This window comes from Tachyglossus aculeatus, chromosome X1 (assembly GCF_015852505.1).
Source record: "Tachyglossus aculeatus isolate mTacAcu1 chromosome X1, mTacAcu1.pri, whole genome shotgun sequence".
Classification (NCBI taxonomy): domain Eukaryota; kingdom Metazoa; phylum Chordata; class Mammalia; order Monotremata; family Tachyglossidae; genus Tachyglossus; species Tachyglossus aculeatus.
The window spans coordinates 118,945,729-119,067,273 of NC_052101.1; the positions used below are offsets into that span (position 1 = coordinate 118,945,729).

A 121,545-nucleotide genomic window follows, 5' to 3' on the forward strand; every position below is an offset into this window, starting at 1 on the left:
ATTGTTATACTGTCTGCTCCCAAGTGTTCAGTACAGTGCTGTGCACACAGTAAGTGCTCAATAAATACGACTGAAGGACATGCTGACTCAAACCAATGCCGGTTTCTGATATTTCCTAATTAAGCAAACTGAGAAGGGAAAGTCTTTGCTCAGTGGGATTTGGCTAGATGTAGATGAACTACCAGATGGAAGGGTTTTAATCTTATTTATACTAAAGGAATTCTTCTATGCTTATTCCTTACAGATATGGATGCAGAGAGAGAGGCCCTGATGGAGGGAGCATATCCTGAAGTGCAGGACTTCTGTCAGAAGCATGGTTTAATGTTTGAGGTTACCATCTGCTTTTCCGGTTTTGCTTCGAGTTCCTTCATTTATCTGTGCATTAGAGTTTGGGGGATTGAAAGGCTCCTTTGCAGAAGCAAATCAGAGCAACCATGGGATTGGAAGGGCCCTCCATTAGTCAACCAGTCCAACCTGCTGCCTCAAAAAATGGCTACCTGGAAATCTTTCCAGAAAGATGCAAATGTAGGATGCAGTGAGAAACATTGTGGCCTAATGGAAAGAGCACAGGCCTGGGAGTCAGAAGACCTGGGTTCTAATCCTGACTCCATCACTTGTCTGCTGTGTGACCTTGGGCACGTCACTTCATTTCTCTGGGCCTCAGTTACCTCCCTCTAGACTGTAAGCTCACTGTGGTCAGGGAAGGTGTTTGTTGTTTTGTTGTACTCTCCCAAACACTTTGTACAGTGCCCTGCACACAGTAAATGCTCAATAAATATGATTGATATTGATTGATTGAGCTATAAAATGGGGAGTGAGACTGTGAGCCCTGTGTGGGACAGGGACTGTGTCCAAATTGATTAGCTTGTACCCACTCCAGTGCTTAGTACAGGGCCTGGCACATAGTAAGTGCCTAACAAATACCATAAAAAACTACCCAATTTCAAAGGTGCTGCACTATCAGGACATTCTTCCTTATATTGAACCAAAATCCCTTGTGCTGTAGATAAACCCCTTTTACTCAGATTTTTTGCTACTAATTAATAGATTGATTTTGGTTGATGCTGAGGGTCTTGCGATCCTGTTCTCTTCAGTTAGCACTGTTGTTTCCAAGTCAGGGAAGATGGGGCTGCCAATCAATTAAGGTAACACTGAAAGGAAAGCACCTCCTTCCAATCAGAGTTCTTCTCTCATCTCCATGAATGTGTTTTCAAAGCTATCCAAGATGGTCTCCAGTTGAATAGAGGCTATCTCCAATGAGATGGAGTATTATCTTCAGACAGAGATCATATCTGATCAGATGGCAACTATTGGAGACCATCTCTGATTGGAAATGTTCTCCAGCTGATTGTGTGAAGACACTTGATTATAATTGATAAAGTGAAGAGATCCAGAAGAATATTTCTTTTTAGTGAGTTTAAAGTTGTATATATATTTATAAAACTACAGTTACAATAAGGGAGAGAGGCTACGTCTGACCTGATTATCTTGTATCTACCCCAGCACTTAGTTCAGTGCTTGGCACAATAATAATAATAATGATAACAATAATGATAATAATTGTGGTATTTGTTAAGCATTCACTCTGTGCCAGGCACTGCACTAAGCACTGGGGTAGATACAAGATAACTGGGTTGCCATTATTATTATTGTCCCTGGGGCAGTGGTTCTTGGGACCTTATTCTCTCTGCCTGTTTTCATCTTTAGGTTCAGGACATCTAGACGGGGCTACGATAAAAGTTCTTTGTTGACTGAGGCGGGAACTTGAATTAGATGATCTCTCCTGGTTCCCTTCTAGCTCAATTAGACTGTGATTAGTATACCGGAGAATGCTTGTGAAAGTTATTTGTAAGGTACCGTGAGGGAAAAATATTATATAATGAATTATAATTGATAAAGAAATATTTCAATCACTCAATCAATGGTATTCTTTGAGTGCTGACTATGTGCAGAGCATTGTACTAAGCACTTGGGAGAGTTCAATACAACAGAATTAGCAGACACATTCCCTGCCCATAATTAATTTACAGTCTAGACAATGAGCTTACGGTCTAAAGGATGAGACCTTTATTGTTAGCTGGGGGACATAAAAAATGATGTTCTGCAGAGGTAAATTCTGGGGTTTGTCGCTATTTAATGTTTGCAACAGTGACATTGATGGTAGAACGGATGGAACTAACCCAGCAGGAGTTAAGCATCAAGGATATGACCTTGGTGCTTCCTCTGTGCCTCAGTTACCACATCTGTAAAATGGGGATGAAGACTATGCACCCCATGTGGGACAGGGACTGTGTCCAACCTGATTTGCTTGTATCAACCCCAGCGCTTTGTACAGTGCCTGGCACATAGTAAGCACTTAACAAGTACCATAAAAAAAAATCAAAAAGGACCCCAGAACTGAACTGAGCTCTCTGGGTGCCTTGGGAAAGGGACAACCTAGGTCCAATCCCAAACTTTTGGGGTCTACTTTGAGCTTAAGCAGAATTTCTGGGGAAATTCTGAGTCCACCTCTCCCTAAACCTGAAACCAAGGGGTTAGGCTGGATCTATGCCAGCCGCAGCCATGTTGTTAGTCATTCAATCGTATTTATTGAGCGCTTACTGTGTGCAGAGCACTTTACTAAGTGCTTGGGAAGTACAAGTTGGCAAAATAGAGATGGTCCCTATCCAACAACGGGCTCAAAAATCCTCAAAAATCTCCAGTGGCTACCAGTCAACCTACGCATCAAGCAAAAACTTCTCACTCTTGGCTTCAAGGCTGTCCATCACCTCGCCCCCTCCTACCTCACCTCCCTTCCCTCCTTCTACAGCCCAGTCTGCACCCTCCGCTCCTCTGCCGCTAACCTCCTCACTGTGCCTCATTCTCGCCTGTCCCACCATCAACCCCCAGTCCACGTCCTCCCCCTGGCCTGGAATGCCCTCCCTCCGCACATCCGCCAAGCTAGCTCCATTTCTCCCTTCAAAGCCCTACTGAGAGCTCACCTCCTCCAGGAGGCCTTCCCAGACTGAGCCCCCTTTTTTCCTCTCCCCCTGCTCATCCTCCCCGCCCTACCTTCTTCCCCTTCCCACAGCACCTGTATATATGTTTGTACAGATTTATTACTCTATTTATTTTACTTGTACATATTTACTATTCTATTTGTCAATGATGTGCATCTAGCTTTACTTCTATTTATTCTGATGACTTGACACCTGACCACATGTTTCGTTTGTTGTCTGTCTCCCCCTTGTAGACTGTGAGCCCATTGTTGGGTAGGGACTGTCTTTATATGTTGACAACGTGTACTTCCCAAGCGCTTAGTACAGTGCTCTGCACACAGTAAGAGCTCAATAAATACGATTGAATGAATGAATGAATGAATGAATGGGCTAACAGTCTAGAAGGGGGAGACAGACAACAAAACAAAACATGTAGACAGGTGTCAAAATCGTCGTACCAAATAAAATTAAAGCTATGTGCACATCATTAACAAAATAAATAGAATAGTAAATATGTACAAGTACAATAAATAGAGTAATAAATCTGTATAAGTATATACAAGTGCTGTGGGGAGGGGAAGGAGGTAGGGCGGAGGGGATGGGGAGGAGGAGGGGAAAAATGGGGCTTAGTCTGGGAAGGCCTCCTGGAGGAGGCGAGTTCTCAATAGGGCTTTGAAGGGAGGAAGAGAGCTAGCTTGGAAGATGTGTGGAGGGAGGGCATTCCAGGCCAGGGGGAAGACGTGGGCTGGGGGTCGACAGTGGGACAGGCGAGAACGAGATACAGTGAGGAGGTTAGCGGCAGAGGAGCAGAGGGTGCGGGCTGTGCTGTAGAAGGAGAGAGGGGAGGTGAGGTAGGAAGGGGTGAGGTGATGGAGAGCCTTGAAGCAGAGAGTGAGGAGTTTTTGCTTGATTCGTAGGTTGACAGGCAGCCACTGGAGATTTTTGAGGAGGGGAGTAACATGCCCAGAGCGTTTTTGACTGGCTACATTAGGCTCTGAGGCCATTAGGCCTCTCTCCAGGTGGCTCCCCCATGCAGGCTGCACTGTTTCTCCCTGGCTCCATCGACTTTGGCAGGAGGCTAAATCTGAACCCCAAACCACATCATTCTAGTTCTGAGGAAACGTTTTCACCAAATCACCACTTCGGGATTAAACAAAAAGTATCATTCTCTTTTTCCAGTGAAACTCTTGCAAAGACATAGAGGAGGAAAGAAGCCTCTTTATATTAGAGGAGAAGTTACTTATTCTTTCAGACCTATATGAAAAGATTTTTGCTTAATCATTCAAATATGATTTCTTCCAAAAGCAGTTGCATTTCTGTGGAAGGATTTTTACTTGACTGAGGAGCAGCATGGTCTAGTAGATAAAGCCCGGGCCTAGGAGTCAGAGGACCTGGGTTCTCATCCTGACTCCACCATTTAATAATAATAATAGTAATAATAATAATGATAATTTTGGTATTTGTTAAGCGCTTAGTATGTGCAAAGCACTGTTCTAAGCGCTGGGGAGGATACAAGGTGATCAGGTTGTCCCTTGTGGGGCTCACAATCTTAATCCCCATTTTACAGATGAGGTCACGGAGGCACAGAGAAGTTAAGTGACTTGCCCTAAGTCACACAGCTGACAAGCGGCTGAGCTAGGGTTAGAACCCATGACCTCTGACTCCCAAGCCTGTGCTCTTTCCACTGAGCCGTGCTGCTTCATGCTTTGCCTGCTGGGTGCCCCTGAGCAAGTCACCTAACTTCTCTGTGCCTCAGCTTCCTCAACCTTAAAATGGGGATTCAAAACCTGTTCTCTCTCCTACTTAGACAGTGAGCCCCATGTGGGACAGGGACTGTAAACTCACTGTGGGCAGGGAATGTGTCTGTTATACTGTATTTTCCTAAGCTGTTAGTACAGTGTTTCGCACACAGTAAGCGCTCAATAAATGTGATTGATTGATCGATCGTGTGCACTTAACAGGCACCAAAACTACTAGCCTGGATTAGACTGTAAGCTCGTTGTGGGCAGGGAACGTGTCTATCAACTCTGTTATATTGTATTCATTCATTCATTCAATCATATTTATTGAGTGCTTACTGTGTGCAAAGCACTGTACTAAGCGCTTGGGAGGTACAAGTTGGCAACATATAGAGACGGTCCCTACCCAACAACAGGCTCACAGTCTAGAAGGGGGAGACAGACAACAAAACAAAACATGCGGTCAGGTGTCAAGTCATCAGAGTAAATAGAAGTAAAGGTAGATGCACATCATTGACAAAATAAATAGAATAGTAAATATGTACAAGTAAAACAAATGGAGTAATAAATCTGTACAAACATATGTAGAGGTGCTGTGGGGTGGGAAAGGAGGTAGGGCGGGGGGGATGGGGAGGGGGAGAGGAAAAAGGGGGCTCAGTCTGGGAAGGCCTCCTGGAGGAGGTAAGCTCTCAGTAGGGCTTTGAAAGGAGGAAGAGAGCTAGCTTGGCAGATGTGCAGAGGGAGGGCATTCCAGGCCAGGGGAAGGACGTGGGCCGGGGGTCGACAGCGGGACAGGCGAGAACGAGGCCCAGTGAGGAGGCTAGCGGCAGAGGAGCGGAGGGTGTGGGCTGGGCTGTAGAAGGAGAGAAGGGAGATGAGGTAGGAGGGGGCGAGGTGATGGAGAGCCTTGAAGCCGAGAGTGAGGAGTTTTTGCTTGATGTGTAGGTTGACTAGTAGCCACTGGAGATTTTTGAGGAGGGGAGCAACATGCCCAGAGCGTTTCTGCACAAAGATTATCTGGGCAGCAGTATGAAGTACAGACTGAAGTGGGGAGAGACAGGAGGATGGGAGATCAGAGAGGAGGCTGATACAGTAATCCAGTCGGGATAGGATGAGAGATTGAACCAGCAAGGTAGCGGTTTGGAGGGAGAGGAAAGGGCGGATCTTGGTGATGTTGCGGAGGTGAGACTGGCAGGTTTTGGTGATGGATTGGATGTGAGGGGTGAACGAGAGGGCAGAGTCGAGGATGACACCAAGGTTGAGGGCTTGTGAGACGGGAAGGATGGTAGTGCCGTCTACAGTGATGGGGAAGTCAGGGAGAGGGCAGGGTTTGGGAGGAAAGATAAGGAGTTCAGTCTTGGACATAATGAGTTTTAGATAGTGGGCAGACATCCAGATGGAGATGTCCTGAAGGCAGGAGGAGACCCGAGCCTGAAGGGAGGGAGAAGCCTTAGTACAGTGCTCTGCACAAGGTAAGTGTTCCATAAAAACGATTGTTTGACTAGCCAGACTGGACTGCATTCCTGCCCTCAGAGAAAATCCTAAGAATGTTTTAAACCTCAAGAAATGAAGTAAAAGATCTCACCATAGAGCCTACTAGATTTGGTTAGGTAGGGAGGATGTGACATTTGAATACCTCAGCATGTTTTCTGATCATCCAGCGGCCTCACTCTATTAAGGAGCAGCATGGTGTTTTGGATAGAGTACGAACCTGGGAGTCAGAAGGTCATGAGTTTTAATCCCTCTTCCACCTTGTATGTGGCCTTGGGCAAGTCACTTAACTTCTCTGGGCCTCAGTTACCTCATCTGTATAACGGGGATTAAGACTGTGAGCCCCAAGAGGGACAGGGACTGTGTCCAACCCGCTTTACTTGTATCCACCCCAGTGCTTAGAACAGTGCTTGGCACACAGTAAGCGCTTAAAAAATACCACAATCATTATTATTATTCCCCAGGTGATCGATCTGAGGTGGGGTGTTCGTGACTTTGAGGCTGTTGATCACATGATGGTAGAACTCTGCTTGGAGGAGATTAGACTGTGCCAGGAAATATCGGCAGGACCCACATTCATTGTAAGTAGTGCTCGTGTGCGCGACACCTCTCGCCTACTGTGGGAGGAAGATCCGGGCTTTCCGAGCTTGCCGGGGGGCCGGGGGGTGTGTTCAACTAGCAGTGCCTCCTCCTTCAGTCTCTGCAGATCCGGAGTATCGCTCTGCCAAGTGAGGTGGGAATGGTGGTGGTTCAGTGGTAGAATTCTCACCTGCCACACAGGAGGCTGGGGTTCGAGTCCCAGCCAATGAACGTACATTTTTTCCCCTTCTAGACTGTAAGCTTGTTGTGGGCAGGGAACGTCTCTGTTAATTGTTATGCCTCACTCTCCCAAGCACTTACTACAGTGCTCTGCACACAGTAAGCGCTCAATAAATACGATTGAATGAATGAATGCATGAAAATAACTGTTGCTCAAAATGCACAAGAAGAATTTGAGATTTGCCTCCAGGCTCCTTTCAAGGGCAAGTGGTGTGGGTAGGAGAAACACAGGAGAATCTCATTTAATTCATTACCTCCATGATCGGTTGTAAATCTACTTAGACTGTGAGCCCCATGTAGGACAGGGACAGTGTCTGACCTGATTAATAGTACTGTATTAAGCACTTAGTAAGTGCTCAGTAAATATGATTGAATGAATAAATAGTAAGTGGTTCTCACCTGGAGAGTTTCCAGTACTCTACCAATCTCAATTATGGGAGGGAGAGTCAAGCAGAGGTATATCCATTCCATTCCTAGCTTGGGCAGTGGCTAGCGAGTGGAAGGCAATCTGCTACAAGTCAAAACTCACCTGTGCTGGGCAGCAGCGTCATGGGAGAGAGTCGAGGACAGAGACTCAAGTCCTCAAAAATCTCCAGTGGCTACCAATCAACCTACGCATCAGGAAGAAACTCCTCCCCCTTGGCTTCAAAGCTCTCCATCACCTCGCCCCCCTCCTACCTCACCTCCCTTCTCTCCTTCTACAGCCCAGCCCGCACCCTCCGCTCCTCTGCCACTAATCTCCTCAACGTGCCTCGTTCTCGCCTGTCCCGCCATCGACCCCCGGCCCATGTCATCCCCCTGGCCTGGAATGCCCTCCCTCCGCACATCCGCCAAGCTAGCTCTCTTCCTCCCTTCAAGGCCCTACTGAGAGCTCACCTCCTCCAGGAGGCCTTCCCAGACTGAGCCCCCTCCTTCCTCTCCCCCTCCATCCCCTCTCCATTCCCCTGCCTTACCTACTTCCCTTCCCCACAGCACCTGTATATATGTATAGATGTTTGTACAGATTTATTACTCTATTTATTTATTTATTTTACTTGTACATATTTATTCTACTTATTTTATTTTGTTAATATGTTTTGTTTTGTTCTCTGTCTCCCCCTTCTAGACTGTGAGCCCACTGTTGGGTAGGGACTGTCTCTATATGTTGCCAACTTGTACTTCCCAAGCGCTTAGTACAGTGCTCTGCACACAGTAAGCACTCAATAAATACGATTGAATGAATGAATGAATGAAGTGCTTAACAAATACCAAAATAATGATAATAATAATAACCATTATTATCATTATTTTTACAGGAAACCTGGTCAACCTCCACACCTGACCTCATTCAAAAGTTAGACCAAGTTTCTTGCATAAAACAAAGGGGAAAAAATTGAATCTGCTTTAAGATTTTTGAAAGGTTAAAGATTTTGTGAGGACATTTTCATGGAAATTCAGACTGAATGCAATCTCCTTAGAGATCCATTGCTCTAGTAAATAAGTCATTAGGCAGTTTGTGTAAAACACACATTTGCCCAAGAGACTCACTGTTTGGAAATGTGCGGCCTTCGAGGGAATCATGCAAACATAACCTGAACACCCTTTATGGAGAGGTTAAAAGTTGCCCTAGGTGGAGTAATAGTGGCATTTTATTGAGTGCCCACTAGATGCAATAATGATAATTATGGTAGCTGTCAAGCGCCGTTCTAATAATAATAATAATAATGATGGCACTTGTTAAGCTCTTACTATGTGCAAAGCACTGTTCTAAGTGCTGGGGAGGATACAAGGTGATCAGGTTGTCCCACTTGGGGCTCACAGTTTTCCTCCCCATTTTACAGATGAAGTAACTGAGGCACAGAGGAGTTAAGTGACTTGCCCAAAATCACACAGCAGACAAGTGGCATAGCTGGAATTTGAACCCATGACCTCTGACTCCCAAGCCCGTGCTCATTCCACTGAGCCACGCTGCTTCTCAAGGCATTCAGGTCGGCACTGAAGCTCATGCATGGGGCTCACAGTCTAAGTAGGAGGGAGAATGGGGATTGAATCCCCATTTTACAGATGATGAAACTGAGGCACAGAGAAGTTAAGTGACAAGAGAAATAAGCAATGCACTGTACTACGTGTTTGGGACAGTGCCACAATCCTATGAGACATATATTTACCCATGAGACATATATTTACCCATAAGTAGTTTACATCCCAATGGGTGTGCATTCAATAAGGAAGCATATCTCTACTCTGATGTGCCTTATTACAAGTCAACAAAATGGATGGGTTCCCCAGTTGCTTAATGCAGTGCTCTGCACAAAATCAATCAATGATATTTATGGAGCGCTTACTCTGTGCAAAGCACTGTCTTAAGCGCTTGAGAGAGTAAAATATAACAGAGTTGGTAGACACATTCCCAAGGTCACCCAGCAGACAAGTGGTGGAGCCGGGCTTAATAATAATAATAATAATTGTGGTATTTATCAAGTGCTTACTATGTGCTAGGCACTGTACTAAGTGCTTGGAAAGTACAATTCAGTAATAAAGAGAGACAATCCCTGCCCACAATGGGAGGAGACAGACATCAATACAAGTAAACAGTCAACAAAATAAACAGAATTATAGATATATACATTTGTACATGAGTGCCATGGGGCGGGGAGAGGGGGGGAAGAGAAAAGGGAGCAAGTCGTGGTGACGCGGGAGGGGGAGCTGAGGAGAAGTGGGGCTTAGTCTGGGAAGGCCTCTTGGAGGAAGTGTGCCTTTAGTAGGGCTTTGAAGGGGGGAAGAGTGATTATTTGATGGATTTGAGGAGGGCGAGTGTTCCAGGCCAGAGGTAGGGCATGGGCCAGGCGTTGGAGGCAAGACAGGCAAGAGCGAGGTACAGTGAGAAGGTTAGCACCAGAGGAGTGGAGTGTGTGGGCTGGGCTGTAGAAGGAGAGAAGGGAGGTGAGGTGGGGGGCGGGGGCGAGGTGATGGAGAGCTTAAAGCCAATAGTGAGGAATTTTTGTTTGGTACGGAGGTGGATAGGCAACCACTGGATATTTTTGAGGAGGGGGGTGACATGCCCTCAACATATCTGTAGAAAGATGATCTGGACAGCGAGTAACGTATGGATTGGAGTGGAGAGAGACAGGAGGTTGCGAGGTCAGCAAGGAGGCTGATGCAGTAATCTAGGTGGGATAGGATGAGTGCTTGTTTTAACGTGGTAGCAGTTTGAATGGAGAGGAAAGGGTGGATCTTGGTGATGTTGTGACAGTGGGACCAACAGGATTTGAAGACGGATTGGATATGTGGGTTGAATGAGAGAGCAGAGTCAAGGATGACACCAAGATTACGGACTTGTGGGACGGGAAGGATAATAATAATAATGATGGTATTTATTAAGTGCTTACTATGTGCAAAGCACTGTTCTAAGCACTGGGGAGGTTACAAGGTGATCAGGTTGTCCCACGGGGGGCTCACAGTCTTAATCCCCATTTTACAGATGAGGTAACTGAGGCACAGAGAAGTTAAGTGACTTGCCCAGAGTCACATAGCTGACAACTGGCGGAGCCAGGATTTGAACCCATGACCTTTGACTCCAAAGCCCGTGCTCTTTCCACTGAGCCACGCTGCTTCTCAGCAGGATGGTTGTGCCGGCCACAGTGACGGGAAAGTTCGGGAGAAGACAGGGTTTGGGAGGGAAGATAAGGAGCTATGTCTTGGACATGTTGAGTTTGAGGTGGCGGGAGGGAGCACGCAGTCTCAATCCCCATTTTACCAATGAGGGAACTGAGGCCCAGAGAAGTGAAGTGACTTGCCCAAGGTCACACAGAAGACAAGTAGCAGAGCCAGGATTAGAACTCACAACCTTCTGCCTCCCAGGTCCATGTTCAATCCATTACGCCATGCTGTGGTCCTCTGACTCCCAGGCCTGGGCTCTCTCCACTGGGCCGTGCTGCCTCCGGTAATAATAATAATAATAATAATAATAATAATAATAGCATTTATTAAGCGCTTACTATGTGCAAAGCACTGTTCTAAGCGCTGGGGAGGTTACAAGGTGATCAGGTTGTCCCTCGGGGGGCTCACAGTCTTAATCCCCATTTTACAGATGAGGTAACTGCGGCACAGAGAAGTGAAGTGACTTGCCCAAAGTCACACAGCTGACAATTGGCGGAGCCGGGGTTTGAACCCGTGACCTCCGACTCCAAAGCCCGGGCTCTTCCCACTGAGCCACGCTGCTTTTCTGAAACATCTCATTCTAATTCCCATAACTCGCCTAGGTCATTTTGAATATTGTGATTTTGTCTCTTTCTCTTTGCAACCTTCACTCTGACAGGCTCTGGTTGGGGATCGGTATGGACACTGCCCCTTACCTCGACTCATTGGGGAGAAGGAGTTTGACGCCCTTAGCTCCCAGCTCACGGGTAACACGGACTACATGAGACTCCTTGTAAAATGGTTCTGGAAGGATGAAAATGCAATTCCTCCTGCGTACACCCTGCAGCCAATCACCACACAATTACCCTGTTACCAGGAGAAATGCCAGGGAGAAAGGGAAGCCTGGAGGAAGGAAGAGAGCCTCTTAGCCACTGTCCTTCGCTCAGCCGCCCAGGCAGCAGAGAAGTGCGGACTGATCAGCAAGGAGGAGGAGCGTCGCTATCACAAATCAGGTGCCACGCGTCACCAAGCTGATTTTGAAGCTCGATCAATAGGGGAGGGAAGGAAAACAGTCCCTTCCGACCACATCTCTTGTCCCAGACAGGCACAAACCTATACTCCATTTATTATTTACAGAAAATAGTTCGACTAAGTAGTGAAATTATGCAATGAAAATATTTTAGGTTCATTTGAGAAGCAGTGTGGCTCAGTGAAAAGAATATGGGCCTTGGAGTCAGAGGACCTGGGTTCTAATCCTGGCTCCGCCACTTGGCTGATGTGTGACCTTGGGCAAATCAGTTCACTTCTCTGTGCCTCAGTTACCTCATCTGTAAAGTGGGGATTAAGATCACAAACCCCATGTGGGACAGGGACTGTGTCCAACCCTATTTTCTTGTACCTACTCCAGCGCTTTGTACAGTGCCTGGCACATAGTAAGTACTTAACAAGTACCATAAAACCAATAGATAGCTTACTTTTTTACCTTTTATGGAAATGTGTGTGTGTGTGGGGGGGAATGGGGTGTTTACTCATGGAAGGGAAGGAGGTTTAATGGGGACGAGACGGGGGCAAGAGGGGATTTTGCACAATGATCTTGGTTTTGTCCTAGCTCACAGTGAGCTGTAAAGTCTAGAGATTGCAGCTTCATTCATTCAGTTGTATTTATTGAGCATGTACTGTGTGCAGAGCACTGTACAAAGTGCTTCCAAAATGAATTTATATGCTCTGAGAGGACATTTCAAATCAAGTGAGTAGCTCTGGAGAATGCTGTCATCTGCCTGTGGCAATTATGTCACCAGCCTTTAAAACGGACAAAATGAGGGGAAACTAGGGTAGAACTGAGGTCTACGAATTAATCAATTAATGGTATTTATCGAGCACTTCCTGCATGCAGAACACTGTATTAGGCACTTGGGAGAGCACGATCCGACAGAGTTGCATCCCCATCAATCAATCAATCAGTGTTCTTTATTGGGAGCTTACTATGTGCAGAACACTGGGCTAAAGCACTCGGGAAAGTACAACATAACAAAGTTGATTGACGCGATTCTTGCCCACCAGGACCTTATAGTCTACAGTGGGAGACGGACATTAAAATAGATTAGGCATACGGGAAATAGTGGAGTATAAGAATATTTACACAAATATTGTGGGGCTGGGGTGCATATCAAAGAGGTCTAGGGGTACACAGGCAAGTGCACAATTGACACAGAGGGGAGGACGGATAAGGGAAATGAGGGGTTTAGTCAGGGAGGGCTCCTTGGAGGAGATGGGATTTTTAAGGAGGGCTTTGAAGGGGGAACAGTGATGGGCCATCAGATCCGAAGGGAGAAGGAGTTCCAGGCCCGAGGGAGAACGTGGTTAAGGGGTCAGTGATGAGATAGATGGATTTGAGATAAAGAGAGAAGGTTGGTTAGAGAAGCGGAGTGTGTGGGTTGGCTTGTGGTAGAAGATCAGGGAGGTGAGGTAGGAGATAGAGAACTGATTGAGTGCCTCGGCATTTCCACCCAGATATTCAACCTTCTCCCCACCCTCGTTTCTCTTCTACAATGAGCCCTGGGAATGATGAGTGGGAGAGCTAGCAGAAGACAGGGGCTAGCAGGAGACAGGTGGGCCAGTGGACTGCAGCTCAAACCTTCCATCTACCTGGTAAAAGGAGTAAAGAACAGAAAGAGCCAAAGAGCCAGTACCTAAATGCATTGGAAACAGGTGTTTTGGTTCATCTCCTCTGCTACCATTTCTAGGTGACTGTGATCTGGTCCTTCTCCCTGTAGGCAAACAGAGGGCTAATAGTAATAACTGTGGTATTTGTTAAATGCTTACCATGTGCCAGGCACTGTATTAAGCATTGGAGTGGCAGAGAAGTAGTGTGGCTTGGGAGTCAGAGGTCGTGGGTTCTACTCCCAGCTGTGCAACTTGTCAGCTGTGTGACTTTGGGCAAGTCACTTCACTTCTCTGGGCCTCAGTTACCTCATCTGTAAAATGGAGATTAAGACTGTGAGCCCCACGTGGGACATCCTGCTAACCTTGTATCTACCCCAGTGCTTAGAACAGTGCTTGGCACACAGAAAGTGTTTAACAAATACCATTATTATTATTATTATACAAGCAAATCAGATTGGACACAGTCCCTCTCCTTCATGGGACTCACAGTCTTAATCCCCATTTTACAGATAAGGTAATTGAGGCCCAGAGAAGTGAAGTGACTTGCCCAAGGTCACACAGCAGAAAAGTGGCAGAGCTGGGATTAGAACTCATGACCTTCTGACTCCCAGGCCCTTCTCTGAGGAAAGTCACATGGTCCTGCTCTCCACTTTGAAATTCTAAATTGTTTGAACACAATCTGTTATTGTTAGTCGAGCTTTTCTTTCCCCTTTGGCTGGGAAAACAGAAGAGTCAGAAAATTGATTTCAAAAAGTGCGGATGTGTGTCACATTATAGGTTAGGACTCAGTGCTCCTGATGATGATGATACTGGTGTTTGTTAAGTGCTCACTATGTGCCAAGCACTATACTAAGCACTGGGGTAGAGCGCATGGCCTAGCGGATAGAGCACAGGCTTGGGAGTCAGAAGGACCAGGGTTCTAATTCTGGCTCTGCCACTTGTCTGCTGTGTGAACTTGGGTAACTCACTTCACTTCTCTGTACCTCAGTTACCTCATCTGTAAAATGGGGATTAAGAGTGTGAGCCCCATGTGGGACAGGGACTGTGTTCAACCTGCTTAACTTGCATCTGGAGGGGAATTAACTCAAATGGTAGGGCGCTCACTTAGCATGTGAGATATAGTGGGATCAATGCCTGCATTCTCCAAGTTAAGAGAAGAAGCGTGGTTTATGAGAAGCAGTGTGGCTTAGTGGCAAGAGTACGGGCTTGGGAGTCAGAACACGTGGGTTCTAATCCCACCTCCTCCACTTGTCTGCTGTGTGACCTTGGCCAAGCCACTTAAATTCTCTATGCCTCAGTTACTTCATTTGGAAAATGGGGATTAAGACTGTGAGCCCCACGTGGGACAACCTGAATACCTTGTATCTACCCCAGCATTTAGAACAATGCTTGGCACATAGTAAGCGCTTAACAAATACCATAATTATTTATTTATTATTTATTATTATCTACCTCAGTGCTTAGAACAGTGCTTGGCACATAGTAAATGCTTAACAAGTATAATACTACGATTACTAATAATAACACTAGGCCATGCCACTTATAAAGATGGACGGAGAGAGCAGAATCCCTAGGTAGATGGGTGAGGTGAGGGAAACGGGATGGAATTAGGCTACGAACTGAAACTTAACCTTTCCTCTCAATTTCCTTTGCTTTTGTAGCTATTGAATGGGAAATAGAACAGGGTCTTCTGAACAAAGGAGCGAGTAAATCTGGGGTTACCATTTTCCTTAGAGAAATAAATGCCCTCAATAAGCATATCCTAGACTCGTGTAACTTACCTGTGGTGGATAGGCAGGAAGACGGCTGCCTGGACATGGATGCTCAAAATTTCCTCACCAGTCTCAAGGGGAGAATCACCGACAACCATCCTAACCTCCTGAAAGTCCAGTCAATCCAGTGGAGTAAAGACCTGGTGAATCCTCGGAACAAGGCACACGCCCAATATCTGGAAGAGTTAGGGGTACAGTTCATTGCATCAGTCAAATACCAGATTCTTGAGAGCCTCCATTTCCAGAAACAAGTCAGCAAAGAGCCGGGATGGCTCTTACAGGAGCTAAGCCATCACATGACCCAATGCACAGAGAAGTGCAGAATATTTTCTGGGAGGCAGAAATTAGTGAGCGAAATTGGGCAACGTATCAGGGAAAACGATAACAACGTTCACACTCCGCTCGTTGTATTTGGGCCTCTGGGAATTGGAAAAACAGCCCTGATGTGCAAACTATCTGAGCAAGTGAAAGATTTCCTGAGCCAGGAAACAGTGGTAGTACTGAGGCTTCTGGGAACGTCTCAGCTCAGTTCAGACATCTTCGGTGTGCTCAAGAGTACCTGTTTCCAAGTGTGTTTAGCATGTGGTTTGGCGGTTCCTTCTGCACAGGACACAGCTGTTTATAGTGATGTAGTCCAGTTTTTTCATGACCTCCTTCTTAAAGTGTCTCGCAGAAATGCTGAATCTCTTGTGCTCCTGTTCGACTCCATTAGTGAGCTGGCCTCAAGTTATGGTGCCCATGGGCTCTCGTGGTTGCCCAAAACATGCCCTCCAAAGGTCCATCTCATTGTCTCCACCTGGTCAACAGAGTACGGACTTTTACAAGCCCTGCAGGAGAAGGTAACGGATTTGGAGGGCTATTTTGAAGTGAAACCGCTCTCCGGTGAGCAAGGCAGAGAAATGCTCGGGCAATTACTGGCATCGGTCAAACGGAAGCTAAGTCCAGCTCAGCTGGACCATCTCCGGTGCAGTCTTCCAGAATGTGGGCACCCCTTAAGGCTGAAACTGGCATTTGAGGAAGTCCAAAGATGGGCATCCTACACTGTGCCCTCATCTCTGGCCTTGACCCTCCGGGAAGCGGTACATCAGTTGTGTTTCCGCCTGGAGCAGTTACACGGCCCAGTCCTGGTGGCCCACGTGCTTGGATATATCGTTTCTTCTCGGTAAGTGACCTTTATGGGTTGTTTTTTTTCCGACGGCTTGCGTGATCTTTTATGCCATTCTTCCCCGAAGGACAATTTACTCAGCTGTCTACCACTGCCCTTTCTTGCATTCCTATTTACTTTTCAAAAGACAAGTCCACCTGAGACCTTTCCACAAAACACACTAGTTCCTTTAATGAGAAATCATTTTTACTTGAGTGTTGTACAAAAACATCACTAGCCCTCAAACAGGTACTGAAGAAATTCTCCCCGTGTGCTCATGACATACAGCAAGCTCTTAACTTTGACAGAGTAGGGTGAAAAAAGAATCTTCTTAGCCTTCTGATATTTCAACCCAGGCTTCTCTACTGAAGAGGCCACTTCTGAGACTGGTTTGACGTTCAAGTTTCTCCAGGATGTTGGAAAATTATTGCAACCCAATCACGATTTTCATGCAATGGTAAAACTGTTTATTTGGCAGCGTAATTCTTATTTTGACGGTAAATAACCATGAAGAAGAGAGATCTTTTCCTTCCTCACTGACTCCATGCCTGTTGCTCCCATGAATTAGCCTTTAAGTCAGTCAGTCAATCGTATTTACGGAGGGCTTATTGTGTGCACAGCACTCTACTAAGCAGTGGGGAGAGTACGATGTAACAATAAAAAGACACATTCCCTGCCCACAAAGAGCTTCCAGTCTAGAGGGAGAGACAGACATTAATATACATTTGAATAAATAAGTCCTTCCTGAAGCCCCTGGTGACCCCACCTCCCTTTTACTTGCACCCAATGACTGCACCAGCTATTTTATTGATAAAATTGAAACCATCAGACATGTGCTCCCCAAATTTTGGGTGTCCCTCAAGACTCTATTCTGGGTCCTCTACTTTCTCACTTTGGGAAGGAACATGGCCTAATGGATAAAGCCCAGGCTTGGGGGTCAAAAGGACCTGGGTTCTAGTCCCAGCTCTGCCACTTGTCTGCGGTGTGACCATGGGCAAGTCACTTCACTTCCATGTACCTCAGTTACCTCACCTGTAAAATGGGGATTAAGACTGTGAGTCCTATGCGGGACAGGGACTGTGTCCAACCCGATTATCTTGTATCTACCCCAGTGGTTGCCAAATAGTAAGCACTTAACAAATATCACTATTATTATGATTTATACACATTTCCTCAGGGAAATCATCCTCTCCCACAGCTTCTGCTACTACCACTGTGCAGATGACTTCCAGACCTAGCTCTCATCACCCTGCCCTCCCTCCCCACAATCTCTCATGAACATCCCACCCAGTACGTCTAAACCTGAACTCCTCACCTTCCCCACCTCAATTTTCTCCTCCACCTAATTTTCCTATCTGGGGAAGCAGAGTGGTCTAAATGGAAAGAGCAGGGGTCTGGGAGTCAGAGGCCTTGGGTTCTAATCCTGGCTCTGCCAGGGGTCTGCTGTGTGACCTTGGGCAAGTAGTTAAACTTCTCTGGGCCTCTGTTTCCTCATCTCTATAATGGGGAATCAATAGCTGTCTTCGCCCCCCCCCCCACCCCTGCCACACACGTAGAGTGTGAGCCCCATGTGGGACAGGGACTGTGCCAATCTGATGATCTGCTATCTACCCCAATGCTTAATACAGTGCTCGGCACATAGTAGGTGCTTAACAAATACCACAATTATTATTATTTATATTAGTACAGCTGACAACCTCACCATCATCCTCCCTCTCACTGAAGCCCACAACCTTGCCATTATCTTTGACTCGTCGCTCCCTTAAGAGATTAAGGCCTCTTTTTCCTGGCTTGCTCTCCTTCCTGTGTCGTCTAGGCACTTGGATTTATGACCTTTGGGAATTGATATTTACCCCACCCGCAACCCCACAGCACTTATGTACATATTTCTAAATTATATATTATAAATTACTTATTTATATTAATGCCTGTCTCCCTGCTAGACTGTAAGCTCATTGTGGGCAGGGAATGTGTCTGTTTATTGTTATATTGTAATCTCCCAAGCGCTTAGTACAGTGCTTTGCACACAGAAAGCACTCAATAAATACGATTGAATGAATGAATGGAACGTGTCTGCTGATTCTGTTGTATTGTACTCTCCCAAGAGCTCAATAAATACCATTGATTGACTGATTGATTGTTTGATCATACAACTCTCATGTTCAGACTAATGCCAAATCTCATCTGTTGTTTTCTTTCACAATGTTTCCTGGGTCCCTCCCTTCCTCTCAGACACTCCTCACATCCTGTCTGAACTACCTTTATCTATTGTTATTATCTCCTCACTGGTCTCCCTGTCACCAGCCTTTCCCCATCCCAATCCATACTTCACTCTCCTTCCAGATCAGGCAGCAGGTGGTGGCAGAGTCAGGATTAGAACCCAAGTCTCCTGACTCTCAACCCCATGCTCTGTCTACTGAGTCACACTGCCTCCTATGGCTTTATGTACTTTACTATTTAAGCTCTTCTTCCTCTAATCTGTAAAACATTTTGTGTCTGTCTCTCCTGTTAGATGGTAAACTCCTTAAGGGTAAGATTCATGCCTTTTACATCTATTGAACTTTCCCAAATGTTTAGTACAGTGCTCTGCAAACAGTAAGTAATCAATAATTGCTACTGCTTTCCTGTTTCACGATTGTTCATTCATTCATTCATTCAATTGTATTTATTGAGTGCTTACTGTGTGCAGAGCACTGTACTAAGCACTTGGGAAGTACAAGTCAGCAACATATAGAGACGGTCCCTACCCAACAACGGGCTCAAGACAGTGCTTATGCAATCCTGGGGACACCTGCAGAGGGTAAGAGGCAGAGAATGACTTTTGTTCAGGATAGGGTAACAAGCAAAAATTCAGGGGGATGAGCATCACCCCTATTTCTACCCCATCTGGGGAAGCAGAGAAGAAGCATGGCTTAGTGGATAGAGCCCGGACCTGGGTTCTAATCCCGGCTCTGCCACTTGTCTGTAGTGTGACCTTGGGCAAGTCACTTCACTTCTCTGGGCCTCGGGTACCTCATCTGTAAAATGGGGATTAAGACTGTGAGCCCCATGTGGGACATGGACCGTGTCCAACCTGATTATCTTGTGTCAACCCCAGTGCCTAGTACACATGGTAAGTGCTTCACAAATACCATAAAAAACGTATAAATTTACAAAAAGAGTAGAACTTTCACTAGACTACTCAGGCACAGTCTCTCTAATTCTGGCAGAAATGGGCTCTCCGAAGCAGAACTAAAGGATGTGTTATCCTTGGACAACGAGGTTCTGAAGGTCGTTTTCCAAGATTGGATTCCTCCCAGAAAAGACACTCTTCGCTTCCCTCCTCTACTGTGGGCCAAACTTCGTCGGGACTTAGGAGGGTGTTTGGTAAAGAAGCCAGCAGATGGTTTCCAGCTCCTGGGTCTCTCTCACAGGTAGACCACGTTCTAGACAGTCACAGTTACATCTCTTGTCTCAAGAGTCTTGTTATTAAGAAGGGATTTTGTTTTATAGAGGCACTTCACTAGCACTCCTCTAGCACTACTGAGCAACTCAAAAAGCTAGTTTCATCAGTAAATAAAGTTATGATGATGATGGTATTTGTTAAGCACTTACTATGTGCCACGCACTGTTCTAAGCGCTAGGGGAGATACAAGGTTATCAGGTTGTCCCAGGTGGGGCTCACAGTCTTAATCCCCATTTTACAGATGAGGTAACTGAGGCACAGAGAAGTGAAGTGACTTGCCCAAAGTCACACAGCTGACAAGTGACAGAGCCTGGATTAGAACCCATGACCTCTGACTCTCAAGCCCGTGCTATGGGAAGCAGCATGGCTCAGTGGAAACAGCACGGGCTTGGGAGGCAGAGGTCATGGGTTCTAATCCCAGCTCCGCCACATATCTGCTGTGTGACCTTGGGCAAGTCACTTAACTTCTCTGAGCCTCAGTTACCTCATCTGTAAAATGGGGATTAAGACTGTAAACCCCACGTGGGACAACCTGATCACCTTGTATGCCCCCAGCACTTAGAACAGTGCTATGCACATAGTAAGTGCTTAACAAATGCCATCATCATTATTATTATTATTTCCACGAGCCATGCTGCTTCTCAATAATGGTATTTGTTAAGCGCTTACTATGTGCCAAGCACTGTTCTAAGCACTGGAGGAGATACAAGGTTATCAGGTTGTCCCAGGTGGGGCTCACAGTCTTAATCCCCCTTTTACAGATGAGATAACTGAGGTACAGAGAAGTTAAGTAACTTGCCCAAAGTCACACAGCTGCCAAGTGGCGGCGTAGAGATTAGAACTCATGACCTCTGACTCCCAAGCCCAGGCTCTTTCCACAAAGCTACGCTGCTTCTCTTGACCTTGATTGACCTTAATATTATTTTCAAAGTTTCTGGAACCCATTGGCCTAGTTTCTCAAGAATTAGAACTCTGGGCATGCAGTCACCTGATTCCTCCTCTCGCTTTTACCTCCATTACCTTCGCAGGCAGCTGACTGAGGTGATCCAGGATCGTTATCTTTCAGGAGAAGAGAAAACTAAGAGGCACCTTCTTTTGATAGAATTCTTCACAGGAGCCTGGAGTCAAGGTTCAAAGAAACCTATAACTCTTCCACAACTCAGTAAACCTCTCATCGTGGACAGGAAGGTGAGAATCATCACTGGCGTTCCTTCGAACAGTCCCCCGTTTCCAGCCTGGAATCTCCACTGGCCACCCTTCCTTCCCTGCTGTGGGAAAAGCACAGTCCTGGGAGTCAGGAGGCCTGAGTTCTAATCCTGGCTTTGCCAGTGGGGAGACGCCATCAGCATGGCCTAGTGGATAGAGCGCAGGAGTCATTGACTGAACTGACTGACTGAACCGAACCCTGGGATTCAGCAGGACGTGGGTTCTAATCCTGGCTCTGCCACTTGTCTGCTGTGTGACCTTGGGCAAGGCACCTAATTTCCCTGGTCCTCAGTTCCTTAATCTGTAAAATGGGGATTAAGATGTGAGCCTCGCGTGGGACAGGGACTGTGTCCAACCTGATTTGCTTATATCCACCCCAGCGCTTAGTACAGTGCCTGGCATGTAGTAAATGCTTAACAAATACCACTATAATAATAATAATAATTATTAAATCATTAAGGTTTCTACTGAAGAACCACCTAGGGCATTTTGTGAGGCCGACAGGCCTAAGAAGAAATCCTGAAAAATAGCTAGCTAACATAGGCGGCGAACAGCGTAGCAGTTACCAAGGTAACCGCCCACTGGGTCATGACACTGCGGCACAGCCCCGGCAGCCTGTCACGGCCACTTTGGCCGTAAGTGTGTCTTTTGTGTAAAAACCCTTCCTGTGTATTTCACGATGTGCCCAATCCAATTCCTTCACACAGGTTCTCGATCCTGAAGTCACGGGAACGAGGCTCGCCGCTTGTTATCCTCTCCATCAACATCTCCCCATTCTCCTTAGGTAGCTGCCCAACCCCTCTGGTATTCGGACACAGTTGCCAATTTGCGGAAACTGAGCGAATTGCCCTATCATCTGCTCAATGCTGACCACATTGAAGAGCTGAAGAGGGACGTGCTAGGTAAGGTTCCCTCAATCGAAATTGAGATTCTTGCTCAAGAGTGGGAGAAATATGCACGTTTCTTTTGATGAGCAAGAGGTGAGATTAGGATATGGGTTTTCCTCCACAACAGAGAAGCAGCATGGCTTTGTGGAGGAAGCTAGGGCCTGGGAGTCAGAGGACCTGGGTTCTAATCCTGACTCCACCATGCCAGCTGTGTGACCTTGGGGCAGTCACTTCACCTCTCTGTGCCTCAGTTCCCTCTTCTGTAAAATAATGATAATAATGGTATTTGTTAAGCGCTTACTATGTGCCAAGCGCTGTTCTAAGTGTTGGGGATGAAGACTGTGAGCCCCATGTGGGACACGGACTGGGTCCAACCTGATGATCTGATATCCCCTCTGTCACTTAGTACAGTGCCTGGAACATAGTAAATGCTTAACAACTACTACTAAAAAAAATTCCTAGATCGACCCTTCCTTCTCCATCCAAATGGCCGCCACCCTGGTCCAGATATATTCCGACTTGAATACTGTATCAGCCACCTCACTCAGTTTCCTCTCTCCAGCCTCTTCATTCTTTTTTAAAATAGTATTTTTAAGCGCTTATTATGCACTATAAATTATTTATTCATATTAATGTCTGTCTCCCCTTCAGTACTGTAAGCTCGTTATGTGCAGGGAACGTGCCGTCTAATTCTGTTGTGGTTTACTCCCTCAAGTGCTTAGTACAGTGCTCTGCACATAGTAAGCGCTCAACAAATACCTTTGATTGATTGATTGATTGATGTGCCAGTTCACTGTTCTAAGTGCGGGGGTATGTATATACTAATCAGATTGGACAAAGTCCACGTCCCACATGAGACTCACATTCCCATTTTAATAAATGAATAGATAATGATGGCTTTTGTTCGGCGCTTGCTATGTGCCAGGCACTGTTCTAAGCGCCAGGGGGTGGGGTGGGGGGATTACAAGGTAATCAGGTTGTCCCAAATGGGGCTCACAATCTTAATCCTCATTTTACAGATGAGGTAACTGAGGCCCAGAGAAGTGAAGTGACTTGCCCAAAGTCACACAGCTGACAATAATAATAATAATAATAATGATAATAATAATAATAATAATGGCATTTATTAAGCACTTACTATGTGCAAAGCACTGTTCTAAGTGCTGGGGAGGTTACAAGGTGATCAGGTTGTCCCACGGGGGGCTTACAGTCTTAATCCCCATTTTACAGATGAGGGAACTGAGGCACAGAGAAGTTAAGTGACTTGCCCAAAGTCACACAGCTGACAAGTGACAGAGCCGGGATTAGAACCAATGACCTCTGACTCCCAAGCCTGTGCTCTTTCCACTGAGCCACGCTACTTGTAAGTGAGGCACAGAGAAGGCAAGTGACTTCCCTAAAATCACACAGCCGACAAGTAGTGGAGCTGGATTTAGAACACAGATCCTCTGCCTTCCAGACGCCGTGCTCCTTCCACTAGACCACGTGGCTTCCCTCTCCAGTCTATACTTCACTCTGCTAGTCAAATCAGATTTCCAAATCCTTGTCTGCACACATCTGTCCACTCCTAAGTAGCTTCTAAAGGTTGCCCAGGTCACCTTGGCATTTAACAGAAACTTCCAATGCAATCCTTTAGCTATCTCTGTTTTACCCATCTACTTTCTTCTCCTATTACACCCCAGTTCACAATCTCCATTCCTTCCAAGCTTGCCTTCTCCCTGTGCCTCATTCCCAAGTCTCTTACCTCCAACCCCTGGGTTACACCTTTTCTCCGGCCTGGAACTCACTCCTGCTTCTAATCTATAATCCTCAGCTCTCCCCATCTTCAAAATGTTTCGGAAATCCCACCTACTCGAGGAAGCTTTCCCTGATTAAGTTTTTTCTTATCCCTAAATCTACAGTCATCCTCCTTTTTTATGGTATGTGTTAAGAGTTTACTATGTGCCAGGAACTAAGCGCTGGGGTAGATACAAGCTAATCAGGTTGGACACAGTCCATTTCCAACATAGAGCTCGTGGTCTTAATCCCCATTTTACAGATAACTGAGTCCCGGAGAAGTGAAGTGATTCAACCCAGGTCACAGAGCAGACAAGTGGCAGAGCCAGGGTTAGAATCCAGGTCAATCAATCAATCAATCAATCGTATTTATTGAGCGCTTACTGTGTGCAGAGCACTGTACTAAGCGCTTGGGAAGTACAAGTTGGCAACATATAGAGACAGTCCCTACCCAACAGTGGGCTCACAGTCTAGAAGGGGGAGACAGAGAACAAAACCAAACATATTAACAAAATAAAATAAATAGAATAGATATGTCCTTCTGCTTGCCGGGCCCAGGTTCTATCCACTAGGTCATGCTGCTCCTATGCGTAAATAATTTTATGTCTATCTCCCCTGCTAGGTGGTAAGTTCCTTGGGGACATGGATTGTTTCTTCTTCTATTGCATTCTCCCAAGCACTTAGTATAGTGCTCTGCACACAGTCAGTGCTCGATAAATACGGTTGATTGATGGCTGGAGCATGGTAGTTCACTGGAGCTAAACCACAGGATTAAGTCACATCCAGGTGAAAGTCCTATCTTCAATCAATCAATCAATCAATGGTGCTTATTGAGGGCTGCTTGTGCTCTGAGCATGGTACTAAACACTTTCTTTCTAGCAGTTGTTACTTTCCTCTGCAGGTAACATGAATTGGATTTCATGTAGGATGATTTCCAGTGGAATCCCTAGTATCCTAGAAGATTTTGCCCTTTGTGCTGGGCGCATTGATAGTCCTGAGCTACAGCTTGTGAGAGATGCCATCCAGCTTGCAAGATCTACAATTGCCAGTAGAGATGGCATTGGTAAGTCTACACCATCAGATCGCCACAAAACCCATCAACTCAGGCTCCTAGCCAAATAGCCAGTGGAAATTTATATTTTCTCTTGTGGTGATTTCTCTTGCAGATCGGTGTCTAATGCTAATTCTTATTACTTGAAAATCTCCATTTTTAGTCAGTATTCTATTTTCCATATTCTCATCTTGCATCATTTTCTCTCTGCTACTCTGAGAGGGCTAGCTTCGGTCAGGGCTGCAGAACTGTCCCCAGAAAATAATAATAAGAAGAGTAATTATGGTACTTGTTAAGGGCTTACTATGTGCCAAGCACTCTTCTAAGCACTGAGGATAATACAGGTTAATCAGGTTGGACACAGTTCCCATCCCACATGGGGCTCACACTCTTCTGCCCATTTTACAGCTGGGGTAACGGAGGCACAGAGAAGTGAAGTGACTTGCCCAAGGTCACACAGCAGACATGTAGCAGAGCTGGGGTTCGAACCCAGGTCCTTCTAATTCCAAGGCCTGTGGTCTAGCCACTAAGTCATGCTGCTTCCTAGAGAAGGGCAACTCACTTCTCTGGGCCTCAGTTTCCTCATCTGTAAAACAGAATTCAATGCCTGTTCTCTCTCCTACTTAGACCATGAGCTCTGTGGGGGACAAGGACTGTGCCTGACTTGATTGTCTTATATGTGCCCCAACGCTTAGTATGCTTAACAAATACCATCATTATTACTATTAGATCCCTCAAAAATATATCTGAATTATTACCCAATACTGTGTTGCAAGTTTTATTACTCAACAAATGCCCAAAACGTTTTATTGTTCTTTTTTTTTTGGGGGGGGGGGGAAGCGCTGAGGAGAGGTGAGAGATTTTTAAAGGCAGCATCATCATCATCATCAATCGTATTTATTGAGCGCTTACTGTGTGCAGAGCACTGTACTAAGCACTTGGGAAGTACAAATTGGCAACATATAGAGACAGTCCCTACCCAACAGTGGGCTCACAGTCTAAAAGGCATGACATTTCTCCTCGCCAATATATGCTTCACAATTTGATACCATCTATGGCTCCTCTCTGCCTTCCCTCTTCTAGTTGCAGTCTGTCTAAATCCTGCTGGGTTTTGCTCCACAGTATTTCCCAGATCTGTTTCTTCCTTTCCACCCTTATGGCTACAACCCAGATCCAAACTCTCGTCACTTCCTGGCTGGATCATGGCATGGACCTCCTTACTGGCTTCCCTGCCACCAACCTCTTCCCTCTTTGGTCTCTCCTACATTCTTTCGTCCAGATGATGGTCTTCCTAAAATGTTATTATGAATGAATGAATCAATCTTATTTATTGACTGCTTACTGTGTGCAGAGCACTGAACTAAGAGCTTGGAAGAAGACGATATCACAGAGTCGGCAGACACATTCCCTGCCATGACAAGCTTACAGTCTAGAGAGGGAGACAGACATTGATATAAATAAATAAATTCCAGATATGGACATAAGTGCTGTGGGGCTGATGGAGGGGTGAATAAAGGGGGCAAATCCAAGTGCAAGGACAACGCAGAAGGGTGTGAGAGAAGAGGAAAGTTAAGGCTCAGTTGGGGAAGACCTCTTGGGAGAGATGGGATTTTAATAAGGCTTGGAAGTGGGGAGAGTGATTGTCTGTCGAATATGAAGAAGGAGGATGTTCTAGGCCAGAGGCAAGATTTGGGCCAGGGGTCACCGGTGAGCTAGATGAGATTGAGGTACAGTGAGTAGGTTTGTTGCATAAGAGGAGCGAAGTGTGTGGGCTGGATTGTAGTCGAAAATCAGGAAGGTAACATATCACTCCTTTCTTCAGAAATGGTTACCCATTTACCTCCAATGGTTACCCATTTACCTCCACACCAAACAAAAACTCCTGATCAGTAGATTTAAAGCTTTCCACCAGCTGTTCTCTTCTTACCTTTTTGCTCTCTTCTCCCCTTACACCCCAGCTTGCAAAATTCATTCCTCTCAAGCTAACCTTCTAACTGAACCTTGCTCTTGACCCTTAGTCTCTAACCCATTGGATACACCCTCCCCCCTGCATGGAATTCCCTTCTCCCTCAAAACACATCCCTTCCCACCTTCAGAGTCCTCCCAGAAAACTAACGCTTCTAGGAAGCACAATGACAACAATAATAGTAATAATAGTATTTGTTAAGGGCTTACTATGTGCCAGGCACTGTATTAAGTGCTGGGACAGATATAAGCAAATCGGGTTGGACGCCGTCCCTCTCCCCATTTTACAGATGAGGTAACTGAGGCACAGAAAACTTAAGCGACTTTTCCAAGGTCACACAGCAGACAAGTGGGGGAGCCGGAATTAATTTCCTGATTAATCCCCACCTCTCCAACCAGGTCGTCCCACTGGCTACCCAAAGCTTCAGAAAGTGCTGCATCCCAGTGAAAAACTGGGCATTAATTGCTGAGGACTGACTGGTTTGGCACACTGTCAACAAGAAGAGAGTTGTTCAGTTTGAGTAAAAGCTTCACATGGAAGGAAAGACAAGGAAGCAAAAGAGAAAACAGCACCATGTGCTTCAAACATTAAGCCCAACAACACAAAAAGGGACAACCATTTTAGGGTCCAATGGTTTGGGTTTTTTGTTTGCTTTCTTACATACCCCCCCCCCAAAAAAAAAAAAAACTACAAAGGACAAGCTTTTAATGCATCCACTGTGGTTGGGATTTTTCAGCCACACTGGAACTCCTAGGTGAACTTCACCATTAGAAGTGTCTAATCTATTGACTACCCTTAACATTTATGGGTATATCGATTTATTTACTCTTTTTTTAATGGCACTTGCTGAGCCCATACTATGTGCCAAGCACTCTTCTAAGTGTTTGTGTCAATCAGGTTGGACACAATGCAGTCCTCTCCCAAGCTGCTGGTGCTGTCGCCATCACCCCTGTTCAGAATTGCCTGTCCCTCCATCCCCATCCCTGTTCCCATGTGTACATTAATTAATTAATTAAAAAAAAAATTGGAGTGTGGCAGCGGGAGGGGACCAAAAGAAACAAGTGGAGGGGCAAGCTGCGATAGGAAAACAGCTGGGAACAGGGGCGGGCAGGAAGAAGGCTTGGGATGAGGGAAGGACGTGGTGGGAAGAGGTTTAGAAGAAGCAGTGTGGGCTTACTGGATAGAGCACAGGCCTAGAAGGGAGAAGATCATGGGTTCTAATCCTGGCTCTGCTACGTGTCACCTGTGTGACCTGGGGCAAGTCATTTCACTTCTCTGTGCCTCCGTTTCCTCATCTGTAAAATGGGAAAAGGAGGACGAAGATGAGAAGAAGGAGGAAAATAAGACACCAAAAGTAGTGTGTTCGGCAATCGCTGAGAGGAAAGGTCATGGCCAGGATAGGCTGAAAGGCAGAAGGCAGGGGAAGAAGGTAACAGAGGTGAGACTCTAGCACCGGACTAGGGAGCGAGGATGAATTCGTTGGACTCCATTTTCCTTATCTCGTTTGAGGAACGTAAGAAAAAAACAGAGGTTTGGGCCAGGGACCCTGGGAGACACGAGGTGTGGTTTTGTTACAGCCTCAAACATGGCTCGGCTTGGTTGGGTTCGGTTCAGTGTGGCTCGACTCGGCTCGGCTGCCCCGAGGTTGGCCCTTTGCTCGGCTCAGTTGGGCTTGGCTCAGCCCGTCACAGCACATCTCAGCTCGGCCCGGCCCGTCATGGCTCAGCCCGAGCAGGTTTGGCTGGGCTGGGCTGCCCTGGCAGGACCATGCTCGACTCGGTTGGGCCTCAACTCAACTTGGCTCGGCTCAGCCCAGCCCGACTCGGCTCAGTTGGGCTCCATTCGGCTGGACTGGATCATCTTTGGGTCGATTAGGCTCGGCTTGGTTGGGTTCGGCTCGGCTCAGTTGGGCCCGGCTGGTGGCCAATTGGGGGAGGGTAGGGACTGTCTCTATATGTTGCCAACTTGTACTTCCCAAGCGCTTAGTACAGTGCTCTGCACACAGTAAGTGCTCAATAAATACGATTGAATGAATGAATGAGGGGTTCTGGGGTTCAGCTGGGGGAGGGGTGGCCCGGGGATCGCCCCTCCAGCCCCAGGACTGCCCCACCGACCCCCTCCTCGATGCTGCTTCCCGGGGGGTGGGCAGGGGGAGATGGAGGGGAAAGTCTGCAGGGGAGACCAGAAGGACAGCCCCCTCCCCACTCCACAGCGCCGGGACCCCGATAACTTGTTTTGTTTTGTTGTCTGTCTCCCCCTTCTAGACTGTGAGCCTGTTGTTGGTTAGGGACCGTCTCTATATGTTGCCGATTTGTACTTCCCAAGCGCTTAGTACAGTGCTCTGCACACAGTAAGTGCTCAATAAATAGGATTGGATGAATGAATAATAATAATAATAATGATGGTATTTATTAAGTGCTTACTAAGTGCAAAGCACTGTTCTAAGCGCTGGAGGGATACAAGGTGATCATGTTGTGCCACGTGAGGCTCACAATCTTAATCCCCATTTTACAGATGAGGTAACTGAGGCACAGAGAAATTAAGTGACTTGCCCAAAGTCACACAGCTGATAAGTGGCAGAGCCAGGATTAGAACGCATGACCTCTGACTCCCAAGCCCGGGCTCCTTCCACTGATTAGTAGTGTGAGTACCATGTGGGACAGGGACTGTCTCCAACCTGATTAACTTGTATCCATCCCAGCGCTTATAACAGTGCTTGACACATAGTAAGCACTTAACAAGTACCATTATTATTATTATTATTATTTATAATGTATTTTTACTTAGATGCAGTGCTCAACTGTCCCACTTCAGCTGATTGTGGAACAGATCCTAACTAATTGCATGTAAGCCTAGGGGAAAACTGACTCCACAGTACAACCGCATTTAATAATAATGATGGTATTTGTTAAGCGCATACTAAGTGTCAAGCACTGTTCTAAGTACTGGAGTAGATATAAGCTAATCAGGTTGAACACAGTCCCTGTCCCACATGGGGCTCACAGTCTTCATCCCCATTTTACAGTTGAGAGAGCTGAGGCACAGAGAAGGGAAGAACACAGTCCCTGTCCCACACGGGGCTCACAGTCTTCATCCCCATTTTACAGTTGAGAGAGCTGAGGCACAGAGAAGTGAAGTGAGTTGCCCAAAGTCACACAGCAGACAAGTGGTAGAGCGGTGATTAGAACCCAGGTCCTTCTGATTCCCAGGCCCGGGCTATATTCACTAAAGGACCATAACCTGGTTGTACCATGGAGCTCTCCTGTATATAAAGTCGGTGTCTATCTGTCTCTCTCCTTAGACCGTAAGCTCCAGCAGGGCAAGAAACATGTGTTTTCTACTTTAATTGCACGCTACCAAGTGCCAACTACCATGCTCTGTGCAGAATACTAGGTGTCAGTAAACAGAGAGGATGGTGTAAGATCTCAGGGCCAGAAACTAAAACCCAAAATTGAGTAATGTAGAATTGAGGCCCTTTTTGCTCAGCCCATGGCAATTTAACCTCTAAAACATTTTGCACTGAGTGGCCTAGAAGATCCACTAGAGGCCTTCTCACTGCTGGAAGGTGGCCAAAAACAAGTTAGATGATCAAGGAGAGCTCAACGACGTGTTTTTCTGTGTTGCTTCAGAGTGGCAAAGAGTAGTCAGGCTCATTATGGCATCAGGGTTTGGGTTTAAGGAGTCGAAATGCGGGCTGGAAGGTGTTGGGTAGTCCTGCAGGGACATGAAGTCTGAGAGACATATGCTTTTCCTTTGTTCTCGAAGGGCAGGAATGGTCTGGGGCAACTAAGAAGAGCCCCAGGCAATGGTCTGTCTACAGGGATTAGGACCTGGGTTCTAATTGTGACTCCACCACTTGTCTGCTGTGTCATCTTGGCCAAGTCACTCAACCTCTCTGCGCCTCAGTTCCCTCATGTAGAAAATGGGGATTAAGACTGTAAACCCCATGTAGGACATGGATTGTGTCAAACCCGAGAAGCTTGTATCTACCCCAGCGCTTAGTGCAGTGCCTGGCGCATAATAAGAACATAATAAATACCATAAAAAAAAGCAAAGGCTTGGGGCAACTGTTGGCCCACTCCATTCTAATGAACTGTATACTTCCTTTAGATGTGAGCTGTTTCTACACGGAGATTCTGGCCCGGCTGCATTCTTTTTCATCACTCTACCCATCTCTGATTGGGCAGCTCTGCCATCAATGCCTGAGTTGGTTCAGTGCCCGCCCCCATCCCGTCCTGATCCCTGAATGTGGATTTTTCCAGCCTCCAAACGGACCTCTCCGCATAACACTAACTGGATGTCACCAAGGTAGGCCTCCTGAACTCTCAAAGCCCCGTTTACATGGCTTAGTGGATAGATCACGGGCCTGGGAATCAGAGGGTCATAGGTTCTAATCCCGGCTCCACCACTTGTCTGCCGTGTGACCTTGGGCAAGTCACTTCACTTCTCGGGGCCTCAGTTACCTCATCTATAATAACAATAATAATAATGGCATGTATTAGGCACTTGCTATGTGCAAAGCACTGTTCTAAGCATGGGGGAGGTTACAAGGTGATCAGGTTGTCCCACGGGGGGGTTCACAGTCTTAATCCCCATTTTACAGATGAGGTAACTGAGGCACAGAGAAGTTAAGTGGCTTGCCCAAAGTCACACAGCTGACAATTGGCAGAGCAGGGATTTGAACCCATGACCTCTGACTCCAAAGTCCGTGCTCTTTCCACTGAGCCATGCTGCTTCTCTATAAAATGGGGATTGAGATTGTGAGCCCCATGTGGGACAGGGACTGTGTCCCACCCGATTTGCTTGTATCCACCCCAGCGCTTAGTACGGTGCTTGGCACATAGTAAGCACTTAACAAATACCATAATTATGTTTATTACACAAACTCCAAATAGGAAGGTCTATTGGACACTTACACTTGGTTCTGTGACCTTTGGGTATTTGATATTCACCCTATCCTCAACTCTACAGCATTTACGTACATATCTTTAAATTATATATTACAAATCACTTCTTTATGTAGATTAATGTCTGTCTCCCTCTCTAGACTGGAAGCTCATTATGAGCAGGCAATGTGTCTGCTAATTCTGTTGTATTGTACTCTCCCAAGTGCTCAGTACAGCGCTTTACACATGATAAGCACTTGATTAATACCATTGATCAAGAAGCTGGGTGGCTGAGTGGAAAGAGCACAGGTCTGGGAGTCATAAGGACCTGGGTTCTAATTCTGGTCTGCTGTGTGACAGTGGGCAAGGCACTTCACTTCTGTGTGCCTCAGTTACCTCACCTGGAAATTGGGGATTAAAACTGTGAGCCCTATGTGGGCTTGGGACTGTGTCCAATCTGATTATATTGTATCTACCCCTACGCTTAGTACAGTGCCTGACAATTAATCATATTTATTGAGCACTTACTGTGTGCAGAGCACCATACTAAGTGCTTGGGAGAGTAAGACAAAACAATATAACAGACACATTCCCTCCCCACAATAAGCTTACTCTGTCTAGATGGACATAGTACATAGTATGGCACGTAGTGAGCGTTCAACATTTTTTAAAAAATCAATTGATTGACTTGTGGCCTTACTAGCTGCTGCAGGTTTCCTGGTTTTTCATGACTTTTACTAATCTCCTGGCAGCTCCTTAATATAGTTTCTGTAGCTGGGAAAATGTAGTTTTCCCTTAACACACTCTGGGATTTCCATCTGCCGTCACTGAGTTCCTTTGGGAACTCTCAGGGCTGCCCCTCATTGCTTCATACTGACTGGAAGCAGATCTCAGATGCTCAGGCGACAGAACAATTACAAGCTATAAATACTAGTAATGAGCCTGTCCCAAAGGTGGACCAAAGTAGTAGGCCACTTCAAATAGGAGTTCAAGGTACTTGGGATTTAAAAGGAGGAACGGCAGATGGTTTAACCATGGTAACCCGTGGAAATTGGAGCCGGAAGATCGATCTGTCTGCTGCTGAATGTACAGTATTACCCAGGAACTTGATTTTGGAGAAGCAGCGTGGCCTAGTGGAAAGAACACGGGCTTGGGAGTCAGAAGACCTGGGTTCTAATCCCAGCTCTGCCAATTGCCTGCTGTGTGATCCTGGGCAAGTCGCTTCAGTTCTGTGCCTCAGTTTCCTCCACTGTAAAATGGTGATTAAATACCTGTTCTCCCTCCTACTTAGACTGTGAGCCCCAGGTCGGATTGGGACTGTGTCCGACCTAATTTTCTGGTACCTACCCCAGTGCTTAGAACAGTGTTTGAAACATAGTAAGCACTGAACAGAGTCCCTCGAAGAAACCCCAAACCTCTGATCATATTCAAATCTGATGCCTCAGCTAGGGCAGTACTGAGCCTCTCTCCCCAAATCCTGGTAAATCTGACACTGTGGGGAATGCAGTTTAACCCAATCCCATCTCTTCAGGAATATAATTCATATTAGCTACACTGAGTTTACGGGTGGGATAAGTTTACATTGGTAAATAAAATCTCCAACTATATTAATGCATAGGAAGCAGATTCGCTGGAGACAATTTTCATGCCCCTAGGTCATGTTTTGTTTTGTTGCCTGTCTCCCCCTTCTAGACTGTGAGCCCGTTGTTGGGTAGGGACCGTCTCTATGTATTGCCGATTTGTACTTCCCAAGCGCTTAGTACAGTGCTCTGCACACAGTAAGCGCTCAATAAATATGATTGAATGAATGAGCTTCATATATGGACTCTACAGTCAATCAATCTATCAATGGTATTTATTGAGCGCTTACTGTGTGCAGATCATTGGACTAAGTTCCCGAGACAGAACAATACGACAGACTTTGTAGACACATTCCCTGCCCACAAGGAGTTTACAGTCTGTTTCCCCCTCTAGACATTAATAGAAATAAAGAAATTACGGCTATGTGATCTGATTCCAATTGGCTTAATCCAACCCAGGACTTCCTGGAAAGGACTATCTTAATCATAATGATGGTATCTGGTAAGCGCTCACTATGTGCCAAGCACTGTTCTAAGCGCTGGAGCAGATACAAGGTAATCAGGTTGGACACAGTCCCTGTCCCACATAGACACACTTCCTGCCCGCTGCAGCTGCACTGTAGCCCTTGTTTTTCAGTATGTCGAAAATGTGCCTTCATATTTGTGTCTATTCTCCAGGCATCACAGCAATGGAGTGGAGTTCGGCTAACGAGCTACTGGTAGTTGGGTCAGAAGATGGGACCTTGGTTGTGTGGAACATGCAGGATAATCAGGTGGTTCACATCTTAACCGGGCACACAGGTGAAGTCTAGAAGAGTGGTTTCCTGAAACCGCCTTTTCATCAGATTTTATGCTAAGGTGCCACAAGACCCACCCACCCCCAGAAGCACACTGAAATCAGCAGCTAGATGCAGATTAACTTCCTCTTCCTCCCATGGCTCCCAACGAAAACAGCCTTTTCAAAAAACACCAAGAAACTCTTGGTAATTTTCAACTTGACCACCTAATTTAGAGTTGGGGATCGTCATGGTTCTACACTATATACCATATAATAATATATACCTTTTATAATCATGGCCTAGTGGATAAAGCATGGGCCTGAGAGTCAGAAGGTCATGGGTTCTAATCCTGACCCCAGCACTTGTCTGCCGTGTGACCTTGGGTGAGTCGCTTAACTTCTCTGTGCCTCAGTTCCCTCCTCTGGAAAATGGGGATTAAGACTGTGAGCCCTGTATGGGACAGGGACTGTGTCCAACCCAATTATATTGTATCTACCCCAGTGCTTAGAACAGTGCCTGGCACATAGCAAGCACTTAACAACTACCACAATAATAATAATAATAATAATAATAATAATAATAATAATAATTATAATGTATTATACCACACAATGCAGTACTTAATGCAAGACCCAACCAACCAAGTTTTGATTTCTCTTTGAACATTTTATAATAATAATGATAATTGTGGTACTATATGCCAAGCACTGTACTAAGCACTGGGGTAGAGACAAGATAATCAGGTCCCATGAGGGGCTAACAATCTAAGAAGGAGGGAGAACAAATACTGAATCCCCATTTTGCAGATGAGGGAACTGAGGCATAGAAAAGTGAAGTGACTTGACAAGATCACACTGCAGACAAGTGATGGAGCTGGGATTAGAACCCAGGTCTTCTGACTCCCAGGCCAGGGCTCTTTCCACTAGACCACGCTGCTTCCCTTTTCGAGAAGATAAAAATCTATTTCAAAGCCAAGGAGATTTCTGGTGGTTGAAAGTTTACAGTGTTCCCAAGTTTGCCAACAATCCTTCCTGCTGTGTTATAGGAGCGGTGCAGTGTGTAAAAGTATTTGGAGAAGGGACCTATGCCATTTCATCTTCCACGGATCACACATTGCGCACGTGGAATTTGGTCTCCGGCACAGAGAAGTATGCCATCTGGGATGGAGGCTCTGTAAATTCAGGGGAGAGAAATTTCTGTTGTCTTCATTTGGACGAAAAGAACGGTATTGTGTACTCAGCATCTGGCTCAAAGGTAACAAAAATAACCTGACTCTAAAGTAAAGCTGAGATCATATGTGATTTCACAATCACAATACACAATATAGAAATATTCGGATAGAATTTAAATACGTGTAAGATCCAAAGAGTCATGGCTCCAGATAATACTGGGGTTGCCTAGTACTGCTATACTCTGGTTAGAATAGAAATCCTAATTGGTGCTATGAAAACATGTTATGTTTTGTGACAGAGTGCTAATGAGGTATGGTTTTCCATAAGAAATAAGGTAAAAGCATATTAATGCCTTCCAGAGATCCAAAAAAATCAACTGACAATATGAATCTATATTTTTAAAGTGATAAAGATACAAAGTCAACACTGTTTAGTAACTTACACGATCAAATGACAATGAGGATATGCAGCAATAATACATGATCATTCATTCATTCAGTCGTATTTATTGAGCCCTTACTGTGTGCAAAGCACTTTACTAAGCACTTGATTATGAATTTGATTCATCAAATGCTAACCTATGTCTACATAAAAAACATAATTGCCCTCCGAAAGCTTTGCATATGTTGACCTGATGTTCTACCCGGGTCCAGACACTTCAACAAATGTAACTGCCAGATTTAAATTCTTGAAGTTTGCCCTTTGCTGAACCACTTGATTGCTATATGCCAAACTCTGTATTGTTATTTCCCAGCAATGCTATTATGTTGACTTGTTCTGAGGTTCACTTAGAAGTCAAGTTCTGAGGTTCACGTAGAAGTCAAGGTGAGCTGTGTGTATCTAGGTGAGGGGTAGCTCTAAAACGCAGTGGGGGGGAGGGGTGGTGTGGGGTGTGTGTGTGTGTGTGTGTGTGGGCGCGCACACAGTCAACACACAGAACAGAATACACTACATTAGATTGCACTGCTCACAGTGCCCAAATGGCAAAGCCCTTACTTGCTCCCTTATATTCAGTCCCCCTTCCCAGCCCCACAGCACTTATGTCCATAACCGTAATTTCTTTATTCCTATTAATGTCTGTCTCCCCCTCTAGACGGTAATCTCATTACGGGCAGGCAACGTGTCCACCAACTCTGCTGTATTGTACTCTCCCGAGCACTTAGTACAGTGCTCTGCACACAGTTAGCGCTCAATAAGTACCACTGATAATGATGAGTGCAGCCAAGGATACTAACACTACACTCCAATAGTGCTATTGCAGAAAAGCCTTGGTTTTAATGGGGAATGACTGTTGCTTACAAAAAACCAAAAGGTTATGTTCAAATTAAGAAAAATTTGAAGGAAAAATTAAAACAATCTACAAATGGGAAAATCCTGAATTTTGCTATTGGTGGATTTCTGCTTTGGGTTATGTACCAACGACTTGGTCTCTTTTCATCATTTCTACCAGGTGAATGCCTGGAATCTGGAAACTGCAGAACTGGTTTTCCGCATTTTGGAGGATCCTTTAGATATCTGGGTAATTGCGGTCGTATTTGCCTGCAGTGAAGTGGTGATGATGGTTTCTAAAGGAGGAATTGTAAGTCTCTGGGATAGCAGGACTGGCAAGTTTCAAACGAGGCAACATCTGTCTACTCTAAAAGAAGAAACACCGTCCTGTGGGATCTTGATCCAGAAGCAAGAGAAAGTAGTAGTTGGTTTCAGCAATGGTTCCCTCTCTTTGGTATGTATTACCATTTTCCTGAATGAATAGTTCTAGAATGTTCAAATATTTAAAAATACAGTAAATAATTATAAGGTTAATTCCCAGTTCCAAGTTATTTACCACCCTATGCCAAATCATGAGAAACAGCATGACCTAGTGGAAAGAGCATGGGCTTGGGAGTCAGAGGTCATGGGTTCTAATCCCAGCTCTGCCGCTTGTCTGCTGTGCAACCTTGGGCAAGTCACTTCTCTGTGCCTCAATTTCCTCCTCTGCAAAATGGGGATTAAGACTGTGAGCCCCATGTGGGACAGGGACTGTGTCTATCCTGATTATCTCGTATCTTGCCCAGCGATTAGTACAGTGCCTGGCACATAGTAAACCCTTAACAAATACTATGAAGAAAAAGTGGGATGGAAGGAGAAAGACACATGGAGATTGCTTGTTCCACCTTTCCCTGCAGCCCAATTTCTTTCTCGAGGCTGGAGATGTTGCTGCTGCTGATTCTGGGGCTTTCTGTGGGGTTTGGGGGTTCCTTTCTGTTCACAGTGGCCCCCTAACCTGAAACCCCTAACCAGAGGGCGCCTGGCAGCATCTCCACTTCTGCGCAAATGCTGGATTACAGGCAGAGGTGGGAGAAGGGTAATCCTCACCATGTCTCTCCTGAATGGTTCTGACTGGCTGAAGGGAAAAATCATGCGTGTTTGTGCATGTTCATTTCTCCGTTGTGGGTATCCTTCTCCTCTCTCTTTTCATTGCCTCTCTTTTGTCTTTCTCCTTGATCTCTCTCTCTCTCTCTCCTTTCAGTCTCCCTCTCTACTCTCTGTCTGTTATTCTCTTCCCCTCACCCCCTAGACTGCACCTCTCTCCTCTTCAGTTCTCTCACTCCTCCCTGTCTCTTTTCTGTTCTTTTCCTTTTCTCCTTTTCCTCTCCCCAAATCTGAACTCAGTCTCTGGCCCTTAGAAGTCCCGCTCACTAACACTGTATCTGCAGGAAATGACTCTACCTGGTTCTTTTCACTACTTCATTTCCTTTTGTTCAATCTAATAATAAAAACACTATATTAGGTTGCTAATTATCTTACAAATAATTGATTAGTAATTGGCGGCAATTTAAACACATGGCCCTGTTTGACTTGCCAGTTGTAGAGTAAGTCAGTTTCAGTGGATCGGTACTCTAGGAGGAGGACAGAAAAATTTTGCAGGGTATTTATTATCGCTAACAACTCACCTCAATAAAATCATGCCAGTACAGGCATTAGCCAAGATACTTCTCATAGGTTTGTCATCCAGACACTGTGTTCCTTTTAATTAACTGCATTCTTAACAGAGTAGTTACTGTTCTGTTCCTTTGTCACTGACCCTTAAGTAATACAGCAAAACTTGAAAAGCAATTGCTGATCCCACCAGAATGTGCATGGGTTGTCACAAGATTTGGGGTAAAAAAACTGTTAATTTTCATCTTCTACATCGTCAACTGCAGCACTGTACTGTACTGTGTGCAGAGACTATGGTACTAGGTGCTTGGGGAACGTACATTAATATTAGTACGTGTAGTATGTAATATTAATATTATGTAATGTACATTCCTCAAGTACCTACTACCATAATAACAAGTACTAACAATTATTATTATCATTATTGTATTTAAACACTTACTGTGTGCCAGACACTGTACTAAGTGAAGGGGTAGATATAATATGAAGATATCGGATACAGTCCCTGTCCCACACAGGGCCCACAGTCTAAAAGTGAGGGCAAACAGATATTTTATCCCCATTTTACTGATGAGGAAACTGAGGTACAGAGAAGGTAGGTGACTTGCCCAAGGTCAAAAAGCAGACAAGTGGCAGGGAAGGATTAGAACCACTGACTCCCTGGCCTGTGCTCCGTCCACTAGACCAAACTGCTTAGGCATTTTTCCTGCCCCCAAGGAACTTCACCTTCACCAATCCTCCATCTACAGGGAGCAGCGTACTCACTATGATGAAACTAATTTACATTTACACCCACAGACCAATAGGACAGTGTTTAATGCTTAAATATAAGGTAACATATCCCCCCATCTCTTTGCTAAAGTTGTATTCCCCTGCCTTCTCTTTGCACACACATTCATTCACATACTCTCCTCCACTTTGAAAGAGATAGTAAATGTAAAATTAATTAATAGTAGCTTACTATATGCTGGACACTATTCTAAGTGCTGGGGTAGATACAAGATGAACGGGGTTGGACGCATTCCTTGTCCCACATAGAGCTCACAGTCTTAATCCCCGTTTTACAGATGAGAGAACTGAGGCACAGAAGTTAAGTGACTTGCCCAAGGTCACACAGCAAACAAGTGGTGGGGCAGGGATTAGAACCCAGTTCCTTCTGACTCCTGGGTCCATGCTCTATCCACTAGGTCACGCTGCTTCAAAAAAGTACCAGATGATGGTATTGATATCATATGTGACCCCCTTATTGAAAGCACTTGGTTTAAGTGCAATAAAGAAATACACAATAAGACAGGATTCTACTCTTTAGAGGCTTACATTGTAATGCCTTGTTGTGTGACAGAAAGCAACATGGCTCAGTGGAAAGAACATAGGATTGGGAAGAAGGAAACCCAGATTTGCTTGTTCAGACCCAGGTCTCTAACAAAGGCTTGCTGTGTGACATTGGGCGAGTCACTTAAGATCTCTGCCTCTCACTTGCCTCATCTGTAAAATGGGGTAAAAGTAGATACACTTAGACTGCGAGGCCTGAGTGGGAATGACACTGTGTTCAGTCCGCTTGTATTGATCCCACAGTGCTCTGGAACAATGTAAACACAATGAATTCCATCGATTGATTGATATTATGTCTCATCTTTTATGCAGATTTCTTCTGAAGGAAATAGTCTGCTGGACAAGGTTCCTGCTGCTGTAAGATTTGTCGTAATTTCTCAAGATGAATCTTTTCTGGCTGCAGGTAGAGTTTGGCTTTGGTTCCTCTTTGGTAAAGGCCTTGCCAGATTTCATAAGAGCTGTGTGATGGAAAGAATGACTGTTAATGTCACCTAGAAGGTATTCTTTAACAGAATCAGAATACCAATGTAATGTTCCCACCTACATTTTCATCTCTTTAACGTATTTCAACCAAAGAGTCATTTTCAAGTTTTACTTCGACGCTTACTTGGTCGGTCTCTGTAGCTTCACTCCAGAAACAAGGGGTACTCTTCCTAATGCCAAAATTCCTTCTCTCATCCTTAGCAGATGAAAAATGCCATCCCCAAACAAACTTTAGTCCCTCTAGACTGTAAGTTTGTTGCGAGCAGGGAACATGTCTACCAACTCTGTTATTGGCCTAGAGGATAGAGCACGGGGCTGGGAATCAGAAAGACCTGGGTTCTAATCCCAGTTCTGCCCCTTGTCTGCTGTGTGACCTTGGGTAAGTCACTTAACTTCTCTGTGCCTCAGTTAACTCATCTATAAAATGGGGATGAAGACTGTGAGCCCCATGTGGGACATGAACTGTGTCCAACCTGATAACCTTGTGTGGAAACGAACTCTTCACCGGCCTTACTCCATTTTGTTTTCAGTCTCCATTTTGCATTAATCTACCTGGTTTTCCTAAATCATGCTTCAGCCACATCCTTCCCCGTCTTCAATTTCAGCCACACCTTCCCTTGTCAATTTCAGCTACACCCTGTCCTCTGTTAAGAAAACGGCAGCCATACTTATTTGGAGCCAGTTTTCAGTGTGAAGAAACACCATGCCCATTACGGACTATACCTACATATCCCACCTTTCGGTGATGAGGTTGAGCCCGCTTTTAGGGCAACAGACTTCGTCTGTCCTCACTCATGCAGATCTGTATAATATTGCAATAAAAATCCCCCTTTGTGTTGTGTTGCTGCAACTTGATTTGTGTAGTGGTCTAGACGTAACTACCCCAGCGCTTTGTACAGTGCCTGGTACATAGTAAGTGCTTAACAAATACCACAATTATCATTATATTATACCCTCCCAATCTCTTAGTACACACAGTAAGTGCGCAGTAAGTATGATTGATTGATTGGGTTTCATACATCAATATTCATCTAATTTGCTGGAATGTCTAGTCTCACTTAAGGTGGGGTTGCCAGATGGTTGCATACAATAAAATCAGGAATACAATTCTTGATCTCTGGTTCTAAAAAATCAGATCTCTCCTTATAAGTGAAGGAAACAATCAATGGTATTTCTTGAACGCTTACTGTGTGCAGAGCACTGTACCAAGCGCTTGGGAGTATATAATATAATAGAGTTGGTAGACACGTTCCCTGCCCACAACTAACCAGCTCCCTTCCTTATCCAGAAAAGGAAACTAATATACAGCATCAACGACCCACCTGATGGAAAGCACCCTTGGAGGTTCATTCACCCTCCTTCCTCTCCCCCTCCTCCCCCTCCCAATCCCCCCCGCGTTGCCCCCTTCTCCTCCACACAGCACCTGTATATATGTATATATGTTTGTACGTATTTATTACTCTATTTATTTATTTTATTTGTACATATTTATTCTATTTATTTTATTTTGTTAATATGTTTTGTTTTGTTTTGTTGTCTGTCTCCCCCTTCTAGACTGTGAGCCTGCTGTTGGGTAGGGACCGTCTCTATATGTTGCCAACTTGTACTTCCCAAGCACTTAGTACAGTGCTCTGCACACAGTAAGTGCTCAATAAATACGATCGAATGAATGAATGAAATTCATTCGTTCAATGGAATTTATTGAGCGCTTACTGTGTGCAATGCAGTGTACTTAGCGCTTGGGAGCATACGAAGCGTGGCTCAGTGGAAAGAGCACGGGCTTGGGAGTCAGAGGTCGTGGGTTCTAATCCCTGCTCTGCCACTTGTCAGCTGTGTGACCTTTGGGCAAGTCACTTAACTTCTCTGTGCCTCAGTTATCTCATCTGTAAAATGGGGATTAAGACCGTGAGCCCCTCGTGGGACAACCTGATTACCTTGTATCCCCCTCCAGCGCTTAGAACAGTGCTTCACACATAATAAGCGCTTAACAAATGCCATCATTATTATTAAGATACAACAACACAGTCTCTGCCCATAAGGAGCTCACAGTCTAGAGGGTTGAGGTGCCTAACCCTACCGTTTGTCCCCTTCATATTTTAATCAATCAATCATATTGATTGAGCACTAACTGCATGCAAAGCGCTGTACTATGAGCTTGAAGGGGACAATATAACCAAGTTGGTGGACATGTTCCGTGCTCACAGTGAGCTCCAAATCCTTATTCCTTTGAAACTCTACAGATCAGAAAAGTAAAATCCTAACTAGTCCCTCACCGTTTCAGGTTTTGGAAAATATGTGCGGGTATATGTGGCTGATTCAAAGGCATTTCAGAGGTTTATGGCCATGGATCTGGAGCATGAGAATATAGTGGAAACTGCTGTGGTTGGACATGATAACAACGTAATTGTCACTGGCTCTCATGATGAGATCATCCAGGTAAGAGGAAACAAATGAAAGGCAACGTAGAACAACATCAACTGCCAAGCAAATTGGCTTTGATAGGCAAGCAGTGCTCCTCTACAGAAAATCTTTTCCGTCCCACGGGTCTGGGTTCAGACTTCGTGAACCCCTCCTTAGTTAAAAAAAAGCGGGGGGTGGGGGGGGAGGAGGATAGAGCATGGGTCTAGAAGTCAGAAGGACGTGGGTTCTAATCCCAGTTCCGCCACTTGTCTGCTGTGTGACTTTGGGCCAGTCATTTAACTTCTCTGTGCCTCAGTTACCTCATCTGGAAAATGGGGATTAAGAGATCTGTTAGTTCAGTTGCATTTATCTGCATCTGGGCCCTTGGCTCTGTTCTGCTAAGGTCCACAGGCCCCATCTCTTTCACAGCTCTTCTGCCCCGACGCATTCCACATCTTTATTTACAGCACAGACGCATTTCATGAACTACCTGATCGTGACCTCTCGTGGCTCTAACTTTTTTCAGATATGGAGTCTGTCAGAGCAAGGGACCCTGTTGGATATTCTGGATAGCACCGGCATGCCAGTAACATTGTTTGCTCTGTGTGGAAACATTTTAGTATCGGCCTCCCAAGAGTCATCATCATTCAAAGTCTGGGATTTCACTTATTCGCGAAAGCACAAACCCTCAGCACATTTTCTGGACCGCACCGGCTGTACGGCAATATCTCACAATGGAAATTATGTCTACTTCCCCCGGATTGGGAATAAAAACAAAGTCACCGTTTGGAACTCAGTGGAAGGTGAGTACGATTCGTCCCTGTGAAAGGCTACGCACCAGAAAGCCAAAGAGGCCTATGATTCACCGCCTTTTTTTTCTCTTTTTATTGCAGGTGAGGAGGTTGATGCTCTAGACACTTCAAATGAAGTGAGATGTTTAGAAGTGGCAGGGCAGCTGAAACTGCTCTTCACAGGACTGGTATCGGGGACCGTCCTTGTGTTTCCACTGAACTCTAGGCAGGACGTAATGTGCATTCCGCCCCCAGAAAGTCAGAAAGCTGTCAATTGTATGGCCCTCAGCAAAGGGGAGGAACGAGTGGTTATAGGGTATGACAACATGGTCCTTGTGCTGGATATCAGACCCGGAGAGCCCTATCCACTGATCGATGGGCCCACTTACATGTTTTGCACTCAACTTCCTGCTGTGATTTCAAGTGTGGCTGTCCTAGCTGACTACCGTGTGGTCTATGGCATGACGGATGGAGGCTTATTTCTTTACGATTGTCCAAATTCCAAAGTTTTTTCCTTGGAAGCCCATAAGGACAGAATCACCTGTTTAGAAATCAGCCACAAAGAGAAGTGGGCGGTGAGTGGTTCTGAGGAGTCTATGCAATGCCTTTGGGACCTGGAGATCTGCAGATGGGAACATGAGATGTGCTATAAGGTAAGTATGCCATAAGATTAAGGGTCAGAAAACCTGAGACTGGATGGAAATCCAGAGTTGAAAGAATCATTACTGGATAATGCTCTTTCTGCAAACCTCCAAGTGCCAAAGAGCACGGGCTTGGGAGTCAGAGGTCGAGGGTTCTAATCGCGGCGCCACCACTTACCAGCTGTGTGACTTTGGGCAAGTCACTTAACCTCTCTGTGCCTCAGTTACCTCATCTGGAAGATGAAGATTAAGAGTGTGAGCCCTGCGTGGAACAACCTGATTACCTTGTATCTACCCCAGTGCTTAGAACAGTGCTTGGCACATAGTAAGCACTTAACAAATACCATCATTGTTATTATTACCTCCTAGACTCCTCTCCACTCTAGGTCTCCATCCCAAGTCCTGTAATCATCATCATCAGTGGTATTTATTGAGCGCTTACTGTGTGCAGAGCACTGTCCTAAGCGCTTGGGAGAGTACAACAGAGTCGGTAGACACGGTCTCTGCCCACAACAAGCTTACAGTCTAGAGGGGGAAGACAGACATTAATAGAAGTAAATACATTACGGCTATGTACGTAAGTGCTGTGGGGTTGAGGTTGGGGTCAAAACCTAGTGTTCCATCAATCCCTGGTATTGATTGAGCACTTACTGTGTGCAGGGCACTGGACTAAGCGTTTGGGAGAATGCAGTGCAACAGAGTTGGTAGCCACGTTGCTTGCTCACAGTGAGCTTACTGCATTATAAATGCTTCTTTGGAAGATTCCTAGAAATCAATCTCCATTTAGGTTTCTTTTATGGTAATAATCAAGATCATCATTTTTAACAGAGTTCCTCCTTCCAAGGTATGCAGTGTGCTTGCTTCTCAAAAGATGACATGTACATATATGCTGGGTTAAAGGATCGATCCATTACAGTCTGGAATGTTTCAGATGGTGAGTGATTTCATATTTAAAGTAAATGCATTCTGAAACTTAAACAAGGAATATGGAATATATTTCTTTGAGCCCTTTGAAATAGATATACCCCGGCTTTAGGATGTGTACATTGGGTCGGTAATATTCCCTGGGGCTTATTGACTAAGTGGCATTAAAGTCCAGATGTCTGTCTCTTGGTCACCGTCCATGTCAACAGAAATGACACAAGTAATTGGAGAGCTCCATGTGTAGATTGGCCCCCAAAACACATCTGACCTAGTAGGCTGAGCTATTGGTTAAAGTCCCGGGAGTGAGAAGGAAAAGCAGTGTGGCTTGGAGGATAATGCACGGGCCTAGGAGTCAGAAGGACCTGGGTTCTAATCCCGGCTCTGCCATATGTCTGCTGTGTGACCTTGGGCAAGTCACTTCACTTCTCTAGGCCTCATCTGGGGATAAGAGGGTGAGCTCCAAGTGGCACAGGGACCGTGTCCAACTTGATTACCTTGTACCTATCCCAGGGCCTAAAACAGTGCTTGGCACATAGTAAGCGCTGAGCCCATTGTTGGGTAGGGATTGTCTCTATCTGTTGCCGAATTGCACTTTCCAAGCACTTAGTACAGTGTTCCGCACACAGTAAGCGCTCAATAAATACGATCGAATGAATGAGTGAATGAACAAGTACCATAATAATTATTAGAAAGACCTGGGTTCTCATCCCGGCTCCACCACCTGTTTGCTGTGTGACCCTGGGCAAGTCACTTCACTTCTCTGTGCCTCACTTACCTCAACTGTAAAATGGGGATTAAGACTCCAAGCCCCATGTGGGACATGGACTGTGTCCAACCTCCTTAGCACCTAACCTCCTTAGTATCTACCCCAGCACTTAGTACAGTACCTGGAACACAGTCACACTTAACAAATACCCGTAAAGAAAGAAATCCTGTTGTCAATTGGCAGGCAACCATTATGAGATGGGCATTATTACATCAACCACATAATGTTATCTCCAATACGAACCTTTTAGTTCCCAAAAAGGAATTTTGAGGCAATATTTCTTGTTGGGCTGGGCTGCTACTTACAAGGAAAGTGACTAGTAAGGGACTAGTGTACCTTGGTACATCTATTTCTACAAGTATATGCAGGAGAAACCTAAGAAGATCCTATGCCAACACATGTGCAAATAGTCAGTCGTATGGATCATGATAATGATAATAATGATGGCATTTATTAAGTGCTTACTATGTGCAAAGCACTGTTCTAAGCGCTGGATATGATCTTGTTTGTGTGAGGACAGGAGTATTTTTGAAGGGAATTTTCCCATTTTGATTGGAAGAAGCGCTGGGAGAGATGCAAGATAATCAAGTTGGACACAGTCCCCGTTATCCACAGGGCTCAAAGTCTTACTCCCCATTTTACAGACAAGGTAACTGAGGCACAGATAAGTTAAGCGTCTCGCCCAAGGTCACGCAGCAGACAAGTGGCAGAGCGGGGATCAGAACCCAGGTCCCCTGACTCCCGGGACATGCTGCTTCTGTTGTTCAATCATTTCCTCCTTTGTTTCTCTCTAACGCATTGGCAGGTTCCCTGTTAGCTGTGCAGTTTGTGTACGCAGTAGTAAACAAGATCATTCCTACAGCAGATGGGTTTATTGCCACAACAAGACTCGGTTACCTAATTCGGGAGAGGTTTCACTGCCCTCAGTCAGTGAACCCCCATTACAACCCTCTCAAGAACATCAAAGCAACCTGCAGCGTCATAACCAGGAAGAGAGATGAGGAAGACAGGAGGAGACAGGAAAATCACTCAAGAGGCCCTGGAGTAAATCAAAACAGAGTAAACAAGCTCTCTCAAATCTGTATGATTGTGTGATGGAAAGTGAGAGGGGAGCTCAGGGAACCGCATCAATGCACTACGCATTTCAAACCACCCTCTAGACCATAAGTTCATTGTAGGCAGGGAACGTGCCTACCAACTCTGTTGTACTGGACCCTCCCAAGCGCTTAGTACAGTGCTCTGCACACAGTAAGCACTCAATAAGTACAACTGATTGAATGATTCTCTCAGAGCACACAAACCACTTCCTCCAGGAGAAATTCCCCGACTAATCTCCACCATCCTAGTAATGGAATCCCGTCTGCCATCTTTAGGACATCTCCATTTTTGCTCATTTTTTATTGTTTTAGTTACGGGTTTTTACTTTAGTTTCCATTATAGTAATAACGATAATAATAATAATGACAACAACAATAATAACAGTGGCGTTTCTTAAAGCACTGAGCACCGAGGTAGATTAAATACAGTCGGATCAGATGATTCCATGCATTTGCTGTGTCTAATAATAATAATAGTGGAATTTGTCCAGCACTGTTGAAAACACTGGGATAGATACAAGCTAATCAGGTTGGACACAGTCTCTGTCCCACATGGGGCTCACAGTCTTAATCCCCATTTTACAGATGAGGTAACTGAGGCCCAGAGAAGTTAAGCGACATGCCCAAGGTCATACAGCAGACAAGTGGCAGAGCCGGGACTAGAACCCAGGTCCCGCTGACTCCTACCTTCTTGATTAGATTGAAAGCTCTTCCAAAGCAGGGGCCTTACCTTCTACTTCTGTCGTGTGCTGTCTCTAGACTGCAAGCTCGTTGTGGGCAGGGAATGTGTCTGTGTGTCATCGTATTTTACTCTCCCAAGCACTTAGTACAGTGCTCTGCACACAGTAGGTGCTCAATAAATACGAACAAATGACGTGACCAGTACAGTGGTCAGCACACAGGATGTATTCAGTAAATAGCCATGGTGATGATCCCAGTGGGTCAGATTAGATCAATTAACAGGGCATTCCAACGTATTGTTTTCCCCACCCAGCATTAGCATTTATTCTATTAAACACCTACTGAGATTTGCTGCCCTTGGCATGCTGCTGAACAGAGCTAAACTGGAGTCGAATTAGTGAACAGCTTCATAGTCCCTGAAGGCCTGGAAACGGTGGGTAGTTACCTCACCAGTCAAGAGGGGAGGATTTCTGAGTGAAACGGATTGAATATGCTACTGCTATCCTCTTCGTTTTTCAGGCCAACTGCCTCTTGGGGTTTAACATAAACAGATTTTATGGCACTTAAAATGAATTTTCTATTTGTATTCAGTGGCTTCTGAAAATTCTGTCTTTCTTTCTGAGGGAACTTTGGTGACAGTCAGAGGACCCAGATCTTTGAAGGGTTCCTCCCAGGGACAAAAGGATTTAAAATAAATCGATCCTGTTCTACTTTAGCAGGTGGTTCTACTTTAAACTCTCATGAAGTTGAACTATACTGAGGATCATAAACTGAGTGGGAGAATTGTGCTAGATTTCAGTTCAACAACAATAACAAAAAAAAGCAATGAATACACCCTGTGTCCTTGTAAGATTTTCTGGCCATGAAGAAAACTCAAAATGTTGTAATTTTTAGTACAAAGTAGTTTTTGAAACATAAAAAGTTTTACATGCCCATAGTTCTAATGATTTACTCTCCACAAAATGCTGGCATTGGTATTTTTCTTATCAAACTCCAAGGATGTTTCTGATGGTTGGAAAAACGTTTTTAACAAGTTAGGATACCAATGCAAGTTATGAAATGACAGGTTGAGAAATCGGTTCAAATTTTTTAAAAGTAAATAAAGGCTGGAAAACGATATGGCAACTCAATTCCTTGCAAGTTGTCTTCTCCTGGGGAAGTCTAGTTTCCTCTTTGCTATTTTTCTTCAATTTTGGTTTCCATTTTCAAAACTGTACTCAGCCTAGATTTCTCTGTAAATCTGTTAAATCTGCCCAGAAATGAAAACTCGGTTAAAAAAAGAATGCTGTCCAAACAGAAGGTGCAGGATTAATTGTGCATATCACTATCTGTAGAGTTTAAAAGAAAATTGAATAAATAAGACTAAGACACACAAACAAGACTCTTCTGTTTACTGCTTAAAATAAGTTAAAGGGGATGTAAGGGCACCCTTCTCTGAAGTGGAATAAAAGTATGAAAAAAATTTGCATTTGAAAATGGAACATCAATTCCTACTGTTCTCCTCTTACTAGAGTGGCCATTGATGGCACTCGTGAGGACCAAATACCCCTTTGCTGACCCCGAAGTCCAAGCAGAAAGGGGCACTGCTTCTGAGTCTTGTGACTTGGTGGCAGGAGCCTAGGGCAGAGCATTCATTCATTCCATCGTATTTAGTGAGCGCTTACTGCGTGCAGAGCACTGTACTAAGCACTTGGAAAGTACAATTCAGCAACAAATAGCGACAACCCCTACCCACCAATGGGCTCACAGTCAAAACCGAGGGGTTAAAATGAAAACGATGGTTACGTTCTTGGCAAAGCCCTGGTTATGGAAAACTCACATTATAATAGGCGAGTGCATATTTTTCCTAGCACCACGTCGCGTGCTTTCCAAATAGACCCACCTCATCAGAAAAACATTCCCTAATTCCATCATCAATCAACAATCATAGTTATTGGGCGCTTACTGGGGGAGTACGGTATAACAGAGTTGGTAGGCATGCTCCCTTCCCACAAGGAGCTGACAGTCTGGAGGGAAAGACATTAATAGAAATAAAGAAATTAAGGATAGGCACATAAGTGCTATGGGGCTGATGGAGGGGTCCCTTCAAGGCCCTGCTGAGAGCTCACCTCCTCCAGGAGGCCTTCCCAGACTGAGCCCCTTCCTTCCTCTCCATCCCCCCCATCTTACCTCCTTCCCTTCCCCACAGCACCTGTATATATGTATATATGTTTGTACATATTTTTTTTACTCTATTTATTTTATTTGTACATATCTATTCTATTTATTTTATTTTGTTAGTATGTTTGGTTTTGTTCTCTGTCTCCCCCTTTTAGACTGTGAGCCCACTGTTGGGTAGGGACTGTCTCTATATGTTGCCAATTTGTACTTCCCAAGCGCTTAGTACAGTGCTCTGCACATAGTAAGCGCTCAATAAATACGATTGATGATGATGAAAAGGGTGCAAATCCAAGTGCAAGGATGACGCAGAAGGGAGTGGGAAAAGAGGAAATGAGGGTGTAATCAGGGAAGGCCTCTTGGAGGAGATGTGCTTTGAAAGCAGAGTGATCGTCTGTCAGATATGAAGAGGGAGGGCGTTCCAGGCCGGAGGTAGGAGGTGGGTGGGAGGTTTCTGACGAGACAGATGAGATCGAGGTACGGTGAGAAGGTTAATAATGTAACAGTGTTCTGTTCAAAACATGTAATGAAAACACACACTAGGAAAGAATAAGGTGCACTCTGAATTGTAGATGAATTAATTCCGTCATATCAGACTTGCTAGAAGAAGCAGCTAAAACTCATTTCTGTACCTAGGAATTTCACAAGAAAAAGTGACTAAACAGTGATTTAGCAGAACAGTAAGCTTAGTGTAATAATTATGTTATTCATTAAGCACTTACTATGTGCCGAGCACTGTACTAAGTGCTGGGGTGCATACAAGGTAATCAAGTTAGACCCAGTCCCCGTCCTGCATGGGACTCACAGTCTCAGTAGGAGGGAGAACAGGTATTCAATCCCCATTTCACAGATGAAGAAATGGAGGCACAGAGAAAAGAAGTGACTTGGCCAAGGTCACACAAGAGGCAAGTGGCATAACTGGGATTAGAACCCAGGTCTTTCTGACTCTTGGGTCTGTGCTCTATCCACTAGGCCATGCTGCTTTGTCCTAAGAGATAAGCTGCATAATGGCACACTATACTTCTGCTAATCCAAGGGAGACAATGTGGCTATACTAGGGAAAGGCCCAGATGCAGAGATATTTACAATGAGAAAATGAGAACTCTGTTTTCCTTAAAGAACATGTCTAGAACAGGCAACTTTAACACAATCCTGAAAAAAGCTCATGCCCTTTTTTTTTACGGTATTTGTTAAGCGCTTACTACATTTCAAACATCCTCTCAGGGTCACACCTGGAGAGTTTCCAGTAGTCTACCAGTCTCCACTACAGGAGGGAGAGTCAAGAAGAGGCCTACCCATTCCACTCCTAGCTTGGGCAGTGGCCAGCGAGGGGAAGGCAATCTGCTACAAGTCAAAACTCACCTGTGCTGGGCAGCGGCGGCACGGGAGAGAGTCGAGGGCGGAGACTCAAGTTGACTGCGTGGAAGGAGGCGATGGTAAATCACTTCTGTATTTTTACCAAGAAAGCTCTATGGATCCACTACCGGAACGATTGCAGATGGAGGAGGGGTGTTCTGGGAGAGATGTGAACACGGTGTTGCTATGGGTCGGAGACAACTCAACAGCATAAAACGAGACAAGACATTTCAAACACTGTTCTAAGTGCTGGGGTAGATACAAGTTAATTAGGTTGGACACGGTCCCTGTCCCTCATGGGGCTCACAGTCTCCCCCTCTAGACTGTAAACTCGTTGTGGGCAGGGCATGTGTCTGTTTATTGTTATATGGTACTCTCCCAAACGCTTAGTACAGTGCTCTGCACACAGTGCTCAGTAAATATGATTGAATGAATGAATAAGTTTGAGGGAGAACAGGACTGAGGCACAGAGAAGGCAAGTGCCTTGCCCAAGTTCACACAACAAGCAATTGGCAGAGGTACGATTAGAACCCAGGTCTTCTGACTCCCAGGCCCGTGGTCTTTCCGCTAGACCATGCTGCTCCTTCACTTTCTAATGTCCTAAATTCATTCATTCAATTGTATTTACTGAGCACTTACTGTGTGCAGAGCGCTGTTCTAACCATTTGGGAGAGTATGATAATAACAATAAACAGACACATTCCCTGCCCACGATGAGCTTATGGGCTGGAGGGGGAGATGGACATTAATATAAATTGAATTAATAAACAAAGAGAAGCAGTACGGCGTAGTGGATAGAGCAAGTCAGAAGGACCTGGGTTCTAATCCCAGTTCCGCCACTTGTTTGCTGCGTGACTTTGGGCCAGTCACTTAACTTCACTGTGCCTCAGTTACCTGTGTCCCACTGGATTACTCTGTATCTACCTCTGTGCTTAGTACAGTGCCTGGCTCATAGGAAGCACTTAACAAATACCATTTAAAAAACTACAACCCCCCCCCCCCCCGGCAAAACAATGTAGTTTATATATAGTTCCTACACAGCAAATAAACTTTGGAAAAATGAGACCGCCCAACTTTGTTGGCCTGTGCTTGCTTTTCACAGGATTTCCTGGCAATTTTCATTGGGCAACCTGAAAGAATGAATTTATTACTATGGCAAATATCCCTGGAACTTTCCCCACATATCGTATGGAAAGAAAAAAAAATTCCACACGATGGGCCCAAAACACTCATTTTGTAAATTGTGCCTCCTGAAACCTGGAATTGAGTCTAAAATAAAATGCATATTTTAAAAAAGATAGCCGTGGTATGGGTTACTGAAACACTGATATTCAGCCTTAGGCAAAAAAATGGCTACTGGAGACCTCAAAATTTCCAAGGTTACACAAATGTCACATGGCTTCATGTCTTTCTCTGATATAAAGGAAGCCAGTGGATAAATTCAAATAATAGTGTTCAACCCCTCAGAAGAAAGACCAGTAAAACATACTTGCAAGAGAAGCAGCATGGCTTAGTAGAGAAGCAGAGTGGCTCAGTGGAAAGAGCACGGGCATGGGAGTCAGAGGACGTGGGTTCTAATCCCAGCTCAGCCACTTGTCTGCTCTGTGACCTTGGGCAAGCCACTTAACTTCTCTGTGCCTCAGTTACCATATCTGTAAAATGGGGATTAAGACTGTGAGCTCCACATGGGACAACCCGATTACCTTGTATCTACCCCAGTGCTTAGAACAGTGCTTGGCACATAGTAAGCGCTTAACAAATACCATAATAATAATATTATTATTGACATATTACGTACTAAAGTATTTCCTTCTCACTGGCTAGGTCTGGACAGGGTGAGTAGGTTTTTCTAATGCAAATTCCTTTCATGGCAATGACTGCACAGAACAAACTGTATGGTCAGCATCGATCCAACACTGGCAAGTGAGACCCATGAAGATAGAGAAACAGTATGGCCTAGTGGAAAGAGCAGAAACCTGGGAGTCAAAGGACCTGGGTTCATTCATTCAATCTTATTTATTGAGCGCTTACTGTGTGCAGAGCACTGTACTAAGAGCTTGGAAAGTACAATTCAGCACTCTGCTACTTGCCCGCTGTTTGACCTTGGGCAAGTTATTTAACCTCTCTGTGTCTCTGTTTCCTCATCTGTAAAAGGGGGATTCAAGACTTGTTTTTTCTCCCCCTTAAACTGAGCCCCATGTGGGACAGGGACTTTGTCTGACCTGATTGTGGTGTAGCTACCCCACAGACTGCACATAGTATCATCAATCATCATCAGTATTATTTATCAATCAATCATTTATTGAGCACTTACTATGTGCAGAGCACTGTATTAAACGCTTGGGAGACCACAACAGCTGGCAGACACATTCCCTGCCCACAATGAGCTTACAGTCTAGAGAGGGAGACAGACATGAATAGAAAGAACTTAAATACCACGATTATTCAAGAGCTTCTGAAGTGACTGCTTTGTGCTTCTAGAATTCTCCTGAAATCGCAACATTAAGAAACCTACTTGAGTGACGGGCTGCATGGAATTCACCCCCCGCACTTCTGCTATAACGTGTGTTTTCATTACATGACTTGCTTAGAACACGAGAGGATTAGGGGTCCTTCCCACAGCCCGAGTCTGTTTTGGTAAAACACGACCCACAGGTTGGTGCAAGGAGTTGTGGGCGGGGAATGCATCTGTTTATTGTTGTATTGTACTCTCCGAGGCACTTAGTACAGTGCTCCGCACTCAGTAAGTGCTCAATAAATATAATTGACTGACTGACTGAAGAAGCAGTCAATCATCAAGTGGCGATGCTGCTAGGCTTCCGAGCCTCTACCTCAGTCTTCAAAGTCTGGAGGTGCCCCAATATCTTATGTGTCTTTATCTTGTTGCAACTTTTCAATAGTGGATACGATGACCGAGAGTCATTAAAGTCACCCCGCTAGCGGTGGACATGACAATAAAAAAAAATAATGGTACCTGTGAAGCGCTATGTGCCAAGCACTGTTCTAAGCGCTAGGGTAGATACACGTTAATCAGGTTGGATAGAATCCCTGTCCCACATGGGGCTCACACTCTTAATCCCCATTTTACAGATGAGGTAATTGAGGCCTGGAGAACTGAAGTGACTTAACCAAAGTCACACAACAGACATGCGGCAGAGCTGGGATTAGAACCCAGGTCCAACTGACTCACCCGTGCTCTAACCCTAACATAGGCTGGACATTGAAAATGACTGTGGCAGCAGTATTTTCGAACCATTTGAAGCTGAAGAGCTTTCAATTTGTACTTTCAGAAGTACTTTTTGAAGAGCTTTCAATTTCAAATTGTTGCCAATTTGTACTTCCCAAGCGCTTAGTACAGTGCTCTGCACATAGTAAGCGCTCAATAAATACGATTGATGATGATGAAGAGAAGGTGGGGAAAAGAGGGTGAACCTGCCCATCTCCCCCTCTAGACCGTAAACTGGTTGTGGGCAGGGAACGTGTCTACCAACTCTGCTCTGTTGTCCTCTCCCAAGCGCTTAGTCCAGTGTTCTGTGCACAGTAAAACACTCAATAAATCCCATGGATTAAAAATAATAATAACAATGATGGTATTTGTTAAGCACTTACTATGTGCAAAGCACTGTTCTAAGCGCTGGGGGGGATACAAGGTGATCAGGTTGTCCCACGTGGGGCTCACAATCTTAATCCCCATTTTACAGATGAGGTAACTGAGGCACAGAGAAGTTAAGCGACTTGCCCAAAGTCACACGGCTGACAATTGTCGGAGCCGGAATTTGAACGCATGACCTCTGACTCCAAAGCCCGTGCTCTTTCCGCTGAGCCATGCTGCTTCTCCTAACTGGGATTAACTGGGAAATGGGGAAAAGCAGCACGTGTGAGGCCCATTCATTCCCCTCAAAACAATGGTTACCATAACACTCCGGTGGTTGAAGATGACAATCCCCTTTGACTGCATTTGTGGTCAGTTTCTTTGCACGGTGGCCAGTTTGGTGGAGAGGCCATTTGTTCCTGAATATTGTGTCTCCTTCATCCCGTCACAGAGATGCACCTTTCTTACCATCCTTAGCCTGGAGTTGTGGGGAGGGAAGACGATAGTATAGCAGAGGACGGATTACTTAATCAAGAAACTGTTCTTTCAAATATTCATTCATTCATTGAATCGTATTTATGGAGCGCATACTGCGTGAAAAGCATTCATTCACTCATTCAATTGCATTTGAGCATTTACCGTGTGCAAAGCACTCATTTATTCAATCCTATTTATTGAACGTTATTGGGTGCAAAACACTAGTTCATCGAATCGTATTTATCGAGCGCTTACTGGGTGCGAAGCATTCATTCATTCATTCAAATGAATTAGAGCACTTATTGTGTGCAATGCATTCATTCATTCAATCCTATTTATCGAGCGCTTACTGGGTGCGAAGCATTCATTCATTCACTCAAATGAATTTGAGCACTTATTGTGCGCAATGCACTCATTCATTCAATCCTATGTATTGAGCGCTTACTGGATGCGAAGCATTCATTCATTCATTCAAATGAATTTGAGCGCTTATTGTGCGCAATGCACTCATTCATTCAATCCTATGTATTGAGCGCTTACTGGGTGCGAAGCATTCATTCATTCATTCAAATGAATTTGAGCGCTTATTGTGCGCAATGCATTCATTCATTCAATCCTATTTATCGAGCGCTTACTGGGTGCGAAGCATTCATTCATTCAAACGAATTTGAGCGCTTATTGTGCGCAATGCATTCATTCATTCAATCCTATTTATCGAGCGCTTACTGGGTGCGAAGCATTCATTCATTCACTGAAATGAATTTGAGCGCTTATTGTGCGCAATGCATTCATTCATTCAATCCTATTTATCGAGCGCTTACTGGGTGCGAAGCATTCATTCATTCACTGAAATGAATTTGAGTGCTTATTGTGTGCAATGCATTCATTCATTCAATCCCATTTATCGAGCGCTTACTGGGTGCGAAGCATTCATTCAAATGAATTTGAGCGCTTATTGTGTGCAATGCATTCATTCATTCAATCCTATTTATCGAGTGCTTACTGGGTGTGAAGCATTCATTCAAATGAATTTGAGCGCTTATTGTGCGCAATGCATTCATTCATTCAGTCCTATTTATCGAGCGCTTACTGGGTGCGAAGCATTCATTCATTCACTCAAATGAATTTGAGTGCTTATTGTGCGCAATGCATTCATTCATTCAGTCCTATTTATCGAGCGCTTACTGGGTGCGAAGCATTCATTCATTCACTCAAATGAATTTGAGCGCTTATTGTGCGCAATGCATTCATTCATTCAATCCTATTTATTGAGCACTTACTGGGTGCGAAGCATTCATTCATTCACTCAAATGAATCTGAGCGCTTATTGTGTGCAATGCATTCATTCATTCAATCCTATTTATCGAGCGCTTACTGGGTGCGAAGCATTCATTTATTCATTCAAATGAATTTGAGTGCTTATTGTGCGCAATGCATTCATTCATTCAATCCTATTTATCGAGCGCTTACTGGGTGCGAAGCATTCATTCATTCACTCAAATGAATTTGAGTGCTTATTGCGCGCAATGCATTCATTCATTCAATCCTATTTATCGAGCGCTTACTGGGTGCGAAGCATTCATTCATTCACTCAAATGAATTTGAGCGCTTATTGTGCGCAATGCATTCATTCATTCAATCCTATTTATTGAGCGCTTACTGGGTGCGAAGCATTCATTCATTCATTCATTCAAATGAATTTGAGCGCTTATTGTGCGCAATGCATTCATTCATTCAATCCTATTTATCGAGCGCTTACTGGGTGCGAAGCATTCATTCATTCATTCAAATGAATTTGAGTGCTTATTGTGCGCAATGCATTCATTCATTCAATCCTATTTATCGAGCGCTTACTGGGTGTGAAGCATTCATTCATTCATTCAAATGAATTTGAGTGCTTATTGTGCGCAATGCATTCATTCATTCAATCCTATTTATCGAGCGCTTACTGGGTGCGAAGCATTCATTCATTCATTCAAATGAATTTGAGCGCTTATTGTGTGCAATGCATTCATTCATTCAATCCTATTTATCGAGCGCTTACTGGGTGCGAAGCATTCATTCATTCATTCAAATGAATTTGAGCGCTTATTGTGCGCAATGCATTCATTCATTCAATCCTATTTATCGAGCGCTTACTGGGTGCGAAGCATTCATTCATTCACTCAAATGATTTTGAGCGCTTATTGCGTGCAATGCATTCATTCATTCAATCCTATTTATTGAGTGCTTACTGGGTGCGAAGCATTCATTCACCCATTCAAATGAATTTGAGCGCTTAGTGGGTGCGAAGCATTCATTCATTCATTCAAATGAATCTGAGCGCTTATTGTGCGCAATGCATTCATTCATTCAATCCTATTTATCGAGCGCTTACTGGGTGCGAAGCATTCATTCATTCACTCAAATGAATTTGAGCGCTTACTGTGCGCAATGCATTCATTCATTCAATCCTATTTATCGAGCGCTTACTGGGTGCGAAGCATTCATTCATTCATTCAAATGAATTTGAGCGCTTATTGCGTGCAATGCATTCATTCATTCAATCCTATTTATTGAGTGCTTACTGGGTGCAAAGCATTCATTCACCCATTCAAATGAATTTGAGCGCTTAGTGGGTGCGAAGCATTAATTCATTCATTCAAATGAATCTGAGCGCTTATTGTGCGCAATGCATTCATTCATTCAATCCTATTTATCGAGCGCTTACTGGGTGCGAAGCATTCATTCATTCACTCAAATGAATTTGAGCGCTTATTGTGCGCAATGCATTCATTCATTCAATCCTATTTATCGAGCGCTTACTGGGTGCGAAGATTCATTCATTCATTCAAATGAATTTGAGCGCTTATTGTGCACAATGCATTCATTCATTCAATCCTATTTATCGAGCGCTTACTGGGTGCGAAGCATTCATTCATTCATTCAAATGCATTTGAGCGCTTATTGTGCGCAATGCATTCATTCATTCAATCCTATTTATCGAGCGCTTACTGGGTGCGAAGCATTCATTTATTCACTCAAATGAATTTGAGCGCTTATTGTGCGCAATGCACTCATTCATTCAATCCTATTTATTGAGTGCTTACTGGGTGTGAAGCATTCATTCATTCATTCAAATGAATTTGAGCGCTTATTGTGCGCAATGCACTCATTCATTCAATCCTATTTATCGAGCGCTTACTGGGTGCGAAGCTTTCATTTATTCATTCAAATGAATTTGAGCGCTTATTGCGCGCAATGCATTCATTCATTCAATCCTATTTATCGAGCGCTTACTGGGTGCGAAGCATTCATTCATTCACTCAAACGAATTTGAGCGCTTATTGTGCGCAATGCATTCATTCATTCAATCCTATTTATCGAGCGCTTACTGGGTGCGAAGCATTCATTCATTCACTCAAATGAATTCGAGCGCTTATTGTGTGCACTGCATTCATTCATTCAATCCTATTTATCGAGCGCTTACTAGGTGCGAAGCATTCATTCATTCATTCAAATGGATTTGAGCGCTTATTGTGCGCAATGCATTCATTCATTCAATCCTATTTATCGAGCGCTTACTGGGTGCGAAGCATTCATTCATTCATTCAAATGAATTTGAGCGCTTATTGTGTGCAATGCATTCATTCATTCAATCCTATTTATCGAGCGCTTACTGGGTGCGAAGCATTCATTCATTCACTCAAACGAATTTGAGCGCTTATTGTGCGCAATGCATTCATTCATTCAATCCTATTTATCGAGCGCTTACTGGGTGCGAAGCATTCATTCATTCACTCAAATGAATTCGAGCGCTTATTGTGTGCACTGCATTCATTCATTCAATCCTATTTATCGAGCGCTTACTGGGTGCGAAGCATTCATTCATTCATTCAAATGGATTTGAGCGCTTATTGTGCGCAATGCATTCATTCATTCAATCCTATTTATCGAGCGCTTACTGGGTGCGAAGCATTCATTCATTCACTCAAATGAATTCGAGCGCTTATTGTGTGCACTGCATTCATTCATTCAATCCTATTTATCGAGCGCTTACTGGGTGCGAAGCATTCATTCATTCATTCAAATGGATTTGAGCGCTTATTGTGCGCAATGCATTCATTCATTCAATCCTATTTATCGAGCGCTTACTGGGTGCGAAGCATTCATTCATTCACTCAAATGAATTCGAGCGCTTATTGTGCGCAATGCATTCATTCATTCAATCCTATTTATCGAGCGCTTACTGGGTGCGAAGCATTCATTCATTCACTCAAATGAATTCGAGCGCTTATTGTGTGCACTGCATTCATTCATTCAATCCTATTTATCGAGCGCTTACTGGGTGCGAAGCATTCATTCATTCATTCAAATGGATTTGAGCGCTTATTGTGCGCAATGCATTCATTCATTCAATCCTATTTATCGAGCGCTTACTGGGTGCGAAGCATTCATTCATTCATTCAAACGAATTTGAGCGCTTATTGTGCGCAATGCATTCATTCATTCAATCCTATTTATCGAGCGCTTACTGGGTGCGAAGCATTCATTCATTCATTCAAATGAATCTGAGCGCTTATTGTGTGCAATGCATTCATTCATTCAATCCTATTTATCAAGCGCTTATTGGGTGCGAAGCATTCATTCATTCAAATGAATTCGAGCGCTTATTGTGTGCACTGCATTCATTCATTCAATCCTATTTATCGAGCGCTTACTGGGTGCGAAGCATTCATTCATTCATTCAAATGGATTTGAGCGCTTATTGTGCGCAATGCATTCATTCATTCAATCCTATTTATCGAGCGCTTACTGGGTGCGAAGCATTCATTCATTCATTCAAACGAATTTGAGCGCTTATTGTGCGCAATGCATTCATTCATTCAATCCTATTTATCGAGCGCTTACTGGGTGCGAAGCATTCATTCATTCATTCAAATGAATCTGAGCGCTTATTGTGTGCAATGCATTCATTCATTCAATCCTATTTATTGAGCGCTTATTGGGTGCGAAGCATTCATTCATTCAAATGAATTTGAGCGCTTATTGTGTGCAATGCATTCATTCATTCAATCCTATTTATCGAGCGCTTACTGGGTGCGAAGCATTCATTCATTCATTCAAATGAATTTGAGCGCTTACTGTGTGCGAAGCATTCATTCAAATGAATCTGAGCGCTTATTGTGTGCAATGCATTCATTCATTCAATCCTATTTATTGAGCGCTTACTGGGCGCAAAGCATTCATTCATCGAATGGTATTTATTGAGCGCGTACTGGGTGCAAAGCATTCATTTACCGAATCGCATTTATTGAGCACTCATGGGGCGCAAAATATTCGTCCACCCCATCGAATCTGAGCGCTGTGTGCAAAGCATTCGCTCATTCTTTTAGACTGTGAGCCCACTGTTGGGTGGGGACCGTCTCTATATGTTGCCAACTTGTACTTCCCAAGCGCTCAGTCCAGTGCTCTGCACATAGTAAGCGCTCAATAAATACGATTGACGATTCGTCCAATCCTATCTCTCGAGCACTTCCTGGGTGCAAAACATTCATTCATTCGATCGCATTTACTGAGCGCTTAGGGGCTACGGGGCACTCATTCATCGAACCGACTCCACCGAGCGCTGCCTGGGTGCAGAGCACTGCGCTAAGCGGTTGGGAGAGGGACGAGGGGGGATTCTCCCGGGTGCTATTGTTTGCGCTCAATGACTGCGGGGAGGCGCAGGCGTTTGTAGCAAGACTAGACCGCGCAACTAGAGCGATCCTCGGGGAGACGGAGCGGGGGCCCGAGGAGGGAAAAGCCCCTCGGTCCAACGGGGGGATCCCTTTCCCCCACCGGCCGGCTGGGGATGGGGGAGATCCCGGCGCCGGCCCCCCGTCCCCGGCCCGGGCCCGCCGGGCTCCTCCCCCGGGGCGGAGTACGCCCTGACGACTGCGGCGCGCGGCGAGCGAGAGCGAGCGCGAGGAGGGGGGCGGGGGAAGAGCCCTGCGCTCCAGTCCAATATGGCGAGTGGCAGTGGCGGGGCCGGGGCCGGGGGCCGCGGGCTGACCGCTGCTCGTTGGGGCCGCGCGGGGCCCGCCGCGCAGGAGAAGCTTCCCGTTCATGTAAGTGGAGGAGTCCCGCGCGCCCCCCCGCCCCCCATCTTCGCTCCCCCGAACAACCTTTGCACGCTGTGGACTCTTGCCCCTCCCCCCCGCCCGCCCCACTCTCGCCCCCTCTTCTCTCTCTCCCCCCCCTTTTCTCCACCCCGATGCACCTCAGACCAATCGTCGCCTGATTTCTACCCCCCCGCACCCTCGTCGCCCACTCTTTTTAGCCCCTTTTGGGGTCCCGCCCCGCCCCCCTGCCCCCCCGGGCTGTAGTTGGCCTCCCCGCCCCCTTCCAGGACCAGGATCTCTTTAACGTTTTCCCCTCCCGGCCTCCTCCCCCTGACCTGTGCCGTCATTCCCAGCCCACCCCGCCACCCCCTTTTCAATCAATCAATCAATCAATCAATCGTATTTATTGAGCGCTTACTATGTGCAGAGCACTGTACTAAGCGCTTGGGAAGTACAAATTGGCAACACATAGAGACAGTCCCTACCCAACAGTGGGCTCACAGTCTTTTCCCACCCTTTGGCCCCTCCCTCTTCCCCCTCGTTCCTCCCCACGCGAAGCCACTCCTGATCTGGGCCCCTGTCCCCAGCCTCCACACAAGTCCCACGTCTCTCTAGGTGGAGGATGCACTGTCCTATCTGGACCAGGTGAAGATCCGGTTTGGCAGCGATCCGGCCACTTACAATGGCTTCCTGGAAATCATGAAGGAGTTCAAGAGCCAAAGGTAATGGTGGGGGGATCGGGTGCATCACCCGGTTGGAGGTTTCCAAAATCAGGACCGCTCCTTAGGACCCAGAGCTTTTCCTCAGCCTCTTCCTCCCCTGCCCGTCTCCTTCCCACCCCCAGTTCCTGAAGAGCGGTGAACCTCTCGAGGCTGGAAGAACTTCCCCATCATCCTTTCCCACGGGAGTTAAGCAGTGTTTTTTTTTTTAAATCCACTTTGGTTGGGGAAGGGTGTGTGTTGGGTGGGGGGCGGGTACTACCAAAATTTGTGTCTCTGAAGACGGGAGTAAATTCTTCAGATTGATCACCTTTGTATCCTGGGTAGTGAAGACCAAGAGTCCTAAAGTCAGTACAAATAATTGTAACTTCCGTGACCTTCCGCGCTTTATTCTCCCCTACTTCTTGGGAGTTGCCAGCTGCAAAAAAAACTCACCCCAGATTTTCAGTATCGGGATGATGGTGCTACTTGTAAATGTACTTCCCAAGCGCTTAGTACAGTGCTCTGCACATAGTAAGCGCTCAATAAATACGATTGATTGATTGATGTTAGGTGGTATCAGTAACAAGAGCACCTATCCAAATCCTAGCAGTCTGGTTAACGTACTATTAGTGAGTAATGACTTAAGCGTGTGCTTTACTGTGTGCAGAGCGTGGGGTGGATGCGAGATGAGTAGATCAGACGTGGGTCCATCTCACAAGGGGCTCGATCTAGGTGAATGAGGACAGACGTCAAAAAGAGGAAGAAATTTTCCACAGGAGAAACATTTTAAAACTGCCCCCGGTGTGGAAGTGGGGCGAAGTGGGCAGCCCCTCGGTGGTGTTGGGGAGTTCAGAAGTCACTAAAATAATTCACTGCCGGTACTGGCTTTTAATTCTCTGCTTCTTTCGAGCCGTAATGGTTTCTTCTTGGTTCTAGCATTGATACTCCTGGAGTCATTAGGCGTGTATCTCAACTATTTCACGAGCATCCCGACCTCATCGTGGGATTCAATGCTTTCCTTCCTCTGGGCTACAGAATAGAGATCCCAAAGAATGGCAAACTAAACATCCAGTCGCCAGTGGCAAATCAGGTTTGTTACGAATGGTTCGATTTATCTGTGCCCCAAACTCTATGCATGTATTTCTAAGTAGGAGAAAGTGTCTCTTTCCATTGTACCTAAGGTGATTTGCCTTGATTGCAATTTGGAACACATTTTTCAAGAACTGCTAATCAGTTTTAGTTCACTGTAAAATAGATTGAAACACCCACGCAGACAGCCCCGCAGTCTGAAAACAGTCAGTTTTGAGAATATAAATCACGGCTGGATGTCTTGGTTAGTATCTTACACCCAGTAGCATCAATATTCAGTGTTTGGACTTTATAGTCAATCATCTGGAAATATCGCCATCACCCTCCTCGCCACCAAGTGCTTCTAAATTCACTTTGTGTGCTCCTTGATTCCCTCTCTGCTTTGTACTCCTGTTCCTTTTACCTCTCTTGTCATCTCTTTTGGGCTTCTCATTTTCCTGGGTCGTTTTTCTTTCCCTCCATCTCTTGTTGCCGTAATTCTTTGGCTCTCTGTTTGCTCCTCGGCTTTTCTGTTAACAATAATAATAATAATAATAATAATAATAATGATGATGGCATTTATTAAGCGCTATGTGCAAAGCACTGTTTAAGCGCTGGGGAGGTTACAAGGTGATCAGGTTGGCCCACGGGGGGCTCACAGTCTTCATCCCCATTTTACAGATGAGGTAACTGAGGCCCAGAGAAGTTAAGTGACTTGCCCAAAGTCACACAGCTGACAAGTGGCGGAGCCAGGATTTGAACCCATGACCTCTGACTCCAAAGCCCGGGCTCTTTCCACTGAGCCACGCTGCTTCTGTTATTTATTTTTTTTCGGGGGGGGGGTGGTATCTGTTCAGCACTTGCAAAGTGCCAGGCACCGTACTAAGCGCTAGTCTAGATACAAGCCAATCAGGTTGGACACAGTCTGTGTCCTGCATGGGGCTCACAGTCTTAATTCCCATTTTATAGATTGCATAACTGAGGCACAGAGAAGTGAAGTGACTTGCTGAACATCACACAGCAGACTTGTGGCGGAGCGGGATTAGAACTCAGGTTCTATGTTATTTTAACCAGCGGCCCCTCTCTCTCCCACCCTTTTGTCTTTCTCCCCCTCCATCTTTGTCTTTCCCTGTTTCCCTCTCTTCCCTCCCTCCTTCTACATTCTCCACGTTTTTCTCCCACCCTTTCCCTCCTTTTTTTCCTTCTTAACAGTTAAAACAATTTTAAATAGGAAAAGTCACTCCAGCAGCTATGGGAAATAATCAAAATTTTGGGGCTTCCCCTGTTAGAGCTCCAAATATACAATCAATCAGTGACATTTATGGAGTGCTTACTGTGTGCAGAGCACTGTACTAAGCGCTTGGGAGAGTACGCGATAACAGAGTTGGGAGTCCCCTTTCCCTGTCCACCTATATGTTTAGTCTTTACATTCTTTCCCATTTTATCTCACCAAGTATAGAAATAGCGTCACTGAGCTCAGCAACTGAGAAGCCATTTTACTATTATTACTGTCTTAGTAGGTTTCTGAAAATAATTGTTGTTCAGAGACAGTCCCTGCCCTTAGGCCTTATGGTTTTGAGTTCATAGAGACAATTGCTGTCCTCTTTTTATGCAGTTCCCTCTTGTTTGATTTCACTAGATCTCTAAGACTCTTAATAGCTTTTGCAATCCTCACCATCTCTGCATACGGCGGTGTTCTGTACGATCATCAGATTTTAGCAAGGATGGTAAAAATTTGTGGCATTTTTCAATACTTGGTTTGGCCACCTCCTAAAGTACAAAAAGGAGTGCAGAGAGTCAGTTGTAGTTATTGAGTGCGTACTGTGTGCAGAGCACTGTACTGAGCACTTGGGAGACTACAACATAACACTCTAACAGACACATTCCCTTCCCACAATGAACTTAGAGTCTAGAGCGTTGCAAGGATGAGTGAATCAGATTTTTGTTTCAAGCATAGTGGTGGCTTGGGTTTTCCTAGTAGAGAAACTACATTTATTATGTAGAATAAAAAGATCAGTCATTTTTTAGGTATCATTTTTGTAGAAAGCTGTTTTCTCAGTTTCTCGCAAGAAACCCAGAAGCGTGTAGCTGATGCTGTTCTGTACTTCACCAGCACAAACAGAACCACTTTATCCAGTCAGAATTTAGCATCCTTAAAAATGAAACAGTCTCCGCTGGATTAATCGCCTGAGAAATTAAGGAGTGAAACCAGCGGAGGTCATCAACTATATATTTGTGAACAAAATGTGTAGGGAATCAGGGACAGGAAGTTCAGTGAGTACTGTGTGATCTGTGAATGTTACAATTAATTTGGTTTCGTGGCTGGGTCTTGGCAAGAAACACTGTCGTGTTCCAGAAATGAGATTTATCTTTAATAGTTGCAAGCTGCCTTATTCAGGAGCTGCACAGCTAACTGGAGTAGTTGAGTCAAGGTTGGCTAACTTTAGTCTGAAAAGAACCTGGATTTATTTACTACTAAAGCTTTATATTCTTCCTGCACTCTGACATTAAAATAGATAGGGTTAGTACCATTTTCTTCTTTCGCATTTGCAGGGCAAGGAATAAACGGAGTAGCTTTCAGGCTGTATAAGCGTAATGATATCACCCTTCTAAGCTAAACCCCTTAAGACGGTCAGTCAGTCAGTCAATCGAATTTATTGAACACACTGTTTTCAGAGCACTGTTCTAAGCACTTGGGAGAGTACAATACAACAATATAACCGACACATTCTCTGCCCACAACGCGCTTACAGTCCAGAGGTGCTGCGTACACAGTAAGCACTCAGTAAATACCATTGATTGATAACGGCAAATTGCTGTTCGATCGGCTGAAGAGGAAGCAGAGAGATCAGCAGTCAGTGACTTATTAAAATAACCTTTACTGAGCAATGGGACAGCCATGAGGGTACATCATCAGTGGAATTTATTGAGCGCTTACTATGTGCAGAGCACTACTACGCGCTTGGGAGAGTACAAGGCAACAGAGTTGGCAGAAAGGTTCCCTGCACTCGTGAGGAGAAAAATCTATTTTTTTCCTGAGTGCTCAAGTTGCAGGACCTATTTTAAATATATGGGCTTCCTTTGTTTTGCTGTCAAAGGGTTTATTTGAAAATATTGTTAAATAATTTTTCAAATGGTAGGTATGTGCAAATGAAATGTTACAATTCTTGGAGTCATTTCAGCGAGCTGTTATAATGAGAAATATTGCTGTGTTCATCGTTCCATCATTCTCTGTTTCTTGTGATTGCTTTTACTGATTTTTCCAACTTCACTGTCTGGAAATAGTGTCAGCAAGTCAGACTTCTTAAACAAATTAGCTGGTTCACTGGTCTAACTACTTGGGAGTTTCTGCAAGTACAACCTTTCCAGATGCTCAGATCACAGCAGATAATCAGAACAGTCCTATTTTCATTGAAAACATTGCTCTTCTCTTTCCAGAGGAGGATCATTTGGGAATATTAAAGACGACGAGCACCAGGAACTCACAGCCAAAATAGCAGGCATTTTCCCGTTTAAAGTCCGAGCCACCTCTTAATGAGATAAATGAACCGCTTTCTTGCATTAATGTAGACTTAGTGGGTATCATGGATTTCTCCAATTTTGTATTTTTGTATAGAATATTATTGAGTACAGATGCTGATTATGTTGATTAGGAATTAATGTTGTCAAGCAATAGATATCAGAGTTATTATTATTATGGCATTTGTTAGGGTACTTACTATGTGCCCAGCACCATTCTAAGCACTGGGGTAGATACAGGATAATCAGGTTGGATACAGTCCCTGTCCCACATGGGGCTCACAGTCTCAATGTATATGCTTGGTTGAGTCACTTCAGTGTTGCTGATATCGTGGGTAATGTCAGATACGTCATTTGGTAGTTTTGGTTATTTTTTCCTCCTAAGTTTTCCCTAAAATAACCCCCCAAAAACCCTTTATTAGGTTTCATTTGTTTTAATGCATGAGTTACCCACTAGTATTTCATTGCTAGGTGTCCTCAGATTCTGTTCCAAATACCCTGCCTGGTAGTGGATTATTGTTGCATTATTGCCAGGAGAATTCTCATAACCACAACGACTGTTCAGAAGACTTCAAGCAACAGCTTCCGTACAAAGAAGACAAGCCTCAGATGCCCTTAGAATCTGATTCTGTGGAATTCAACAATGCTATAAGCTATGTGAATAAGATTAAAACCCGTTTTCTTGACCACCCAGAAATCTACAGATCATTTTTAGAAATACTACACACTTACCAGGTAAGCTTCTCAGACTCAGAGTTCTTATGTGGATATTTAATCAGGCATTGACAAGCCTTGTGTGTAAATGTAGTTCAAGTGTGGTTTTAGGCACATAATATCAATAATGGAAGAAGTCTTTGTTGACTTGAAACTCCAACCAGATCCAGATTTTCTCCATCTTATAACCAGACAAGACCCCGAAAATCTGGGTAGCCTTATTTCTCTGTGCAGAAAGCAGCTGTTGAAAACTAGCACTGATAGATTTATGTTTTTGAGTAATGTATCCTACCCTTTTTGAAAGCTGTATTGTTGTGTTTTGTTTTTTCATTGGGATGGAAGCATATCTGAGTAAGTCTGGCTGAAACTGTAACTCCAAAAGAATGTCTTGTCTTTACTTTGCAACAAACAAGACAAAGAAAATCTAGGTAGCCTTATTTCTCTGTGCAGGAAAGCAGCTGTTGAAAACTAGCCGTGAGAGATTATATTTTTTTGAGTAATGTTTCCCACCCTTTGTGAAAGCAATTTGTAGCAATTTGTTCTTTCACTGGGGCGATAGCATATCTGAGTGAGTCTAAGTGAAACGGTAACTCAGAAGGTATATCTTGTCCTTTCAGCCTCACAGCCGATACATTGTAAATCCAGTTGACTGATCAGCTAGTAGCAATTTTCCCAGGGACTCGATATATGTAATTTTGCAAAATGTTTAGTTTCCTCTCTGAAAAGCGAACGCTGAGTTATTGTCGTTTTCCCACGTCCTTCAAGTAGAGCTCTCTACACTGGGTAAGGTGACGCAAGCCTAATCCTGACACCTGTTACTTTGGCCATGCCCGACCTGACTTCCGGGAGGGAGGGTAAGGAGCGGGAGTTTGCTTCCATGGGATGTATCCTACATGCCCTGTGAGTTCTTGGGACTTGCTAGTCACAGTGGGCATATGTGGATTTCTGCACATGTGCAGTGACATGACAATCACTGGACTTGCTCGGCCCACTGTTACATTTTGGCTTGAGAGGACTCAAGATGGCCCGAGTGCCGCCCGTTTTTTGGTGGGCTGAGACAGGTCCAGGCCTCGGGGCGAGGGGGGCCGGGAGAGCACTTTTCTCCAGTCCTCCTTTGATTTCTCTCTGTTCATCAGAGAGCAGTTCAGAACTCTTCTGGACCTCGGAGTCCTCTGAAAGGTTTGCTAGGCTACAAGATTTTCCATATCCTTTTCCTGGAGGCAACGTGCATTGCCAGTGTGGCACAGTTGGATCCCTCTTTAGTGGTATATTGTGGTAAGCCATGAACAATTTTCTGTCTTTTCCCCCCTCCTTGCCCCCAATTTGATGCTTGATTACAGCAGGTTACATCTTCCCTTCCTTTACCTTAACAAAGACTCATCTCTTCCTTCCTTGTCAATCGATAGAAGGAGCAGCTGAACACTAAAGGTCGGCCTTTCCGTGGCATGTCAGAGGAGGAGGTGTTTACTGAAGTAGCTAATCTCTTCAGAGGCCAAGAGGATCTTCTTTCTGAATTTGGACAGTTCCTTCCAGAGGCTAAAAGATCTCTGGTATGTACTCAGTTGAGACCAAACTTTCTCAAAAAAACCCTCAAAGTCCCGCGGGTTAGGTACGGTGGCGTCGTCGGGGCTGCCGTGTGGAAATCCATTATGTTCTCCAACTGTCCAGAAGTTGGGCACTAAGCACTCGAGATGTGGTTATTTCTCTTTGACAATGGATTTCCAGTGGAGGGTCAGGAGAGGGAGGAACGGGGGAAGAGATAAGCAGTTTTTGGTATGTCTCTTGTTCTGTGAGCGGAGAAGATGTGATCCTTGCCTTCAAGGAGCTTGCAGCTTAAAGGCAGCCTGTTGTAGCTAAACTTGTAAGGTGCTTTCTTGTTCCGAAAAATGCCTGGCGTTAAAGTAGTCAAAACTAAGGAACCAACTCCTGGAAATAGTCAGTGGTTCTAGCAAGCTGGCACCGACTCGCTTGGTGTTCTGGGTTTTCTGCTCCGGAAGGATTAATCGCTTTGGCTGGTACCATTGAAAGGTTGCTGTTTGCAGAAATGCGTTAAATGCTGGGTGTTACGGTGAAGCCGTGCTAGAGACGAGCTCTTTTTAGGTGGTAGTAATTTTTTAAGCCGGCTTATGGTCTCGTCATTTTGGGTGGTCCTTTTTCACTTCTCCCAGACTGGTCTCTTCTGTGACAGCTGTTGTCTAACATTGCCCCCTGGCTGATAAGTTGAGAGGAAGCTGGTGTCCATGTTTGGCATCTCTTCCACATTCATTCTTGATAATTTATAAAAGGTTTCAGGAAAAAAAAAAACAATGGAAAAATGCTGAGGCTTGGCTTAATGAATGGTTCCATGACACACTTTCTTGGTGCTGCCAAAGCAATACCAAGATGGAGGGGTTTTTATATGGAAACTCAAAAGTGGATTTTTAATATATATTTTTTTTAGGAGTACCGTAGGTTTGACATTTTCTGTGGATCATGCCTCGAAAACGAAAAGTAATCATCTAAGTGATCCGCGTTTGCTCTCAAATTGGAAAATGGGTCTTTTTAGTGTGTGAGGTCACTGACCTAACACCCTTTAGGAGTGAGCCTGAATGTGGTACCTCTAGATTTCTTTAGCTTAAAACCTCCAATAATGCGCGTTTCTTTCAGTTCACAGGGAATGGGCCTTGCGAAATGAACAGCCTCCAGAAAAGTGAGCATGAAAAGAACATGGACCACAGTAAAAAACGATCTAGGCCCCTACTCCTGCGCCCTGTTACTGGGCCAGCCAAGGTAGCTCTCTGGAAGCTATATCTTAGCCCAGGTTCGAAAGGGTTGCCTTGAGAGAACTGCCCTTATCGTTCTTGATATTTTAAAAAGAAGGAGGGACAGAGTTATGATCGTGTTCAGTTTTAGTGTCTACAAATGGCTTTTGACAAAATAGTTGGAGTCAGGAGGAGCTTCCTCCATCGCATTTACTCCTAGTTAAGCGACTCCCAGCAAAACCTGATTGATTCTTTACTGAGCCCCACTAGTGTATCGTGATGATCTGTGGACTTCTTCTGAGATGGAAGATATAATTTTCAATTTGTGTGGCTCATTCACTGATCAGTTTGGTTAAAGCAGGCTGTTTGAAACAAGCCTCATTTCAAAAGACTGAGTGGCAGCATGGACAAGTGGAAAGAGCACGGGCCCGGGAGTCCCAGGACCTGGGTTCTAATCCTGGCTCTGCCAGTTGCCTGCCGTGTGTGACCTTGGGTGAGCCACTTAACTTCTCTGGGCCTCAGTTTCTTTGTAAAATGGGAATCCAATACCTGTTTTCCCGCCTACTTGGACTTGGACCCCCCCATGTGGGACAGGGACTGTGTCCAACCTGATTAACTTGTATCTGTCCCAGCGCTTAGAACAGGCTTGACACATAGTAAGCGCTTAACCAAGACAATCGTAATAATAAAATGACTATCATATTAAAAGTGCTAAAATCCTTTTGACAGAAGAAGATGAAACTTCGAGGTACCAAAGATCTGTCGGTGGCAACAGTGGGAAAGTATGGAACCCTGCAAGAATTTTCTTTCTTTGACAAGGTCAGTGATCTGCCTCTCTTGTTTTTTTTAAAATATTGTTCTCTTCCTTTGTCCAGCTGTGCTTACTCTGTTGCACTCTCCCAAGCACAGTACAGTGCTCTGTACAGTCTGTACAGAGTAAGTGCTCAGTAAATACCCCTGATTGATTGACCGTGTCTCCCTACATCCTGGTGGTTTTCAAGATAAAGAGCTTCTGAGAAACTAATATTTTCCTCAAAGTTGATTTTATAAATGTGTACTGTCTCCTTTCTTAAGGGTTCTGACTGGAAATAGCCAGCCCAAATACCGTCCTACCAGTTTTAAAGTTTTCTTCGATCTCTGTTCTGTTTCAAGCACATATGCTTGTGCACAGTCTCTAGAAAGGAGAGTTTGGGGATGGACATTTGCAAATAAGCCTCCTTTGATTTGAACAGGTACGCAGGGTGCTGAAGAGCCAAGAGGTGTATGAGAACTTTCTTCGTTGTATTGCTCTCTTCAATCAGGAGTTGGTTTCTGGCTCAGAGCTCTTACAGCTAATCACTCCCTTCTTAGGGTAAGATAATAACTCCCCTTCCTTTGTGTCTTTTTTTTTTTAAGGCAGGGAAAATCACTAAAGCAGCATTTTCTGCCTCCATGTACTATAATTTGAGAGTGCTGAGATTCAAAGCCTGATTTCTTCATTTCATCCTGTGGTAGATTGTAAGTTCCTCGAAGTCAGGGACCATGCTTTCTACTTTTATTGTATTCTTCCAAGCATCTAGTACAGCACTCTGCACCCTGTAGGCCCTCCAGAAATAATGATCATGAGGTAGACGATTGGTGGTAAATGAGAAGGAAAACCTTTTAGTCTCCCACATCTTCCAGAATGGGCCCAACAGAAATTCAGAGGCAGCTTTAAGGAGTCTAGAGCTGGAGATTTTTAATGTTATATAGGTGAGTGGTAGCTGAGAAATAGTCGAAGGAATAGTTATCTGACTGCATTGTTTTCTTATTTATTTAGGAAGAGAAAGTATTGATTCCACCCTGATTTAGTCGACGCTAATTTCCACAGAGTTTTTGAGTTGCTCCTGACACATCTTGGAATAAAACGATTGTGGTTCTTAGCCTCCTGTTCACTGGTACAGAAGTAAGGGTCAAAACGGTAGCAACAACAGCACACTTAGTCCTAGCTAAGTGATTGAAAAAATAATCACCAACCATTATATTGAAAATTACTCCATTAGGTTGTAAGCTTCTCCGGGGCAGCAATTATGTTGTCTGCGTGTGTAATAATAATAACGGTATTTGTTAAGCACTTACTATGTGTCAGGCAGTGTTCTAAGCGCTAGGGAAGATATAAGCACCTGATATTGTGCTCTGCACCATAATGATTGACTTAGTTCTGTTCAGTTCTTAGCCATGGAAACATTGCTGACCCTATGGAGTAGGTTAAGAAAATGAACCAGCAAAATGAGGACGTAGGCTGGGCAAATGTCTTGGCGGCCTTCCTCTAGCAGCAAGTTTGTTAGACTTGGGATTCAGAGTGATGAAACTTTGGGAGAGGATTTTTATGTGGTAGATGTTGGACAGGGCCCCATTCTAATATTGTCAGTCCCTTAAAATGGTGCCTTAATTCTTATCCCTATGTAGCTAACCCACACGATGTAAAAGTTTAGGAGTGTACAGAGCTCTTGAGCAGGGCCCTGATTATCTGGACTTACCGTATTGCCTTTGCTTTCTGAAGAAAATTTCCAGAACTCTTTGCACAGTTCAAATCCTTTCTGGGAGTAAAAGAGTTGTCATTTGCGCCACCCATGAATGATAGATCTGCCGATGGGATTGGTCGGGAAATCGACTATGCATCTTGCAAGCGCATAGGATCAAGTTATCGGGCGCTCCCCAAAACTTACCAACAGCCGAAGTGCAGTGGAAGGACAGCCATTTGCAAGGAGGTACGTGTTCTCACTGGGGTTACTCCTACTTGAAAAAGAAAGGCTAGTCTTTGTGCTCGGGCAATGTGACCGAAACAGTGGGGCTCACATCAGCCTTTTAGGTCACAAAAACACCACCGATAGGTGAACCTCACCTTCACTGGTGTCTTCCATGGTACAAAGGACAGCTATATCAGCCTTAAGGCACTCAATCAGCACAACTCCTACCTCATCTCTCTGATTTCCTACTACAACCCAGCCCACACACTTCACTCCTCTTGCGCCAACCTACTCACTGTACCTTGATCTCGTCTGTTTCACCATCAACCCCTTGCCCACGTCCTCTCTCTGGCCTGGAACTGCCTCCCCCTTCATATCCGGCAGACCACCACTCTCCCCACCTTCAAAGCCCTCCAAAAATTACATCTCCAACAGGCCTTCCCTGACTTCATTTCCCCTTCCCGCCCTCCCCCTCGTGTCACCTACGTGCTCAGATCTGTACCCCGTAAGCAACTTGATGGTCACCCCACAGAACGTACGTACATAGCCGTACAGTCTGCCATTTCCCTCCTCTGTAATTGATTGTAATATCTATCCCTCCTTACAGACTGTAAGCTCCTTGTGGGCAGAGAACATGTCTATCAATGGTATTGCATTGTTCTTTCCCGAGCGCTGTGTGCTCTGTACACAGTAAGCATTCGATACAATTGATATATATATATATATATATATATTAAAAATATGCAAATACACATCTATATACATTTGTATTATTTATACTATTATTTGTATATTTATATAAATTGGGATTTCTAGAAATATAAAATAAATAATAGACCCACAGCCTTCCCTAAAATTTTAGGAGACAGATGTGTGGCAAATGTGATTTGGAAAGGCAAAGCAGTGTTTAATGTAGTATCTTTTCTTTCTGTTTTAGGTGTTGAATGATACCTGGGTCTCCTTTCCATCCTGGTCTGAAGACTCTACATTTGTCAGCTCCAAAAAAACTCCCTATGAGGAGCAGTTGCATCGCTGCGAGGACGAACGGTTTGAGGTACTTCTGCGCTGTACATTTTGAGATTAAAAAAAAAACCAATTATTTGGTTACTCAGCAGATACTTTGATACCATTGTAGCTTGAATACGTTCTAGATCCCTAGAGTCTTTCTTTTAGGAAGCTGATATATGACCTTATGAAGAACATAAGAAACTAACGTTCCTGGGTCAGACTAATGGTTCCTCCAGCCCACTAATCTGTTTCAACTTGATGTCCACCCAAAAGGATAGAAACGTACCGTCTAATCTTCCAGACTTTTTCTCTTCTATATCCCTAACTTTTCTTCTAGTAACTTACTATGGGCACCCCCATCCATGAATTTATGCAAATCTCTTGAACCTACTGATTTTTTTTTCCTGCCTGCACAACTTCCTGTGGTAACAAATTCCATATGCTTCCCATCTGCTGTGTGAAGACGTGTCATCTTGTTTGTTTTTAACCCACTCCCCTCAAGCTTCAGCGGGCGTCCCCTCATCCTGCTTCTGTGGGATTTGGTGAACGAGTTTCCGTACACCATGTTCACATTATTCCCGATCTGGGGGACTTCATTCATTCTCAGCCTGTGACTTTCCAGACTGAGGAGTCCTAATTCTTTGGGTCTCATCATCTCAGCTGCTGTTCTCTGGATCTTCTCCGGTTTGGTTACGTTCTTAAAGTGCGTGACCAAGTGTTCTAGCTATCATGGTTTTATATGGCGGCAGATAATTCCGTTCCATGTTGTGTCCTTTTCCTGGTGATGCTCAGTGTGGCCTCTTTAGATGTTGCTGCCCATTGGACCAATGATTTTCAAAAAGTAGTTAACAGTGATTCTGAGATCTTTCCTGCGTCATAACCAGGGTTGCCCTTGGCAGCACGTGAAGATCCTGGATGGGTCTATGCAGACCTGGAAGTAAGAGATAGTACATTCTGTTATGGGTATTATGCAGTGCCATGTAATGAAATCATGTGGAACCTTTTGATGGAAATATGCAGAACCCCATGGGGGACTCTAAGGCTACCCCTCCCTCAGCCCCCCACCTTCTTCCAGGTCCCTGTAAATGGGTACCACTTCTCTGCAGGAGGAAGCTGGACATGGAGGAGTTTGGGACCTCTGAGTGCCATCCTTAAACTGAAAACTAGACTGTCTGGTATAAAACCTGCTGAATGACCATTCTACTCGCAACCTATATCTGTGAGCCCCATCATCCTGTCGACGTAATCTGCATTATTTTTCCCTAGGTGCAGTATCTTGCATTTGTTCACAATGAAGTCATTTATCATCCTACTCAGTTTTATGAGGTTTTCCTGGAGTGCATTCCCATCTCCATGACATTTCAACACCCCCCCACACCCCGTAGAGCTTCGCTTCACTGGCAGAGTTCAAAATTTTACCATACGCCGCTTCTTCGAAATTGTTTATGAAGATGTTAAATAGAACCAACCCTAGCACTGCCAGCCTTCACTATTTACACTTCTCCCTCTTAAAAAGTAGGCCTGTAGCCTCTCCCTGTTTCCTCTCTTTAAACCAGTTTTCTCTCTGATTCCCTCCAATTCCTGGATTACTCAGTTGTTTTAAAGTCTTTGGTGTGGCACTCTTGAAAATCTAAATATATTATGTCTAATGGATCTCCCTGTCTATGTGCTTGTTGGCCCCTTTTAAGAGCCCAGTGTGTTTGTGAGGCCTGATTTCCTCCTACAGAAACCGCATTATTTTTCTCCCAACAGATGGTGTTTTTCAAAATGCTTATGATCCTAAATTTAATTATCAATTCTACTAATTTGCCAGGTAAAGCAATGTGGCTCATTGGTCTATAGTTCCCAGAATCACCTCTGGAACGTTTTTGATAAATGAGAGTTCCATTGGCAGTCTACCAGTCTTCTGGTACAGTGGCCGTTTGTAATGATAGGCTGCACAGCCTTGGCAAGAGTTCTGCAACTTCCCCTCTAAGTTTGACAGATCTCTCAAACTGATGCCATCTGGTTTTGGTGGTTTGTTTATCAATTTGGTCCAAGACATCCAGGGTGGTCGTCGTAGCTTAATTCATTTGCTCTGACCTTTTTCCCCACAAAGAAACAGTGTGGGAACCTTTCTAACATCTTCTTCAGGAGAGATGGAACTGAACAGGTCATTGAGCCTCTAAACCATCCCCTTTTCATTCCTGAGTCTGCACTTTTGGCCCCATGATCCTCAAGTGGCCCCACTGACTTTTTTGCTGGCTTCTTGTTTTTGATATATTTGAGGAATTTTTTATCATTGGTTTTGGCATTCCTTACTCCCTTTCGGCCTGACCAGCTACTTTTTATGGATTTTCCTGTTGTCCTTGCCAAAGAAGCTTTCCGTTTTTGAAAGGATAACTCCCCCCCACCCCCCCCATGACTTCCTTTAACCTTGCCAGTAAGCCCTGCAGGGATTCTGGTTGGTCACCTGTTTAGTTTTTTGTTTTGGTTTTTTTTTTTGTGTGTGTATGTGGTTTTGTTTTTTTGTGGCACAGATTTTCCCTGAGTCTCTAAAGTTATATTTTTAATGGCCTTCAGGTTGCTAATGAATCACTTTTTTTAAGTTACCTATTTCAGCTTTTTCCCCAACTTCTCTGATTTGCATTTCTCTTAGTTTCCTTTTCTAAAATTAAATATCCATGTGTTGGGTTTTTTTGTTTTCCCATCTCTCCCCAAGCAAAATGTTAAATTTTTCAGAGTTGTGGTTACTGTTGCAGAGTGGCTCTCCCACATACCTCATGTACTAGATATTGCCCACCACTCAGAATTCAGTCCAGCACACTATCTTTCCTGGTCAGTTCTAAGATTAGCTGTTTCAGAAGAGCCATTTATCCTATCCCCAAACCTCCATGCCGTATCCTGGTGATCCAACCTATCTATCTTTCATCTGGGGGAGGGGATTGTCTCTTCTACTTGTTTGTGTTCTCAGCTGAAAACTGGGTGACAACCGCGGCAGACAGACGTCCGTGACGAGCTGCAAGCAAGACAGGAACGGCTCCTTTTGAGCGGAAGTTTTGAGAGGATCGTGAGACAAAGAGACAAAATGAAAACAGCACTAGGCGCTGCAGATAAACTTGATAGCACAACAGAAGACAGTGTGTGTTTGTGTGGCTGTGGATGGTTGTGGGGAGGATGCAGTCAGGATCTTGGGCCCTACGTTGGCCTTTCCAGTTACCCGCATCACGATAGGTGACTTGCCACGTCAGTGGTGTCTCTGAGGGTGAAAAACCAGTTCTCCGATAACGTGGTGGTTGTAATTCTTGCAGAAACCCACGTTCAGGAAAATTCAAGCTGTAGTACTCATGCCTTCCGGCACCAAATCGTTTTTTCCTGACACTTGTGGCCTGCTGTATTCCAAACAGGCTCACGTTGTCAGAAGATTGCTTAATTCCCTAACAGCGTCCTAACAAAAAGAAAAAAAAACAACCAAACCTAGTGGCAGTGCGTTTTGGAAGAACTGAGCATGCGTATTTAGACGGTGCTTCCAAGTGCCTAGTTTACTGCACTTCTTGCAGTAGCCATTCAATAAATTCTATGCTGGTGACATATGGATAATTGAAGTCTCCCACTAGTACACGTCCTATTCTTTCAGCTTACCCAGTTTTATATAACTCCCGATAACTTTCTTCATCTTGGTCATGTGGTCTGTAGAACACTCTTTTTAAGAGTTTTTTTGTTGAATTTAGAATTTCTCTCAAGGGTTTCCTTGAGAAGGTTTCCTCCTCTTGTCTGCTATGTGACCTTGGGCAAGTCTGTCAATTTCTCTGGGCCTCAGTTACCTCATCAGTAAAATGGGGATTAAATCCTCCTCTCTCTTAGTTAGACTTGAGATCCCCTTGGGGAGCGGGGACTGTGTCCAATCTGATTATCTTGGATCTACCCTAGGACTTAGTATCGTGTGTGGCACATAGCAAGCATTTAACAAGGATCATAATTAGTATGGCAAGGTCATCACTAGCCCTTAAGCATTCCAGTTTGCTTGCTTTAGTCATTAGGAAGGCAATATGAATTACTTGCCCTGCAACTATTTTTAATTGACAGCGCTTCATTTCTTCCCCTTAGAATGGCCACGCATTCATTGTTCAGCTTTGAGAGGTTACCTTTGAGGGAAATTTTTGCATTGGGTGCCTGTCTCTTCCCTGCTAAGCTCTAAAATTATCTTGCCGTATGTATTCTGACGGGCTGAGACCTCCAGCGGGCATTCAGTCGATAAAAACCAGAGGATTTTCTAGCTCCTAATGTTCTTTATTTTTGGCTCCGAGTGGTCGAACATTCCCCGTAAGCCTGCATTTATTTTTTTTTTTTTGGTCAGTAAGTCAGAGGGAACAAACCTGATGTGTTCTAGACTCCTGCTGCTCATCTCTAAATGGCTGCTACCCAAAAGAGCAGCCTTTGGTGGTAAGACATCTGCAGTATTACCGTGTGAATCCAATTTGGACTTCAAAGGAAGCATACAAGGGACAAAAGGTTACTGTAGGTTGCTAGTTTTCACAACTTTAGCATACGATAAAATTGCTACCACCCATGTCACTCTGAGTTAGGCAAGGTACTTGCAAAAAGGATGCGCATGGCGACTCGTGGGTGGTCTTCATCCTTTTGAATCTTCATTGAGACTTGAATTTGATCATCCAAAACTCATCACAGAGTTAGGACTCTTTCTTTCTGCCTGCTGATTTCTTCCTGTTTTAATTTCATAGTTAGATGTTGTCTTGGAGACCAATCTGGCCACAATTCGTGTGTTGGAGAGTGTTCAGAAAAAGCTCTCCCGAATGTCTCCTGAGGATCAGGAGAAATTCCGATTGGACGAGTGCCTGGGAGGAACATCTGAAGTGATCCAGCGGAGAGCAATCTACCGCATTTATGGGGACAAGGCTCCAGAAATCATTGAGAGTCTTAAGAAAAACCCGGTTACTGCCGTTCCTGTTGTGCTGAAAAGGTACCATCTCTAATAATAATAATAGCGATGGCATTTGTTAAGCGCTTATTATGTGCCAAGCACTGTTCTAAGCATGGCTATAGTCCGGTTGTCTTGCATCCATTGCCGTTCAATTATTTACATACATTCAGTTATCAGCTCTGATTACCCTTTCTGTAAATATGTTTGCTTTTCTCCATTATGAGTGTAAGCTCCCTGTGGGCAGGGAACGTGTCTGCTCTTTCTGTTGTGCCTACCCAAGCTCTTAGTACAGTGCAGAGGACACTCAACAAATTCCACTGCGACACAGCATCAGGTGAACTGAAAAAACTTTTACTTCAGAAAACTCATTCCCATAGCCTGTCGACTGAGAAATGGGCCTAGTGCAGATGTAAATAACGCGATTGCACAAAGGGTTTGATGGCAATAATTTTAAACAGCGCTACCGAATTCTAATTTATCTACAAGTCCAGAGCTAAAATTTGAAAAAGGGGCCTGTTTTTTGTAGTTACAAGAATGTAGGGTTCAGTAGCCTCTCCTGTTTCTCTGAGTTAAATTAAAATCTTTGACGTCTACTTTGCAGGCTGAAAGCGAAAGAGGAGGAATGGAGAGAGGCCCAGCAGGGCTTCAATAAGATCTGGCGGGAGCAGTATGAGAAGGCATACTTAAAGTCCCTTGACCATCAAGCTGTCAACTTTAAACAAAATGACACCAAAGCCCTCCGATCAAAGAGCTTGCTGAATGAAATTGAGAGCGTGTACGATGAGGTGAGGCCTTCCTTGTTACCCAGGACAGGGGGAGATGAAATGTCTTCATCAGCGCCCACTACAACCCTTAAGTTAGTTCCAATTTGCCCCAGTCCCTTTTCATTTTTTAGTGTTTAAACTTTCACCTCCTGGAACGGGTTGTGCTCCTGGACTGACTTCTGAATGAAAGTAAAATAGTAGTGGCGTATTATTGCTCTCTAAAAACATTTTTAGAAAAAGGAGGTTCAGGAATAGATCCCAGGAGAGCTGTTATAAGGCAGACGTCTTTGCTATATTAATCTCATTGGTGACCTCTGGATAGGACATCTCCAAGAAGAAAAGAGTTCTAAAGAGAATTTTTGTGGCCAGACTAAGTGGTCACAGGAAAGGGGATGCCGTTCCAGTATGTAGGACAGCACGTAATCTTATTTCCGGGGGACTGGGTTTCCTTTTTAAAGTAGTCATGAGTTGTGAAGACTCATCATAATCAATTTGGAGTTTAAATACTGTTGTAGTTGACCCAGATCTACTTCATTAAATATAAAATTTACTTTATAACACTGAATCTTTGAGGTAGGCAGTCACACAGTTTTAGGTTTAAGTTGATTCCCTGTTGGTTTTATGGTGCTGCCAGCACATCCACTTGCTCTCTGATGCAGATTAATTTTTAAAAATTATACTTGAGACAATTTATACCAAGTTTTTATACCACGGATTTCCTCTTGGCCATTGAGTAACGTCACTGAAGTCTGTTTTACTCCAGCATGGTCCTTTGACGATGAAGCTGTAATCTCATCAGTGACCTATCATAACTCTGAGATTCTTACTGTCCTCTGTTAAACTGAGCAACTTGTGCCTTCCCTGAGAGGGGAGGCTTCCACCCCCTTCATCCCGCCCCTGCCCTCTCCCCAAAAAGAGAAACTAAGAACCTGAGTTGGTATATGTTAGTCCTGGCTCTTCCTGTACTTTAACCCAATCACCCAACCTATGTGCTCATTGTTTCATCTGTTAAGTTCCTGGGTTGAGATTGGGTTCTTGGCCAGTGCACTAAATGGGTACACTTATCACTTTTTTTTTTAAATGGTATTTGTTAAGTGCTTATTTGATGCCAGGCACTCTACTAAGCACTGGGATAGATACAAGCTAATCAGGTTGGACACAGTCCATGTCCCCCATGGGGCTCACGGTCTTAGTCTCCATTTTACAGATGAACTAACTGAGGTACAGGGAAGTGAAGCGACTTGCCTAAGGTCACCCAGCAGGCAAGTGGCGGAGCCAGGATTAGAATCCAAGTCCTCTGATTCCCAGGCCCGTGCCCTCTCCACTAGGCCACGACCGAATCCACTTCCAGCAGTTGAGTTGATGTGGAAAACTACTGAACTTGTTTCCATGAAATGCGATTCCAGTTTCCTCATTTCTTCATCTCTGACTTGGTTGCAGCATCAGGAGCAGCATTCAGAGGGCCGAAATGGCCCCAACAACGAACCTCATCTCATTTTTGTTTACGAAGACAAGCATATTCTGGAGGATGCAGCATCTCTGATCAGCTACTATGTGAAAAGGCAACCCACAATCCAGAAAGAAGATCAGGGCACGATCCAGCAGATAGTCCATCACTTTGTACCGAACCTATTCTTTTCTCAGCTCTCTGAACTTGGCATCTCTGAGGAGTCGACAGACGAAGACCGAGAAAATGGTCAGGGGCAGAATCTGGGTACTCCCGATGTTTGGAAAAAACCCGTGCCACTCCCCCAGAGCAGCCCCCGAGAGGAGAAAGCGGGTCTCTGCGATGCCGTGGCCAGTGAGCCACAAAAAACCCTGGACGACGTGTATAGCCTTTTTTTCGCCAATAATAATTGGTATTTCTTTCTGCGCCTTCACCAGACTCTGTGTTCGAGACTCTTAAAAATCTACCGTCAAGCTCAGAAGCAACTTTTAGAATATAGAACTGAAAAAGAGAGAGAGAAACTCCTCTGTGAAGGAAGAAAAGAGAAATCCAACGATCCTGCTATGGAGTTAAGACTAAAGCAGCCAAGTAAGCACATCTGGCAGTTTGCAAAAACCACAACATTCCTGCCTCTTTACTGGGGGCCTAAAGATAAATCCCTGGGGAACACACTAGGGAACTGGTGTTTGTGAAGCAGGGCTCAATAAGTAATGTTACTTGCCCCGGATAATTCAGATCAGGTGTTGTCTGGGCTTATGGTAGCCTGATGGCAGAATATATGCTGAGGTATCGAGGCTTGGTTCGGTTAACGGATGGGCAGAAGTGACCTGTAGCTGAAGTGCCAGCCCAGAGCCCTGTTGCTGAGCCCTAATGCGAGTCCCGTGTTAAGGTTTACAGTGTTTCAAATGAGTGTTTTGATCTCTTTTCCCTCCAAGAAACCAGATTAGCTTGAGTAGTGGTTATGTGGAAGTTTGTCTCCCTCTCTTGTTCATTTGATCAAACCTGTGTTCTCCTTTTGTCTCTTAAGGAGCCCAAGCTAATTCTGTAATAGATACCACATGTGCATTTGAGGTCAGAGATGTTATCAGGAATCATTCGGGTTCTCATCACTGCACTTTTTGGTGGCAGTTCGCTTAGAACAGGCCCTGGAAATGGTGCAAATATTCGGTTCTGCCAGCGAGCATTTTCCTCAGGCCCAGAGTCCTTCCTTGGTGTAAAATCGCTTGACCTTTTCAAATTAATTCCTTGTAATCTGCTGAGGGGCTTTTATCGATCAATCCAATCAGTGGTATTTGTGAGCGCTTACGATGTGCAGAGCAGCACGGTACTAAGCACTTGGGAGAGTAACGACACAGCAGAATCAGCAGACACGTTCCCTGCCCATTTTGATGCTCGCCTGCCTTACTGAGGGTTTTCCAGGGTTGCGGGGCTGTGCGTCTCTCTGAAGGAAGTGAACCTTCTTTATCTCTACTCAGGTGAAGTGGAACTTGAAGAATATTACCCAGCTTTTTTAGATATGGTGAGGAGTTTACTGGAGGGGAATATTGACCCCACTCAGTATGAGGATACTCTGAGGGAGATGTTCACCATTCACGCCTATATTGGCTTTACCATGGACAAGCTGGTGCAGAACATTGTGCGACAGGTAAACCTTTAACGGCTTTTCTCAGATGGGGGTCCTCTAATCTTCCCTAAAGCTTTTGCTGTCTGTCTCTTCCCTGTGCGGGTCGTCAAGGCGGGCATTTGTTGTAGCAGTAGTTGAAGTGATATTATTGAGCACTCCTGGGTGCCAGTCACTTACCGGGCACTTTGGGAAAGTACAACAGAGGCACAAGATAGATGTTTCCTGCTCACGAGGAGCCCTAACACTCGAACCGGGGAGACAGATGTAAAGATATTTACAAATGGTGGAAGCAGAATTGATCACGGAATGGTCATATGAGCACAAGTGCTGAGAAGGGGTCTAAATGAATACGTAGAGTGCTCGAAGTGGTGGTTGGGTCGACAGGACTTAGGGTGTTGTGGTAGTTATTCTAACGGTGAGAGGCCCAGCCTTCAATTATTATTATTATTATTAAAAATTATTAGATGCCCCGTAAAGGCAGCTCAGTCCCTCTGACTTTGTAAGAGGACACATTCCTGGTAGTAGTATGTTCACTAGATTACTTCCTGTCAGTTCCTCATTCCTGTAGTGAAACCCTCCCCTCCCTCAGCGCTCCCCCACCCCTAAGTCAGGAATGAGACCAGGACTGCTCTGGGAATAAAACAGGACATGGGTAGGGTGTAGTGAGAACTATCTTGCTCAGTGAATTCACCATCAATTGATCAACCAACCAATCAATCAGGAGTCTTAAGCATTTGTGAAGCAATGTGTCATGATCAAAGAAGCCAGTGGCATCTAATGGATAGGGCCCTGGACTGAGAGAGAGAGAGAGGGGTCTTGGGTTCATTTCCTGGGTTCATCACTGACTTACTGGGAGACTTTTTCTCCAGTTTCCTCAATTTCAAGTTGTGTAGAACAGGGGTATAGTCACACACCTGCCTCCTTCCTTCCTCCCTCCCTCCTGGAGAGGAAACAAAGAATAATTCAATGAAAAAAAAATCATTGCTGTCCTAAGCCCTTTGCTCTCTTCTTAGGGAGATGCTGTGTATATAGTATTCATTCATTGTCATATTTATTGAGTGCTTACTGTGTGCAGAGCACTGTACTAAGTGCTTGGAAAGTACAATTCGGCAACAAATAGAGACAGTCTCTACCCAACAACGGGCTAACAGTCTAGAAGTGGGGAGACAGACAACAAAACCAAACCAAACCAAACCAGTAGACAGGCATCAATAGCATAGTAGTAGGTAGTAGGATCATTTACTCTATTACCATTATTTTACCAGCTTCACCATCTAGTAAGTGATGACATCTGCTTGAAGGTAGTCGAACTCTACTTAAATGAGAAAAAGCGTGGAGCTGCTGGAGGGAACTTATCCTCTCGATGTGTTCGAGCAGCGAAGGAGACGAGCTACCAGTGGAAAGCAGAGCGCTGCATGGCAGATGAGAACTGCTTTAAGGTGATTCCAGGGGGATGCAGGGAGCAGGCAGAGGTGTAACGAGATGTGTTTTGCTCCCAGGGCAGGGCACCTGGCTTTGGCTCCCTGCTCCCTCGCCCCCTCCCCTCAGTGTCCTTAACCAGTTGAGCCCGCCTTATAACCGACTCCCCCAGGACACCGTCTTCTCCGGGCTGCAGCCCCTCTGACACCTGGCTGGCTGCTTTGAGAGATCCTGGGTGGACTCTCGAATGCCCTCCTGGGGCCTCTCTAGGAGGTCAGAGTGCAATTCAGTGTCTTTTCCTGCCCCTCTGCACCCCCTATCAGTCCGGGCCCGGGGCGGCTGCCCCATTGGCACTGCCCTGGCTCGGCCCCCAGGCCCTCCTCTGGGGTTAGTAGAGGGTTGAAGTGGGGAATGCAGAGAGGCTTGAGGTAGCGACTGTTTGCACTTCCTCCCAATCGTATCACTTTCTGTGGTGCTGGGACCCCAGGCCAGGTCCCTGACTAGTGCCACAAATCTTTTTGGAAAAAGCTGCCTTTAAATGTGAGTCCTGATTTGACCTACTCCATTAGGCCCTAGGAAGTAAGCCAGGTTTATATTGCATTATTCTAGGTAATGTTTCTTCAGAGGAAAGGGCAGGTGATAATGACCATTGAGTTACTGGATACAGAAGAGGCCCAGACTGAAGACCCTATGGAAGTTCAGGTAAATGCAAAGGCTTTAAAGAATTAGCCCAAGCCAGGTGAGGGCCATTAGACTCATGTATGCTTTTAACAACAAACAAATTGAGTTGTGGATGGATGTTGCTTTCCATTTTTTGATTTCTTTATTCTTTTTTTATCCCGCACGATCCTCAGTGGTATTGTAAGGTGCATTTTCGGTGACTTCTCAACTTCCTCTTAGGCCCTGCCTTCTGCCACGGAGGGGCTTTTCATTTTTCCTCTCTGTCTGAGAAATCCTGGGCCGTCTCCATCTGGCCCCTAGGGTGAAAGCTGAGGATCCAGAGAGTTCCTGAGTCCCACAGTCAATGAGACAAGAGGACAGGTCTCCTCCAGTTCTAGCTGCCTGTGACATTCAGTTCATGCGGTCTCAAAAATAGGGTAACTGAAGGGGCAGCTTCCCGGCCCTCTAAATCCGGCCACTAGGTATCAAGAGTATCCTCTGGGATATTTCTAGTTGTCACTGTCATCTTCATCATCATGACCGGCATTCATTGAACACCTACCGTGTGAGAACATGAAATAGAGGCTAGACAGGGTCCCTGCCCCTGAGCCTGCAAACCAATAGGAAACCAGCAGGCCCAAATTGCCAAATGTGCAGTAAGTCAAAGAATAGGTGAATAGATACGAAAGATAAAGGGGAAAAAAACCCACACCCACAAAAGTAAGCTATTAAAAAATAGGCAAACAAATGCGAGTGCTAAGGTGGCTGATAAAGGGGGTGGTTGTCGGGCAAGACTTTTTGAAGGAGGAGAGAAAAGGAGGTGTGGTGGAGCTGAGGTGGGAAGGAATTCAGTGCAGAAGGCAAGGTGGCTGGCTTGAACCATGGATTAGGAGGGTCCCAAGCCAGGTTCAGCTATAAGGTGATCTTGGGAGGAGTGATAGGTGGGAGCTCAGGTTGTGTAGTGTGAGAAGAGAATGGATAGGTAAGGGGGATGCAGCTGTTGGAGAGCCTGGCCACCAGTGGCTAGGAGGATTTTTTTTTTTTTTATATGAGAAGAAGTGTATAACCATTGGAAGTTTTGAGGCGGGGAAAGAGGTTTTAAAAACATAATTCCTGTAGCTGTATGTAGGAGAGCTTGAAGGAGTGAAGAAGCTAGACATCAGGAGACCAGTTAAGAGGCTGTTACAGTAACCCAAGTGATGAGGGCGGGAACCGGGGTAGTGATAGTAAAGGTCGAGAGGAAAGGGGAAGGTTAGCCATCAACTGAATGTGAGAGGTAAATGACAAGAAAAGCCTTAGGTGTCACCGACGTTGCAGGTTCCTGGGATAGGGAGGATGGTGGTGTAGTCAACAGGGATGCAGAAGGTAGGAAAAGGAGAATCAATGGTATTTACTGAGTGCCTACTGTGTGCAGAGTGGTGTACAAAGAGCTCGAGAGGAACAACAGAAGACACATCCCTGCCCACAAGGAATTTGCAATCTAGCTCAGGAAACGTACATAAAATAATTATCGAAAAGGAGGAAGTGCTCAAATAGTTTAGTTTGTAAAATGTGTACCAAAGCGATGAGTACAAAAGTGCTGGGCTGGTAGTGGGGAAGATGTGGCCTGGGGAGAAGAAATATTTAATCAGGGAAAAGCGTCCTGAAAAGTGTGGGCTGGGGGAGTGAGGGGGGGGATTTCAGAAGAGTTTTGAAGGTGGGGAAAGATGTAGTCTAGCAGATTAAAAGGGAGAAAGTGTTCTAGGTAGGAGGAAAGCCATGAGCCAGAGGCCGAGGAATAATCAAGAATGAGGCAGTCAGGTGAGCTTGGGCGGAATGGAGTGTGTGGGCTGGGACAGTGCCTAAGTAAGATGGAGAAAACTGATGGACTGCCTTAAAGCCACTGCCTAGGATTTTCTGGTTTATGCAAAGATGGATGGGTAACCAACCATTGGAGGTTTTTGAGGAGATTTTTTAGAATGGTGATCAGAGGAGCAGTGTGGCTCAGTGGAAAGAGCACGGGCTTGGGAGTCAGAGGTCATGGGTTCAAATCCCGGCTCCACTGCTCATCAGCTGTGTGACTTTGGGCAAGTCACTTAACTTCTCTGGGTCTCAGTTCCCTCATCTGTAAAATGGGGATTAAGATTGTGAGCCCCACATGGGACAACCTGATCACTTTGTATCCTCCCCAGTGCTTAGAACAGTGCTTTGCACATAGTAAGCGTTTAACAAATACCAAAATTGTTATTATTATTATCTGTTCAGCAGAGCGAAGCGTGGGTCAGAGAGACAGGAGAGACTGATACAACAGTGAAGCCGGGATATGACATGCGCCTGGACCGGGGAAGTGGCCATTTAGATGGAGACAAAGGGGTGGATCTGGGAAATATTTGGGAGGAAAGAGCGTCAGGATTGGACAGTAGATCAGGTGTGAGACTTGAAAGGAAAAAGCCAAGGTTGTGGACTTGGGGGAAGTTAAGTGGCGGAGAGGATTTAGGAGGGAAAATGAGGAGTTTGTTACTTTTGACCTAATGAACTTGAGATGCCAGTGGGACATTCATTTTGAGATGTCTTTGGAGGCAAGGGGAATGCAGTTGCAGGGAGAGGTTGGGGCTAGCGAGGTAGATTTAGGAGTCATCTGCATAGAGGTGGTGGCTGGACCCATGTGAACAGATGAGCTCCCCGAGACAGAGAGAGTGAGTATAAAGCGGGAAGAGTTGGCTGCTTATTTCAGGGAAAACACGGTGCTGTTTAGCTTGAATACCCACTGCACATGACTAAGGGGCAAATGAAACATGGACCTGTTTCTCTCTTGGTATAGCACTTGGCCAATTACATGGAACAGTATGTGGGTGTGGAAGGAGCCCCAAACAACCAGAATGATGGATTTCTACTGAAACCTGTTTTTCTGCAAAGGTGAGGATTGTCAATCTTAGGCAAGTTTTCCCGACTGGGTGTGTGTGTGTAGATTTTTATACAATTTACACAGTTTTTGGAACTTCATTTTAATTCTTCAAGTTTCCTATGCAGCTTATCCGTTTTGAAAGTCTTGATATGGAAAAGATAGAAATGACTGGAAAGGTGATGGAGGGTTGGAAAGAGGAGGGCTAGTGGTTTATTTTGAATTTGGTCACCAGCTGTTTTGATACAGGAGAACAGTAGTGCAGAAGCAGTTTCCAGGAGATTCTGTGTGGCTAGGAATCTCACGGTCCTCTTGTCGGATACCGCCCCTGTTTGCTGGATGATGCCCGATAGAATTCCTGAGGCTCTTTCTGTGTCCAAAATGATGCCGTTTCTCCTTTCTAGAAACCTTAAGAGATTTCGCAAGTGGCAATGTAAGCAAGTGAGAGCTCTTCGGAGCGAAGTGAAGAGTTCCTGGAAGAGGTTGATTGGGGTGGAGAGCGCTTGCAACGTGGACTGCCGATTCAAACTCAACACCCACAAAATGATGTTCATCATGAACTCTGAGGACTACATGTACCGACGTGGCACCCTGGGCCGAGCAAAACAGGTGCTCCCTTTCCTCCGGTGACCCCGACATCTTTGGAGATCCCCGGCTCCACTGTCCACCATTCATTCATTGTTGTATTTATTGAACACTTACTGTGTGCAGAGCACTGTACTAAGAGCTTGGGAAGTACAAATCGGCAACATATAGAGACGGTCCCTACCCAACAACGGGCTCACAGTCAGTTTTTCTCACTTGTCCGAGTACTGACGTAGGGCTGTGATCTGGCCCCTCCTGGGGCAAGTTTTCGTTTTTATTTATTTATGTATTATCTTCGGGGTCCATTTAGGTGCAGCCCGTTGTCTTGCTGAAACACCACCAGCAGTTTGAGGAGTGGCACAGCAGATGGCTAGAAGAGAATGTGACCGTGGAGGCAGCGGAGCTAGTTCAAGACTGGCTGATGGGCGAAGAGGATGAGGATATGGTGCCGTGTAAGACAACCTGTGAGACAGTGAATGTACATGGCATCCCCGTGAACCGATACCGGGTGCAGTACAGCCGCCGACCAGCCTCGCCCTGAGCGGTTCCTTGTGGGGACAGTTAACAGAAGAGAGAGCTTTGCTTTCTAACCCCCTACTAGGATAAAAAAAAAAAGCTAAAAGTGGTGGGAATGCAACATGTGTATTAATGGAATTTATCATAATGGCATTTTACTTACTATAGGTTAGTATGTATTTTTCATATGGTACCTAATTGTCTCCCTGCAGTATGATCCATACGAAATATTGTATGAGGTGAACGGGCGGGATGGGCTCAGAGCAGTGGGGAAGGCTTCTCCAGGGTAGCACGATCCCACGAAAGAGTCCCCCACGGTTTCCGCTCTATCCAGAACCGTCCTGAGCAGGCTTCCCGGGGCCTGGGAGGCTAAGGGGCCCTTGAGAAGCAAAGGCTGGCTCCTGGACCTCCCCCTCCCCGCTTCTGAAAGCTCCGCTCTTCAGAGCAGGACTGAGGACGGAGTTCAAGGCTTTGGAGCTGCCATCGGCAACTGCTTTGAACTAGCCCCTCGGTCCTCTTCTGTGCCAAACCCGCAAGTCTTCTCCTTGGGAGATCTGTCTTGGCGGCCTCAATCCCTCGTGGGTGGGCGGGGGGGTGGGGGGTGAAGAGGCTGCATTGTCTCATTGCATTAATGATCTGACTAATTAATGCATTTACTGTTGCTGCTTCTGTTTGGAAATGCCAAATCCCCAGGAGGTCAGGGTGGAGGAGAGGCCCAGTCGATAGCGAGTTGCCCTTGAGAAAGATGAACAACCTAAATAAGTATTCAAGTTGTTCCCCGCCAGGGTAGACAGCTCTCAAGGTCAGGCGAAGGGACAGGGCAGAATCACCGGTCCATCCGCCGCCACCCAGGATGGGCCTTCTTCATGTAGCCGAGGCAGTCGATTTTACTGGGCACCTCCTGGGTGCTGGGGCAGAGGACAGGGATGAACCATTGTTCAGACCCATTCCCTGGCCCACTGGGGACTCCCGCTCCCCACAAAATAGTGGGGGACAGTTTGACGACAGAGACCCAAATAGAGATTGAATCGATGATGCTGGCAAACTAACCAAAACAAAGAGGACAATTCCGAAAAAAATAAACGCGACAGTGTTGATGGGAGTTTCCTGTCAGGAAGAACAAATGAGCCTCATTCCTGAGAACGAGCAAGAAGGACCCTACTAGGGTGTTAGCGGTTTGCCCACCTGCCGTGTTTTCCCTGGGACACCAAGTGCAATGAGCGATTAGGCGGGCGGGGCGCGGCACATTCAGTGCCCCCCAAGGCTTTTTTATGTGCAGCACCCATTTACCACCAAAAGAGACCATGGCACGGCGCCTAGAGCGCCGTAACTCAGCAGGCATCCGGCCGATTTTTCCGGGTCCCTGCTGGGCCTACCCAGCTCACGGGCCACCCCTCTGTGGTTCTTCTGCTGGAGAGGCTTCACCACCAGTGGCCCAGCGCCAACGGGCATTCCCTGGCTCGCGGAGCTGCGACCGGAGCCCAGAACTGCAGCACGTTGCGCAGAGTGACCGGATCATACGGCTAAAGGAATAGTTCTCGGGCTCTTCACCCCACTCTCTGGCAGGCTGACCCACAGTCTAACAGTCATAATCTTCAGAACATTGTAAACGTTTGTATGGTGGGCTGCTGCTGGCCATCAGCGCTAATTTCCAGTGGCTTATGCGTGTGGCAGATGTTTTGATCCGAAGGGATTCCTCAACCAGGAACCTAGAGTCTGAATACATGAATATAGCTGATTTTGGGGGTTTTGTTTTTTGTTTTTGTTTTGCTTTGCTTATGGGTGCTCCCATTGTCTGCTTTTTAAAAACCGCGTCTTGCCAGCACTTAGTCCTTGCAGGCACTCAGCCACTTTGAGAGAAATTCTTTTCAGTTAAACTGAGATAGTACTATTTTATAAAGTAGCGATTGCAGATAAAGCCCTTGAAGCAAAGTAAGTGCACCATCTCGTTGCCTCTTCCCAACAGGCGGAACCGAAGGCAGTTTCTTTTCCTACTGGTTGTCCACTTGGCAGGAGGGCTTCCCCCCGGTGGGTCTGATGGGGAGCATTAAAGAATAGCGGCCCTGCTGGGGGTCGCCGAAAGCTCTTGCAGCTGCCCCTTCCAAATCCGAACCACTGAACCCTGTACTTAACGTTAAGGTTGACTTGAGCCCTGGAAGGGCAGGAAAGTGGGATTGAAGAGTGTAGTGACCTCGCTCCGCAAAGGGCCTGTGAACTGCCACCCATGGAACCTAACAAGACGCTTTGAGGAGACACCATCTCTCGCTTTTTCCATGTTTATGAGGCGTGGCAGATTCAGAATGGAATTGTGTACTTAGGCGCCTATATATGAATATATTTTGTGGTTTAATTTTATGCTTGTGACTTCTGCAAAAATTAAGGACAGTAGCTCCCTGGAAGACTTGTGATTCTCTCCCCCCAACCCCCCAACCTGGTTTTTGTTGTTTTTCATACTGTACACTGTTTGGTTCCACAGTTGTTTCGGTTGACAGCACTCATGAGAAGACACGACTGTTTGACCATCTTTGACAGAAGAGAAATGGGTTATTTTGATTTGGAAATCCTTTTTCTCCCAAAGTAACACAGGAGTGATGAGGCGGAGGGTGACCCTCTTGCAATGGCCTTGAGGCAGGAAGATTGACCAAGTTTTGTTCGTTAGGTGATGGGAAACTTTCTCAAGTCGCTGGCTTGGTTAGACCATAAACACAGAGGATAGATTTGGGTGCCGGTTATGGGTCTGACCAATATAATAGGCAGTATTTCCTCCAATCAGCTTCTACCAATGCACCTCAGTCGTCATCTTCAGCTCTCTGCTACTCCTGCAGCAGAGACAGCCAATTGTGCCAAACTTTGCTATGGTTTTATGATAGATAGATGTTTGTTATAGAATTAGATGGCAAATTGTGGTTTAAGATGCATTTGATCCTAGAACCTCCTCCTCTTCCCCTCCCTTCCCCCACCTACTGTGGTGAGTGAAACAAATGCATCCTGCACACTGCCCAATCTCCCCAACACTTTTTTTTTTTGAAGCGTATTTCAGGTATTTTTAAGCATCCTTATTTTATAAGCAAGTTAATTTATAATCTGAATAGGATAGAGACACTCTGACTGAAGAGAGGTTTTCAACCACTTATAAAGACCAGCTTTAGTGTAGCACTCCCGTCCAGTCATAGAAAATCTTGGCAAATGGAAACAAGTGGGATGGTGAATGGGTTGAAAGCAGCGTGCTGACTTCCCTGAAACTTCAGTCTCAAACACCCTGTGTCTTCTAGCATGTTTTTAAGGAAAGTCTGTTCTTCCATTTTTGAAGGATCTTTGCTTCGGGGCTTGTAATTCCTTTGCCAGCTATTTTGAATGTAGTTTCCTTTTGTATTTATTTGCACATTGAAGTAAAATAAAATATTGATGAAAAGTTGGACGACGAGTCGGTTCCCATCTCTTTCTTTGGATGAGGGAATTTAGCTGTGGGGAAAGGTTACGCTGCGGGGCAGCCGGGGAAGTGGCATCGGATGGAGTCTCCCTGTGGGGAATGACGGAAGAATGAGCCTCGGCCTTGATGCTTCAGATTTGGGAACCTGTGCCAAAGAAGTGGTCTGTGGTGCTACTGGCACTCTTCGCCCCTGCCGGTTGATGGGTTCCTGCTCACAACGAGCTCAGGGGCGAGGATCACGTCTACCCTCCATCATATAATAATAATAATGGCATTTATTAAGAGCTATGTGCAAAGCACTGTTCTAAGCGCTGGGGAGGTTACAAGGTGATCAGGTTGTCCCACGGGGGCTCACAATCTTAATCCCCATTTTACAGATGAGGTAAACTGAGGCCCAGAGAAGTTAAGTGACTTGCCCAAAGTCACACAGTTGACAAGTGGCGGAGCTGGGATTTGAACCCATGACCTCTGACTCCAAAGCCTGGGCTCTTTCCACTGAGCCATGCTGCTTCTCATACTCTCCCAAGCACTTAGTATGGAGCACTGCACAGGATAAGTGCTCAATAAATACTATCGAGTGACTGAACCTAGGTCTCCTGGTTCTCAGGACTTTTTTTTTTAAATGGTATTTTTTAAGCATGTTGGTAGGCAGGAATGCTGAAGTTTGCTTAGGGCTTGTGTGGTCTTCAGCCTTGGTTACAGGCAGAGCTGGGACTTCCCCTTACCTCATCATAGTAATGATTCCCTCCTACTTTTACTGTGAACTCCATATGGGATAGGGACTGTGTCTGACCTTGTATCTACCCCAGCGCTTAGTGCTAGACGCATAGGATGCACGTGACAAATCACGTAAGAGAAATAATTGTATATACACATTTACTATGTGCCAAGCACTGTATTAAGCACTGGAGTAGACAGAAGATACTCAAGTCAGACACGGTCCCTGCCCCACCCGGGGTTCACAGTCTAAGTAAGATGGAGTCAGATTGAATCCCCATTTTACAGATGAGGGAACCGAGGCACGGGGAAGTTAAGTGACTTGCCCAAGTTTACACAATAGGTTGAGTGGCAGAGGTGGGATTAGAACCCAGCTCTTCTGACTCCCAGACCTGTGCTCTTTCATTGGTCATATTTATTGAGCGCTTACTGTGTGCAAAGCACTGTACTAAGCACTTGGGAGAGTACAGTATAAGAATGAACTGACACATGCCTACTCACAATGAGCTCGAGGGTAAGGATCATGTTTACTGTCTGTCATACTCTCCCAAGCACTTAGTACAGTGCACTGTACGGAATAAGTACTCAATACTATCGGGTGATTGATTGAACCTAGGTCTCCTGATTCCCGGGGTGCTTTTTTTTTTAATAGTATTTTTTTAAGTGCTTACCATATGCCAGGCACTGTACTAAGTGCTGGCGTAGATATAAGTTGGACACAGTCCATGTCCCACATGGGGCTCACAGTCTTAATCCACATTTTTCAGATGAGGCAACTGACGCCCAGAGAAGCGATGTGACTTACCCAAGGTCACCCAGCGGACAAGTGGCCAAGCCAGGGTTAGAACCCAGGTCCTTCTACCTCCCAGGCCCAAGTTCTGTCCACCTACTAGGCCATGCTGCAGCATAGCTTAGTGGAAAGAGCACGGGCTCGGGAGTCAGAGGTCGTGGGTTCCAATTCTGGCTCTGCCACTTATCAGCTGTTTGACTTTGGGCAAGTCATTTAACTTCTCTGTGCCTCAGTTACTTCATCTGTAAAAAGGGGATTAAGACTATGAGCCCCACCTGGGACAACCTGATAACCTTGTATCTCCCCGAGTGCTTAGAACAGTGTTTGGCACATAGTAAGTGCTTAATGAACACCATCATTATTATTATTATCATGGCTATTGAGGAAGCATAGTCTGGACAGCTACTATGGTCCAGCTCTGAACTGCTGCAGATGCCATCTTAGGGGAGTCAGGGAAATCAGCTCTAGACCAAAGGTTTAGAAGGATCTTAGGAATAGAGCTGTCACAATACAGTTCCTCTGAACTCAAAGAGAGGAACAGATATATTTCTAGCATCACAAACAGCCCTTACAGAGCCTGGTACTAGTTGCTCGAGGGACACACAGAAGAAGTAGAAGATTTGATCCTGACCTCAGGGATCTTGCAATCGAATGAGATTTGGGCTGAAGACTGGTGTGGTTTCTTTCATAATAATAATAATTATGGTATTTAAGCACTTCTTACGTGCCAGACACTGTTCCAAGCACCGGGGTAGATACAATCAAATTTGCTGGACACAGTCCCTGTGGGGCTCACAGTCTCCATCCCCGTTTTACGGATGAGGTAACTGAAGCATAGAGAAGTAAAATGACTTGCCCAAGGTCACACAGCAGACAAGTAGCGGAGTAGGAATTAGAATCCATGACCTTTCATTCATTCAGTTCATTCAATCATATTTATTGAGTGCTTACTGTGTGCAGAGAACACTGACCTTCTGACTCCCAGGCCCGTGCTCTATCTACTACACCAGGCTGCTTCTCATAGAGCCACCACCACAAATACGGTGAAGAAATACTTTCTGAAAATATGAATGATCTTGTGATGGATTTTACCTGGTGGCTCTTGACGGGTTTTCTTCCTCTGGTATCTCGATTCCCGAAGGGTGCATACATCTTCCCCGCGGCTTTGTCATCTAGCCAACGTTTGTGTATACAGAGCCCCATTATTTGTAAACTTGAAAATGTTTTCTAACATATTAAGATGGACAGCCACCACAGACATAGAATTCACAATGCATTCTGCTGATGATAGTGTTCACAGCGGCCAGCAGTTACCCAAAGTGGTTGGAGAAGGTCAGTGTTTCAGTTGTCATTTTTAATCATTATTATTATTAATATCATTATTATATTTGCTGAACATTTACTAGGTGTCAAGCACTGTTCCAAGCACTGGGGTAGAGCCAAGTTAATCAGGTTGGACATAATCCCTGTCCCACATGGGGCCCACAGTCTAAGAAGGAAGGAGAACAAGTATTGAATCCCCATTTTACAGTTGAAGAAACTGAGGCACAGAGAAGTGAAGTGACTTGCCCACATGGCAGAGCAGGGATTAGAATCCAGGTCCTGCTGACTCCCAGGCCTGCACTCTATCTGCTAGGCCATGCTGGTATTCCCTAGATAATTTGGAAACACTATCTGTGGCTCAGTGGAAAGGCTTGGGAGTCAAGTCATGGGTTCAAATCCCACTCCTCCACTTGTCAGCTGTGTGACTTTGGGCAAGTCACTTAACTTCTCTGTGCCTCAGTTCCCTCATCTGTAAAATGGGTATTAAGACTGTGAGCCCCAAGTGGGACAACCTAAGCACCTTGTATCCTCCCCAGCGCTTAGAACAGTGATTTGCACATAGTAAGTGCTTAACAAATGCTATCTTTATTATCATTATTATCAGTTTTGCATAGAGAAAAATTACTTCAAATTCTGGGCCTGTGATTTGTGATTCAGACTTACCCTCTCTACTTTCCTTGGGCCTGGTGTGGTCCTTCCTACTGTGGTTTATGTCGTTAAATTTGTTATCTTGTTCGACTAGTCAAGAGCTCAAGGCAGAGACGGTTAGTGAACTCCTTGTCTTCCCTCCCAAACCCTGCCCTCTCCCTGACTTTCCCATCACTGTTGACAGCACTACCATCCTTCCCGTCTCACAAGCCCGCAACCTTGGTGTCATCCTCAACTCCACTCTCTCGTTCACCCCTCACATCCAAGCCGTCACCAAAACCTGCTGGTCTCAGCTCCTCAACATTGCCAAGATCCGCCCTTTCCTCTCCATCCAAACCGCTACCCTGCTCGTTCAAGCTCTCATCCTATCCCGTCTGGACTCCTGTATCAGCCTCCTCTCTGATCTCCCATCCTCTTGTCTCTCCCCACTTCAATCCATACTTCACGCCGCTGCCCGGATTGTCTTTGTCCAGAAACGCTCTGGGCATGTTACTCCCCTCCTCAAAAATCTCCAGTGGCTACCAATCAACCTATGCATCAGGCAGAAACTCCTCACCCTTGGCTTCAAGCCTCTCCATCACCTTGCCCCCTCCTACCTCACCTCCCTTCTCTCCTTCTACAGCCCAGCCCGCACCCTCCGCTCTTCTGCCGCTGATCTCCTCACCGTGCCTCGTTCTCGCCTGTCCCGCCGTCGACCCCCGGCCCATGTCATCCCCCTGGCCTGGAATGCCCTCCCTCCCCACACCCGCCAAGCTAGCTCTCTTCCTCCCTTCAAAGCCCTACTGAGAACTCACCTCCTCCAGGAGGTCTTCCCAGACTGAGCCCCCTCCACCCCCCCGCCTTACCTCCTTCCCTTCCCCACAGCACTTGTATATATGTATATATGTTTGTACGTATTTATTACTCTATTTATTTTACTTGTACATATCTATTCTATTTATTTTATTTTGTTAATATGTTTTGTTTTGTTCTCTGTCTCCCCCTTCTAGACTGTGAGCCCACTGTTGGGTAGGGACCATCTCTATATGTTGCCAACTTGTATTTCCCAAGCGCTTAGTGCAGTGCTCTGCACACAATAAGCGCTCAATAAATACGATTGATTGATTAATTGATTAGTGGGAGGGAGCAAAAAAAAAAAAGAAAAAAGAGAGCTAGCACAACAGGCCATGAGATGGCAGGATTGCCCCAAAGAAGAGTAGCAGAGCCGAGTTAGCTCATTCCTGTTGCAAAGCAGGGAAGAGTGAGTGACTGACTGCAAGCTCAGGCAGGTTTTTATAATACAATGGCTCATAAAAATAGCTCTTGAGAAGAATCACTTACTAATAACATTGGAATTATGTTCACCCCAAGCTTGGATAATAAAAAAGTACTAATGGTTATTTTTACCAATGAAGCTGCAGTAATAATGTGACACAGATCACAGCAGAGAGTTTCCTTTACATCATCCCCTGAACTACAGTTGCCATAACAAAGTGCAACTATCTTTTTTTTTTTAGTTTGTCTTGCCCACAAGGAAACAAGCTGGGTTTTTTTTCCTAAAATGAAGCAGACAGATAAGTTGCCTGGAATAACTTGACAAATACCCATATTCCCCTCAAAAGACAGAAATGGGTGATTGTCTGTCCCCTCCATGAAAACTAGGGAAGGCATTATGGCTACCATTCCCCACCAGGGATTGGGGAGCTCCTGTGGGAATCTCAGCTGCGGAGAGGGCAGTGTGGTATAATGGATAGAACACGGGCCTGGGACTCAGAAGATCGTGGGTTCTAATTCCGACTCTGCCACTTGTCTGTTGTGTGACCTTGGGCAAGTCACGTCACTTCTCTGTGCCTCAGTTACCTCATCTGTAAAATGGGGATTAAGAACTCTGAGCCCCATGTGGGACAACCTGATTTCCTTGTATCTACCCCAGCACTTAGAACAGTGCTTGGCACATAGTAAGTGCTTAACAAATACCATAATTACTTTTAAGTACCATTATTATTATTATTATTATTAACAGAGAGCCGGTGGGGCCTAAAATACATCCCTTTCTCACAGACACAGTTGCAAGATCAACGTCAGAGAGTTTTAGTGCTTGTGGAATCAGAGTTTTATCTTGTGCAAATTCCTCTTGGGCTTTTCCTTGCAAATTGCCTTTCAGGAAACCGGGAGCTTAGAGATATAGTGCAAACTGTGAGCAGGGCCCCTGGATTTAGGCCAGTTCCTGCCTCCGTGGTGGACAACATCTTCCACCCTGGTGCTAGATTAGATTAGACTTCTAATCTACTGGGGCAGCTTGTATCCCTCTGCCAGAGGCTTCTTAGTCCCTAGAAACCATGGATTGTGTTTATAGAGGATCTCGTTCTGGGCTACCTGATCGCTTAAGGTGTAACAAATGGGAAAATAGTTCTCCTTTTTTCCAGAGGAGGTTACCAGCTGGAGGCAGGTGAGTCTTCCCCTTGGAGAACAGAAGAGAAGAGCAGCTTTCCTGGAAAGTGAGATTTCCCTGTTGCCAGTGCCAAAAGGAGAACTTGTGGCCTTATTGAGGTGCACACAGTGAGCACTCAATAAACATGATTGAATGAATGAATTAATTAATGTTTCTCAAACAGCATGCCATTAGAGCCTGTCAAAGAAGGTCTAATGAGAAGCAGCATGGTATGGTGAAAAGAGCACTGGCCTGGAACACAGAGGACCTGGGTTCTAATCCCCACTCCTCCACTTGCCTGCTGTGTGACTTGGGCAAGTCACTTCACTTTTCTGTGCTTCACTTTCCTCAACTGTAAAATGAGGATTCAATCCCTGTTCTCCCTCCTACTTGGACTGCGAGCCTCATGTGGGACAGGGACTGTATCTGGCCTGATGAACTTGTATCTACCCCAGCACTTAGAACAGTGCTTGTCACATAGTAAGTGCTCAACAAATAGCATAAAAAACTACGATCTAAGGTTGAAGGAGGTGTGTTTACCCTTTCCCTGTTTCTGTCTCTACCCGAGCCTCCGTTTGTTTCTTTTTTTGTCTCTGTCTTTCCCACTTCTCACCCCTTATGTGCCATCACTTTTAGGTTTCTTGTTAAATTTAATACACTTTTGGAGGAGTTGTTTAATTTTTTTTTACACAATGAGAATGATGGCATTTATTAAGTGGTAAGAGCTGGGGTAGTTACAAGGTTATCGGGGACTGTGTCCAACCCGATTTGCTTGTATCCACTCCAGCACATAGTACAGTGCTTGGCACAGAGTAAATGCTCAACAAATACCACAGACATTATTTTTAGACCAGACACAGTCCATGTCCTACATGAGTTTCACAATCTGTCTCACCCCCCTTTTACAGAGAAAACCGTGGCTCAAGGAGGTTAAGTGCCCTGCTTAAAGTCACACAGCAGGCCCTGTGCTTTTTCTACTAGGCCAAGAAATATTGAATATTAATTTTGTTCTTTTTGAGCTCAGTTCTTTCCTTTTGAGTATTAATACATTTGACTTAAACCTGACAACTGAGAGTCATTATTGAAATGTGCAACTGTGCACTGAGGCGAAATACATTTCAAAGATGTAGAAAAAGTGTTAACCTCTGCTCTAGTGACTGGTAGCTTCGTGCTTTTTGGGGTGCAGGAGGCTAGTGCGGTTGGAGTAGAAATACGGTGGACTCAGGTATTAGTATTAGTAGAAATGATACGATGCTTACTCCTACTTTCACTTGAGGGGTGAGAAGTGGGAAAGACAGAGACACAGATTCACTGGAGACCTTGGTGCCACTGAGAATGACAAAGGGACAGGCTAGGAGTCTTTTGGGCCTTTGGAATTTCCAAGATTTTTTAACGGTCAATGTTTTGGACCTTATTAAGAAAGAACCCAAAAAACCCACTAGAAGCCCAGAGACAGTTAAAAATGACCAGGGAAAATCTGTGCCATGGAACAAGGAAAAAACAAACCTAACAGATGACCAAAAAGAAGCTCTGCATCCCTCTAGACTATAAGCTTGTTATGGGCAGGGAACATTTCTGTTAATTATGTTGTATTGTACTCTCCCAAGCTTTTGGTACAGTGCTGTGCACATAGTAAGTGCTTAGTAAATATTATTGATTAATTGATGAGTAACTGGCAAGTTACTGGAAGTTGTCAAAGGGAAAAAGTCATCCTTTCAAAAGTGGAAAACTACCTTGAGGAGGACAGCAGGATGATCATTAATAGTAGTTCTAGTATTTATTAAGTGCTTAAATGTGCAAAACACTATACTAAGGTCTGGGAAAGAGTACATCGGTGGGAATTAGACACAGACCCTGACTTTCAAGGGGCAGTCAGGTCAACATGGAGTGTAAAAGCACTTGGTAAGGGATGCTAAAATTATTCAAATATATCAAAAATAAGAAGCCAATCAGTCATTGGTATTTATTGAGCACTTACTGTGTACAGAGCACTGACCTAAGCCCTTGGGAGAGTACAATCCAACAGAGTTGGTAGATGTGATTCCTGCCCACAAGGAGCTTACAGTCTACAGGGGGGAGTGAGCTAGAGAATCAGTGAGATCACTTGAGGACTGTGGGATAAGAAGTGCACTGACTCAGGGATGAAAAGGGGCTTAATTAATCAATGGTATTTATTGAGCACTTATTGTGTGCAGAGCACTGTACTAAACACTTGGGAGAGTACAATATTACAGAGTTGGTAGACGTGGTCCCTGCCCACAAGTGGCTTACAGTCTACATATCTGAGAGGCTCAATAACTTGTTCTGTTCAGTCTCTACTGAGGAAAACATTAAGATCCCTGCATAAAAATGATTTCTTTAAAACAAACAGGTTGGAATAACCTGATCAAAGTTTGATGACCACATGGGATGTCTTAGACCAAAAGTAGATAATAATAATAATAATAATAATTGCATTATTTGTTAAGAATTCACTATGTGCCATGCACTGTACTTAGCACTGGGGTAGATACAAGATCATCAGGTCCCACATGGGGCTGACACTCTAAGTAGGAGGGAGACAGGTATTGAATCCCCATTTTGCAGGTGAGGGAACTGAGGCACAGAGAAGTTAAGTGACTTGCCCAAGGCCACACAGCAGGTAAGTGGCAGAGTTGGGATTAGAACCCAGGTCCTCTGAGTCCCAGGCCTGTGTTCTTTCCACTAGGCCACCCTGCTTTGATAGTTGTAAAGTAACTACCTAAATCAGATGGCAACCGCCCAAGTCTTCTGAAGAACTCAGAGGGAAACTTGCAGAAGTCCTGGCAACAGTGTGCAGCCTATCGTTACAAACGGCCACTATACCGGAGGACTGGTGGATTGCTCCCCCTCTAGACTGTGAGCTCGTTGTGGGCAGGGAATGTGCCTATTTATCATATCGTATTCTCCCAAGTGCTTAGTACAGTGCTCTGCACACAGTAAGCATTCAATAAATACAATTGAATGAATGAACGAATGAATGAATATGGGTAGGGACCATCTCTATATGTTGCCGACTTGTACTTCCCAAGCGCTTAGTACAGTGCTCTGCACACAGTAAGCACTCAATAAATACGATTGAATGAATGAATGAATGATCTTGGGAATTATAGACCAGTAAGCAGCAGTGTGGCTCAGTGGAAAGAGCATGGGCTTTGGAATCAGAGGTCAGAGGTTCAAATCCCGGCTCTGCCAATTGTCAGCCGTGTGAATTTGGGCAAGTCACTTAACTTCTCTGGGCCTCAGTTACCTCATCTGGAAAATGGGGATTAAGGCTGTAAGCCCCCCGTGGGACAACCTGATCACCTTGTAACCTCCCCAGTGCTTAGAACAGTGCTTTGCACATAGTAAGCGCTTAATAAATGCCATCATTATACCTGGAAAATTAGTTGAGTTGATAATTAAATTTAGGATCAACGAATACTTAGAAAAACACAATCAATCAATCAATCAATCAATCAATGGTATTTATTGAGCGCTTACTATGTGCAGACCACTATACTAAGCACTTGGGAGATTACCATACAATTCCTGACCACAAAGAGCTTGTAGTCTGGAGGGAGAGACATATATTAAAATAAGTTACAGGTAAGAGAAATGGCAGAATATAAGGCTATCATCATCACCAATCATATTTATTGAGCGCTTACTGTGTGCAGAGCACTGTACTAAGCGCTTGGGAAGTACAAGTTGGCAACATATAGAGACAGTCCCTACCCAACAGTGGGCTCACAGTCTAAAAGGGGGAGACAGAGAACAAAACCAAACATACTAACAAAATAAAATAAATAGAATAGATATGTACAAGTAAAATAAATAAATAAATAAATAGAGTAATAGAGTAATAAATATGTACAAACATATATATACATCTCAAGGCTAAGTACATAAGTGTTGTAGGGATGAGGGTGGAGTGAGTATCAAGTGCTTAAGGGGTTCAGATCCAAGTGCATAGGTAGCACAGAAGGGAGGGAAAATAGAGAAAATGAGAGTGGCAAAACTTCATAGCTCTTATAAGGGGAAATTGTACCACACAACTACTGGAATTCTTTGATGTGGTCAGTAATCTGGCAATAGGGGGAATGAGTTTAAAGACTACAGGTCTGGGAATCAAGAGACTTGGGTTCTAGTCCCGACTCAGTCTGCTGGGACTACACCACTGTTTTCTGGCTAAAGAGCCATCCTGGGCATTCCATGAGGTGGGTAGTCCTCCCCCTCTAGACTGTAAGTTCACTGTGGGCAGGGAATATGTCCATTTATTATTGTATCACACTCTCCCAAGCGCTTAGTAATGCTCTGCACACAATAAACACTCAATAAATACGACTGACTGTAACTCTGTCCTCTACACTATAATCTCCTTGTGGGCAGGGAACATGTCTACTTACTCTAAGAGAAGCAGCATGGCCTAGTGGAAAGAGCACGGGCCTGGAAGTCAGAGGAACTGGGTTCTAGTCCCAGCTCTGCCAATTGCTTGCTGTGTGACCATGGGCAAGTTACCTAACTTCTCTGTGCCTCAGTTTCCTCAACTACAAAATGGAGATGCAATACCTCTTCTCCCTCCTACTTTGACTGTGAGCTCCATGCGGGACAGGGACTATGTCCGACTTAATTAACTTGTACCTACCCCAGTGTTTGAAACCTAGTAAGTTCTTAACGAATACTATAAAAAACCACTCTGTTATATTGCCCTCTCCCAAGCACTTAGTATAGTGCTCTGCACACAGTAAGCCCTCAATAAATACTACTGATTGATTGAATCCCTAATAGCTAGCTAATGTTGGTGGCAAAGAACATAGTGGCTATCAAATCAACCATCTGCTAGGTTATAATGCTACTGTGCAGCCTTGGCATTATGCTGGGGTTCCTCTGGCTATAAATGTGGTTACTGCTGCTGTAAAATAATCTATGTGGGCATTTCACAATGCCCACCTCCTCTCATTGCATTTCATGCCCCACCAGGCATATGACTGGCAGGCAGAGATAGTGTGAGATTATGTGCATGGTGCTGTGCAAATAACTATAATCAATTCCTGTGTGCATGTTCTTGGGACTGAAGTCTCTAGACAAAGGCATCCCCTTTGTTATCTGATGTTTTTGAAAAGCCACTGACAAGGTTCCAAATGATTTAATTTATTTTTTTTATGGCACTTGTTAAGCCCTTACTATGTGCTGGGAGCTGAGATAGACACAAGCTAATTGGGTTGGACACAGTCCCCATCCCACATGGGGCTCACGGTCTTTGTGTACTAGGCACTGGGGTTGACACAAGATAATCAGGTTGGACACGGTCCATGTCCCACATGGGGCTCACAGTCTTAATCCCCATTTTACAGATGAGGTAACTTGTGGCCCAGAGAAGTGAAGTGACTTGCCCGAGGTCACGCAGCAGACAAGTGGCAGAGCAGGGATTAGTGCCCAGGTCTTCTGACGCCCAGGACCGTGCTCTATCCACTAGGCCAAGCTGCTTTTCTCTGCCGCTTAAAAACCGAGTAACCATGGGATTGGAGGAGATGATCCCACATGGAGAGAAAACTGGAGAAAAGATAGGAAACAAAGGACAGGGAAAGATGGAGAAGTGTAAATCGTGGATTCCCCAAGGACCTATGATAGGATGGTTTCGGTTTCGGGGAATGTGCAGTGAAATCTAAAAGTTTGCAGGTAACATTAAGCTCTTCCAAGTGAAGAATTGCCAAGCGGATTGTATTGTACTGTCCCAAGAACTTAGTAGAGTGCTCTGTGGACAGTAATAATAATAATAATAATAATAACAATAATGGTATTTGTTGAGCGCTTACTATGTGCAAAGCACTGCAAAGTAAAGCACAGTAACCACTCAATAAATACTACTGATTGACTGACTGATGGGGATAAAGTCTAGCACTTATGTACATATCGGTAATTTATTTGTTTATAATAATAATAATAATGGTATTTGTTAAGTGCTTACTGTGTGCCAAGCACTGTTCTAAGCGCTGAGGTAGATACAAGGTAATCAGGTTGTCCCACGTGGGGCTCACAGTCTTAATCCCCATTTTACAGAAGAGGTAACTGAGGCACAGAGAAGTTAAGTGGCTTGCCAAAAGTCACAAAGCTGACAAGTGATGGAGCCAGGATTAGAACCCACGACCCCTGACTCCCAAGCCCATGCTCTTTCCACTGAGCCACGCTGTGCTCTGCAAAGAGTAAGGGCTCAATAAATATGAATGAATGAAAGAAAGACTTCTTAAAACTGAATAGTAGCCAAAAAATGTCAGATGAGTATCAGTATGAGCAAGTGCAAGTTAATGCAAATTGCGGGATTTGTTAAGCACTGACTGTGTGCCAAGCACTGTGCCAGCACTGGGATAGATGCAAGATAATCAGATTGGACACGGTCCCTGCTCCACACAGGGCTCACAGTCTAAGGGAGAGGGAGAACAGCCATCGAATCCCTACTTTTCAGATGAGGAAACTGAGGCACAGAGAAAGCAAATGACTTGCCCAAGAGCACACAATGGGCAAGTGGAGGAGCTGGGTTTAAGAACCCAGGTCTCTTGGCTCCCGGTCCTGTGCCCCTTCCACTTAGCCACGATTATGAACATGGGAAAAATAATACAAATTACATTACACGAGCATGAGTTTGAAGCAATCAGTCAAGACACAGAAAGTGATCTCGCAGTAACTGTTAACTTCTATTAAATCATAAGAATGATTATTATGTTGCTGTGTGGCATCAGCCAGAAAGGCCAACCAATCCCAGAGTGTCATCAGGAAGGGGAAAACAAATGCAAAGACCAAGTTTATCACTATTTAAAACCCTGATGCTCCACCTATGTGCAGTTCAGCTTGCTATATCTTAGGGAGGATATAACACTCAGTCAGTCAGCTGTATTTACTGAGCACTTACCGTGTGCAGAGCATGGTACTAAGCACTTGGGAGAGTACAATGTAACAATATAACAGACACATTCCCTGTCCACAACAGAGCTGGAGAAGATGCAGAGATGATCGAGGGAATGAAAAAGCTTCCTTATGGAGGACAGACCCAAATAGTCAGGCCTCCTCTGTCTGGAAAGTCACAGGCCGAGAGGGGACAAGAATGAAGACCCCCAAATCATGAAGAACGTGAACAAGGCGTAAGAAAATTGTTGTTCACCAAATCCCACAGCATCAGGATGAGGGGACATCCACTGAAACTTGAGGGGAGTGGGTTAAAAACAAACAAAAAGACTCTTCTTCACAGAGCAGATGGTTAAGCATATGGAATTTGTTACCACAGGAAGTTGTGTGGGCAGGAAAAAAACACACACATAGATTCAAGAGATTTGTATAAATTCACGGATAACTCCATTATGAGATACTAGAGAAGCAGTGTTGCCTAGTGGAAAGCACACAGGTCTAGGAGTCAGAGGCCCGGGATACCAATGCCAGCTCTGTCACTTGCCTGCTATGTGACCTTGGGCAAGTCACTTCAACTTCTCCATACTCTCAGTTTCCTGATCTGTAAAATGGGGATTCTCCCTTCCCTGTAAACTGAGATCCTTGTGTGGGGCAGGGACTGTGTCCAACCTGATTATCTTGGCTCTACCCCAGCGCTTAGTACAGCGCTTGGCACACAGTAAATGCTTAACACGTACCACAGTTATTATTAACAGAGGGAAAGTTAAGGATATAGAGGAGGAAAAGCTGGGATGTTAAATGGTATGTCCTTATACATTGGGGTGGATGTCAACCAGGGCAACCACGTTTGGTCCCTGGTGTAACTGTCAGAGTCAGATATTAGGCTAGAAGGAACTTTGTTGAGATCCAGTGATGGCATTGCTTAACCGCCTAGCTCAGTTCTCTGCACACAGTAAGCGCTCAGTAAATACAATCGATTGATTCTTGAGATCCTGAGATTCTGCCCCAGATTCCCTTTTCCCTTAGGGGCCTGACCGCTTTTCTCGGTTTCAGAGCTACAACTTCGGTTTGCACTCCTTAGGGTTAACTCGGGCCTGCTACTTAGAAACGGTGGGTTGACTTTTGAATCCCACTGCCCCCCCACCCCCCCTTCTTTTTTTTAATCCTTCCATAATGGATTACACAACTGTCATTTCTCATTAGCTTCATTTGCAGAAATCTGGCCCTAGATTTTTTCAAACAAGCTGCTCTGTATATAGTGTATTCCACAAAGATTAGACAGCATAGGCAATCTAAGGAATATGGCATGAGTAATCTCTCTTGTGCTTTACCCCCAAGGCCCTGGCCCTCGTATGGGAAGCAGGGCAGAAGATTTGCACATTCGCTGAACCTGGTTGGGTCTGACTTTTCTGCTTGCAGATCACAGAGAGGGTCCTGGCTGCGGCCTGGAGATTCGGGGCCCCATGAGTCATTCTGTAATGGCTCATAAATCCTGAGCGGTCTCAGAAGGAAAACATCCAGGGCTGCATCTTCAGAAAGGAAACTCCCTGCCCAGCGGAACTCCACCTCTGGGGCCGCTCAGCCCAAGAATGTGGGATTATGGCAGAAGCATCGGAAATGGGATCATTTTCTCCTCGGAATAAAGGAATCTCATCACATATTATCCGGGTTTGATTTCTGGACAGAAGGGGCCATTCATGAGCTGAGTGGAGCAGAGCGAGCTATTAGAGGGTTTGCCAAACCCAATTCGTGGTTCTCGATGATGTCTTCCCTTGCTGAATCAGCCACCACCAAAGAGCGGGAGACTCAAATGGCTTCTTCTTGTCCCCATGTGGTCCTCCTCTAATAATAATGATGGTTATTATGATGATGGTACTTTTTAAGCGCTTTACTATGTGCCAGGCACTGCTCTAAGCACTGGGGTTGATAAAAGTTAATCAGGTTAGACACAGTCTCTGTCCCACATGGGGCTCACAGTCTTAATCCTCATTTTACAGATGAGGTAACTGAGGCCCAGGGAAGTTAAGTGATTTGTCCAAGGTCACCCAGCAGACATGTGGCGGAGCCAAGATTAGAACCCAGGATTAGAGGAGATCATCTCCCCTGATCTCTCCCCTCACTCTAATGCTTTCCTCCACTGGCTGTTCCTCTTGGGTAATGGTAGCATTTGCTAAGTGCTTACTATGTGCCATGCACTGTACTAAGCACTGGGGTAGATAGGAGATCATCAGGTCCCACATAGGGCTGCCACTCTAAGTAGGAGGGAGACAGATATTGATTCCCCATTTTGCAGGTGAGGGAACTGAGGCACAGAGAAGTTAAGTGACTTGCCCAAGGTCACATAGCAGGAAGGTGGCAGAGTCGGGATTAGAACCCAGGTCCTCTGAGTCCCAGGCCTGTGCTCTTTCCACTAGGCCAAGGCGCTTCTCACACCGCTGGTAACTGGTTTCCGTACATGTTGGTGATGCCCAGCATTTCAGTGGTTGGGGGAGGGAGGGCAAACCGTTTGGGCCAAGGACAGAGGATGGCTTGGGATCCAGGAGATGAAGCTGGAGGAGGCCACCAGATAGTCTCCTGACTGGATCAATGCGGAAAACTCTTGGAGGACACAGAAACTGCCCCACCCTTGATTGTCGATCAGGAAAATGCTACTTGACTTCTCAGGACGTTTGACAGATGCTTCCTGTTAATGTGCTGGCTCTAAGGATATGGGTGACAGCTCTTAGATCTTGTCTGCACTTCAAAATGCCAGTTGACTTTGCCTTCACTCCAGCCCCTTCCTGTGAATCCATAGCAATGTCATTTGTTGTAACAAGTCACTGAGTTTTAGCATTCATTCCTGGAAATTATCAAAGGAAACACAAACCCCACATCACCAGGCCTCTAGTTGTTTATTCAACCAGAGCTTAGAGATACCCTCCTCTCTTTAGTCTTTAAGCAAACAGACTTGGAGTCCTAGAAACCTAGAGCTGAAAGGGACTGCAAAAGGTCGTGTGATCCAGCCCCCTGCTTCCAGGCAGATGAATGGCTCAACCACTCAGGACCAGGACACTCTGAAACACCCCCAGAGATTTTAGAACAGGCCACCTCCTTTGGAAGCTTGTTGAAAGTTTAATCTTCCTGACAGGCAAGAAGTTCTTCCTGATGGGCAGAAGCTGGGACTCCTGTGGCTCAGAGCCTCGATGCTCCTGGAAGCTACAGGGCCTTCCCGAGTCGAGGGCAATCTCCCTCCTCTTGTGTCCTGTCACCCTGGGAGGACAGGAAGAAGCAGAGAACCAAAAGTCCTGAGCAAGGAATGGGCAGAAGCCACGACCTTCACAGGGAGAACATTTGAGGAGGGTGTGCGAGATGCCTGGATTGGAGTGGCGATGAGCTGGAGAGACCAAGGATACCCCCACACACACTGACGCCTCTCCCAGCCCCACCATCCCCCAACTACTTAATCCACTGTTACTTTTACTGTTCACCGGCTGGACTGGCTCTAGAATTTTGTTGTCTGTGATCTTTCAGCGTGGCTTAATGGAAAGAGCATGGGCTTGGGAGTCAGAGGTCGTGTGTTCTAATCCCACCTCTGCCACTTGTCAGCTGTGTGACTTTGGACAAGTCACTTCACTTCTCTGTGCTGCAGTGACCTCATCTGGAAAATGGGGATTAAGACTGTGAGCCCCGTGCAGGACAACCTGATTACCTTGTATCTACCCCAGCACTTAGAACCAGTGCTTGGTACATAGTAAGCACTTAACAAATACCAACATTATTATTATTATTATCCCGTGAAGAGTTCGTACGTGACGCTGATAGAAATGGTCAATAAATTGGATGGAGCATCTATGCTTGTGTGTTAAGGGTATGGGGATGTTCCAGATGTCATAACCTTAGAGAACGTTGGACAAAACTACTCTGTAGACCTTCAGTTTTGTCTGGGGCTGCCATCATAAAACTCTATTTGGCTAAAGGATGAGCTGGCGTTCTTTCTATCTCCTTATCTATCGTTGCATCATTGGCAGTGTGCTGCCTAGGTGACAGAATTATGTGTCAGCATTTAGCTCTGAGTGGCCATTATAGATTTTTATTGTTATTATTATTATTAATAATAATAATAATAATAATATTTGTTAAGCACTTACCATGTGCCAAGCACTGTTCTAAGTGCTGGGGTAGATACAAGGTTATCAGGTTGTCCCACGTGGGGCTCACAGTCTCAATCCCCATTTTATGGATGAGGGAACTGAGGCACCGAGAAGTGAAGTGACTTGCCCAAAGTCATACAGCTGACAAGTGGTGGAGTCAGGATTAAAACCCATGACCTCTGACTCCCAAGCCCGGGCTCTTTCCACTAAGCCATGCTATTTCTCTTTAGTCGTGTGCCCGCTGATACAGCGCTTCAGGTTTCTTTAGACTTATTGCTGGTCTGCAATATTTTACGGATTGAGTGAAATCGTTTCCAATCATTTGAAAATCTTTTATGGTTTGTGTGCCTTTAGGGTCGCTAGGACTTCAGGAGCTGCTCAAAGTCTGTTGAGTTGGAAGAGTTTCCCAGAGGAGCGGAAGCATATTCTAACACCTGCGTGCGGGTCTCTTGTTGTAATCGTCCAGCATAGCTGCGCAGAATAAATTAAATAGGCCCCAGACTCACTACACACCCCTCCTTTGCTCCATTGGTTGTGGGGAATGGATCCCATAAGTCACCCTCGGGTCTGACCATAATCTCAGAATCTTAATGAGATTTTCAGAATGGTCAGATTAAAGTGTTAAACTCTTTTCTTGATGATGATGATTATGGTATTTGTTAAATGCTTATTTTGTGTCAGGCACTAAACAAAGTGCTGGGGTGGATACAAGCAAATTGGGTTGGACATAGTCCCTATCCCACATGGGGTTCACAGGCACAATCCCCCTTTTACAGATGAGGAAACTGAGGCACAGAGAAGTGAAGCAATTTGCCCACAGTCACCCAACAGACAAGTGGCAGGGCTGGGACTAGAACCCAGGTCCTTCTGAACCCCAGATCTGGTCTCTATCCATTTGGCCACACCACTTCTCTAGAGTACAATGCAACAGAGTTGGTAGACAAATTCCCTTTCCATAACAAGCTTACGGTCAAGAGAAGCATATAGTCTAAATATTCTTTACTAGAGGAACAAGGATCTTTCTGGATTCGTGGCTGACTGTAGAGCCCTGGATCTCTTCCACGACGACATCCTACCATGTGTTAGGCATGTTCTTTTAACTTGATTTGCTGAGGATAGGAATGAAATAAGTGCTAAAGTTAACACGACTAGGGGTTGTGAATTAAGTGACACAGAGATGGGATTTTAGGAGGGCTTTGAAGACCAAGAGAGCTACCATCTGGGAGATTTAAAGTGAGAGAGAGTGCCAGCACAAGTGAGGGGTTGGAGACAGGAGAGTTGGAGGTGAGGTAGCATTAGGTGAGCCTCAGAGGAGCCAAGAGCACAAGCTTAGGGAGTAACCGGAGAAGAGAGTCAATATGGAAGATGGAGAAAATTGGTGAAGAGGCTCGAGGGACGACTGTGAGGAGTTTGGGTTTGATATCCGTCAATGGTATTTATTGAGCATTTACTGTGTGCAGAGCACTGTACTAATGCTTGGGAAAGTACAACACGACAGAGTTGGTAGACGCGATCCCTGCCCGCAAGGAACTTGCAGTCATCAGGGGGAGAGAGACATGAAAATAGAGAGACATGAGCTGAGCGACACTTTAAGAAGAGGATCCTGTAGTGGCATGTAGGATAGAATGAAGAGGGGAGAGGCTGGAAACAGGGAGACAAGTGAGGTGTCCCTGCTGATGGCCTTGGGGTCCTCTGATGGCCACAGAGGTCTTTCTTGTGGCAGTGGGCCCTGGGCAAATAGCCATTTTGGCAATGGATAAAATATCCCTGCCATTTAGGAATGGGTGTTTGTGATGGGGATACGGAAATGGTCATTTCCTGTTTGAATTTGTTTGCTAAAATTCAACCAAAGTGACTTTGTTCATTCATTCATTCATTCATTCAATTGCATTTATTAAGCACTTACTGTGTGCAGAGCACTGTACTAAGCGCTTGGGAAGTACAAGTTGGCAACATATAGAGACGGTTCCTACCCAACAGTGGGCTTTGTTGTCCACCCCCAAGGGATTATAGGAAGTATAAAGACTTTTGGTGCCTTCAAGCTGCCACCCGACGCACTCTGGTAGAAGGCTTTGTTGGAAGGCCAATTCCCAATCTTCACTGTCCTCCAGCCTGATCGTGGCCAATGAGTTTGGAGCCCACCTCCTCCTCCCTGCCTCCATGAGGTGGCCTTTTCGATGTATCTAAATTACGGTTTGTTTCCCCTCAGGAAATGCCTTTGGTCTCCAGCCTACTGTTTCTGATAGTTTGGAGCTGTAGCAGGAAATGCCTAGTCACCGCTTGTAATGTTAATATCCTTCTCTGAGAGATTGGGAGCATTATACCCCGCTCCAACTTGGCTAACATCATGGGTACTAGCTGGGCCAGACACCTTCTCTACCAAGTTATTCTCTGGACCTGCCTCATGGAGACCTGCTTCTTGGAAGACTATGATTACGGTGAGTACGTCATTTCGGGGCTGGAAGAAAAACCTTTCATTTTTTTATTTTGAAGTGAGTCTTCGGGCTGTGCCTTGGGGAAATCCTGGAGTATGACTGCTATTGACAGTTGATTTCCCTGAGGGCGCTTGTTGCTCTCTTCATATCTGGCTCACATCCCCCTTGGTAGAGACCCAGAGGGGGAAATGATTCGACCAGGGTGGTGACCAGTGGAAATCGGGGGTAGAAGAGCATGGAACATTGATCCAGTTTCCTGCCCTATCCCTTAAGACCTCACCTCCTCTTCCTTGGGGAAGAGAAGTGTCTTTCAGGACAATGAATTTTGGCGATACATATGCATAAGCCTTTGTCTAACTGCTGTACCTGGGGGGGCTTTTTCTAAGCCAGAGAAGGGTTGGGAGCTTCCCCACCCCACTCCTCCAGAAGAGTGCTAAGGTCGGGGTGATGGTGAGGGTTTGGGGGTGTTGGGGGAATCCATTGATGATGTCATTTTTCTAGTCTGACAGGCTCAGATAGCAAAGAGAATCTTATCAGCAAGACTGCTGAGCCCCCGCTCCGGTTTCAGGAGCATGCGTTTCTGGGCTAGTGTTCGTGGAACAACAGGGGCAAGTGGCAGGCAAAATCAATTCCTCAACTCTACTCTTTTTAGTATTTTTCATCCTACCCCGCTCACCCTGTCCGATCGTGCTGGCTTCATCCCTGACCACAGGCTGTCTGAAAAGTTGTTTGATTTTTTTTCTCCTGGAATTTGATCCATAGTGGCGGCAAGTGGAGCAAGGAGATGTGGGGAACAGATGCAGGTGCCTTCGAAACCAAAAACCCAAACTCTTCCTTCCTCCTTTTTCCTCTCTTCCAAATCTCCTTTCTTCCTCCGTACCCCACCGCTTGCTGTAGCACGTAGCGTACTCACACCTGTCACCTTTGCTTCCACTCCTTCAACTCACTCCTAGACTGTCTACAATTTGGTTTTCATACCTTCACTGAGATAGTTCTCTTCAAGGTTGCCCATGATCTCCTTCTCGCCAAACCTAATGGACTCTACTCCATCCTCATCCTCCTCGACCTCGTGACTGCCTTTGACACTGAAGAGCACGCCTTGCTCCTAGAAGCACTTCTAACCATTGTTTCCTCTGACACAACCCTCTCCTCCTTCTCCTCCTACCTCTCTGGCCTATTCTTCTCAGTCCCTTGGCAGGCCCCTCCTCGGCCTTCCACCCTCTAACTGTAGGCGTCCCCCTAGGCTCAGTTCTGGGTGTCCTTCTATTCTCCATCACTCTCTTGGGCAGCTCATTTGCTCCCATGGCTTCAACTACCATCTCTTTGCAGATGACTCCCAAATCCACTTACTCGCCCTGTCCTCTCTCCTTCTCTGCATTTTTCCTAAAACTTCATGCTATGCAGGTCAAAAGACTCCTATGGTATTCTGTTCCTCTCTGTACCAAGCAAAAACTCCTGACCATCATCTTTAAGACACTCAATCAGCTCCCCTTCCCCAAGTATCCTCGCTCCTCATCTTAGCTCACATGCTTTGTTCCTCTCATGCCAACCTATTCACTGTGCCTCATTTTCATCTCTCTCGCCGTCAACCTCATGGCCTCTTTTTTGCCTGGAATTCCCTCCCCTTTCATACATGGCAGACCACTGTTCTCCCCATCTTCAATGCCCTCCGGGAGGCCTTCCCTGATTAATCTCTCATCTCCCCCCCCCCCCCACCCCCAACTGCCATTTCAGCATTTCTGCATCATCTAAACATATGGGTACTTACCCCACCTTGCCCAACGCACTTATTCCCATGTCTTTACACTCTACTGCTTCCTCCTACCTGTATTTTATTTTAGAGTTTGCCTCCCAGCTAAATGGTAATCTTGAGGGTAGGGATTGTGTCTGCTAATTCTACTGTACTTGTCCAAGAGCTTGATACAATGGTTCTGCACAGAGTAAGACTTCATCGAATAAGACTGATTGATTGATTAATTAATTAAACGGGAGCCCATGAGAACCACCCACCCTGAAGCCAATAGACCTGGAACAATCTTTCCACTTGTTATTTGCCATTCCAATCTATCTCCCACAGATGCCAAAGCACTTGAAAAATCTCATCTTCTGGAGTAGTTCAAGTAATAATAACAATATTTGTGGTATTGGTTAAGTGCTTACTACGTTCTGGGCACTGTACTAAGCACCAGGATGGATACAAGAAAACCGGGTTGGACACAGTCCCTGTCCCACGTGGGGCTCACAGTCCCAATCCCCATTTTACAGATGAGGTAACTGAGGCCTAGAGAAGTGAAGTGACTTGCCCAAGGTCACACAGCAGACAATTGGTGGAACTGGGATTAGAGCCCATAACCTTCTGACTCCCAGGCCCATGCTCTAGCCACTACACCATGCTGCATCTATATAATAATGATGGCATTTGTTAAGTGCTTACTATGTGCAGAGCACTGTTCTAAGCGCTGGGGGGATACAAGGTGATCAAGTTGCCCCGTGTGGGGCTCACAATCTTAATCCCCATTTTACAAATGAGGGAACTGAGGCTCAGAGAAGTTAAGTGACTTGCCCAAGGTCACACAGCAGTCATGTGGTGGAGTTGGGATTCGAACCCATGACCTCTTACTCCAAAGCCCGTGCTCTTTCCATTGAGCCACGCTGCTTCTCTAATATCTATATACTGGGCTCTACCCTGACTGATCCTTTAAGTACCCATCCTGAGCCCCATCCTGGGTTCCATAGAATCCCAGTGTCCTAGCAGACAGGTGGGCAACAAGCCAGATATGTCCTTTCTCCATTTGTTTGGGCTTTTTTTTAACAGAAGAACCTGAATGTTGTCTACCTCACCTTGCTGATTTCCTACTATGACCCAGCCTGCACACTGCATTCCTCTAACATCAACCAACTTACTGCTCCTTCAGCTCGTCTGTCCCGTAACTGACCCATTGTCCACATCCTCCCTCTGGCCTGGAGCTCCCTTCCCCTCCTTTTATGACAAAAGACCACTCTCCCGACCTTCAGAGCCCTGCTAAAATCACATCTCCTCCAAGAGGCCTTCCCCAACTAAGCCTTTATTTCCCCCACTCTCTGTCCCTGCTGTGTCATCTATGCACTTGAACCTGCAGCAGTTAAACAGTGGATATTCACCCCACCTTCAGCCCCACAGCACTTATGTACTTAGAGCACTTAGAGAAGCATGTAGCCTAGTGGATACAGTTCCGGGCCTGGGAGTCAGAAGGACCTGATTTCTAATCCCGGCTCTGTCTCTTGTCTGTTGTGTGACCTTGGGCAAGCTGCTTCACTTCTCTGAGCCTCAGTTACCTCATCTGTGATATGGGGAGTGAGACTGAGATCCCTTTGTGGGACAGGGTCTGTGTCCAACCTGATTATCTCGTATCTACTCCAGCACTTAGTACAGTGCTTGGCACATAGTAAGCACTTAACAAATATCACAATTATTATTATTATTATTATTATTACTTATGCTCTAGACTGTGAGTTTGTGAATGGCAGGGAAGGTGTCTCCTACTTCTGTTGTATTGTACCCTCCCAAGTGCTTAATACAGTGCTGTGCACATAGTAAGCTTTCAATAAATACCACTGATGGATTGATGTCCATTATCCGTAATTTATTGTAATGTCTGCCTCCCCTTCTAGATTGGAAGCTCCTAGTGGGCAGGGAACATGTCTACCAACTCTGTTGTTTGGTGCTTTCCGGCTCTGCCACTTGTCTGCTGTGTGACCTTGGGCAAGTCACTTCTTCTCTGTGCTTCAGTTCCCTCATCTGTCAGATGGGGTTTAAGACTGTGAGCCACATGTGGGACAGAGATTGTGTCCAACCTGATTTGCTTGTATCTACCCAGCCCCTAGTACAGTGCCTGACATATAGTAAGCGCTTAACAAATGCCACAATTATTATTATTATTACTCTCCCACACACTTAACACAGTGCTCTGCACACAGTTAGTGCTCAGTAATCTCCACTGATTAATTGAGCCTTCCCTCTTGGAGCAGCTGTCTTCCTACTGCCTCAAACCTTCCACCCCATGACAGTCTTTATTGCTCGTCCTCTCCTGGCATGCCCTTCCCAGAAGCCAACCGCTCCTTCCATCGCCTCAGACTCACTCACTTCACTCCTGTTTCCAAGGTCCAGCAACATTCCTTTGCTCCTCCATCAACCTGCCCAGCAGGAAACTGGTTCCAGCCAGGATTGAGAAATGAAGGCAGGGAGACATCCTTCATCATCTGGGATGTCTGGCTGAAAGCAAGATTACATGGTTTATGCCAGGTTTATGGTGACCAGATATTTGTTTTTCCAATGAATCTGGTAGTTTTTCATATAAAAGAGAAGTGGCATGGTCTAATGGATAGTGCATGGGCCTGGGAGCCAGAAGGACCTGGGTTTTAATCCCGGCTCCACCACTTGTCCGCGGCGTGAACTTGAGTGAGTGACTTCACTTCTTTGGTCCTCAGTTACCTCATATCCTCAGTTACCTCATATGTAAAATGTGGATTAAGACTAGGAGCCCTTTGTGGGTTGGGGACTGTGACCAGCCTGACTATCTTGTATCTACTCCAGCTTTTAGTACAGTGCCTGGCACATAGCAAGTGTTTAACAAATACCACTGAAATAAATAAATAAACAAACAAATAAATAAATATGTATTTTTTGGGTTACATTCCTTGAGCTCTCCCCTTAGGTCGATTAGATGCACCCCCCTAGACTGTGAGCCCATTGTTGGGTAGGGATCGTCGGTGCTCTGCACACAGTAAGCGCTCAATAAATACTCCTGAATGGATGAATAAGCTTGTTAGGGGCAGGGAGTGTTTCTACTAATTCTGTTGTACTCGCCCAAGAGCTCAGTACAGTGCCCTGCACAGGAGGCCTGGACCATGTTGTTAACCTGTGACTGTGCTTCCGTTCCAGATGAAAAAGACCAGTCTGCCAACGAGACGGCCGACGGGACCCAGGGTCTACTGTGCCCTCGGAGTTTCCCTGGAGTGGAAGTTGGTCCGAACATGTTGTGCATCAGGAACGGTTCCAAGGACAACCTGCTCGGCAAGGTCACTACAAATCTCATATCCTCCGTCTACACTGCCATCTTCTTGGTGGGGCTGCCAGCCAATGGACTGGCTCTCTGGCTGCTGGCTACCAAGATCCAGCGACTGGCTTCCACCATTTTCTTGATGAACCTCGCGGCGGCTGACCTGCTCCTGGTCCTGGTGCTTCCCTTCAAGATCTCCTATTACTTCCTGGGTCACAACTGGCTCTTCGGGGAAGGCATGTGCCGCCTCACAACAGCCTTTTTCTATGGCAACATGTACTGCTCGGTGCTGCTGCTCACCTGCATCAGCCTGGACAGATACCTGGCTATCGTCCACCCCTTCTTCTCCCGCTCCTTCCGGAGCCCGAACTTTGCCACCTGTGTCTGCGTGGCTGTCTGGCTTCTGGCGGTTGCCTTCACATTGCCCCTCACCCTCCGGCAGCAGTCGTACCAGCTGCACAGCACTGACCTCATCCTGTGCCATGATGTCCTCCCTCAGGAGGAGCTGGCCTCCTACTACTTGCCGGTTTTTGGGTGCCTGATAGTGCTGGGTTTCTTCTTGCCCCTGCTGGTCATCCTGTTCAGCTACTGCTCCGTGATCTGGGTCTTGGCGGCCAACGGAGAGAAGTACTCCCATGCCATCAAGCTCACAGTCCTAGTGCTGGCCTCCATCCTCCTGTTCTTCACCCCCAGTAATGCCCTCCTGCTGTTACACTATTCCTATACCAAGTTCGAGGACCTCTATATCTGGTACATGCTGAGCCTGGCTTTTAGCACCTTCAACAGCTGCGTTGATCCGTTCATCTACTACTATGTGTCCGAGGAATTCAGGGGCAAAGTGAGGAGGCACATTTTCCTTCAGGACAAGAGCACGGTGACCCTTCTGAAAGCCTCTAAGGAAACCACCCCCGGAACCCGCACCCAGTCGGTGTCTTTGGTGTAAGGGCCTCTGGCTGCGTCCCTTCCGCTGGCCTGGACCCCAGGCCTTGGTGAGACCTTGCCATAAGCAATCGCTCGATCCATCGTATTTACTGAGCACTAACTGTGTGCAGAGCACTGTACTAAGCGCTGGGGAGAGAACAATACAACAGACATGTTCCCTGCCCGCAATGGGCTTACAGTCTGGAGGGGGAGGCAGACATTAACATACAAAAATAAATTACGGATATGTTCATAAGTGCTGTGGGGCTGGTGGTGGGGGGGGGTGGCGAATAAAGGGAGCAAGCCAGGGTGACACAGAAGGGAGAAACGGAAAAGAGGGCTTAGTTGGGGAAGGCCTCTTGGAGGAGATGTGCCTTCAATAAGACTTTGAAGCGGCAGGGAGAGTAATCGTCTGTTAAATATGAAGGAGGGCGTTTCTGGTCAGAGGCAGGATGCGGGCAAGAGGTTGGCAATGAGACAGATGAGATCGAGGAACAGCGAGAAAGTTGGCATTAAAGGAGTGAAGTGTGCGGGTTGGGTTGTAGTAGGAGAGTAAGGCGGTGAGGAAGGAGGGGGCAAGGTGATCGAGTGCTTTAAAGTCGATGGTAAGGAGTTTCTCTGTGTTGCAGTGGTGGAAGGGCTACCACTGGAGGTTCTTGAGGAGAGGGGAAACGTGGATTGAATGTTTTTTGTAGAAAAATGATCCGGACAGGAGAGTGAAGTATGGACTGGAGTGGGGAGAGACAGGAGGCAGGAAGGTCAGCAAGGAGGCTGATGCTGTAATCAAAGTGGGATAGGATAAGTGCTTGAATTAACAAGGCAGCGGTTTGATGGAGAGGAAAGGATGGCTTTTAGTGATAATGTGGCGGTTGAACCAAAGGGACTCAGGGATAGACTCTAAAATTCTTTCCTGCCCTCTGCTTCTGTTCTAGTGAGAAATGAGCAGTGTCTTCTGGAAATGTTCCCCCATCATTCAGGGATGTCAGCTCCTGAGAGGACTGGATGCAACTTTGCCCTCCTGCAATAGTTTTTCAGGGGATGACCAACTGAAAGCCGCCACAAGAAGGTGACAGAGGCGGGCTTTCAGCCATTTGCATTCCTTTCTCCCGGAATGTTTTCATCCTTACGCATCTGACAACAGGAGAGTGGGGGGAAAAAGAGATTGGATTTGGGGTAGATTAAAGTTCCTTTCCCCTTGGTGAAAACCTCATGTTTCTTTAGAGGGGAAGAGCAGTATTGCCACCTGGGTGTTAAGTATTCTTCCGGGAAAGATCGGCAGTGATTTAGGACCTGTCCGGGCCCATTTGACAGGCCCTTAAGGTAATGGTTTCAGATCTTTTCTCATTCCCATTCTCTCTCTCTCTCTCTCTCTCTCTCTCTCTTCTCTCTGCGTGCATGTGTGTGTGTGTGTGTGTGTGTGTATGTTCATTCTCATCACATGATTTGCTCATGGTATTTGCTGTGACCAACTTAAAAACTCATGGTGTGACTTAAAACTCATGGTATTAGGCAGTTCAGAGCTAGGGTCACTGAATTGGCCTCACTTGGGAGTAGAGCCAGGTGCTGATGAGATCTTGGGGTTTCCTCTCCTCTGTGATTGGAGGCAAACAAAGTTGTCTACTCTGGAACAAGGAAGGGAGGTGTGTTTTATGTCCCCCATGGGTTAGGGAAGACAGCGGGTGTCCAGTTGCTGGGAAAATAGCCTGTGGCTAGGGTGGGTGGATGGCTAACTGAGATGATCGGGCTAGGCTGATCCCGTGACCCCTGTACGATCCACTATCCTGAGCCTGACCTCAGAGAAGTAATGTGGTCTAGTGAAAGACCACAGGCCTGGGAGTCAGAGAACCTGGATTCTAATCCCTGCTGAGCCATTTGTCTGTGCTGTGTGACCTTGGGCAAGTCATTTAACTTTTCTGTGCCTCCATTTCCTCATCTGTAAAATGGTGAGCCCCAACAGGGATAGGGACTATGTCCAACTTGATTATATTGTATCTATCCCAGCGCTTAGTACACTGCTTTGCACATAGTAAGTACATAACAAATATCATTATTATTACGCATAATCCCGAACAGGAATCATTTTACTCTTTGATTTGAACTAGGGTTTGAACTCAAATTGAAGACTAAAGGCCTGATGCAGTGCTCAAACTCCAACACAAATATTTATTTTCAATGGCATTTGTTAAGTGCTTACTACGTATCACGCACTGTTCTAAGCACTGATGTAGATACGAGTTAATCAGGTCGGACACAGTCCCTGTCCCACAGTGGGGCCCCCAGTCTAAGTTTTATCTGCTTAAAAAGTCGTGCTAGTGTTCAATCACACTTATTCTGACACTTATTAAGCACTTACGATGAGTGAAACGCTGTACTCCGCATGTGCTTGGGAAAAATACATGGATGTTGCTTCAACCAGAGCACATGGGCCAGCTATGGTATGCCCAATAGCTGAGACTGAACTTGACACTGTGAACCTGGGGTGAAAGCCCCTCAAATCAGTCAGAAACGCACTCCCTGCCAAATCCCAGCAGAGACTGCCCAGTCCTCCAAGCCCCGAGGGTCAGCGCCATCACCCTCTCCAAAGCACCCTGGCCTAGTGAGAAGCAGCGTGGCTCAGTGGAAAGAGCATGGGCTTTGGAGTCAGAGGTCATGGGTTCATATTCCAACTCCGCCAATTGTCAGCTGTGTGACTTTGGGCAAGTCACTTAACTTCTCTGTGCCTCAGTTACCTCATCTGTAAAATGGGGATTAAGACTGTGAGCCCCCCGTGGGACAACCTGATCACCTTTTAACCAACCCAGTGCTTAGAACAGTACTTTGCACATAGTAAGTGCTTAATAAATGCCATCATTATTATTAGAGCAGAACGGTGAGAAGCAGAGAAGCAGCATGGTGTAGTGGATAGAGCACGGGCCTGGGAGTCCAAAGGACCTGGGTTCTAATCCTGGCTTCACCACTTGTCTGCTGTGGGACCTTGGGCAAGTCACTTCACTTCTCTGCACCTCAGTTAGCTCATCTGTAAAATGGGGATTGAGACAGTGAGCCCCATGTGGGCCAGGGACTGTGTCCAACCTCATTAGCGGGTATCTACCCCAGCATATAGACCAGCGCTAGACCCAGAGTAAGTGCTTAACAAGATGCCATCATTAAAATTATTATTAGTATTATTATTATTAAATGTCTTCTATGGGAACACAATGAAGGGGAAGATAGAAAAATCGATTTTCTAAGCTGGAGAAGCAAACCATGACATACCGGGAACGCCTAAGGTGGAAGGCTGGGATGAGGGGAAAGAGCTGGAAGGAAAGAGGCAAGGCTGGGATGCCTCGGTTCTGTGCCAGTTCCAGAGAGCAGCTTCAGCTGCCCGTGAGGCTGGTTTGAGAGGAGCTGGCACATCTCTCCTTTCGAGAATCCGAAGAACAAATATTATTGTAAAATGCAATGTGTGCGTAATCTCGTAATGTCAGCACCCTGGGAAGTAGGAACTGTTGGAAGAAGACATCTTGTTAATTGTCTGAGCAGCGGTGATCCCTCTGTAAAGCCCCAGTGAAGTCTCTGGGCGATCAACCCCACCCATCAGTAGTGCAAAGTGATCTCACTTTGTTTTGAAGTGTGCGCCCTCCCACTGGCCTGGTGCTTCATAAAAGGAACCTTCCTCAGGGCCGAGCCAAGGGCTCCGATGCATCTTGCAAAGGTTTCCCTTGGCAGCCTCCCTGATTTTGGGGGGTGCTCAACCTGCAGTAAACTGACCCAACTCAGAACAGTTCCCGAGTTCAAGTCCAACTCTAAAATGGGCTGTAGCTCGGGAAGAAGTGGGCTTATGTGTCCATGAAAAAGCTTCGGCGATAGCAAAGGAAGCCGGTTGTCTTGAGTAGTTGAGGATCTGGACCCAGCCTCCTTCTTCGTTCTTCAGATAATCACCCTAGTCCAGCACCCTGTGTGCCCACGATATTCGTGAACCTATCAAATGAATGAACAAGCCCAGTTTTAATGGTACATAGGGCACTCCTGGCTTAGCCTGTAAACTCCCCCCAGTTGTTGATCTGGGAATTCTTGAAGAGCTGTGCCCAAACTCAGTTCCCGTCAATCGATCACTCGAGCCATGGCATTTATTAACTGAGTGTTTTACTGTGTGCAGAGCACTGTACTGAGCGATTGGTAGAGCACAATCCAACAGAGTTGGGAGACACGTTCCCCGCCCACAATCTCTGATTGAAGCGCTGTGACACAGGACCGTTTTTAGAAATCGATTTTTAATAAAATCAGTATCTAAAACAACCCCCCGCCCGTTTTTGTGGACACAGAACCATCTCACTAGCACTGAGCTCTGGAAACAAGAATGGTCACTGAGTCCTAAGCATTCTGAGTAAAGAACTAGAGCCTGCTGTCTGATGCCCCTGCCACCCTGAGGAGGCAGCAACCAGGGTTCCTGATCATCCCCTGCTCACTGATGCTGGCTCAGCAAGTGGGCGCACAAAGGAAACAAAACAAGCACAAGATTTGTGAACATAAAAATGTACATAATGTGTTCCTAAATAGACAATATGTTTGTCCCAAAGCAGTCAATCCAGGCTATTGTACATTAAATAATCAGTATTAACCATGTCAGGTCTGCCTTTTTCATTCAACTCAATTCAATCGACTCTTGTCCTGTGTTTGTCATTTTTTTAATCCACTGAGAAGCAGAAGAAACAGAAACAGATGGAGAGAAAGGGACAAAAAGTATTTACTTCAATAAATACCATTATAAAGAATACTCCTGATAAAAATATGCAAGTATAAACATAAATGCTTTCATTTGAGGGATTACAAAAAGTAAAATAACTGATAACTAGAAGATAGCTATCGAGTCTA

The 121,545-nt window shown here is 45.3% G+C and overlaps 3 protein-coding genes across 6 annotated transcripts; all 3 read left to right on the forward strand.

The window, feature by feature from the left end:
• Positions 1-246: 246 nt before the first annotated feature.
• Positions 247-46,406, forward strand: NWD1 (NACHT and WD repeat domain containing 1). The gene is made up of 18 exons (XM_038740310.1): positions 247-330; positions 6,673-6,789; positions 11,325-11,658; positions 14,971-16,243; positions 19,435-19,638; positions 20,699-20,858; positions 21,661-21,778; positions 24,441-24,602; positions 30,667-30,864; positions 33,701-33,823; positions 34,847-35,055; positions 36,424-36,696; positions 39,537-39,627; positions 41,989-42,143; positions 42,634-42,910; positions 43,001-43,551; positions 44,368-44,473; positions 46,035-46,406. Exons 1-18 carry the CDS (start codon positions 247-249, stop codon positions 46,322-46,324), a joined length of 4,725 nt encoding a protein of 1,574 aa, XP_038596238.1. The 3' UTR covers positions 46,325-46,406.
• Positions 46,407-60,576: 14,170 nt separating this feature from the next.
• On the forward strand, positions 60,577-88,528 carry SIN3B (SIN3 transcription regulator family member B). 4 transcript variants are annotated; one of them, XM_038772271.1, is made up of 19 exons: positions 60,577-60,678; positions 61,288-61,394; positions 62,310-62,463; positions 66,432-66,695; positions 68,081-68,224; positions 69,321-69,443; positions 70,145-70,234; positions 70,648-70,766; positions 71,937-72,144; positions 73,061-73,177; positions 77,853-78,091; positions 78,654-78,837; positions 80,257-80,851; positions 81,739-81,908; positions 83,153-83,326; positions 83,916-84,008; positions 86,767-86,861; positions 87,252-87,456; positions 87,743-88,528. In XM_038772271.1, the coding sequence occupies exons 1-19, from the start codon at positions 60,577-60,579 to the stop codon at positions 87,971-87,973; spliced, it is 3,414 nt and encodes a 1,137-aa protein (XP_038628199.1). In that variant the 3' UTR covers positions 87,974-88,528. The 4 variants fall into 4 exon arrangements, with proteins under 4 accessions (XP_038628199.1, XP_038628200.1, XP_038628201.1 ...); XM_038772272.1 differs by lacking the exon at positions 60,577-60,678 and having other exon boundaries at positions 61,274-61,394; positions 66,495-66,695; positions 87,743-87,973; XM_038772273.1 differs by lacking the exons at positions 60,577-60,678; positions 83,916-84,008 and having other exon boundaries at positions 61,274-61,394.
• Positions 88,529-110,643: 22,115 nt separating this feature from the next.
• Positions 110,644-117,697, forward strand: F2RL3 (F2R like thrombin or trypsin receptor 3). Its single transcript, XM_038771888.1, has 3 exons — positions 110,644-110,734; positions 115,653-116,759; positions 117,624-117,697. Exons 1-2 carry the CDS (start codon positions 110,644-110,646, stop codon positions 116,711-116,713), a joined length of 1,152 nt encoding a protein of 383 aa, XP_038627816.1. The 3' UTR covers positions 116,714-116,759; positions 117,624-117,697.
• The last annotated feature ends 3,848 nt before the right edge of the window (positions 117,698-121,545 follow it).

Coding starts and splice junctions, on each gene's coding strand:
- NWD1 (XM_038740310.1), top strand. CDS start 247: ATGGATGCAGAGAGAGAGGCCCTGATGGAGGGAGCATATCCTGAAGTG. Junction 331..6,672: donor AGCATGGTTTAATGTTTGAG/GTTACCATCTGC, acceptor ATTATTCCCCAG/GTGATCGATCTGAGGTGGGG. Junction 33,824..34,846: donor CATCTTAACCGGGCACACAG/GTGAAGTCTAGA, acceptor GCTGTGTTATAG/GAGCGGTGCAGTGTGTAAAA.
- SIN3B (XM_038772271.1), top strand. CDS start 60,577: ATGGCGAGTGGCAGTGGCGGGGCCGGGGCCGGGGGCCGCGGGCTGACC. Junction 60,679..61,287: donor AGGAGAAGCTTCCCGTTCAT/GTAAGTGGAGGA, acceptor ACGTCTCTCTAG/GTGGAGGATGCACTGTCCTA. Junction 68,225..69,320: donor CAGAGGCTAAAAGATCTCTG/GTATGTACTCAG, acceptor CGTTTCTTTCAG/TTCACAGGGAATGGGCCTTG.
- F2RL3 (XM_038771888.1), top strand. CDS start 110,644: ATGGGTACTAGCTGGGCCAGACACCTTCTCTACCAAGTTATTCTCTGG. Junction 110,735..115,652: donor CTTGGAAGACTATGATTACG/GTGAGTACGTCA, acceptor CTTCCGTTCCAG/ATGAAAAAGACCAGTCTGCC.